This window comes from Theobroma cacao, chromosome 4 (assembly GCF_000208745.1).
Source record: "Theobroma cacao cultivar B97-61/B2 chromosome 4, Criollo_cocoa_genome_V2, whole genome shotgun sequence".
NCBI classification, from domain to species: Eukaryota; Viridiplantae; Streptophyta; class Magnoliopsida; order Malvales; family Malvaceae; genus Theobroma; species Theobroma cacao.
In genome coordinates, this window is record NC_030853.1 from 28,614,446 (window position 1) to 28,753,118 (window position 138,673).

The 138,673-nt window shown below is 34.5% G+C and overlaps 20 protein-coding genes and 1 pseudogene across 34 annotated transcripts in view; 9 read left to right on the forward strand and 12 right to left on the reverse strand.

Moving 5' to 3' along the window:
• Positions 1 to 2,206, forward strand: part of LOC18603121 (magnesium transporter MRS2-2) — a 3,976-nt gene extending 1,770 nt beyond the window's left edge. Inside the window, exons 5-11 of the mRNA XM_007034901.2 lie at positions 115 to 189; positions 768 to 992; positions 1,071 to 1,115; positions 1,354 to 1,398; positions 1,516 to 1,545; positions 1,719 to 1,838; positions 1,910 to 2,206. Coding sequence (XP_007034963.2) covers positions 115 to 189; positions 768 to 992; positions 1,071 to 1,115; positions 1,354 to 1,398; positions 1,516 to 1,545; positions 1,719 to 1,838; positions 1,910 to 1,996 — 627 coding nt within the window. The 3' untranslated portion in view covers positions 1,997 to 2,206. The remainder of the gene's footprint in view (positions 1 to 114; positions 190 to 767; positions 993 to 1,070; positions 1,116 to 1,353; positions 1,399 to 1,515; positions 1,546 to 1,718; positions 1,839 to 1,909) is intronic.
• Positions 3,324 to 8,267, forward strand: LOC18603122 (E3 ubiquitin protein ligase DRIP2). Its single transcript, XM_018119282.1, has 7 exons — positions 3,324 to 3,640; positions 4,711 to 4,810; positions 5,336 to 5,657; positions 5,817 to 6,244; positions 6,322 to 6,372; positions 7,625 to 7,697; positions 7,832 to 8,267. Exons 1-7 carry the CDS (start codon positions 3,514 to 3,516, stop codon positions 8,003 to 8,005), a joined length of 1,275 nt encoding a protein of 424 aa, XP_017974771.1. The 5' UTR covers positions 3,324 to 3,513; the 3' UTR covers positions 8,006 to 8,267.
• On the reverse strand, positions 9,465 to 10,246 carry LOC18603123 (PRA1 family protein D). The gene has a single exon (XM_007034904.2). The coding sequence runs from the start codon at positions 10,140 to 10,142 to the stop codon at positions 9,591 to 9,593; it is 552 nt and encodes a 183-aa protein (XP_007034966.2). The 5' UTR covers positions 10,143 to 10,246; the 3' UTR covers positions 9,465 to 9,590.
• On the forward strand, positions 16,210 to 19,054 carry LOC18603124 (protein ACCELERATED CELL DEATH 6). Its single transcript, XM_018119117.1, has 4 exons — positions 16,210 to 16,945; positions 17,071 to 17,197; positions 17,987 to 18,359; positions 18,521 to 19,054. The coding sequence occupies exons 1-4, from the start codon at positions 16,210 to 16,212 to the stop codon at positions 19,052 to 19,054; spliced, it is 1,770 nt and encodes a 589-aa protein (XP_017974606.1).
• On the forward strand, positions 26,354 to 29,223 carry LOC18603125 (protein ACCELERATED CELL DEATH 6). Its single transcript, XM_018118936.1, has 4 exons — positions 26,354 to 26,613; positions 27,032 to 27,798; positions 27,942 to 28,435; positions 28,612 to 29,223. The coding sequence occupies exons 2-4, from the start codon at positions 27,093 to 27,095 to the stop codon at positions 29,134 to 29,136; spliced, it is 1,725 nt and encodes a 574-aa protein (XP_017974425.1). The 5' UTR covers positions 26,354 to 26,613; positions 27,032 to 27,092; the 3' UTR covers positions 29,137 to 29,223.
• Positions 32,447 to 35,263, reverse strand: LOC18603126 (DNA-directed RNA polymerase V subunit 7). 5 transcript variants are annotated; one of them, XM_018120266.1, is made up of 3 exons: positions 35,036 to 35,243; positions 33,996 to 34,130; positions 32,447 to 33,324 (listed from the first exon to the last, which is right to left on the reverse strand). In XM_018120266.1, exons 2-3 carry the CDS (start codon positions 33,996 to 33,998, stop codon positions 32,755 to 32,757), a joined length of 573 nt encoding a protein of 190 aa, XP_017975755.1. In that variant the 5' UTR covers positions 33,999 to 34,130; positions 35,036 to 35,243; the 3' UTR covers positions 32,447 to 32,754. The 5 variants fall into 5 exon arrangements, with proteins under 5 accessions (XP_017975755.1, XP_007034969.2, XP_007034970.2 ...); XM_007034907.2 differs by having other exon boundaries at positions 33,996 to 34,089; positions 35,021 to 35,243; XM_007034908.2 differs by having other exon boundaries at positions 33,996 to 34,205; positions 35,021 to 35,243.
• LOC18603127 (CRM-domain containing factor CFM3A, chloroplastic/mitochondrial) lies at positions 36,500 to 41,267 on the forward strand. 2 transcript variants are annotated; one of them, XM_007034912.2, is made up of 9 exons: positions 36,501 to 37,564; positions 37,990 to 38,479; positions 38,559 to 38,689; positions 39,414 to 39,764; positions 39,900 to 40,056; positions 40,142 to 40,434; positions 40,568 to 40,627; positions 40,727 to 40,816; positions 40,912 to 41,267. In XM_007034912.2, exons 1-9 carry the CDS (start codon positions 36,662 to 36,664, stop codon positions 41,065 to 41,067), a joined length of 2,631 nt encoding a protein of 876 aa, XP_007034974.2. In that variant the 5' UTR covers positions 36,501 to 36,661; the 3' UTR covers positions 41,068 to 41,267. The 2 variants fall into 2 exon arrangements, with proteins under 2 accessions (XP_007034976.2, XP_007034974.2); XM_007034914.2 differs by lacking the exon at positions 40,568 to 40,627 and having other exon boundaries at positions 36,500 to 37,564; positions 40,912 to 41,174.
• On the forward strand, positions 42,392 to 44,187 carry LOC18603128 (transcription factor bHLH92). Its single transcript, XM_007034916.2, has 3 exons — positions 42,392 to 42,964; positions 43,060 to 43,353; positions 43,619 to 44,187. Exons 1-3 carry the CDS (start codon positions 42,629 to 42,631, stop codon positions 43,703 to 43,705), a joined length of 717 nt encoding a protein of 238 aa, XP_007034978.1. The 5' UTR covers positions 42,392 to 42,628; the 3' UTR covers positions 43,706 to 44,187.
• On the reverse strand, positions 44,838 to 46,730 carry LOC18603129 (40S ribosomal protein S15-4). Its single transcript, XM_007034918.2, has 4 exons — positions 46,617 to 46,730; positions 46,368 to 46,516; positions 46,213 to 46,270; positions 44,838 to 45,320 (listed from the first exon to the last, which is right to left on the reverse strand). Exons 1-4 carry the CDS (start codon positions 46,617 to 46,619, stop codon positions 45,072 to 45,074), a joined length of 459 nt encoding a protein of 152 aa, XP_007034980.2. The 5' UTR covers positions 46,620 to 46,730; the 3' UTR covers positions 44,838 to 45,071.
• On the reverse strand, positions 47,638 to 52,912 carry LOC18603130. Its single transcript, XM_018120117.1, has 9 exons — positions 52,587 to 52,912; positions 52,317 to 52,505; positions 51,955 to 52,178; positions 51,797 to 51,858; positions 49,438 to 49,656; positions 49,120 to 49,249; positions 48,686 to 49,017; positions 48,434 to 48,578; positions 47,638 to 48,085 (listed from the first exon to the last, which is right to left on the reverse strand). Exons 1-9 carry the CDS (start codon positions 52,594 to 52,596, stop codon positions 47,834 to 47,836), a joined length of 1,563 nt encoding a protein of 520 aa, XP_017975606.1. The 5' UTR covers positions 52,597 to 52,912; the 3' UTR covers positions 47,638 to 47,833.
• On the forward strand, positions 56,166 to 60,319 carry LOC18603131 (GPN-loop GTPase 1). The gene is made up of 7 exons (XM_007034920.2): positions 56,166 to 56,234; positions 56,381 to 56,495; positions 56,628 to 56,742; positions 56,882 to 57,108; positions 57,451 to 57,741; positions 59,434 to 59,639; positions 59,756 to 60,319. Exons 2-7 carry the CDS (start codon positions 56,400 to 56,402, stop codon positions 60,039 to 60,041), a joined length of 1,221 nt encoding a protein of 406 aa, XP_007034982.1. The 5' UTR covers positions 56,166 to 56,234; positions 56,381 to 56,399; the 3' UTR covers positions 60,042 to 60,319.
• LOC18603132 lies at positions 60,678 to 68,386 on the reverse strand. Of its 2 annotated transcripts, none has more exons than XM_007034923.2 (7): positions 68,196 to 68,386; positions 65,515 to 66,020; positions 65,257 to 65,427; positions 62,461 to 64,741; positions 61,960 to 62,075; positions 61,684 to 61,796; positions 60,678 to 61,085 (listed from the first exon to the last, which is right to left on the reverse strand). In XM_007034923.2, the coding sequence occupies exons 2-7, from the start codon at positions 65,987 to 65,989 to the stop codon at positions 60,978 to 60,980; spliced, it is 3,264 nt and encodes a 1,087-aa protein (XP_007034985.2). In that variant the 5' UTR covers positions 65,990 to 66,020; positions 68,196 to 68,386; the 3' UTR covers positions 60,678 to 60,977. The 2 variants fall into 2 exon arrangements, with proteins under 2 accessions (XP_007034985.2, XP_007034984.2); XM_007034922.2 differs by having other exon boundaries at positions 68,156 to 68,378.
• LOC18603133 lies at positions 71,486 to 75,975 on the reverse strand. The gene is made up of 6 exons (XM_007034927.2): positions 75,438 to 75,975; positions 73,667 to 73,832; positions 72,951 to 73,127; positions 72,740 to 72,823; positions 72,171 to 72,252; positions 71,486 to 72,076 (listed from the first exon to the last, which is right to left on the reverse strand). Exons 1-6 carry the CDS (start codon positions 75,839 to 75,841, stop codon positions 71,643 to 71,645), a joined length of 1,347 nt encoding a protein of 448 aa, XP_007034989.2. The 5' UTR covers positions 75,842 to 75,975; the 3' UTR covers positions 71,486 to 71,642.
• On the reverse strand, positions 84,253 to 88,891 carry LOC18603134 (protein WVD2-like 3). Of its 8 annotated transcripts, none has more exons than XM_018120045.1 (8): positions 88,798 to 88,891; positions 88,230 to 88,243; positions 86,510 to 87,041; positions 85,943 to 86,028; positions 85,451 to 85,544; positions 85,267 to 85,338; positions 85,001 to 85,111; positions 84,257 to 84,829 (listed from the first exon to the last, which is right to left on the reverse strand). In XM_018120045.1, the coding sequence occupies exons 3-8, from the start codon at positions 87,035 to 87,037 to the stop codon at positions 84,518 to 84,520; spliced, it is 1,203 nt and encodes a 400-aa protein (XP_017975534.1). In that variant the 5' UTR covers positions 87,038 to 87,041; positions 88,230 to 88,243; positions 88,798 to 88,891; the 3' UTR covers positions 84,257 to 84,517. The 8 variants fall into 8 exon arrangements, with proteins under 8 accessions (XP_017975530.1, XP_017975534.1, XP_007034995.2 ...); XM_007034933.2 differs by having other exon boundaries at positions 88,213 to 88,243; XM_018120042.1 differs by having other exon boundaries at positions 88,168 to 88,243.
• Positions 92,827 to 94,697, forward strand: LOC18603135 (uncharacterized protein At2g34160). Its single transcript, XM_018120046.1, has 5 exons — positions 92,827 to 93,158; positions 93,480 to 93,528; positions 93,989 to 94,051; positions 94,141 to 94,208; positions 94,349 to 94,697. The coding sequence occupies exons 1-5, from the start codon at positions 92,877 to 92,879 to the stop codon at positions 94,418 to 94,420; spliced, it is 534 nt and encodes a 177-aa protein (XP_017975535.1). The 5' UTR covers positions 92,827 to 92,876; the 3' UTR covers positions 94,421 to 94,697.
• LOC18603136 (ureidoglycolate hydrolase) lies at positions 95,185 to 99,911 on the reverse strand. Its single transcript, XM_007034939.2, has 12 exons — positions 99,583 to 99,911; positions 99,385 to 99,470; positions 99,057 to 99,131; positions 98,339 to 98,467; positions 98,013 to 98,099; positions 97,627 to 97,829; positions 97,443 to 97,545; positions 97,101 to 97,192; positions 96,899 to 96,961; positions 96,379 to 96,619; positions 95,720 to 95,760; positions 95,185 to 95,420 (listed from the first exon to the last, which is right to left on the reverse strand). Exons 1-12 carry the CDS (start codon positions 99,784 to 99,786, stop codon positions 95,323 to 95,325), a joined length of 1,422 nt encoding a protein of 473 aa, XP_007035001.2. The 5' UTR covers positions 99,787 to 99,911; the 3' UTR covers positions 95,185 to 95,322.
• On the forward strand, positions 100,513 to 102,816 carry LOC18603137 (DNA repair protein XRCC4). Its single transcript, XM_007034942.2, has 5 exons — positions 100,513 to 100,767; positions 100,898 to 101,040; positions 101,199 to 101,327; positions 101,510 to 101,632; positions 102,385 to 102,816. Exons 1-5 carry the CDS (start codon positions 100,620 to 100,622, stop codon positions 102,631 to 102,633), a joined length of 792 nt encoding a protein of 263 aa, XP_007035004.2. The 5' UTR covers positions 100,513 to 100,619; the 3' UTR covers positions 102,634 to 102,816.
• On the reverse strand, positions 102,966 to 105,295 carry LOC18603138 (pentatricopeptide repeat-containing protein At1g12300, mitochondrial). Its single transcript, XM_007034945.2, has 2 exons — positions 104,876 to 105,295; positions 102,966 to 104,770 (listed from the first exon to the last, which is right to left on the reverse strand). The coding sequence occupies exons 1-2, from the start codon at positions 105,115 to 105,117 to the stop codon at positions 103,183 to 103,185; spliced, it is 1,830 nt and encodes a 609-aa protein (XP_007035007.1). The 5' UTR covers positions 105,118 to 105,295; the 3' UTR covers positions 102,966 to 103,182.
• On the reverse strand, positions 105,856 to 108,203 carry LOC18603139 (annotated as a pseudogene).
• LOC18603140 (CWF19-like protein 2) lies at positions 110,620 to 115,862 on the reverse strand. 2 transcript variants are annotated; one of them, XM_007034947.2, is made up of 11 exons: positions 115,602 to 115,862; positions 115,436 to 115,493; positions 114,938 to 115,334; positions 114,704 to 114,849; positions 114,140 to 114,343; positions 113,847 to 114,014; positions 113,329 to 113,715; positions 112,831 to 112,910; positions 112,179 to 112,542; positions 111,588 to 111,800; positions 110,620 to 111,347 (listed from the first exon to the last, which is right to left on the reverse strand). In XM_007034947.2, the coding sequence occupies exons 2-11, from the start codon at positions 115,478 to 115,480 to the stop codon at positions 111,018 to 111,020; spliced, it is 2,334 nt and encodes a 777-aa protein (XP_007035009.2). In that variant the 5' UTR covers positions 115,481 to 115,493; positions 115,602 to 115,862; the 3' UTR covers positions 110,620 to 111,017. The 2 variants fall into 2 exon arrangements, with proteins under 2 accessions (XP_007035009.2, XP_007035011.2); XM_007034949.2 differs by having other exon boundaries at positions 110,917 to 111,347; positions 114,950 to 115,334; positions 115,602 to 115,861.
• LOC18603146 (MATH domain-containing protein At5g43560) overlaps positions 135,892 to 138,673 on the reverse strand; it is an 8,960-nt gene continuing 6,178 nt past the window's right edge. Inside the window, exons 10-13 of the mRNA XM_018119750.1 lie at positions 138,611 to 138,673; positions 137,881 to 138,356; positions 137,594 to 137,798; positions 135,892 to 137,467 (exon numbers count right to left, since the gene is read on the reverse strand). The exon at positions 138,611 to 138,673 is cut by the window's right edge and continues 82 nt beyond it. Of these exons, the coding sequence (XP_017975239.1) occupies positions 136,094 to 137,467; positions 137,594 to 137,798; positions 137,881 to 138,356; positions 138,611 to 138,673 (2,118 nt within the window). The 3' untranslated portion in view covers positions 135,892 to 136,093. The remainder of the gene's footprint in view (positions 137,468 to 137,593; positions 137,799 to 137,880; positions 138,357 to 138,610) is intronic.

Genomic DNA, 138,673 nt, shown 5'->3' on the forward strand with positions numbered 1-138,673 from the left:
GTAATTGATATTTCACATTTACTTTTCTCTTTTGCAAAATTTGAAGAACTTCTCTGCCTATCTGTCCTCCGTGCCTGATACTGTATAACCATTTTTAAATTGTGCTGTATGCAGATTAGTAGTCGTAATTTGGATAGAGTTCGTAAATTGAAGAGTGCAATGACCAGATTGACTGCTCGGGTACAAAAGGTAATTATGTGCACTATATACCTGTTAATATGTGTATGTGAAACTTTTTTGATCATATGGAGTATTATCTTGTGGTATAGTCATTGATGCTTTTTCTTTTTAGCTATTATTTCATTGGAAAGGACAACATTTATAACTATTCATAATCAAAATTTTCACATCTAGAAAGGCTGGTTATTAAATGGACAAAGGAAAATATCTTTCGTAGGGGATTGATGAGTTTAGCTATTATTAACATAGCTAGCTTTTTACTGAAGGGGAAAGCGAGAGAGGTATCTATTGTTTTCCATATGGGTTGGTGAAAATGATTGATTTCTGAGAAAGATTATCAGGGCAAAGAAACTATTATATGTAAAACATGGAGCATTTAGGTAACTATAATTGTCCATTTCAGAGTTCACTATTTTACTGATGACATCTTCCTGAAAGTCTTTAGTTCTGTCATCCCATAATCCATTAAGTTGCATGCACATTTCAGACTTACTTGCCTAAATTGTAATGGAGGCAACACATGTAAAATTTCTTATAACATTTTCATAAAGTAGCAAGAATAATATTGTGATCTTCACCTTTTGTAGGTGAGGGATGAGCTTGAACAACTACTGGATGATGATGACGACATGGCTGACCTTTATTTGTCAAGAAAGTTGGCTGGAGCTTCACCTGTTAGTGGATCAGGTGCTGCCAATTGGTATCCTGCCTCTCCTACTATAGGATCAAAGATTTCCAGAGCAAGTAGAGCAAGTATAGCAACAGTTCGTGGAGATGAGAATGATGTTGAGGACCTTGAAATGTTACTGGAGGTTAAAACAATGATTTACTTCTTACGTTTAATGATTTATCTATCCAAAATGCTAAGTTGGTAGTATTCTGTTTTGCAGGCGTACTTTATGCAAATTGATGGAACATTGAACAAATTAACCACGGTGCTCTTCCCCTTTCCCTTATTTTTAAGTGATCCAAGAGCTGTTCACTACTTACTTTCTTCCTTCTTATAATTTAGATAAACTGTGCTTCTTGTGTCTGCATATCGAATTTTAGTTTTTGACCATGATTAGAAATAAATAGATTAGTTTGGACTTTTTCAGTTTATACAAGAAAGCTGTTATTCATGATCTGAAGTCACATTTCTAATTTATTGCTGCTTAATTTGAAATTCTGCAGCTGCGGGAATATATTGATGATACAGAGGATTACATCAATATTCAGGTAGCCATCATAAGCTTGAAAACTCAAAATTACTATTGAATCTGTTGTGCCATCTACTATGATTTTTTCTTTTTTACTTTTTTTGGCTGAGTGGAGCTTCTGCTTCCTTTTTTGCAGCTTGACAACCACCGTAATCAGCTAATCCAGGTACGCTATGCTTCTTTCTATTACATAATAGATTGATATCAATTGCTCATTTTTCATTCTGAAAAATTGAAGAAAGCTAACCCGTGTGCTGATTTTTTTTGTTTTTTGCTCTTTGACAATGTAACAATTGAAAGTGATCCTAAAATTTGTTTTACCTTTACTCGATTGTGCAGTTAGAGCTCTTTCTAAGCTCAGGAACTGTTTGTTTATCCATCTGTTCTCTGGTGGCTGGAATATTTGGGATGAACATACCGTATACCTGGAATACTGACCATGGATACATGTTTAAATGGGTAAGCAAAGTGTTTCATTTCTATGCCTGGTGAATGGTGATCGAATGTTCATCTGTGTTTTTCCATGACAGGTGCTCATCGTCACTGGGATACTTTGTTCGGTTTTGTTCATACTGATTATGTCCTACGCTCGGTTCAAGGGTCTGGTTGGATCTTGAGGTACACGACATCCCATTCTGTGCATGAAAGAAAGTTAGCTCCCTGGAGATTCTCTTATTGCACAATCAAGATATTGAGCAAATTAACATAAAAAAGCTTGTAATCTTTTTACTTTTATTGAAAAAGAAAACACAGGGAAAACTGTTTAGAAGCAAAGAAACGGTAAACACATAGTTCTATGCCATATTTTTCTCCTTATTTTCTTCTTATTCCATTTATTTCTCTTTTATGTTTATATTTTTACTTTTTAATTTCCAATAATAACAAATTTAAAGATTCAAACAATTATATAAATATATATATATATATATATATGTATATCAAAGCTATGAACTATTCACTTTTTAAGCATCAATCAATCTTCGCTACTGCAGACACAGTTTTTTACCCGAATCATTTCATTGTATGGCAGGCCGTTTGATAACAGTGTACGTCGGTTCTTCTTATTTAATTTATGACCAGTCCATAGCTTCCACGTAACGTGCGTCGGCTGTGCGTTTCATAACAGTGTGCGCCGTAATACCTGCAACGAAAGATGCATGGCTCAACTCAAAACAACACGAGAAACGTACACAAATTTCTCTAGAAAAAGAAGGATTAAACAGTTTGAGCTTTAAGGTGTATATATATATATATAAAATAATAATAATGTTTAAAAGTTAAAAAAATTATAATTATGACATAAAACATTTAATTACATAGTATATATTATTTTAATAGTTATTTTATTTAAAAGAACACGTTTTATATGTCGAGATGTTTTATTCAATTACACAAATTAAATTCTTTTTGAGGTTTAATTTAATTACATCTTTTATAATTGGAATAAAAAACCTTTTTTAAAATTTATGAAGGACTATAACATTAGAAGTTGGACACCTATCGAAATAATAATTTAGATTTAAAAAATAAAAAAAAAATATTTACGATGGAATATAATACAATAGTAGTCTTCAATGACAAACTTTAGCAGTAATCACCCAGTATCTATTTGAGACCTAATATTTATTTTCGTTATATCTCAAATTGCTATATCTTTTTATAGTAAAAGAGAGAGAGAGATAGGGGGGAGCGAATGTTGATCATGGAGTTGATGTTTGGTTTGTAACTATTGAAAGCCTCGAACGGATCATCGATAACAACACAGCACATTGTCCGAATCGAACAAGACCAACGTCGTATACTCCAAAAAATCCCAAACGTTTTCTCTCTTTGTTTTTGCTTTTTTTCTTGCCTACCAAACAAACACACCTCCAGAAGCAGTAGAACCCTATTTTGAATCATCGAAAAGCTTCCCTTCTCGCTACATTCATTGTACTACTTTTGTCGTGGAAAATGAGGGAAAACCTCGTGATTCGTTTTGTTTTCGTGACATGCACAGCATGGAGTAGTTGAATAATGATAAGCTCCGGTATAAAGAGGAAGGCAGGAAGCTAGTTTTGCCTTTTTTTTAATGTTAAGAGCGTTTTCTTTAAGCGTTAGTGTCAGTCGGTGAAGATTGAAGAAGAAAACAAAGATGATGATGGAAAGAGGCGAGGGGGTTTCGAAGGTTGCTAGAGAGAAGCTCGTGGCATGCATGACCTGTCCCCTTTGCAATAAGCTCTTCAAAGATGCCACCTCCATATCTGAATGCCTTCACACTTGTGAGTTTGTCTCTCATTCATCTCCTCCTATGTTATTCAATCATTGTGTTTTGAACATCAATTTTCCTTATCTGTTGTTTGGAGTTGCTTGTCTTGTGGTCCTTGGCATACATTGGTTCTTTTGTGATCTGGGTATCTCTTGATTTCTCATTCACGTTTTTATAATTTAGGTCTCATTCGTTCTGAGTTTTAATATTCAATGTATGGGAGTCTAGATGGTTACAGGGGAAAATATGCAAATTTCATTGATATTAGTATAGAGCTATAAACTTGAACTTGGCATTTGTAGCACGTACACTATGTTAAATGAAGAGCTAACTTTTTTGAATGTTTTGTGGAATAGTCGAGGGAGGACCATTAATTTCTCACCATTATCATGAGAGAGTGTTTTCGATGAGGGATAGGTACAGTAAATTCGTTTTAATGGTTTGTAAGTGCTTAAAGAAGTTTCTCAGAGCAATGCCCTGGCTCAGCCTCTGCCTATGTATTCTAAGTTTGAGAAATTGGAAAAGCTCACTGGCACCGCTGATTGGTTAGATGACTTTAACAGTAAATTCTTGGCTCTCTGGACTCATCTAAGTATAATTATAATATATAGTAATCTGTTCGAGGATTGGGACCTGGGATGTATGTTTCAACTTCATTTGGGACGTCTATTTGGGGGATTACTAGAAGCTTCAGCTGGCTGCTTTGTTTGCATTACCGTGAACTTGTAACTGCTCTGAAGCTAGGCCCAGGACTATCGTCCCATAGAGAGAGTTCAATTTGTCAATTTCGTTGGAACTTTCATGAATATTATGTTAGAATTAAGGTTAAACAATCTGTGTTTTCATGTTGGCACAAGTGCCTTTTACAGTTTCATTCCTTTTATTAAGGTTAATCAATGTGTATTTAAGCTTGTAGTCTTTGGCAATGCCCTGTTTGAATAATATTATGCACATGAGATGAGCTGTAGCCAATGGTGTGTTACATTTAAGTTTCATGAACACTTTGATTGTAGCAAGTTTCTTACTGCAGAGTATTGATTAATGAATGATGTTTGATGCATGTTTCTGAAACTTTAAATACAGTTTGCAGAAAGTGCATATATGAGAAGATTACAGAAGAGGAGCTAGACAGCTGTCCAGTTTGCAACATTGATCTAGGTTGTGCTCCATTAGAGAAACTCAGGTATTTGAGCAACCTATTGTGACATGAATTATGAATGTCATATTCCGCTATTGCATGGTGCATAGAAAAGAGAAATTAAAGAATGAAAAAATTTAAATGAAAACAAGAATTTTAGTCACTTCCTGAATTCATCCAGGCAATTCAGTCTCGATGGATTGCTTTTAGTGATATAGCTACATTTTTAGGCTACTAGACGCTACTAATTTTCTTGTTCTATGCTTTTGTAATGAAACCATAGTAGTCAACTTTGATGAATTTTATATGATTAGTTTCTGGTATTATTGAAATACCGATGACAATGAAGCAGCCTCCCCTGCAGCTTATCAATCCCCTGGCAGGGGAGACTTCTTTCTCCTATCAGAGTTGTGTATGCATACAACATTATTTTCTGAGTTCAATTTTCAATCATACTATTAGCACAATGATAGTCATTCCTCAGAAGTTCATTTTACCAATTTAAAGGCAAATTAAACATGGAAACCAAGTTTGAGAATATGACATTTTTGGTGCTTCACATATCTGCAGGGCAGATAACAATTGGCAAGATATAAGGATCAAAATCTTTCCTCCCAAACGACAGAAATCCAAGGAATCTGAAAATATGGCCCTAGTCCCATTGCCAGCTAGAAGAAAGGAGAGATCTCTGTCTTCGCTGGTGGTCAGCACACCTAGAGTATCAGCAAAGCCTTGTTTGACAGGAAGAAGATCAAAGCTTACTGCAAGAAAGACTATTGCAAGCCGAGAACCTTCTTTGCTCAATGAGGAACATGTTTCAAAGCTGGAAGGTCTCCCTCAAAATCTAAGCTCACCTGAGACCTACAGCAAGATTGCCCAAAATAGTAGGCAGGTAAATAACAGCATGCTTCAGTTGGTTTATGTTTATTGCCTGCTTACATTTTTATTTTTTTCAAATAAATTAATAATATGCCTTTCTTTCTGCATTTTTTTCCTTTGAAAATGGAGCGCTTTCAATTTTAAAATTTAACAGTTAACTACTATCTAGCAGAATTTTACTGTTGGGGAGTCATCCAAGCAACATGCGCCTGATAGAAGCACTGCTGAAGCATTAGAAGAAAAAGCTGATTTGTGGAAACCCTTAAATCACCTAGTGGAAGCAGCGAGTAAAACAAAGCCTAACAAGGTCAACTCACAAGGAAGCATTGCCAAACCAGCACCCCATGCCCCTGACAATGAAGTAAATCTGCTCACTGTCAAGGAATGTGGTACAGGATCGAATATTCCCAGTAAACAAAATGACTCAGCACCAGAACCTTCAACTTCAGCTAGACCAAGAAGGTCTCGAGGCACCCAACAAAAGAGAGAAGCTGTATCTGAGAGGTTGAATATTCCAGCACAAGCTGTGGTTGATTCTAGCAATAAATATGATGGGAGATTCAGTCCAATATGGTTCTCCTTAGTTGCTTCTAAGAGCCAGTAAGATTATAACTTCAAAAAAAATTTTATTCTTCTACTTCAACGTTGAGTTTTCAATTCTTACACTTTGTTTTCAGGGAAGGAGATGCACCTCTGCCTCAGATATCTTCGTGCTACTTAAGGGTTAAGTGAGTTTCTTTAGCTTTACCTACTGCGCGCTTGAGCTCATTTGCATGTCAATATTGTTGCCCTGAAAAAGGAAATCTTATGATTGACTAAGTGTTTTTGCTGCACCACACTCTTCAGTTTGGTAGCATTCCATGCTTGATATATTCCATTTCTAAATAAAGGTGGTTGGTTAAACTTGAATATGGTTGAGATTCTTTGGTTGACATTAAAGATTTCTTACTCAGTTGGTCTATGTGTTACTATATGATTTTCTCGGATAGCCAATGCTTCCTGTTATATGATTCTGTATCTATGTATCCACTGAATATCAGAATGCTATTTCCAGATTGGTAGAGAATTTGTATGTACCAGTGTATGTGTATAGGTTTTGTTTCTTGATATTGTGTACACGTAGGTGCCAAAGGGAGTTCTTCACCTTATAATTTAAGATTTGAGACCAAAATATGCAATCAGGAAATACATAGAGTGGCATTTCAGAGTAGTAAAGGAAACACATGAGTTGAGGATAACTGTTAGTTGAATGAATGTATCTCCTCTACTTTCATGTACGCCAAAACTTCCTTCTGGTTCAATGAGGAAGCCTTGGTTAATATGCAGAAGTTGTCGGCTTTGGTTCTTTTACAATTTTAAACTGAGGGATTGGATAGAACATTAGGAAAGAAACCTTCATTTTCAAAATTCCAGTGCCTGTCATCACGTGTTCACAAGGTGATAGGTTCACCCAGCTAGCATTCAATCAGCAATTAAGTCTCATGAGCACAGAAAGCTTAAAAGAGTTTAATGACTCAATATGGTCACTTTGATTATAGACATAAATAGGCAGAAGTTTCAAATGGGGTCACTAATTCTTTTTTGCCATTTGGTCATTATCAGTTTTAAGTTTCTGATTGTATCTTTGAATCTAAGCTATTAATCAGATATTCTTATGTCCAGTGTCTTTTGCTCTTCAACCATATTTATCGGTTATTACTGGCAATGGCATAACTGGTAAACTTAACACATAAACATAACATGGATTGGCATCATTAAACACTACCTCATCAAGCATGACTGATCTTGCATTTCATCTCATAGGAACTTCTGCTATTCTGTTTCACAAATGTACGATATTATGCATTTTTAAAGCGATTGCCCAGTGGACCTTGTTATCTTGTTTCTTAATCCACTCCCAGTGTGGAAACCTTAACTGACATCATCATCGAGCAATTGTTAGTAGAGATGTTTCATATGGATTCTTCGTAACACTTGTAGGGATGGGAATTTACCCGTTTCATCAATCAAGAAGTATCTCGTAAGAAAACTAGGCCTTTCCAGTGAGACTGAGGTAAATTTAGTAACCCTACCCAGTTTTCACTTTTTTGTTTTAATTTTACCTGTACTTTTCCTTCATATGTGTTAATAACCATGAAGTATGAGAACTTGTAATTTTGATCTTAGTTGCTACCTGGAATTCTTTAGGTGGAGATCTCTTTGCGGGGACGTCCAGTGCTTTCTACACTGCAGCTGCACAACCTAGTAGACTGGTGGGTGCAGACAACTCCAGCATCAGAAAGAATACAAACATTCGTCGGCAGCTCAGCCAAAGATTTTGTGATGGTGCTGTCATACAGTCGAAAAGCTCAGCCCCCTTAAAGCATAATCCAGCGATGCTTTCAATGGCTTCTTAGACCAGGCAGCAGAGCAAAGCAAGACTTGCTCTGGGGAAAAATGAGTTAAATATTTATTTTGTCTCTATCTTTACAGTCATAAAACTACCAGGCATGCCATTCGGCTTAAGTCTTTGGCTCGAGTTCTTGTCCAGCTTAAAATTTTCTTGTTCTTCTCGACTTCCTTGTAATGGAATGAGATTTTAAGCGAAGAAATTCTAGTTTGAACCAAGAAAGACATTTATAAATAAACGAAAAACATTGTACTTTTCAATACCTCTTTGTCTTTTCATTTCTAACTTCTTGTTTAGCTCTTTTCAAACTTGAAAAGAAATTATAGACACAGAATTTCTGTCACATAAAAGCCACAGACGAGAGAGAGGGAGAGTGATTAAGTTAAACTGCCAAAGTCAGTCTACTCCAACTTTGACCTTATCCACCATTGAACTTGCTAAAGGAGAGAAAAGTGAAACGTTTTCCAAGGGAAAATTTTATGGTAGTTGGGACAGTTGGGAGGTATACCTTATATTATAGTATGTAGGCCGGTTACACCTTGCGTATGCATATAAATTATCCAGCAATAATACAGAACCAGTTCCTGCTATTTCCCTCAGCTGATAGGTTTTGTTTTGTCCCATGACTGTTTTATATGAAGGGTCGTCACTTACTGGGGCAGTCCTTAATGGGCAATGCCCTTGAAAGCTTTTGCTACACTAAGCTTCTAATCATCTTTTCTGAGGACAAGCTGAAGCACCTGAAGCTTCAATCCTTGTAACCTCAAGCCCACGATGCAGGGCTCTCACCAAGAGCTGCTGCATGCATGGGGATTCCAGCAAAAGCTTTCCAAGCTAGTCCTGCATTATTTCTGACTAACCCTCAAGACTCTCCTTTAGCAATCCATACTATAATAGAGTAGAGAAACTGCCATAAGGAGCTTTCCATCTACAAATGATCATGTAAAATGTTTACAGCAAACTAGACTATTCCTAGGGGCATCTCCTAAGTTTGCACCAAGCTTCATTTGCACATGTTGAAAGCTTCTAACTATAACAGCCAAAACCAGTAAACTATTCATATCAACAGACACTATCTTCAGAAAGATGCCGCAACAACCAACCTACCTCTTCATTCCAAGTAGTTTAACTCTATGTTTATAAAACATCCACATAAACCAAGCTTGCCAGACTTGAAGAAATCACAATTCGACATGACAAAACAGATGCTTGACAGTTTCATCTTTCACAACTTCACAAATGCTACAATCTCATACTAGTTTAAGCACCTTTACAGAGAAACAAGATGTACTCAGTTTGTAGTAGCTTGTACTCAATTCTCAACTCTTAGCAAGCTTAATAGCACTCTTCCTATTACCCTTACTACCATTAGAACTAATTCTAGAACATAACGGATTAATAATATGAAAAACATGTAAGAATTCGTAGAAGTAAAAGAACACAACAATTTCAACTGAATTTTCATTGCCAACAATTAGACTACATCAAACAATTTTTGCAAATGTACAATGTTCAAATCGGTAAATTCAACTTTAAGAAAAGTGTAAAATCCAAGAATCAAATACCACTGTAATCCCCTCTGGGGCTATCAAGCTCCTCATCCCCACCAGCAAGCACGTGTCCATACGGCGACTCCAAATCATCCATCACCAAGTCGTCCGTACTCCGCAAAGCCGCGTGCAAAATTACCATACTAGCCCCGATAGCAACCGCCCCCAAGACATTTAGCCAAACACCGGTCAAAACCAGTCCCGCCACCGTCAAGCCAAAAAGCGCAGCGATGACGAGACGTTCGTCGATTGTGAAGCCGAAGATCACGACGGGCTCCTCGCGATCACGGGAGAAGTAGAGGAAGAACCAAGCGAGGAGGATGACGAGGAAAGTGAGGAGAGAGAGAGGGTGGTAAATCAGTGATAAGAAGAGGATTAACAGCAGGATTACGGTGTAATTAAGGCGGAAATGGGTCAGGTTTTGGGCGATTCGTGTGGTGACGTCGGAGAAGGAGGATGGGAGGTCAACGGCGGTGATGTCGAGGAATTCTCGCCATGGGCGGCGGATAGCGGTGAGGGATTGGGCGGTTTCTTTTAAGCTAGAGATTAAAGTTGACATTCTTTTGGGTGGAGTAGATTTAAAAAAATAAAAGCACAAAAATCCCTAAAATTTGAAGTCAGAAAGGGGGAAGAGGTTTCTGCATCAACGTTCAAAGGTGTTTCTTTTGTGGAGAAGAAGGTCAAAATCAGCTCGTTACATATCAAAGCCCAACCAACTTTTCTTTGGAATTTCTGGCCCAATAAAATTTGTGAATTGGGCACAGATAGGAGGCCAAAGAGTCCAATAGATTCATTGACCTCTCGTCTTTTAAAAAGCCCGAGCCCAACATGATTCCCAGATTTAAGGTTAGGAAGATGATTAATGGCACGTTTGGTTCGCGAAATAGATAGGAATAGAATAGAATAGTTATTACGTGAGAATAGAATAAGTATTATATAGTTTGGTATGATGAATGGAATAGAGTATGAATAATTATTATGACTTATTACAGTGTTTGGTTGGTAACAATAGCTTTAAAATAGGAAAGGAATAGAAAATAAAAAGACAAAAATACCCTTTATTATATTTAATTATTTTTATTTTATTTTTTAAATATTAATAATTTATAATTAATTAAAATATTAATAATTTAAATATCAATATTTTAATATAATTTAATTACTAATATTTTAATTAATAATATTTTATTTATAATTTAATATTATTGTTATTAAAATATTAATAATTTTAATTTTTATATTCATTAAAAATTTAATATATTAATAATTTAATAAATAAAACATTAATAGTTTAAAATATTAATATTTAATATTTTAATTATATTAATATTAATAATATTTAAATTATATAAAAATATTAATATTTTAAATTTTATAAATAATTTATTCTTTTATTTTATTTTTTCCCTTTTTCTTTTTTTCTTTTTCATGAGCCGATCGCCGGAAAGGCGACCGGTGTAACAAAACGCCGATCTGGCGCACCATGTGGCCAGATCTGGCCACTACGACTCCAGATCGGCTCTTTCCCGCAGCTGGATCTGGCTGTGGAGTGCCAGATCCAACCGTGGGATCTGGTTGGGAAGCGCCAGATCTGGCCGTTGAGTGCCAGATCTGGCCAAATCTCCGGCGTAACCTGGTCCGACCATATTCGGTCATAAAATCGCCGTCACAGCCACTTCCGTCGCAGTCGTCGTCGCTTTCGCTACCGTCGCCGCCGCCACTAACATCATCTCCGGCGTTGATGCCACTTAGAAAGAGAATAAGAGAGGAAAGAATGGGGGAAGAGAGAGAAAGAAAAAGAGAAAATGAGAAAAAAAAAATATATATATATAGGTCTAGGGTTGTAATATTTTTAAATAATAAGGGACATTTTAGTCATATCATAATTCAAAGCTATTTTCATGATCACGGAATAGCAAAAATCATGAGAAACTTCGGGTTTAATTATGTCTGAGTTTTACCCCTTTTAAGAGAATAGCTATTACTAAGTAATAGCTATTTAGTAATAGCTATTCTTTGTGATATTACCATATCAAACGGAAGTAAGCTATTCCCTTGAGAATAGACAGAAAATAGCTTAGCTATTCTCTGTACCAAACGTGCAGTAAGGAGAGGAAAATGGCATAATCAAAGCAGAAGTTGGTTACGTTTTGGCCAATTCGAGTAATGGCATCGGGGAATGAAGGTGGTAGGTCGACGACCGTCACATCGAGGAAGTCTCATCATACCAATTAATGATCGGCAATTTCTTTTCAGCTAGAGGTCTAAGTTGATTTTTTTTTCTTTTGTAAAATAGAAAACCTTCAAAATTTGGGAGTAAAATTAAGGTAGGTTTACATCCAAGCTCACAACATTAGCTCTATTTTGTTTTGGGTTTGAAGCAAGAGACTGTTCCTTTATATCGCCAGAGGGGTGTCTAAAGTTGCAATAGCAAAAGTGTAGTAAGGTTTTTTTTTTTAATTTTTTATTATCCTAACGGCAGCACTTTTTATCATCTAAATCAATAATATTAACTATATATATATATATAGCTTATATATATATATATATTTCGACATGACACAATAATATTAAAAGGACATATTTTAGACGAAAGTTAAGGATGAAAATTTTAAATTGGTTAATCTTCTAATTTTCTGAAAATTTTAACATATCTTATGGTGCAAATATCTTAGTAACTTGAGTTTTTTTTTATTAATTAAGCAGAATGGATTCCATTCAGAGAAAAGAAAGGAATGGATTTTAATTCGTGTTAGCTTGTGGTGATGGTAGTTGGAAGCTTAAGGACAATATCGTAGAGAGAGAGAGGTGGAAGAAAAGAAATAACTGTCAAAAATATAAAAAATAAAGAAAAAACTAGAAAAAGAATAAACTGTACACGTATGTGCCTCATGGCTAACATGTTGATTTGACAAGTTTGTTTTTTGATAAAGTAATGGATAAATGATTTTGACATATTAAATTTTAATTAGTCAATAATTAAAACTTTGAAATTTAATTTTGTTATGAATAAAAACTAAAACTTTGTAAAAAGGACATACCAAGGGTATATATACTTTTCTTAAAGTTCGAAACTTTAATGACTGTGTGAAGGACAGCATAATTCATTAACTAATTTTATCCTGTAGTTAGACATGTATAAGAGTGAAGAATTGCATAGAACAATCAAATTATAAACTAAGTAAAGTATAAATTGAATAAGTTCCCTTTAAGCTTCATTTCTCTTATATATATTTCGTGAAGATGATAACTTTTTACAGGTAAAAACTTGAGTGCATTTTAACATTTTTTTTTAATTTAAAAGAAGGATGATTTCGAATTTAATTGTTTGAGTGAGTGATATACTGTATTTAAATATGGGGTCAAGTGCTCGTGGCTAAAATTATTTGTTTAGTGTCTTCTATTTTGTACTCTTATTAATTTGTTTTTTTATGTCTTGATCATTCTGCAGATAACTCAGTAAAGACGAGCTCCAGAGAGTCAGTGTGCTGATGACCTTGCCCCACATGGATCCCTCGAGCTCCATTTCCTTTGAGTCTGAATTTGCTGTAGACGAACAGGCTGTGCAAGTAGAGATCACCACCCCTTTGAAAAGTGAATTATACAAGACTGCAACGCCGAAGCATTCCATGTTTACCAAGGGCCTCTTCATTCCAGCTAGGAGAGGATGTCATCGCTTGGTGAAAGTGATATTAGGTAAATGTGAATCCGCTAATCATGATGGCTCCTTTGGTACAACAGCTTTGCATGCAGCAGTTATGGCTTCTGATATAAGTAAGTTCATGTATATGTAGCAATTCGTGTTTTCATGTTTTAATTGTGTCAGTGTTTGAAACAAGTATATAAATATATTTAATAATCATAAAACACAATATGACATGAATAACACGTTTATTACATGTATTAAAACGTTTTATATAATACAACACGATTAATAAATACGATTAAACGATTAATACATTTAACACGTTTAACACGATTAACTTAAATATTTATAATTAAATATAATTTTATTATTCAAATTTAAAATCAATAATTATAAAAATAATTATAACAAAATAATAATAACATCAAATATAATAAAATTTGGCATATATATCTAACATACATAAAATTCATTATCATATTAATAAAATCCATCATTAACATGAAACGTATTACTTATATATGTTTAAATAAAATAACACGATTAATTAAAGTTATTTTAAACATGTTAATCATGTTGACACAATTAAAACACGAAACACAATAGGATTAAATTCAAACTTGTTTAATTTCGTGTCTTTTCGTATCATATGCAAAATTATTGGATTTAAGTTTATGAAAATTAATTTGTTTTTTACTTTGAATTCGAAAATCAAACATTCATATAAGTTTATGGAAGTCTCATCATGACCAATGGATTGCAATTAGTGATCGAGCAATTTCTTTTCAGCTAGAGATCAAAGTTGAATTTTATTTTAAAGGTAGGAAACCTCAAAATTTGGAAGTAAAATTATGATAGATGTATGATAGAGATGTTCATGGGTTGGTAGACGTGTCTACGGGTTGGGTTATTCATCCAAGCTCATAAGTCGTAATGTTAATTCAATTTTGATGGGGTTTGGCTATAGATTTTAAGCTTAAGCTTACCTCGATTCAGTCTCTTAAATTATTTTATTAATAAAAAATATATGCTTTATTTAATTTAATTTTAAAATATATTTATAATATTAATATAAAAATATTATTATATTATTTGATAATGAAACCATATGTAAATGGACTTACATGGTTAGGCTCAACTTTGAAAAGGGCGGCTCGGCCTGAACCTAGCTAGAGCTTGGGCTTAACTTTTTAAAAGACGGGTTTGATGAGCTGGACCTGAGCTCAGTCTATAGACAGCACTCTAGTTTTTGACATGAAATTTGATTTGATGAAGAAATAAGAACAGTAACAAATATTACTCATTCAAATGTGATTTTAATTAGTAATACTTCTTTTTGTTAGTTTCAAAGTGTTATAATTTTTTTCTTATTTCCATATCATCTTGATTAATTTTAATTTTAATCAATATTTATTTATTATATTCAAATTTTATTATTTTAGTGATGTCACGTTAAAATTTCATGATAATTTGCACATATTCGAGTGTACAAAATCATTATAATGCATTTAAATTAAACTTTTATATGACAAATTTGATAAACTTTCTTTCGCACACGTCACGTCTCGAAATCAAGACCTAACATATAAATTATTTTAAGATATCTTTGATAAAATAATTAATTATAAGTGCAGTGTTTCAACCGATTTAAATATAAGATCACATAAAGTAGGGGAGATGGAAAGAGAGACAATTATAAGTTAAATTGCACACCTGTTTTTCTTTTGTCCTTATATTACACACATGTTATGTGGTACACGTGACACTAACATGTTTTTCTTTTATTACTATAATTATAAAATTGAAATAAAATAAAAAGTAAAAAACAATTATCCGAATAAAGCGAAAAAGAGGATAGCAAGACATGGACAAAGAATGTGAACAGAAAAAATAAAAAAAACAAAGCTGGAGCAAGAGACCTTTATTTTTTATTGTCAGAGGGGTGTCTAAAGTTGCCATAACAAAAATGTAATAATTTTTTTATTTGTTTTATTATCCTAACGGCAACACTATTTGTCATCTAAATCAATAATATTAAAAAAATATATATTTAGACATGACACAATAATGTTAAAAGGACATCAAATAAGAGACAATATGAGTAAAGGAGATTTATGTACTTTTAGATTTTAACATATTTTAGGAAGAGAGTTAAGGATGAAATTTTAAATTGGGTCAACTTCTATTTTTCTGAAATTTTTAACATATTCTAGGGTGCAATTTTCTGAGTAACTTGAGAATATCATAGAGAGAGAGGTGGTAGAAAGTAAATAAATGTAAAAAAAAATAAAAAAAAAATAAGGAAAGAAAACACTAGAAAAAGAATAACATTAAGTCACACATATGTGCCGCATGGCTAACTTACTAATTTGGCAAATCCGGTAGAGTTTTTTATGATTAATTAATGGATAAATGATTATTACATATTAAATTTTAATTAGTCAATAATTAAAATCTTGATTTTTCTTTAATAAAATAAACCTTGGTAAAAAGGACATACCAGGGGTACTAAACTTTTCCTAAAGTTCGAAGGTTTAATGACTGTGTGAAGGACAGCATAATTCATTAACTAATTTTATCCTGTAGTTAGACATATGTAAGAGTGAAGAATTGCATAGAACAAGCAAAGTATAAACTACACAAAGCATAAAGATAAAGTAAAGTACTACAAATTAATTAAGTACCCTTTAAGCTTTATTTCTCTTATATAAATTTCGTGAAAATGATAAGTTTTAACATGCAGAAAATTGACTGCATTTTAAAATTATTTTTTTAATTTAAAAGAAGGAAGGTTTCGAATTTAATTTTTTGAGTAAGTGATATATTGTATTTAATATGAGTCAAATGCTCGTGACTAAAATCATTTGTTTATTGTTTTTTATTTTGGACTTTCATAAATTTGTCTTTTATGTCTTGATCAGCCCGCAGATAACTCAGCAAAGAGGAGTTCCAGAGAGTCAGTGTGCTGACCTTGCCCCACATGGATCCCTCAAGCTCCATTTCCTCTGAACTTACTATAGACGAACAAGCTGTGCAAGTAGAGATCACCACCCGTTTGAAAAGTGAATTATACAAGGCTGCATTTAATGGCAATTTGGAAGCATTCGATGCTTACCAGGGCTCTCTTCATTGCCTAATGACCCCAAACCAAAACACAGTGCTCCATGTTCATTTGGCATCCCCAGATGACGGGACTGGATTGATCATTCACTTATTTCCATTTCTATGTTGCTATTTTAGATTCCCAGCCAAAAGTTTAAGATCCACCAACTTTGTTGAACAAATTCTTAACAGGAGCCCATCATTACTACTGAAACCCAATGCCAAAGGAGAAATTCCTTTACACATTGCAGCGAGGTTTGGGAAAGTTAACATAGTGGAGCTTCTCATCAAGCACGCAAAAGCTGAACACAGAGGCCTAGAGAATGAGATAGAACCAGCGAAGCAGATGTTGAGAATGACAGATAACGAGAAAAATACAGCTCTGCATAAAGCAGTTCGATATGGCCATGTTGAGGTGGTGCATGCATTGATTCAAGAAGACCCTGATTTCTCATATTCCGTTAATAAAAGCGGAGAGATTCCACTTTACATTGCAGCTAGGAGAGGATATGATCGCTTGGTGAGAATGATATTAGATAGATGCGAATCCTCTAATCATGACGGCCCCTGTGGTAGAACAGCTTTGCATGCAGCAGTTATGTCCTTTGATATAAGTAAGTTTATGGAAAGTAATTTGTTTTTTGCTTTAAAGAAAATCAAACATTAATAATAAGTCAATAAGATATAGGTTTTATGGCAAGTGACTTATTATTATTATTATTTAAAATTTTTCATTTAGAGAGTACAGGAGAGATCTTAAAGAAGAGAAAGAATTTGAGAAAAGCAGCAGATGAAAATGGACAGACTCCGCTTCACTATGCTGCACATTTCGGTTACGACCGAATTGTGAAGCTATTGCTGGAATGTGATGAATCTGCAGCCAGGGGCAGAGCTAGTCAAATTTTATTGAGAGAGTCAAACACAATTAAATAAGAGTTAAAGGTTTTAAAAAACTAATATGTTAAATTTAATTAACAATAAAAATATTGATAATAGAAATATGAAACTAAATATAAAATTATAATTTGTAAAATATAAATAGTTAAAAACGATAATAAGATTAATAATTTTTTTATATAATGGGAATTATTTAAATACTATATATTCAAAAGAATTTCATTTTAACTAAACATAAAATGTAAAGCATATAAAAAATATATATTCAAGTTAATTTCTTCTTACATAATCAGAATTAATAAAAAAAATAATACGTTAATGAAATTTTAAATAACAATGTAATATTACAATTTCTATTTGAGAACTATATAATAATTTATTAATTTTTAAAGATTAAAATCATAAAAAATAAAATTGATATAATATAAAAAAGAAGAACATGGCAAGTAAAAGGTAGATACTACATATTACATAACAAAAAAAAAAAGAAAAAGAATATAGTTAATGGTTTGTGGAAATTTGGAAAAGAATATTTATAGAAACTTATAACATAGGAACAAATAAAATCAAAATGAAAAAAATAAACAAATATAAATAAAAATAATAATATAAATTGAAAGAAATTAAAGTTGGGTGAGATAAGTGAAATCATTTTATTATTTTTATTTATATTAATTATTAAATAAAATATTATTTTGAGAGAGCTAGTAATAGAAATCATTTATATGTTTGGCCCCCACATCGCATAAGGAGGCTCCGCCCCTGTCTGCAGCCTACATAATTGATAAAGAGAAGATGACACCTCTTCTTATGGCAGCTAGGCAAGGCAGTTATCGGACAATGAGAGAGATTATCAACCATTGTCCGGGTTGTTGCGAAATTGTGGACAAAAAAGGCTGGAACTTTTGTCACTTCGCTGCCGTTTCTTTATTTATCATAGATCTATGTAAAATGTTCCTTCCAGCTAACAAATTATACAGTTGTAGAAGATTTCTGGACGAGGAAGATATCCATGGAAACACACCTCTCCAGGTGTTGGCTGCTTCCCGCGATTTAAGTTTTTGGATTGGTCACACGTTTAAAGATGATGTGGTAACGGTTTCAAAGGAGAACCTTGATTCCAAGAAAAAGGTAAATACAAATAACATTTGCCACGTTCAGAGCCATGATATGTTTCTTTCATTTTTTATTTTAAAAAAACCCTTATGTTTCAAATTTCAAGTACAAATAATTTCAACAATGTTTTCAACTCTGTTAATGATTCCTCAAAAGGATAAGGAATGTGGTTGTAGGAACAAATCTCACAATTATTAAATGAAGTCAGTAGAGGAGAAGTGGCTGGTGTAGCAGTTTGTCCCCTACTCCATAATTCGATAGACCTGGAACGCTTTGATAAAGCAAGAGAGGCTCGTTCATTCGTTGCAGGCCTTATCGCCACCGTAACGTTCGCCGCAGCAATTACCTTACCCGGTGGTTACTATAGTGATCAAGGCACAGCAATCCTAAGTCATAACACTGCTTTCAAAGTATTTGTTATAGCAGATGCCATAGCCATGGTTTTCTCTTTGTTAGCTATCAACCTTAACTATCTGTCCGCGCTACCCATTGCAGTTGCAAAAAGAAGACTATCCGGAGCTTTTCCATTTAGCCTCATGTCGTTGTTCAGCATACTTAGTGAAGTAGCGCTCGTGATAGCTTTCGTCGCAAGCTTATATGCAGTGTTAAAATCTTCGTTGACACCTGCTATTAGCGCTTGCACCATTACCCCGGGCTTCTATTACTTTTATTTGTGGTTGAGGTATTGCGTGTTGCTTCTTAGCTATTAGACCAGTTGTTTTATTGGCTTGAATATATTTAAATCAGTAGCCAACCGTTATGTATAACATAACAAAGGTTACATGTCAAGAGGATTTGCGTTCCTTTTTGATATGTACTCCCTCTCAAATTTGGATGTAGCAGCTGTTTAGCTTTACTAATTAAAGAAATTTATTGTTTGAGCAAAAATAGCTTATCTTGAACGTAGCTAGTTTTGTTAAAAACTTACATATTACTGAATACAATAGCTTACTTTGAAGATATTAGAGTAAAATTATGGACCCTGCTTTCTTTTTTTACATTTATGATGTATATTTTTTTTTTATTTCGTGTGCATTATATATGAGAAGATTAAAAGGGAAGACGGGGATTCGAATATTAGATCCTTAACCTCAACTCTCCTAAGGAGGAAGTAGCAATCATTAGGGATTTCATCTTTAATCAAACGAAAAAGAAAATCAAGGCATTTCCATCAAAACAATTATTATTCCTTTATTATAAATGTAGCATCTAAATTCAATAATACTTTAAGAATTAAATGATTATCAATCAATATATTGGAACATTTATTTATAATTAAAATGATCATCAGTCAATTAAATAGATACGTATAAGGTAAGTAATTAATGATCATTATACTGTATAATGTTTAAAGTGCATGAAATTGTCACATTTATGCATAATATTTAAACTTTTTTTTTTCTTTAAACAAGGTAACTTAATATTTTCTTCTTAAACAGAAATATAATAGTTTGTATTTATTTCTTTTGATACGTATAATAGCCGGTATATATGTTAATGTAGAGTTTAATTGGCGGAACCAGATAAATATGTGAAAAATAGAAAACAATTCTTTTGTCACTAATAAAAATCAAATTTTCTAAAATTTCTTTTACTCTCAATCATTAGTTTTATTAATTACATAAAATATTTTATCTTAAATTATCTATTTATAATAAAACAAACAGCAAATTGTATGTAATTCTCTTATTATTTTAAATTAATTGTACACTAACTATATGCAATTTTAATCATTTATATACGTGAGATCTATTTAGATTTCATGCACATTCTATATAGATTTAAACAATTTGTGATTGAAATTAATAATTGTAAAACCATAATAATACAAAATTTTGAACTTGATAAGAATTTCTTTCCCGATTATAAATAACATTATTATGTGTGATTTAAAACATGTATAATATCTAAAAAAGCTTTTAAACTATTTTAAAAATAAAATTTTATTTTTTAATTGTGTTCAATCAAATTTTTATATTTTTTATTTTAAATTAAATAAATTTTTATAATTAATGATTGATCAACTATTATTAATTAAAAGAACACTTATTATTTTTATATCAGATGTCGCTAATGTGACAAGTTGACATCATCCTCCACATGATAATAGATGATGACATGGTATTATGATGTGGTCACGTGATAGCCTCTCCTCCACTCCGATGTCACATAATTCCTAATCAACAACATTTAATGCCATGTTGTTTGGCACGTGATAGTAACAACATCAAAATGACATGTCAACTTACCACGTAGTAGATGATGTGGTATAAAAGTACCAACTATACTGTTGACTAAAATGAGAATAACTTATTTGACTTAAAATAAAATTATAAGAATTTAATTGAACGTAATAAAAAGATAAATGTTTAATTAACTTTTTTAACATAGTTTAGAGATTTATTTAAGTCTTTAGTATTATAAAAATTACCATTATTATTTTAACTAATGATAACTAATTAACAATTAATCATGCATTTTTATTTAATTTAAAATAAAAATATAAAACTTGATTAAAAATAAAAAATAACAATTTATTTAAATTTTTTAATATAATTTAAAAAAATTTTAAACATTATGTCACTTTTCAATGACGATGGTGCAGGCCCCCTTTACATGATTTTGGTTTCCTTTAACATATTTAAGGAAATTACAACATATTTGTTGAATAATCTTGTTCATCTTCACCCACGTCATATAATAATAATATTCAAATGTCACAATTTCTTAAAGTAAGAAGTCCCACAGGCCTTTGGTAGGAATAACCCGCACACGCACTTATCCATGGTAGAAAATTTTTAAAATATTAACTTTTTACATTTGAACCTTTTTATTTTAAATTTATTTTAATTTTATCTATTTTTTTAATTTTAAATTTATTTTAATTTAGTGAGAAAAGGAGAGAGACAGTTAAATAAAGAGAAAGAAATGGTAAAAAATGAATAAATTACATTACATTACAAGAAAGTAGCCATCACCATTGCTGGATTTCTCTCTGAACTAGTGCACCAGTAGGGATGCTTCAATACCTCCACAAAACCAGCCCATTTGTACCCAAGATTCTAGCAAGAACTGGATGATCACTTGATGATTCATTCCACTTTCATAAACATCTTTATCTCTACTTAAAAAAGGTCAAGATAAACAGGACAAACAAAAGGACATCATCATAGACCAATGAGCCTGTTTAACAAATGCATCTTCCAAATGATTGAAAGGAATATCAATCAGCCAAAGCACATGCCACTAAATCAAGTCATTCAAATAAAGGTCTAAACTTTGAATAATTAAGGGATTAAATATTTAGGTAAAAAATAATGCAACCCAAGGCCAACTGAGAGACATCCAGCTATTTGGTAATGACAATGGTGGAAATATGTAGAAAGGGCCAATGTATAAATTCCCTGCATATATAAGATTCCATAGAATTACTCATTTCGAGTTTTCAACTCTTCACAAATGGCTAAAAACAGTTCATCTCAGCAGAATGAATCAGATCTCTGGTTTTCATCTTTTCTCTAGGAAGAGATAAAACCGGTGCAAGTCAGTTCTTAAGACAGCTGATTCTGAAACTTCCAAGAATCAAACTAAATTGTATCAGCATCCCCTAAGCCGTGACGACAACAACCATCTTCACAGGATTTCCAGAAGCAACGACATTACAAGGGAAAGCCTTGTTTAGTAATTAAGGGTCATGGAAACAAACCGTTGCAAATTGGATATCTCCAGGCAAAAACAATCAACACTCAAAACCCACATTATTAATTCAACTCCAATTGCTTTCAAGTGATACTCAAAACCCCCCAAAAATTATGCAATTAAAATTCAACACCAAAATAATTGATAATGCATAATAAAAATACAGTCTTTTCAGAAAAAAGATAAATAGATACCTAAATTTCGGATATTGGGTTTTAAAGAGGAAGTAGCAATGATTAGTTTAAACTTGAATAGTTATAGATATAATATATTAGTTGTGAATAAAACTTCATTATGATTAATGAATGAAAATTAGGCATTTCATCTTTATAAAACGAAAAAGAAAATCAAGACATTTCCATCAAAGCAATTATTATTCCCTTATTATATATGTAGCATCCAAATCCAATAATATACTTTAAGAATTAAATGATCATCAATCAATATATAAATAAGAACATTTATAATTAAAATGATCATCAATCAATTAAATAGATATGTATAAGGCAAGTAATTGAATCATTGTATAATGTGTAAAGTGCATGAAACTGTCAAATTTATGCATAATATCTATTTTTTTTTCTTTAAACAAGGAAACTTAATACCTTCTTCTTAAACAAAAATATAATAGCTTATATATAGTCAGTATATATGTTAATGTAGAGTTTAATGGGCCGAACACGATAAATATGAAAAACAAAAATCGTTCTTTTGTCACTGATAAAAATCAGATTTTCAAAAAAAAAAATTTCACACTCAATCATTATTTTTATTAATTACAAATAATATTATTATCTTAAAATAAGACGCAAATGGGTAAAGTTTTAGGCGATTCGTGTAGTGACATCGGAGAAGGGGGATGGGAGGTCGATGGCGGTGATGTCGAGGAATTCTCGCCGGGGGGGGGCAGATTGCGGTGAGGGATTGGTCGGTTTCTTTTAAGCTATAGATGAAAGTTGACACTTTTTTGGGTGAAGTAGAAAAAAAAAAAGAAAAGTAAAAAACCCCAAAAGTTTGAAGTCAGAAAGTGGGAAGAGGTTTCTGCATTAACATTTAAAGATACATTGAGGTTAAATGGGTTAGATTTTGGACAATTCGAGTAATGGCATCGAATAACGAAGTGGTAGGTCGACGACAGTTACATTGAGGAAGTCTAATCATGAGCAATGGATTGCAGTTAGTGATTGAGCAATTTCCTTTAAGCTAGAGAGCAAAGTTGATGTTTTTTTTTAAAAAAAAAAAGAAGTAGGAAACCCTCAATATTTGGGAGTAAAATTAAGATAGGTTTAGGGGTTGGGTTTTTCATCCAAGCTCACAATTTTAGCTCAATTTTGGTCTGAACTTTGGATATAGTTTTTAAGCTAAAGCCTAACTCGATCCGGTCTCCTTAAATTATTTTATTAATAAATAATGTATGTTTTCTTTCATTTTAATTTTAAAATATTTATTTATAATATTAATTTAAAATATTATTATATTCTGATAATTAAACAATATGTAAATGAGCAATACATGGTTAGGCTCAACTTCGAAAAGGAAGCCTCGGGCTTGGGTTAAACTTAAAAAAAAAAAAGTTTAATGAGCTCCGTCTATGACCAGCACTTTAGATTCTGTCTTTCTTATATATGAAATATTATTTAATTCAAAAATAAGAACAATCAATTAAATATAAAATTTACAAAGATAGGTCATGAATGTATGATTTTAATTAATATTATTTATTTTTGTTAGTTCAAAGGGTAATATATAATTATTTTTTCTTATTTTCATATTATAGTGATTCATTTTAATTTTAATAAATAGTTATTTATTATATTCAAAATTTACGATTATAGTGAGGTGACTTTAAAATTTCAAGATAATTTTCACATACTCGAGTGCACAAAATTAATTATTACTCTATAATTAGCACATAGAACTTAACGACTTTGAATTTAACTCTTTTTATAATAAATTCGTTTGCAACTCCGCTGCCAATTTCTCCCAAAAATCCACGTCTTCCACTCTGGTTGGATAATATCGTCTCAGGTTTCACTACGGCTACCATCCTCCTCCTCCTCCTATCTCACCCCACGCCTTCCTAACGACAAACTCTTCTTCGGTCCTCTTCTCCCTATAACCACAAGCCCAAGGTAACGTCTTTCCAATTTCACTTCTCCGCTTCTTTTTTTTATAAAACTTCAGCGTCGAAGCCGAGAATGAAGCTACTTCGTTATTTTCTTCTCACCTCCTCCTCAAAATTTGACCTCAATTAGTAATTACAAAAAATTGTAATTAAACATTAATTGTGCTTAAAAACCATTTGCCATTTTTTTTTTTTACTTTTGTAATCACTTATGTTCGCCTTTCTGTTTGCATACATAATTGGGACTTAACCAACCCTGGAAACTTGAGATACTGTCAATTAAGTCCAGACTCACAAAACCCAAAAAGACTCCTGCTACGAACCCCACTACATTACTTAAAGAACCTCACAAGTATTTTGATCAAGTAAGCATCACCCTCCGTTCTGGTGATGGCGGCCACGATGCAATCCTTATAGCATGCCTGACCAACAAAAAGCTGCGAAGTCACTCACAAGGAAAACATGAGAATAAAGAGAAGACAAAGAAGAAACCCTCATATAAAAGGGGTTTTGATGGTTCACTTATCTTTCCAATGAGTGGTCATGGTGGAGATGTAGTGATTTATGCCGATGAAAGAAAAGACACATTACTGGAATTTCATGAGAAGAGCCGGTATAATGCAAAACGTGGTGGCAATGTTTATGCCATGGACGTTTTAACTTCTCGATTGCTTGACGGCCTTACTGCCTGTAGGTTTGTGATGCTTCTCTATTAGATACCATCTAAGACACCTGGCTTTTCATTTAGGGAAACTGAGTGTCAATTGTAAAACGTACCTAAGAGTAGGTCAGGGCATACAATGAAGCTGCACCCTTTTTTTTAATAGTACAGTTGATTACTAAGCGATTTGGAATTGGACTTAAATTTAACTATTTGGGTCGTGGAAGATGAAGATAGGGGCAAATCGTGTAATTGGACTAAAAAAAGGGTTTTGCTGCTTAGGATTATAGGTAAATTAGTAAATGTTTAATATCGTTGATCTTTTGAGATGAAATATTTATTTTGAAATTAGATCTAAAGTTGAATTGTATGACAAAAGCTCAATGACTTGGATATATTTTATCCTTATTTAATATATATTATATTTCAAAGGTGATGAGGGCGTGAGGAGATTTACTTGTTGAAATGCATGTATGCTGTTTAATGTGTTGAGAGGAGCCTATGGGCGAGGCGGTCTGAGGAAGAGCCATATAGTTCTGTCATGGTTGGATTAAAGGATTTCATCTTTCCAAAAATACTTGTTCTCTTGAGAGCTTGTAGATGACATTGATCGTAGTTTAGCTTGTGCTTGATTCCTTGATGTGCGCGTATTCCTAATATTGGTTATAGTTCCTTGTTACAAGCACTGTTGCTAATCGTAGTCTACTTTTAACCTGTACATGAATAGTTAAGCTGCAGTTAGGCTATACCGGTTTTAGTCATGTTTGGTTAGTAACAGGTAAATTGATGATTTTAGATTTGTGGATATTTTGTTTATGTATTTATTGGAAACAATGCTAGGATGGTGCTTAAGGGGACAAAAAGAGTTTGATCTCAGCAACATGCCTTTCATCTTTTCTGGAGAGAATGCTTAGAGAAGGTGGGGCACTAGAGAATGCCAGGTTCCCATTACAGACAATTTTCAGCTTTTCTATTCCTTAAGGATCTTCAAACAGCTGCAAATGTTATCCATTTTAGTTTCTTCAATAGTGGCAAGTTTGGTTTGCTATGTGTTTTGTCGACATTGATATGTTTCATTTCATATGGTTCAAAAGCCCTTTGGTGGGCCTATCTCTCACTGATAAATATTCATAAAATCTTGATTGTTGCATGCTCCATGTGCGTACGCGGTCATATTGCACAGATGGCCTTTATGGACAGGAATCTCTTTCTTTTGTTACATTACTTTAAACTTGTTTGCTGTGGTTCACAAACCTGTCTTTTACTCTCTTTAAGTTATTTATAGATTTCTATCCGATCACCTTGAATTTTGCAGTCTGGGTTGCTGCGAATCTTGTCATTTTCTTATACATTCATCGTACTACTCTATTGTGTTACTGTTTGGTGCCAACCAGTGACAGTGGATTCTTGGACTTTCATTTCTTTATTTTAGTTGACTGAGCCCAATAAGTTAGCCAGTCTGTTAAATGTCTTGACTTGCACCATGTGAGTATTTCCACATCTTGTCAGCAGCCACTCCGAGAGCAGAATTTTTTTACCTGCTGTTCAAAATATATAGTCTAACCCTATCTAAGTTTTTTTCAAGCTTCAGCCGCACCTCATTACCTCTTTGGTCTTTCGCCTTAGCCGCTTCTCTGAATCCCCTTGCCGTGCTCGTTCGTTATCGGAGGTGTGAGCCGCGCCTACTTGCTGCTTCTCTCTCTTTGTCGTGCACTGTCGTTCACCTTTTTACCTCTTTGCTGTGCGTCGTCGTTTGCCTGTTTGCCGCGTCTGCTACTGTACCAGTGAGCCCTTTTGCATCTTTGCTTACATTGTTTGATTTGTGTTTTGAATGGTAAATAATGTAAACAATTTGTGTTTTGGGTCAAGTTTTTCTAATAGAATTTAGTGCATATTTTATTGTGGCGAACGGAAAAGTCATTCCCTGCTTAATCTTAATTCTTTTTTAAGAAGATGTTCGTTTTACGAAATGATTATTTTCGAGAGAGAAGTTGAAATAGTCATTATTGACCTCCTTTGATAATGTCTACTCCAAATGTGAAAAAATAGACTAAAAACATTATTAGACAAAAATACTCTTAATCAATTTTAAAAATTATTATCTTATATAAGATATAGATTATTTATTTATCCTCTGATTGCCATTTGTTTAGTGTCTTCTATTTTGGACTCCTATTAACTTGTCTTTTATGTCTTGAGCAGCCTATAGATAACTCAGCAACGAGGAGTTCCAGAGAGTCAGTGTGCTGACCTTGCCCCATATATGGATCCCTCAAATTCCATTTCCTCTGACGAAGAGACTGTGCAAGCAGAGATCTCCACCCGTTTGAAAGGTGAATTATACAAGGCTGCACTTGATGGCAATGTCGAAGCATTCATTGCTTACCAGGGGCCTCTTCATTGCCTGGTGACCCCAAACCAAAACACAGTGCTCCATATTTATTTGGCAATCCCAAATTACAGGATTATAGCCTTTTGGCCTTTTAAATTCAGAATCCCACTCAAAAATTCAAGATCCACCAACTTTGTGGAAGAAATTGTTAACAGGAGCCCATCACTACTACTGAAACCCAATGCCAAAGGTGAAATTCCTTTGCAAATTGCAGCGAGGTTTGGGCATGCTAACATAGTGGAGCTTCTTGTTAAGCGCGCAAAAGCTGAACATAGACACCTAGAGAACGGGATAGAACCAGCAAAGCGGATGCTGAGAATGACGGATAATGAGGAAAATACAGCTTTGCATAAAGCAATTCGATATGGCCATCTTGATGCGGTTCATGCATTGATTCAAGAAGACCCTGGTTTCTCATATTCTGTTAATAAAAGCGGCGAGACTCCACTTTACATTGCAGCTAGGAGAGGATATCATCGCTTGGTGAAAGTGATATTAGATAAATGTGAATCCGCTAAACATGATGGCCCCTGTGGTAGAACAGCTTTGCATGCAGCAGTTATGGCTGCTGATAGAAGTAAGTTTATGGAAAGTAATTTGTTTTTTTCTTTAAAGAAAATCAAACATTGATAATAAGTCATAAAATATAGAATTCTTTGAAAAAAAACATATATGAGGTGACCTTTTATTAATATTATTGTTATTTTAAATTTCATATAGGGAGTACAAGAGAAATCTTACGGAAGAGATCGAATTTGACAAAAGCAACAGATGAAAATGGACGGACTCCGCTTCACTATGCTGCACATATCGGTTACCGGTACCAAATTGTGAAGCTATTGTTGGAATGTGATGAATCTGCAGCCTACATAACTGATAAAGAGAAGATGACACCTCTTCTTATGGCGGCTAGGCAAGGCCATAATCTGACAATGAGAGAGATTATCAATCATTGTCCAGGCTGTTGCGAAATTGTGGACAAAAGGGGCTGGAATTTTTACCACTTTGCTGCCGCTTCTTTACCTATCACAAACTTGCATGAAATATTCTTTGGACCTAATTGTAGAAGACTTGTAGACGAAGAAGATATCCATGGAAACACGCCTTCTCAGGTGTTTGCGGCTTCCCGCTTATCTCCTCCAATTGGTACTCTTGATTTTGTTACAGATGATATGGTAACGATTAGAAAGGACAACCTTGATTCCAAGAAAAAGGTAATTGCAAATAACATTTAGGACACTTTAGAGCCATTATATTTCTTTCATTAAAAAAAAACCTACTATATATGTTTCTAATTTCGAGTATAAAAATTTTAGGGGTTACAAATAACTTCAACAATGTTTTCCAACTCTATTATGATTCCTAAAAAGGATAAGGAATGTGGTTGTAGGAACAAATCTTCCAATTATTAGATGAAGTCGGAAGTGGGGAAGTGGCCGGTGTAGCAGTTACGCCGCTACTCGTGCGTAAGAAGGGAAACCACCAGGGCTTTGATAAGGACAGAGAGGCTCGAGCAGTGGTGGCAGGGCTTATCGTCACCGTAACATTTGCCGCAGCACTTACCTTACCCGGTGGCTACAAGAGTGATCAAGGCACAGCAATGCTAAGTCATAACTATGCTTTCAATGCATTTGTTATAGCAGATGCCATAGCCATGATTTCCTCTGTGTTAGTTATTAACTTTAACTTATGGTCCTCGCGACCCAATGTAACTGGAAGAGAACGTCAATATTCAACACACCTCATGGCGATGTTCGCCGGTATTGCTGAAGTAGCGCTGGTGGTAGCTTTCGTCACAGGCTTATATGCTGTGTTAAAACCTTCCTCGGCACTTGCTATTAGCACTTCCATCATTATCTTGGGCTTCTTTATATGCTATTATCGGTTGAGTCTTAAAATTGTAGATGTTCTTTAGATCAGTTGTTTTAATTGCTTGAGCATATTTAAGTCCGCAGAGATCCACTAGGTATGACATTTTAAACAAAAATTACTTATTATTGAATAAAAGGGTTTACTTTACATGTTATTGAATAAAATAACTTACCTTTAAACGTAATAGAGTAAAAATATTTACTCTGCTCTCTTTTTTTTTACATTTATCATGCACATTTTTTTTTTGTGTGTTTTATATAAGAAGACAAAAAGGGGAGACGGGATTCTAATATGAGATCCTTAACCAACTCTCTTAAGGAGGAAGTAGCAATTAGGTTAAACTTGAATCCTTATAGCTATAATATATATGATTAAGGAATGAAAATTATGGATGTCATAATATCTTTAGAAAAACGAAAAAGAAAATCAAGGCATTTCCATCAAAACAATTATTATTCTTTTATTATATCCTTATTATATATGTAGCATCCAAATCCAATAATATCCTTTAAGAATTAAATGATCATCAATTAATATATAAATAAGAACCTTTATAATTAAAATGATCATCAATCAATTAAATAGAAATATATAAGGTCCGTAATTGATGTCCATTGTATAATGTTTAAGTGCGTGACACTGTCACATTTATGCAAAATATCTAAAATTTTTTTTTTAAACGAAGGTAACTTAATATTTTCTTCTTAAATAGAAATATCAATAATTTGTATTTATTTCTTTTTGTACGTGTAATAGTCAGTATATATGTTAATACAAAGTTTAATTGGCGGAACATGATAAATATGTGAAAAATAAAAAACATTCTTTTGTAACTAATAAAATTAGATTTTCAAAAATTTATTTTACACTCAATCGTTAGTTTTATTAATCACATATAATAGTTTATCTTAAATTATCTATTTATAATAAAACAAATAGCAAATTGTATGTAATTCTCTTATGATTTTAAATTAATTGTATACAACTATATGCAATCTCAATCATTTATATATGCGAGATCTATTTAGATTTCTTGCAAATTTTATATTGATTTTAAACAATTTGTAATTGCAATTAATAATTGTAAAACCATAATAATACAAAAATTTGAACTTGATATGAATTTCTTTCCTGGTTATTAATAACATTATTATGTGTGATTTAAAACATGTATAATATCTAAAAAAGATTTTAAATTATTTTGAAAATTTTAAATAAATTTTTATTTTTTTATTGTGTTCAATCAAATTTTTATATTTTATTTTAAATTAAATATGTCATTATAATTAATGATTTATCAATTATTGTTAATTAAAATGACACTTGTCAATTTTATATGAAATGTCGTTAATCTAACAAGCTGACATCACCCTCCACCTCGATGCCACATAATTCCTTTTTAAAAAAAATGACTTTATTAGCCTTAGCAGTCAAAAAATATCATTATTAGTCTAAGATTGTAATTGTCAACATTTAATGCCACATAATACCTAATCTATAATATTTAATATCACGTCATTTGCTACGTGACAATGATAATATCAAAATAACAAATTAATCTGTCACGTAATAAATGATGTGACATAAAAGTGTCAATTATATCGTTGATTAACAGAATTAATCAACAGTTAATAAGAATAACTTATTTTATCTAAAATAAAAATTTAAGGACTTAATTGAACGTAATAAAAGGTTATAGTTTTAATTAACTTTTTTGACATAGTTTAGGGATTTATTTCAGTATTTAGTCATATAAAAATTACTAGTATCATTTTGATTAATGATAGTTAATCAACAGTTAATTATGTGTTTCTATTTAATCCAAAATAAAAATATAAGACTTAATTAAAGATAAAAAATAATTTATTTAAATTTTTATATAATTTAATTTTAAAAATATATAATGTCACTTATCAATAAGGATGGTGCAGGCCCTTTTTACATGATTTTGGTTTCCTAACATTTTTAAGGAAATTGCAACATATTTGTTGAATAATCCTATTCATCTTCGTCAACGTCATACACAATAAAATCTCAATAAATTAATACTTGATAAATTAATAATTTTGATTAAATAATATTTTTGATCGGTCTCAATTTAGGACTAACATGGTAAATTAATAATTTGTTAAATTTATAAGATAATACATTTAAAAAAACCATTGATCCCACTTAATATATAAATTAATAATCTCTTTATACATTAAAATTAGATATACATGACTCAATTAAAAAGCCTTTGTAAAATATAAATCCAATGTTATTTGCTTCTTCTTGAAATTGATGTCTCATTAGACTTCATCTTTAATTTTTCTTAATACATTAAAAGGTTTTGATGTAGTATTCTCGTATTGCAAGAGAAAATTAAGTAATGTGATCGTTGCTTTGAATGCATCTTGATCATATTTGATATTGTTGCTTGGCTTACTTATAAGTTAAACTTTTCTGACACCCACTATTGCAATTGCTTTTGGGTGCAATTTTGATTTTTTATACTGTACATGTTCACATAATACTTTATATATTTCATTCATTATTATTGATTTCTTTACATATTAAGAAGGTTATTGTGTTTAGTTTTACCGTTTGTGATATTATATGTTCTTTTTATATATGTTTTTATTTGACTTAATATTCATAAAATATATTAATTAAGTATATATAGAATGAAATTTTAATTTCTTGTAAAAATAGATAGATTCATGACTTCTATTTAATAAGATTAATTACATTTATGAACTTGTTTTGATTAAACAAATATATAGAATAATGATAATTAATAATTTGATAGCATTCGTATAATCACAATACGCAATACATATATTAAATTTAATGTTTAAAAAAATAAAAAATACCTTAATAGATTAATTTTTTATTGATTAATATATAAATTAATAAATTATTCATTTATCGATTAAATAATATTTCGTTTAATTAATAACTTTTCATGATCTCAATAGTATTAATTTATAGAAATTTTATTGTAATAATATTCAAATGTTACAATTTCTTGAAGCAAGAAGTCCGACAAGTTTTTGGTAGTAATAACCTGCACACACACTTATCCATGGTAGAAAAAGTTTAAAATATTTATTTTTTATAATTTATAATTAAAATTTAAATATTTTAATTTTAAATTTATTTTAATTTGGTGAGAGAACGAGAGAGGCTGAATGAGGAAACATCATATCCCTCTTAATAATTATTTTTTATTTTTATAATTCAAATAACAATCACAGCAATTATCTGAAAATATATGCTCCGTATAACAGCTGCATCAGGACAACATCATCATGTTGCAGGACATATCACTGAAATTTGGGACTCCGCTCACTCAACATCGAAGCAGGAAGTAATAACAATTCCTTTCAATATCAACGGTGACCAGAAAATTATGCAAATTTCAAGCACAATGAGAAAGGAAACACGCATTCACCTCAATATTGGCTCATTTGTTCAGAGTCAGACTACAGAATTCCTATATTGAGAGGACACATCCATCTACATGACCCCTAATCTTTACAAGAAGGGTGGAAGGTAATTTAACAAATGTACATATATTATATATACTGCTTGCATTACCCAGAAACATTTCTTCATCACTGTGAAACCACGAGAACAAATGTATAAACACAGTAACTTTTGCTATACAACCATTCATTCACAGGTCCACTTCATCAGACCATGGCAATGAAATTGGTCCAAGTGAATCGGCATTTAGGCTGGCTAGCAACTCAAAGTCCCTACTTGCACTTATCCATCTTACTGCAAGCACCAAGAAACAAACCACAACATCCTTCTCTATCTTTGAAAGGTCATCACTTATGAAGACTGGTTTCACACCAGGCACATAGTGGTAATTCGGCATTTTCCAAGCTGACAGATAAGCTATTCTCACAGGTCCACATCTCAAGAACACACCACGATGACATATGTGGTGTACAACTCCTTGCAATACTTCTCCCTTGAAGGGCTTGAAGGTCCGACAAGTAAACACCACAGTGAAGACCATATTCCCTGACTCATCCACAACATCACCTTTACCTATGCTCTTCAAGCTAGTTACAGAAAGGAAGTAACCATGATCCTCACTGGCTCTCTCCTTAAACAGGTCCTCAAGTAGCAATACTAGAATGGACCTCTGTGAAACCAGTCCTCTTTTATCCAAGTTTCCAGCATGCACCTTCACATCCCTTTGCAATTCCACTTCAGAAAACATATCTTGTATCAACTTCAGAAAGACAAAAAAATCAGAATCAATAGAAAGGTCATAACAAATTAAACATCTGCTTCTAGAAAAGAACTTGTAAGACTCAATGATTAAAACAGAAATAAATCAGATGACATACCACGTAAATCAAGTAATTACAATAAGTGTTCAAACTATGAAGAATTAATGGATTAAAGGTTACAGAGAAAAATAAGAAAGAAAACAAAGTTGGACCATGACATAATGATATTCTTAAGAAAGCTGGTCTGAAATTTGAGGAAAGTAAAATAGATTATGCTAGCAGCTCTGTTAACAATTATACCAATGCACCCCTCCACTCCCACCAAGCATCATGCAAGTGGAATGGAAGTTCCACGAAAGTTCACATATGCAACAAGTGTATAATTTTATCAGAAAGCTAGATCTTTCAATAGGAAGCCCTTTCAATATAATGAATGATGGGCTTCTCTCATGCAAAAACACGATATACAAAGGTCATAAGCATGCTCTCAATGTTTTTAAATTTTCTTATAATTTTTTGTTGTTTTGGCAAGAACGACTTCCTGATATACTTCTGCCAGAAGGGTATGAAGAGATGAGAACATAGATGCACACATCTACATCACCCATGACCCATCCTTTGGCTATAAAATTATACACCAAGCTATTTAATACAAGAAAGAAGCCATCACCATTGCTGGATTTCTCTCTGAACTAGTGCACCAGTAGGCATGCTTCAATACCTCCACAAAACCAGCCCATTTGTACCCAAGATTCTAGCAAGAACTGGAAGATCACTTGATGATTCATTCCACTTTCATCTCTACTTAAAAAAGGTCAAGATAAACAGGACAAACAAAAGGACATCATCATAGACCAATGAGCCTGTTCAACAAATGCATCTTCCAAATGATTGAAAGGAATATCAATCAGCCAAAGCACATGCCATTAAATCAAGTCATTCAGATAAAGGTCTAAACTTTGAATAATAAAGGGATTAAATATTTAGGTAAAAAATAATGCAACCAAAGCCAACTGAGAGACATCCAGCTATTTGGTAATGACAATGGTGGAAATATGCAAAAAGGGCCAATGTATAAATTCCCTGCATATATGAGATTCCATAGAATTACTCATTTCAAGTTTTCAACTCTTCACAAATGGCTAAAAACAGTTCATCTCAGCAGAATGAATCAGATCTCTGGTTTTCATCTTTTCCCTAGGAAGAGATAAAACCGGTGCAAGTCAGTTCTTAATGCAGCTGATTCTAACACTTCCAAGAATCAAACTAAATTGTATCAGCATCCCCCTAAGCCATGACGACAACTACCATCTCCACAGCATTTGTAGAAGCAACAACATTACAAGGGAAAGCCTTGTTTAGTAATTAAGGGTCATGGCATCAACCCGTTGCAAATTGGATATTTCCAGACCAATATTTCTGAAAGAAATTATGGGAAAAAGAGATTCTCTTTCCATCTTAGTGCTAAAACAGCAAACTCCAATCCTTTGAACTTGGACCAGATAAGTTTCAAAATTTAATATTTTCTATTGCACCAAAAACAATCAACACTCAAAACCCACATAATTAATTCAACTTCAATTGCATTCAAGTGCTACTCAAAACCCCCAAAGTTATTCAATTAAAATTGAACACCAAAGCAATTGATGATGCATAAACAAAATACTGTCCTTTCAGAAAAAGATAAACAGATACCTAAATTTTGGATATTGGGTTTTGCGGGAAACAACCTGGCTAGCTGCAAACCGCTAAATAGGCTTTCTTATTCTTGCTTCCGCCAAACAACGGTTTCTCCGCCGGGGGAAATCAGAAAACCGGAACGCCGAGCTCAGCGTAGATAGTGCCAGCTATGGTTCGATAAAGTGCGCACGTTTTCTTTTGGGATTTGTTTAGTTTAGTTGGTTTTCCAAAACCATAGGCCAAGCTCTTACCAAAGGCACATTTATATCAATGTCACCGATTTTATATTAATAAATATCTTTTAATTTATAAATGTAGTAAAATTTTTATAAATTAATAATTTGGAGAGTAGGAAAATTTATTAATTAATTAAAATATTATTTAATTAATAAATTAATAATTTATTATTTTATATATTAATTAATAAAAATTAATTTAATAAGATATTTTTTATTTTTTAAAACTTTGAACTTAATACTTAATTATCGAATTACGAATTATCATTATTTTATATATTTATTTCATCAAAACAAGTTCATAATTAAAATTAATCTTATTAAATAGTAATTATAAATTAATTTACTTTTACAATAAATTAAAATTACTTTTGATATATACTTAATTAGTATATTTCATGAATATTAATTTAAACAAAACTTTATATAAACAGAACATATAATATCATAAACGATAAAACTAAACAATATGATTTTTCATCTTAAAAGTGTAAATTAATAATGACAAAGGAAAAGTTAATGAGACATCAATTTAAAAAAAATAAATAAATAATATTGAAATCATATTTTACAAAAACTTTTTAATTAACTCGTGTATATATATAATTTTAATGTATAAAGAAATTATTTTGATGTATGAGGATATTATTAATTTATATATCAAGTGAGATGTATGTGTTTTTTTAAATATATTATCTTATAAATTTAACGAATTATTAATTTATCACGTTAATTTTAAATCAATATTAATTAAAATTATTATTTAATTAAAATTATTAATTTATCGAATATTAATTTATAAATTTTACCAAAAGTGAATTTTTTCACCTACACGTGTAGGATCGAGGTAAAACTAATACAATCAAAACTTAGTTAACTCTTTTGATATATGTTATTTATTTGAATATTGTGTTATTTAATTTATTTTGTTTTTATAATACTTAAAAAAAATCATATTTCATAAAATGTGTAAATATTAATAGTATTAATCAATAGTATTTTTTTTTAAACAAAAGAAAATTTGCACTTCCTCATCAGTAAAATTTTAATTTTTAAAAGTATTGATTATTATTTAAACCTATAGTTTGCATTTTACTTTTTAAAACTAAAAAAAGTAATAAAATAAAGAGACAAATTACTATGGAAAAGGTTTGATACCAGCACTGTTTTTATATTTCTCCAGGATTAAGATTTGAGATTAGTTAACCTGCTATAGGAAAACTCCAAGCTATATTTGGATTAGAATCCTCGTGCAACCAAACAGGCCTCAGATATTTCTTCCCCGCCATGGATAACAATAGTCACCAGACACAAGCCTTTAAACCCTCCCCCCAAAACCTCCAAATCCAAATAGCGTTTGTTAAAATACCAGTCTCTCTTCCCCTCTGATTCTTTTATGCATTTTTTCTTCAACTAATCAATGACTCTATTACCCACTCGCCAATTCCATCCAGCAACAACAACAAAATCAACCTTCTTGGATTCGTTTCAAACCCGTCTCTCCAAGTTCCATGGCCTCCCTCTCCCTTTTTGCAGTTATGATTCATCAAATTTCCCTCTCAAAACCTCAACTTTGTATGCAGCCAACTATACTGTCACTTCAAACTCACTATTTCACCAATACCCGAAAAGCAAAACCAAAGCTTTTCCCACCAAGGATCCTACCTTTAGAAGTAATTGGTTAGATAGTTGGAACAAAACCCACAAAGGATTTGGGCCTAGACCACCCAAAACAGTGTTCAATTATAGAAAAAAGGGGGATGTATGGAGCTTGTCTTATTCTCAGAGTGATAACAATGGGAGGAGTAGTAGTAGTACAATGGAGAAAATAGTGGAGAAATTGAAGAAATTTGGATACATTGGAGAGGAAAATGAGCAGAAAGAAAAGGGTGAGGAAGAGCCAAAGAGAGTGATTGAAAGAGGGTCTATAGAGGATATTTTTTATGTGGAAGAAGGAATGTTACCAAATAATAGAGGTGGATTTTCAAAAGAGTCACCTTTGGGGATGGAAAATGTGTTTGGAAGTGATGGGGAAGTGAGGTTTCCGTGGGAAAAGAGAAAGGAGGACGAGGAGGAAGGGGGGTGGACAGCGAGAAGAGATAGTAAAACTTCGTTGGCAGAATTGACTCTGCCTGAGTCTGAACTTAGGAGGTTAAGGAACTTGACGTTCCGGACGAAGAGTAAGGTGAGAATTAAGGGTGCTGGTGTTACTCAGGAGCTGGTGGATACAATTCATGAGAAGTGGAAGACTGAGGAGATTGTCAGGTTAAAGATTGAGGGGGCACCTGCTCTTAATATGAAAAGAATGCATGAGATATTGGAGGTTTGCTTCTGATGAACTTTAATTGCTTTTGTTTAGTTCTGTTTTTGTAAATTTGTAGAAAGTTTTTAAAATTTTTCCTTGGAATTTAGTCCAAATAAGAGAGGAATAAACCAAATTGATAAATGAAAATGTGAAATTAAGTACATTTTTTGAGTCCTCACCAATAATTGAATCTTGACTTTTGAGAATTTAAATACGTTTTCGAATGCCATGTTTACTCCAAACTTTTGCTGGTTGGGCAGTGATATGATTTCACCTGTTGACTGTTGTACCAAAAAAAAATAAGGAAGTATAAGTAATAGACTAACAGGATAATTTTAGGGGACAATAATATGTAAGAATGTTATAATACTATCTCAATCTCTGAAAAGTTTGTTACTCTGTCTTTCGCTAATTTTGCTTTTTCATCTTTTTGTTTTGTGCAGAGAAAAACTGGAGGATTAGTAATTTGGAGGTCCGGGACATCTGTTTCTTTATATAGAGGCGTGAGTTATGAGGTTCCTTCAGTGCACCTGAGCAAACGAATATATAAGAGAAACGAGACATTTACATATGCCTTACCATCCGTGTCTGATAAAACTAAGGATCTTTCTAGCTTGGGTTCTCATAAAGATGTGGTTTCACCTCAAGCAAACTCTGAAACTGCTGCTGAAGGGAATAAAGATACAGAATCATTGCCAGAAATAAGGTATGAGGATGAAGTAGACAAGCTGTTAGAGGGCCTGGGTCCCAGGTACACAGATTGGCCAGGATGTAATCCATTACCAGTTGATGCAGATTTGCTTCCTGGAATAGTTGCTGGGTATCAGCCTCCATTTAGAGTACTTCCTTATGGAGTAAGATCTTCTCTCGGACTAAAGGAAGCAACATCTTTGAGAAGACTTGCCAGAGTTCTTCCTCCACACTTTGCTATAGGTATGCTACATTTTCTTGGGTCACCGCATATGATCTGAAGGTGGTTCTTTTGAATGTCTAATGAAGTATACATCTCCAGGTAGAAGTAGGCAGCTCCAAGGTCTGGCTGTGGCCATGATTAAATTGTGGGAAAAAAGTTCTATTGCAAAGATCGCACTCAAACGAGGAGTGCAACTGACTACTAGTGAGAGAATGGCTGAAGATATCAAGGTATTTGAACTAAATTGTCTAAATCACTCGGTTTTAATCTCTATGTCAACTAGTATATGATACTTTGGATCCTATTTTTTTGGGTCTGTTTATGTCCCCTGAGCTCCAAAATGTTTTAGGGGAAACAGCTTAGCTTTTTGGATACTTACCGGATAGTGTGCTTATTCATGGCCAAAAGAATGATCTGTGAATGTATTTTATTTTCTTTTCAAGCACATAAGCCAGTGTTAGAGTCTTACTGCCTCTATGTTAGTGGATGTTGTCAACTGTCCCAACTCTCATCTTAATGCCAACTTGCCCTATGTTGTTTGGAATCTAGGTTTCGAAGTCCTTGCCATTGGACCCATGAGGAATAAGTTAAATCAACTTAACTATGGACTAAGCATAACTATTCTTTTTTGTGTGCCATAAGAAGTCCACATTCCTTCAATAATTGGTTAATTCATTCAACTAAATAATGCAGCTTGATCAAACTTCCCATATTCTTCTGTTCTGGCTATCATTATGATTTTAAGAATATATTGGTGATACAGCTGCCTGAATAATTTAATCAGTGTTTCCATTTAATTTTTTTAGAAGAAAACAAACATGATATGTCTTGGTGATGTGGACACTTACTGGTATTGGTATCAGTTACATTTGATAAACTTTTAAGGGCAACTATTTGGATTCTGAAAACACCAGATTGAACAGTTGATAACATACTTCTGTTGATTGGCTGCAGAAATTGACAGGGGGCATGCTTCTCTCTAGAAACAAGGACTTCTTGGTCTTCTACAGGGGAAAGAACTTTTTGTCACCAGATGTTGCTGAAGCATTAGTGGAAAGGGAGAGATTGGCAAAGTCCCTACAAGATGAGGAGGAGCAAGCACGGTTAAGAGCATCAGCTTTTCTTGTCCCAAGCACTGAAGTGGCTGAGCAATCAGGAGCTGCAGGTACCCTTGGAGAAACTTTGGATGCAGATGCTAGATGGGGAAAGAGGTTGGACAATCATCATAAGGAAAAGGTGATGAAGGAAGCAGAAATCTTGAGGCATGCCAACCTAGTCAGGAAACTTGACAAGAACCTAGCTTTTGTGAGTTCCTTGAATTTTGGGTCACTATGTTTCCATGCATTATTTTTTAGTTTTATATGCTGAAATACTGCCATTACCTGCAATTTGTAGATTTATATGCTAAATAGGTTTGAGTGGGTAAATTTTTCCTTTCAGGCTGACCGAAAGCTATTGAAAGCTGAACGAGCCTTAACTAAGGTGGAAGATTATTTAAAACCAGCAGACAGGCAGGCAGATCCAGAAAGCATAACTGATGAGGAAAGGTTTATGTTTCGCAAGCTTGGGTTGAGGATGAAAGCTTTCCTACTTCTTGGTATCTCTCTTTCTACAAGAATTATACAGTCTTCCATTTCAGAGTTTGAGATTTTATAGGAGTTTAATTTAATATCTTGCTTCAGGTAGACGTGGAGTTTTTGATGGTACTATAGAAAACATGCACTTACACTGGAAATACAGGGAGTTGGTTAAGATCATCATGAAGGCTAAAACTTTTGACCAGGTAAAAAAGGTTGCATTAGCACTTGAAGCTGAAAGCGGTGGAGTTTTGGTTTCAGTTGATAGAATCTCCAAAGGATATGCCATAATTGTATACCGAGGAAAGGATTATCAGCGACCTTCTACAATAAGGCCAAAGAATCTTTTGACAAAGAGGAGGGCTTTGGCACGTTCAATTGAGCTTCAAAGACGCGAGGTATCTCTCAGAAACTCTTTCTTTGGAAAACACGGAACTACATAGCATGTTGCTTATGCTTTTGATTAATTTACCTTTTAAAATTGCAGACACCTCTGAAATGACTCATTTTCCTTCATATTCCATTTAACAGGCTCTCGTGAAGCATGTTTCAGCTCTGCAGGCTAAAGTGGATAAAATAAGATCTGAAATAGTATAGTTTTCTTATGTAGTTTATTAGCTTTTGCTGTGCTTTGGTTAGCCAGTTTGGTCATGAATATTAATACAGTAACCTTTCATGCACTTTTGATAGGATCAAATGCACAGCATGGAAGAACAAGGAGACGAGGAGTTTTATGACAGATTAGATTCTTCATATCCTACTGATGATGATGACACAGAGGTCTAAATTATTTTTATCACTCTAGATCTGCTGCTGCTTGATGTAAGATAGCTGATCTAACGTGTTGTTTCATTTATTTTTTCTGCCTTGTACAGGAGGAAGGAGATGAGGCATATCTTGAGACATATGAAAGTGAAAATGATGCTGAAGAAGAAAATGATGAATTGATTCACAATCTCCACTTGGAAACAAAATTTCCTTTCCATGACCAACATCATCAGGAGTCAGGAATAGAATCTGATGTTCCTTAAGCAGTTGCAAACACATTTTTCCTCACATCAAGCTAAGAAACTAAGTAGAGACAACAGATGATTTGTCAAATTAGTGGGGAAGCAATAGAAGATCAATGCTTCTTAGAGCTTTGTCATCATGTACAGATCTTTTGGGGCAGATTATTATGTAGATATAAAAGCTATGCAAGACTTCTATCCTCTCTGGTTATGATTTATAAGCCGTTTTTGGTTATTAAATTGGATAGTTTATGGGAAAATGTTTTCACAGATAAATTTTCTGATTTTCAGCAAATTCACACTAATTAGCTTCTACAATCAACCAATAAGTATTCAACCCCACTAACGGGCGAGGGAGCCAAAGACAGCCCCTTGGAAAGTAAAGACAAACCATGATACAGTCGACACCACTGCTGACTATTTGGCCAAAACAGGGTGGAAAGAATAGAGGATTTTATATGGGTTTCAAATGAGGAGGATGACGTGCAGCAACCTGATTGATGCTGTGGTTGGAGCTCTGCTTGTTGAGCCTATGTTGGAGGAACTTTCTGATGAGGCCATGGTTTTTATGTTGCTGAATGTTTCTGTGTGCAGGGACTTGGGAGGTACATGTGATGTGTGTCACTTGCCTTAAGTTGCTGGTGCTTGAGGGGTAATTCGGGCACTGTGGAGAATCCTGAAAGGATCCTGGACGTGTACGGGGGAGTTTTTTAACTTTTTGATTCTCTCTGGTCTTTGAATTCTTCTGTGAATGATTGTGTTGATTTATAGGGGTTCTTTTTATGTTTTTGTTCCTAGTTCACCTCTGTTTGTGTTTGGCTAAGGTTGTGCTAACCTTATTGCTGGTTGGGGATGTAAATGTGTTGCTTTTGGGGCATCTAGAAGTGTCTTGGATCTGCAGATTGTTTTTTGATGTTCTTTGCAGGTGGTTTTTTGGTGGTCGGAGGTTGACCTTCCCTTGGTTACATTGATATATTTATCATGAATTGAATAAAACCCAGCTTTTCAAAAAAAAAATGTTCAACCCCACTCCCAAAAATGGAAGAATAAAATACAAAAAGTGAAAAAAAGAAAAGAACTATAAATTATAAATAATTGTTCTTTCAAGAAATAGACTAGAATCAAGAGGAAGAGGACCAGAGGTCAAGCGAGGTCATCTTATCTTATTGCGTCCTATTCACCCTCGCAGCAGAAACAGGCAAAACAATTTTCGAAATAAAAGCTCTCGGAAACGTAGCATGTGGGTTGTAACCTGAGGCTTTAATGTTGACCACAGAAGGTTTAGCCGTTTAGGACTTCATCTCGTTTATGTAAAATGACAAAAATTGGGTCCCATACTTCTAGTTTCCATGGCCAATTCTTGTGGGCTAACTAAGCGCGGAAAAGAAAGCCTCACCATTTGACCGAGCACAGTTCGTCCACAAGACCCAAAAAACATATTGAAAATGAACATATTTTGACCACGTTTTCATGATGTCTTAAATTTGTTTCAAGCAATTCAGGACAAAGCAGACCGTTATATATATAAACGTTTCAAATAGAAATTCGAAATTCCCGGTAAGGCAAAAGGAGGAGAGAAGGCATGGATCAGTTGATAAAAGAGCTGCTACAGGGTGAAATCTTCTGGTATGAAGCTACTCCTGCTCCACCTGTTAGGCAAAGTGCTTTCGTGCCTTATCCAAACACACCCAGAATTGGATTGGGGTTGGAGAGAGCTGGTTGTAGTAATGGAGTGAATTCTGGAAACATGAACAAGAGAATGATTGAATTCTTGATGAAGAGTTGGCCTACAACGAGAGAAACCAGAGACACCGAGCAAGATAGGTGTTTCCGTCACATGATGAATGAGAGAATGAGAAGAGAGAAGCAGAAGAGAAGCTACTGCTCCTTGCATTCTATGCTCCCTCCTGGCACCAAGGTTCGTTCAGTTAATCCATTTGACGCGATGGGGTATTTTTGTTTTGATATAATTACGTTGTGTTCATTGCCATTTTGTTTGATCTTTCATTGCAGAATGATAAGAACTCGATAGTTCAAACGGCTGCTAACAGAGTTCGAGAGCTGGAATGGCTAAAGAAGGACTTAGAGAAGAAAAACCACGAGCTGGAGTCAAATTTGGCTGCAATGACTGATGTTAAAATCAATGAAGGAACCCAGATTACAGTAAGGTTAGACAATCCAACATCTGGGATCGATTCCATGTTGGGGGTTTTGAAATGCTTGAAGAAATTGGATTCAAAACCCAGAATGATCCAGTCAGAGTTCACTAATCAAGAATTCGTTGCAGTGATGGATATTGAAACTGAGGTTAGTTGTTTCATCTCTTTTCTTACAGTGGATTCAGCCTCTGCATTTAGAATTATACCATAAATTTGCCCTTTCATATAATTCCTTTGATCATCAGCTATCTCATTCTGCCCTCCAATTCTTTTGAAATTTAATACCAATACTATAAAATAAAACAAAGTTTTGAATAATATATGCTTCAGGAATAAATGAATATTTAAACATTATTTCACATCTCAGGAAGTTTAATGCTTCTATTAATAGTAAGAAGCAACTTTTTTGACAGATAAGAGCTGCCGAAATAGAAAAGGCTGTGAATAGAACATTGCAGGAAGCTGAGAGGAAGCTTCAGCAACGTTGGACCAGATGCTAAAACCAATGGAAAGTTGATCAAATATTTCTAATCTTACACCAAGGGGAAACACTACGCGTGGCACGAAAGAATATAAGATTAGGTCAATTGACCAGACCGAATTTTTTACTTAATAAATTGTAGCACAGTTACAAACGTGGGAAGCATGGGTCAATTCAGTTTCTGATTACTGGCTACAATTTTTCTTGTTTAAAATGTAACTCACCTGCTCAATTTGAATTGGACTTTTTTTTTTATATATGTTGGTTTTAAAATATAAACGTTTAGCTTACACTCCCTAGTCGGATATTTAAGCACGTTGAAGGTGTGCGCAGCTAATTGACTGGATTGCCATACGAGCTGACGTGAGAATGCCTAGCTAGTCAAAACTTAGTACCATGGTTCTTTGATCTTGAAATGTTGCAATTTACCGTCAGTGTTGGATTGGTCGTCGATGAACAGTAAACAGTTGGACTTTCATCCAATTCTATTCATCATTTTTACTTTCTTTTCTTTATTTGTTTATTTTATATTGCAGTAAACACCAATGAATTTGCTAAGCATAGCGTTGATCAAGATTGCCAATCATACAAGTAATAAGCAGTTAGGCCTCAGCAGCTAGGTTTTCTGATGAGGTGCTAGTACAATGATGGACAATTTTTAATGCTACAGACTGAGATGTTTATCATTTCGTTTAGGCTGAGAAACAAGGCCTGAGCAGCAAGAACACTCGAACAATGTTGCCCACATCAAAATTAGAACTGTGTTAAAATCAGATACACTGCAGCAAAACATTTATTGTGCCGCTTACATCAAGACCAATTCGAAAATGCTGCAAACAGAAACTGTTCTTCCTAATCCTTTTGAAAGCCTGCGCGTTAAGTTAATTCCAACAAATATAACCTGAAATACCAATAAATTATTTAAACATGCATGGCCGTGCGTAGCACGAGTCTTCATCAAAGCTCAAAACTTAAGCGAAATACACATGTTGAAAGAGTTGTTGCACTATGAGCAGAGCCTTTCAGATTCAGAATTCAAAGATCCTTTACGCCCCTCCTAATTGTACCAACAATGATTTAAGTATCCACACTCTACAAATAGCGGCAATCAGATGAGGTGAAACTTCAGAAACTATGTATCAAATTTTGAAGACAACGCAGTGGGCAAAATACCAATTCACTGACAAGCTTAACTACCATAAAAATTAAATGTATCATTTAAAACACCTCTTTAAAACATGACTAAGATTCATTATCTGATAGAACAATAGAAAGGGCATAAAATTTCCAGTAAGAAACTAAAAGTGCAACAAACAAAATTTGATTAACATAAATGTTTCTCCATGGTAACACCAGATAAAGTATCCAGGCTGCGAGAAGGGACTTCACTTCAGAGGAATGAACCGAGATGAGTGGGTAGCACCAATACCAGGTCTACCGTGCTTGACTGGCTTGTATGAAATAGAGAACTCAGCAAGGTAATGCCCAATCATTTCAGGCTTGATTTCAACCTGGTTAAATGTCTTGCCATTGTACACACCAATAACGCTTCCAATCATTTCGGGTACGATGATCATATTTCGCAGGTGGGTTCTGACTGGTTCTGGCTTCTCACCAGGTGGGGCCTCCCTTTTCTGATTCAATACATCAGAGCAGAAAATATTATGTGAGTATACCAGTGAACTTAACAGAATGATCAAGCAATAATGATGTCCAATGAAAACAATATTCTCTAAAGCCACAATTACAATGACAATTCAGCAATAAATAAAAGTTTTACTGCAAGAACAGTACATTGAGTTCTAACAAGGATCAAGTAGTCTTTGTAACACTAATAAAATAACTCCTAGGACTTTAATCAGCCTATAATTTGACAAGTAGCACCTTTCCAAAAAAAAAAAATTGACAAGTAGCCTTTAACTATCTGACAATAAATCTGAGAGTGGACAATTAAAATGAAAATGAAAAACAAAATGAAGCCGATAGCTACCTTGAATGCAACGTAGGTTAAGAGTTACTTGCAAGTAGAAAAGAATAGGTACTTCTTCGATCAGAAGTTCAAGATTACATAAAAATTTTGCACATAATTTGAAACATAATCAATCAACTGAATGCAAACTCCCTTGTTAAAATCATTAAAATAACAATTCCATCAAACACTCTTTGCAAAAGAGACTCAATTTCAGCTACTAGAATTTGCTACAAATACATTTCCTATGATCTATAATAAAAAAGCAAAGACATCCAATCAAACACAAGCTAAAACATAATGGGTATTTTCAAGACATAGAATAATAAATTGTAACAAAAGACATCCTCTAATCATATCTTTCTTTTAGCATAAAGACGAGTTTCAAGTGACAAATTGACAGTTATACCTCAGGCAAAGCTCCAAATTTAATAAAAATAAATGAAACACTCCCCAGTAACTCAGCATCAATGATCAACCTTAGATCTAAACATGAATCCAATAGATATAATTGATAAAAATAAATAAATAAAAGAGCAAAGTCAAGATTAAATTACCGCCTTGCGGAGCTTCTTAATCAAAGCCATGGGCTTTCTCTTAAGACCCCTCTGGAACCTATAATCAAATAACAAAATCCATTTCATATTTTATTGGTATAAACAAAGAAAAAAAACTGTTTTGCAAAAATAAATCTCTTTTCTGTTCTTATTACCTTCTGCGAGCACGAGCAGGGAAGAGCTTGACAAGCTCGTCAGTGGACATATCAAGGAGAGCATCCAAATCAACGCCTCTGAAGCTAAACTTCTTGAACGTTCTCTTCTTGGGCACTCCGGCGGCCGCCACCTCTGTCTCCACATTCGCCTGTCAAAATTTCACCCATTCACCCCACAGTAAGAAATAAAGGTAAATGCAAAAAAAAAAAAAACGGAAGAGAAGAGAAGATGAAAGGCATAGACGTTACCATGGTTGAAGGTTTTGGGTTCTGAAGCTGAAGCTGTAGCCGCTAGGGTTTTCTGGAGGAGGTGGAAGAAGTGGGAAGGTTTTTGATAAGTTGCTTATATATATATAACAGCTGAAAACCCTAGAAAAAGATTTAACAAGCGTTTTGCTTTTAAGGGCCTGTGATTTTTGTTATTTGACATTAGGGAAATTGTGGTCTGGGCCTGCGACTTGGTTTGGTTACGTGGTTGGGTTTCAAAGTTGGGCCAATTTTGGTCAGAGTAACTTTCTCTCATATCAGTCTAAGCCCAGCTCAATATGGTCCAATATTAGTGAATGAGTCTTGATTTTATTTCTCATCCTTACACCTAATATTATAGTTCTTTTAATCATGAAATTCTAGCTGAATATCTAAATATTGGTTATTTAATTTTTAAACAAATTCAGATCTGGTTTTGTTCTCTTTCTTTTTTTTTTTTTTAACGAGTGAAAAAATAACAAATTTCTTAAATTTTTATCCTTCTTAATCACTTAATAAAAATTTGATATCAAAAAGTTTCGAACATTATTTAAAATTTAATAATAAAGAAAAAAATAACCTCAATCCATTGTTGATCATTACATAAGCTAGAAGGCATTATTGGCTCTAATATATATTCTTATTTATAATTGTAACCTAATGCGTATACCCTTGATGCAAACTCTTAAGCTAAATGACTTCTCATTTGATAGTCTACCGCTTTAATTGGCCAATATTTGAGAGTTTACTTTCCTTTATTATCTCTTACTCAAAAAATAAATTCACATTTCTTTTTCTTTTAAATAAAAAGAAAAAAAACCCTTTATCCATTCACTGTTATCATTGCTTAAGGCTAGAGGGCATTCAAACTCTGAACCTCTTATTCCAAGGTAAGTAGGGTTACCACAAAGTTATGCCTTAATCCTCTGGGCCAAACTTATTTCCTTCACATGAATTTGCATGTGTTGAATTTCCGGTGCTGCTTCTGTTTTATAGCTTTGAATCCAGTAGGAGCACAAATCCATGGATAATTGTAAGTAGACCTTCAATTGATGGGTAGATGCACACGCATGATAAAATTCCTCTGAAGAACAAAAAAGAAAAAGAAACAACCATTTTATCCCTTAAGAAAATCTTTGGACATGAGCTGAAAGAAAAATCCAAGGCTTTTGTCAATGGTGATATGCATATATAGCCTGCTGGGGTGGATTATGTTCATCTTATTCTTGTGTTTGGATGTTGGATTTTTCGATTCTTTGAATGCAAGTCCTTAGCTCCACTTGAATGTTGGGTCTTGAAGGGGAGAAAACAATGTCTTTCCAAACCGAGCCAGGCTCGTGAACTGGACTTGGCTCTGTGTAAAGCTCGTATACAGATTCTGCTCCTGGGTTCAAGCTGCTGACATTTGACAAGCATTTGATGTCATCTGGATCTATCAGAAGCGGGTTATCTCCATCTTTCCATGCTATCAACTGCATTTGTTTACAAATTACATGCAAGAGAAAACACACAGATTACTCAACGAAGAAGAATTCACTGATGAAAATTCAATCGTTAGCAGAACAGACAATGTCGAGACAAGAAAGAGATAGGAAAAGTGTAAACAGGCCTTGTTCAAGGCGCCCGAGTTTATCAAAAACATTCACAATTCTTAGTTTCATGTAAAGTATTAAAGTCTCACTACATTTTACTTACTTTATCCCTTAGTGGTTGCAGGTATAACCTCGATAATGAGATCCAAAGTGAAAGAAACATCGTAATCATTTCTTTAAACTATGCTAGCAAATGAAGTTTTATCTCATTAATCAGTAAGCTCTTACCTTAGGGGGGCCTCCCACAGCGTTGGTGCAATAGAGCCTGGCATTGTCAACAAGTTGGCAGTATCTTGGAAATACATTTGCAAACATTTTGTGGGATTTTAACTGTGAATTTACTCTCACCGCTCTTTTCACCATTATAGCCCTCCTGTGTAACAATTTTCAAACATATAAGCCAATCAAACCAATCCAAAATTGGAAACAAATTCCTTCTGAATGAGATGATGAGTATTCAAACTGGCAACTGTCATTTACCTTATTCCTCTGACAACAGCCAGATACGCATCACAAACCACCCCAACCAGTTCTATTCTGTATGGTTTCCGGTGTGTCTCACCATTTTCTTGTTGTCGATTTTCCTCCTCTTCTTCGACCTGTTCCCAATAGTTCTCGGTAATGGTGCCATCTTCGGCCACCTTGTAGCCAACCCCCATCCTATAACGGTGTTTGTGAACGTTTCGAGCCATGGCAATTGTCTGCTCGACGAACGGCTCCCATGATAAAGTCCCATCCATGATCACATCACGACCTTCATTCAAAGCTGTTACTAGCAACGACGATGCAGCATCAGTGGAGGATTGGTGAACCTGGTTTACGCATTTCAAACGTAAGTAACTTTGACAATTGATGTTAAAAGTATCAATGGAATGGAAACAGAGAAAATTTGAAGAGTTGGAGAGAATGTTTACCAGTTCAGCTGTTTGAAGCATATCATTGTGGTGACCCCTAGAGCTAAGAGCTCTGTAAATAACATCTGTTTCCTTGAATGCATCCGCCTCCACCACCACCGCATTTGCTGCTGCTCCTGCCCACAGTGGTCTGCCAATGCCCCATGTACAACATCAAATATACTTGGTATAGTATCTCTATTTAATGAAGCTCCATTTTGTTCAATCAAAGTCTTTGGCAAACTTGTTTCATACTATAATATCTCTAGCTAGTTTTTCTTTTACTAGGTCCAAATTACGCCACGCAATCATTTGAATAATGCTGATCATGCTACTCACTCTTTGAGTATATCTTTGAGGACAGTGCTTTTGCCAGCCCCCATACCACCGCCCATGAGCAGCAGGATGGGGCTCCGCTGGCTGTGGGCCACCGGCGCCATTACGTCAGTGTATTTTGATTCGTCATCGGCACGTTCCATAGCTTTCATCTCCTCCACCAGCGTCGAGAACACCCTAGTCACCTTTAAATCCTTGGTCACCCTCTCAAATCTCTTCTGTCTAACCAAAACCAATCAAAATTTTCAATCCAAAAATATTTTCTAAAATAAACAAATTGATCATTAAATTAATTAATCTTCAAAAGCTTATCCTATCTGCCAAACTAGCATTAATTGATAAATTGCAGCAATCTTTCTTAATTTTTGGATTGGGCAGTGAACTGCCCAGGACAAGATAAATATGTCACCTACAAGAGGAGACAAATAAGATAAGTAGGGTCTTAGACAGCAATGGAAACCTGAATTTGCTAGCCGCAAAGTCGTGTTTTAGTTTGACTTGTCATCCATATTTGTCCCATGATCGTTCTCTTCTGACAACACTGCTCAATAAACATTACTTTTCTAAATTTTTTTAATAAAATTTCCCTCAATATGAATTATTTGGAATTGTGTACTGTAATGATTCCAATTTTTCATTGAATTGTACTCATTCTATATCACAGTAGTAGTTAAAATGGCAAAAGTAACTATCAAATGAAGCAAATAATGTGAATAAACATATTTTTAAGGGTTCCTTTTAAAAACATTTTTCATAAATAAGATATTTTTTAAAATAATTCTTTTTATAATTTTAATTATTTTTAGTTAAGAAAAATTAATTTTAAATAAAATTACCTTTAATGAAATCGATCTATATGTTTAAATCTGCGCTTCAAATCGACTCATATCCTTTGAACTTTCCTTACAAGTTCATTCATCTTTAAAGTATTTCTTACTAGAAAGAAAAATTTTTAAGTATTTTGAGCATTTTTGAGTAATTTTTGATACACGAAAAAAAACTTTTGAACATTTTGAGTATTTTAAGTATTTTGAAGTAATTTTTGATATATGAAAAAAAACCTTTGAACATTTTGAACATTCTTCGTTAAGTAGTCATATTCGTTGATTATATTGTTAAATGGAATATAGTGTATTGTTTGAAGTTATTAATTTTGTTAAATGAAATTTAACAGTTTTTGTGGTTTTTAAATATTATGTAATCGGTTTTTGGATATTATGTGACTAGTTTTTAAGTATTACGTAACTGATTTTTAGATATTACGTAACTAGTTGATATGACATTGCATGACTGATTGATGAACATTGCGTGACTAGTTTTTAAACATTGCTTAAAAATCAATCACACAATGCTTACAACTTAGTCACGTAATACTTAAAAATCAATCATGTAATACTTAAAAATAAAAAATACAACGATTAAGTCACACAATATTTAAAAATCAATCTCACAATACCTAAAAATTAGTGACACGATATCTAATAACTAGTAATATTTAAGTTATCAAAATCATACATTGTTCTAATTTACACATATATCTAATCAATTTCAACCCCTACATACCTTGATGTCATCTCTGCTCTTTGGGATAGCAAAAAAAATTTAGATGACAAAATAGACAATATTTGATAAGGGAGAGAAATCAATATTTAATTTTAAAAGTTTTATCTAGATGACGAAATAGAAAAAATCGAAACTATTTTAATTTGTCTGAAATTATTTAAAGCGTATTGTTGTAAATCATGTCAAAAATTGATCAAAAATAGTTAAAATTATAATAAATAATATTTTTAAATTAAACTTATGAAGAAGTTTATGTCTCACAATCTTCTTTATTTTTAACTTAAGATATCTAACCCACAAGAATAATCAGATGTGGTTATGATACCTAACTACATATGGTTAGTTCCTTACTAACCTACTAATTTATCACTAACTTGTTAATTATACTCCATATCCTTATGATTATTAATATCACAATTTGTTGGCCCAAAGATTAAAAAAATAAATTATTGTCATATATATATATATATATATATTGTAGTAATTTAATACCCGGCCCCTTGCGTGGCTAGTGGGTACAGATTTTGACTAGTGAAAAGAAAAACAAATTAGCTGTTCTGTCTCCAATTAATATAATATACTAAAGAATAATATTATATTCTAATAAGATTTGAAGGAGAGGGACAAAAGGATAATGAAGAGGTTGATGGGAATATTTAATTTCAATTTGGTTAGGTGGGTTGCTATGTTAGAGATGATAAAGCAGCCAGTAATAATTATGAGGAATATTATTTAAAGACAATAATATTAATTAAAATATATATTGTGAAGGCTAATGGGAATGAAATTGATAACCAACCTTGTAGCTGCCATTACAAAGTCCTTTAGCTTTGTTTTCTTGTCAGATTCAACGCTTAGAACCTGCAAATCAAATTAATTAAATCGTTAATTAATCAATTGCCAAATGAAGATTAACTCATGGGATTAATTTGTTCCACAAAAAATTTGGGTTCATGCCTGGCTGATCATATGAGAAGCTTGGCTCCAATGGAAGGCAAAATAACTGAGGATGCATCTCTCAAACTCCTCCATCAGCTTGACGTACAAAGTCTCAGCTTCTGGTTCATTAGCAAAATATTCGAAGATGCTAACCTCACAATCTTTGGATTTTTTCAGATAGTTATGAGCCAACCTGCACAGCTGCGGACACTCGTTTGCATCTGCAAATCCCAGTTGCCTAGCTGCAGCCCAAAATCAAAAGATAAATCATTTCTGTAGACCTTGTTATGGAAAAGAAACTAAAAGGGTTAAATCTGTTTTGTATCAGCAAAGCAACCCCCATATAGTTGGGAAACTAAAGCTAAATATATAGTATATACCAACAAAATGGGAGAATCTTTCCAGGTTTCCAACACGGCCTGACTCTGTCCTCTCTAGCAGTGGAATGATATTTTGATCTTTAACAGCTTTACTCTTTCGCCGGTGGTAACTTGCGGCGGCTGCTGCTGCTGCGATGGCTCCGATAACTGCAATGATGCTGGTGACGATGACTTTGCCATGGCCAAGCTCTGCAGAGAATCTAACAGAAAGTTACAAAACCAGGAAACTTCACTATCAGAACGAGAGAATAATTAATTAGCTTAGCTTACCGAGATGCATCTTTGTTCTTGTCGTTGGAAAATACCCAGAGAATGAACACAAGTGGAACCTGGGGAATGGCTAAAATGAAATTTGGGGTTGGCTTTGATTGGTTGAGAGATGGATATGAAGCTTTAAACACTAAAGAGGAAAAGATAAGGCAATAGAAAGAGAAATCTGGAAATGAAATTCCCACTTCCAGCGGCTGAAACATAAATGGAAATAAAAAAAAAGGGACAATTAATATCACGTGGAATCTGCTGCAGAACCAAGAGAGAAACTTTCCTGTTTTGTTTCCGATTTACAGATCGTGATTAAAAAGAAAACCCATCATCATCTTTTTATGCATTAACGTGTAAATCATGTTGTTTGCTAATATTATAATATGGCAACTGCTATACTAAGACTATATAAGACAATAAAATGAAAAATCGATGCATGATTTTACCCAATAATTTTGATAGTCCCATCATTTGGATGTTTGCAATAATTATTTTCATCTCTCAAAATGAAAAGCAAAAAAAAAAAAAACTACTGGTTTTTATACTAAATAGTAATTTATCAATTGTATTTGTTTTTTTGTTCAATTTTGCTACAAATAGAATGAAAACTTTAGTGATAAACACTAAATATAAAGGGATTAAGGCCAGATTTTTATATGAGTTAATGTTAAATTTTGCTACTATATTTAGATTTGATTGAATTTTGTCACTATATTTTTATATTTTTTTATGTTTTTGGATAAAAATAATCGAATTAATGGAAATTTATCACTTATTAACAATATATTAATTTTTTTAATTTCATTACTTTTTATCCAAAAATCAATAAAATTGAAAGGATAGTAACGAAATTTGTCACTTGCGTTAACAAAATATTCCATTACTTTTTATTCAAAATTAACAAAGACTGAAAGTACAGTGATAAAAAATTAATAAAATTATAGTATATTGATAAAATTCAACATTGAATTTTAATATTGTGACAAAATTTAACCCTAAATTCACAAATAAATAATGTTTACAATAGAAATTTTTTTTATTGACCAGTTTGTGTGCATATTATACATATTTTCCACGATTAATTCAGCAAAATTGAAAATAAATGGTACGAACATACTAGACACTGAAAGTAAAAGTATTAATATTTTAATACCAATTTGCAAGTGATGAACTATTATAGTGTCTAATCATATACTACATTATATTATGTTACCGACAAACAAAATTACCCTCAAAAAGTAATGCATAAAAGATGTGGTAGGAATAACTTTGGTCCCCTCAGCCTCTATCTTTATAATATTCAATTAATTCTTGCACGTTTTACATTTAAGTCTTTGTCTAGTCGTCACGTTTTACAAGTCAAAGTTCACATTTGATTGGGGCGAATGGAACGATCATTCTTTTCCTATGCTCATTCTTAAAATGTATTTAATTTAATTAAATATATATTATTTAAAATAATTATTTTAATAAAAGCTTGAATAGTCATTGCTAAAATCACTCTTGATAATAATTATTTTGAATTGTTGAGAATAAGAAAATAAGTTATTAGAGAAAAATACTCTTTTTTAATTTAAAAAATTATCTTATAAAATAATACTAAAAATACATTTTTACAATTTAACTATAATATATATTATAAATAATATTATTTAATATTATTATTTGAATGTAATAAATGTAATAAAAATATTATTTAGTATTATTTAAATTTAATGAAGAATATACTTTGTCTTATAATATTAAATATTATTTAATTATAATAAAAGGTTTAATTATCTTCAAATACAAGATATTATTAAATTATGATAAAAATATATTTGTATTTTGATGAAAATATTATTTAATTATAATAAAAGGTATTTTAATTTTATTACTTATAATATTTTTATCTTTTAACAAAATAAAATTTTTAATATTAATAAAAGATATTTTTATCATTTACCATTTATTTCTTAATTATTTTTAAAATTATTCTTGTTAACTAATTATAATAATAATTTCTACCCTATTCAATTCTTATAAACTAAACTATATAATAAATATTTCTCTTTTATTACATTCTTAAAGAATAACTCTATTTCCTCTCTATTCCTTCTTCGGAACCAAACCTGCCCTAAATTTTTGCCTACTCATCTAGTTTTCAAGGACATGTCAAAGTCCACACTATTGAACGTTATGAAGACAAAATCAAGCAATAATAGCCTAGGAAAAGACAAAATTTTAAGAATATAATTAAGGAATACTTAATTACTGGATTAACATACCTAATTAAGATCCATAATTAAGTTTAATTAAAAAATAATTGGATTAAGATGCATAAGTCTAGTATTTTTCTTTTATCTATTCATATAAGCACGACTTAAACCTTAAGCCCTAAACTCTAAATCCTAAATTATATGTTAAGTAATTATATCTAAATTCTAATATTCTATTTTTTAATTAGATTATAAATTTAATTGCTCCAAATTCATCTTTAAAGCGCAAATAAAGCATTAAAACACATGCACTTAAGGAACAATACCTAAAACATAAGTCTTTTCAAGTTGAATTTAATTACAGTTTATCACGGTGAGGAAATTGTTGCAGAAAATTTGTGTTCTATATACGATGTCATGAACTCATTATCGCATTGTTCAATTAATTAATGGATGTGATTATACGTTTAATTAATCAAATCTAAATTAATTTAATTGTTTGAAACATTAATTTGTGTGTCTTAAATTGTTAATGGATTTTTTGTTCTAATTGTTTAAGGTAAGGATGATAAGAAATGTGAGACTGGTGATCTTTGGTGTTGTTCTATTTTTTTTTTTTAGGTTTTTCTTATTTCTGTTTTATATTTACTTTAAAAGCTCATAGGTTTCATATGAGCTTATGTAACTTAGGCTAGAACTATGATAGGCTTAGATTTGAATTGCAATGTTTTTTTTTTTAAATAAAATACATAAAATTAATTTAACTAGGAATATATTTAGGAAAGGAGTTTTCATATAATTATCAGAATAAATTTATCTTCTTCAAATTCTATGAACCAAGAGTCCATAAGAAAGATGAGACTTATATCATGCACGAGAGAAATGAGAAAATTATTTTTTTCATCAAAATATTAAATTAAATGTTCGAAAAGTTAATCTGAGAAAAAATATAATATCCATATTTATAGATTTTTTAAGATTTTTTTATCTGTCCGATCGTATTATTGACCATTTTACTTACCTCAACTCTAAAATACTTGACATGATTCAGATTTAGATTAGATTAAATCTATTCAAATATTATTTTGTGACAAATTATTATATTTTCTTTACAAAGTTAACTTATTCGGATGCGTGCCTTTTTAAGCTATCCAAAGTACTTGTTGGATGTGATTAGAAAACAGCTTGCTTCTTTCTTTGAAAGGATTGACCATTAATTCTTAGATATGTTGTCTAAATCTGTCCATCAATTCTTATGGGTTGGCCATCCATTCTTTCTGGGCCTTGATCACCAAAATTTCTTTATGGGCCCTCTCCAAAGCCCATGAACATATCCTAGGCCTTGTTTCCAGCCTTTCACCCATTTTCTCTATATAGGGAAAAAAAAAATAAAATGAAGAACTTCCCTCACAGACAGGAAACCCTTGAACTTGAAAGTGTTTGAAGCACCAGCAAAGAGGTTCGTTTTCATAACTTTTATACAATCGCTTTTTTTTTCCTATTTCTTTTCTGGGTTTCAGTTTATCTTCCCATTTCTTTTTCTTTTTTCTTGTTCTGATCGTAATACTCGTAAACTTTTTCTGGGTTTTCGTTTTTTTTTTTTAGAATTAACGTTTCATTGAAGATGGAAATTGGTTCTGAGTTGGAAAAATCAAATGTTAAAGCCCCAGAGGAAGGCACTTCAATGCAAATGGATTCCCAGGAATCCTTGGAAACAAAGGTACCCAAGGAAGTCTTCCTTTTATAACTGATTTCAGTTTAAGCATTTGAAAGGACAAAAGAAGATTTATCATTTTTTTATTGTTGGGTTGTTCCTGTAATTACTATTCGGTTACTGGATTTCAATATGTAGGGAGACACTGATGAAAAAGAGAAGCTTGCTGATTCTATGGACAAATTAAACATTGAGTCATCTTCAAGCGGTTTCAAGAGAAAACCAGTTATTATTATTGTTGTTGGGATGGCAGGTAATCCAGGAAACCCAAATGGGGTGGTTTTAATGTTTTTTTATATGTTGCATATTAGGGCTCTAATTGAAATTCAAGTTATTAGTAAGTTTTTTTTTGGTGAACTTGAATGTTGTTATATGCTGTTTGATTTGATTAGGGAGTGGGAAGACAACATTCCTTCATAGGCTGGTTTGCCACACTCAAGCTTCGAATATTAGGGGTTATGTGATGAACCTTGACCCTGCTGTAATGACCCTTCCATTTGGTGCTAACATTGATATAAGAGACACGGTTAAATACAAAGAAGTGATGAAGCAGTTCAATCTTGGACCTAATGGAGGAATCCTTACATCTCTCAACTTGTTTGCCACCAAGTTTGATGAGGTAAGTCTTCTGAATTTTCTGCATTAGATTTGGAAAAAAATTTGTCATAACAATGCTAAGCTTTTTAGGGCTCTGAAGAGCTATCCCCATCGATTATGTGTCCTAAAGTAACCTCTTTAGATCCAAAATGTTGAAACTGGCAAATGGCTGGCTTTGTCTCATAGTGTATGCTTCTTAAATTTTAATCTATAATGGTGCTTGCATGTGCATACAGAGTTGTAGTTGCTGTTATCTTCTTTATTCTTTCAATTGATGTGCTTGTTATATTCTTACATCTTTTGTGCTCTTGAAAGTTTTCATGTGTAATTTCATGCGAATGACTCTGCAAAAATCCAATCTCAGGTTATTTCAGTGATTGAGAGGCGAGCAGATCAACTTGACTATGTTCTTGTGGATACTCCTGGGCAGATTGAGATTTTTACTTGGTCTGCTTCAGGAGCTATCATTACAGAAGCATTTGCTTCAACTTTTCCTACTGTTGTCACTTATGTAGTGGATACACCTCGTTCAGCAAGTCCAGTTACCTTTATGAGCAACATGCTTTATGCTTGTAGCATCCTTTACAAGTCACGGTTGCCTCTTGTATTAGCATTCAACAAGACTGATGTTGCACAACATCAGTTTGCTTTGGAGGTAAGATTAAGTTCCCTTTTAGATGCAACTATTTTCTTTTGGATTTGGGTAATATATTTTCAATCATTTAGTATGTGGTTTATCCTGAACATAAGGTTATAAATATCTAAAGGATTGAGGAATAACCGAGGTGTTGGAGTTGACGTATGAAAAAGAAAAGGGTAAAATACCCTAACCTCCCTAACTTTTAGCTATAATTCTATGTGGGTCCATTAGTTTTTAAAATAGTCAATCCGTCTCAAAAGAATATCTTCCATTGGACACATAAGTCCAACTGTTAGTCAACTATTAATGTTTCCATTAGTTTGATGACATGGCAATATTGAAAAGACAATTTTACTTTTCATTAATTTTAAAAATGATCACTATATAAATTATAATTTTTCAGTTTTAAAATTTTTCTCTTCTGCCAAAAAAAAAAAAAAACCTTTCAAGCCACCCACGACTGACGGGGCTCCCCAAGGGAGGGGAGCACTGGATCGGTGTTCCCAAGGGTGCTTCCCTCCCCTGAGGAGCCCTAGATTGGTGCTCCCCTCCCTTGGGGAGTGCTTGCCATAGGGTGGTTGGACGGTGAATGGGAGCACCGCTGGCCAGACACATTGTTTGAGAGAAAAAAAAAAAAGAGAAAGAAGAAAGGGTATTTTAGTTTTTTGATATTTTCTGTTAACGGTGTCTGTATTTTTGGATCTCATTGTCCATTTCGAAAATTAATGGACTCGCGTGGAATTTTGGTTAAAACTTAAAGAGGTTTGGGTATTTTACCCAAAAGAAAACATGACTGCTGGTTGCTTTGGGGCTGAGGCCTACTTGGCTTGCACTTGATACCTAAACCCACCACTTTTTTCCCCTCTCTTTTCCTCTCCAAGTTTGTGGCATTCTTCCATTTCGTTCCCTTGCTGCCTTATCATTATTATTATATTTAGTATTCAATGTCATAATGTTCTTCTTATCACTATAAACACATGCTAAGAATCTGAGGCTTGATCTGCTGTAATGAGCCATGGTAGTGTAATTGTCAAGCTTCCAAATGATAGTATCAAGGAGTTACCAAAATTTGTAGGCTCATGTGGTGATAATCTTTCCTTGTTGCTTTAATTTTAGCAAGCTGATCGCATTCGATCTTGAATTTTAAGTTTTATTAGATATTTGTCGTTTTCTTTTTTCTTGTTTGGTTTATATATGACGAAGGAATAGGCTCTTTGATGTGAGTCCTTTTTTCCCACCTTTTTCTTGTTGTTTAAATTGCTTTTCCTATGCTTATATCTCTTTCCTCTGCATGCACATGCGCAATATGTATGTAATATACTATATTCTACGCATTATGAAAGATGCATATGTTACTTATTTTGAAGGACATCTGTGCACGCATGATTGATGTACAACCATCCTATTGGTGATCGAACTTTTGTAGTAGCTAGATTTCACACACCCTCTTGCTCCTATTCCAAAATGACCCACATTTGGGAGAGTTCAAAACTTTTAGCTTTTCAGGATGATCAATGTTAGAGTGATGTTGAGTTACTTATTTTGATATGATTGTTGAATTATGATGTAGTAGTCTTCCCTATTCTTGTTTTTACCCATTTGTTCAGGTTCCAAAGTTTTATTCACTTGTAGCCTTCCTGTTGGGATGCAATATGGCTTTGTTACCATGTTATTGTTTTGAAAAAGGAAACCAAATGATTTGTGCAGTGGATGGAAGATTTTGAGGCATTTCAAGCAGCAATAAGTTCAGATACTTCATACTCGTCAACTCTAACTCAGAGCCTCTCCCTCTCTCTTGATGAATTTTATAAGAATTTACGATCTGTTGGAGTGTCTGCAATTTCCGGTGCTGGAATGGATGAATTCTTTAAAGCTATTGAAGCTAGTGCAGAGGAATATATGGAAAATTATAAGTATTGCCTTACTTGATGCTTCCCTGTCTTTTAATTTTGTCAAAACTGATTGGGGTGTTTTATGGTATAATAATTAACAAAAATTTGTTTTCATCTGCTTACCCTTGTTTCTATAGGGCTGATCTTGACAAGAGACGAGCAGAAAAACAACGTCTAGAGGAAGAACGCAGGAAAGAGAGCATGGATAAGTTGAGGAGGGATATGGAACAATCCAGGGGTGAAACTGTTGTCTTGAGTACCGGTTTGAAGGACAAAGATGGAAGAAGAAGGACGATGATGGATCCAGAAGATGAATTAGAAGAACAAGAAGAGGAAGATGATGACTATGAGAGGTTCACTGAAGAAGAGGAAGATCTTATAGACGAGGATGAAGACGAAGAAATTGCCAGGTTCTCCTTCTAACAAATGTTTAGCACTGGCAGGTTTAGCAGCACAAAAAGGTTTCATGATGGCAGTAAATTCTCTTAAACTAAACTTTGTTCAGTATTGACTGAACTATTGAGCATTTTTGGATGAAAGTTGTAGTTATTGTGTTTAAGTTAGTGTTATCCCCTGTCAAAAGAAGAAGAAATAGTACCATTGCTTGCAAGTGCTTTGTATAGTTTAATTAATCACAAGAACCTTAGCATAAGTGTTAGCTTTATCATCTGATCTAACTTAATAAATAGGGGTTGCAGATCTTTTAGATGCTCATTTAAAGCTTTCTGAAAAGCCATTGACCGGCCTGTGGCATAGTTTTCTCAGCTAAGTATATGGCCCAGCTCGTAAGCAGCCAGGGTAAGATATCTAACCATTTTGACTAGTTTAGGAGGTAAGGATACAATTCATCCTCAGACCTTCTTGACCCTCCGATGGAGGTAACAGTTGCTGATTAGCCATAAAAGCTGGAAGTATGTGTGAAAGGGATAACTTTGGATTTTGGAGAGTTGCTATAATCCTCTCAAGACTTTTTCAAGCACGAATATTTTCACGTGAGATTATACCGTGACAATAGCATTCTATGATTCTTGCCAGTGGATTTTGCTGGTGGACCAAATGTGAAAGAACATCTTCCCCGTTGACTTAAAATTATAAGATCCTCACCAAAGGTGATAAAAAAGAAGGAAAATCTCAAATTCTGATCCTAGCACTCCTATATTCTAGAGCTTGAAGTGGTGAAGTTACGTACAAGTGCAGAAAAATGGTGGTCCAAAGACTCCAAAAAGGAGAGAAAAAACGAAAGTGATTGCAAAAAATAAAAAATTTGTATGAAATAGAAAACATAGCTACCTTGATATGGTGCAGACAAAGGTAACGCATATCAACAGCTGAAACTATTAAAAAGACAAAAAGGGGTGCCTAAAAGCCTAACATTCTTCTCTCTTTAACTTTTGATGTCAATTCTTCTTCGGATGGAATCTTGCCACCACTCCTTGTGGTTGCACTCCACCATGCCATAAGCTCATCCTGTGAAAGGCAATAAGATGGTTAGACTGCTTCCTGGAGCAATATATGCAATGCCAAATGTGAGTTGGAATGGGGTTTTGTCCGATCAGAATCCTTCAACTTACATAATCTCCCTAGGAAGTTGGGGTTTTAATCTGTCATTAGGCTAATAATCTAAAAATTGATTGTCGTCTTAAGAGTAATGCTAATTGAAGCTCTTGACTACTGTTGTTATCAGGAATGGAATTTCAGTGGCTGCTAAGAGCTACTCAAAATGATAACAATATCCAGAAATGCAAATCAGGTGTGAAAGACCTTTCACTCTCCTTTAGAAGAGGCCAATCATAACTCAAATTCACAACAAGCAGGTATGAATGCTTATGACTATAATTTTGAAGATCTGGAATGTCTTGACATGTCTGCATTGTCTGTGAAAGTCTAATCGTAAAAAATTTCTCCGGCAAAAGTGACTAGAACTACATCAAATTGAATGCTAGTGACTCCCTTGTCACTGATGACTAAATCATGGTACAGGAAAAACAAAATCTCATGGCTTATATTGAAAGAAACACAAAATGAGCAGTTGAATAGGAGGTAGAAAATGAGGTAAGCTTTTTACCTCAAGAAAATCGTGGTTGGAGATGTATTGGCTCTCAACCAAGCATTTGATCCCCCCGACACTAACAGAAACAGAACTCTTGGAATTTCGCTGTGTACTCTGTCTGTGTGCCCCTGTGCATTTAGAAGAAGGAAAATGAATACATAAAAGATAAAAGAGAAAATGAGGATACATAACTTAGGCATCAATAAGTGCATCTAAATGAGGCACTAACTTGAAAATGCAACAGATTTGACAACAAGCATTAAAAATCATACTCTACTCATAGTGTCATACCAGTTATGCAGGCAACATAATATCCAGTTCCCCCTAATCCTTCTTCCCACTTTCCAAGCCGCAAACGCAGGAAAAAACCTTCAAGATGTGAGATTGATATTTGCGAATTCGTCCACCTGATGTCCACATAACATTAAATATTCAAATGAAGTAGTTTTAAATTTGAAGTAACATAAAAGACTTTTAGCAACATACAACCCCCCCTCAATGAATCATTTTCGGTTGCACTCTTATGGATGCTTCACACTCAAGCTTTTATGGCTCAAAACATGCATAGGAAAGAACGGAGATGCCTTTAAATTTATGCAATTTAGTGTCCCCATGGTCTTCCTATTTTCCTGATGTCATCAGCCAGAATGAGAAACAAACTGGAGAAGAACTTCTGATTTTACAACCATTTGTCCTTTAGATTGAATCTGTGACCGCTACCTTAAAGCAAGATTCCTTTCATAGCAATAGTTAAGAACATAAATTTACCAATGAAAATGATGGTCTACTTACTTTAGGATATCTGTCCGTGACAAACGAAGCATCCTAACAGCACTGAAGATTGCCTTCGGCATACCTGAAACCTGCTGATTGATGAAATTACCCCAAGGTGTGATCTGGTTTTCTTTCAACTCAATTTCCTTGGAACTGTAAGCTACATATTTCTTATTCACATTGGTGTTTGATCTCACTTTTTCTGCAGTAACCCCGTAATCAGTACCGGGGCCTTTTCCAGTATCAACCCCATCGCAAACTGTAGGTGAAGCAATAGCATCTTCATTGTCATCTAAAAGTCTTTTATGCTCTTCAAATCTTGCATAACAATGCAGTTTACAGAGATTAGCCAAAGAAGCCCTATGCGCTGATTGATGTTGACCTCTTGAGGATGTATTAGGGCATGCAACAGCCCAATGATTAAGTTCAAAGCATCTAATGCACACACAAGGTAATTCTTCCAATCTACTAGATGACTTCATATTCCTTAGAAGATCTTCAATCTCATTATCTGTTATCTCTGGACAATATTGCAAATGATGGCCTTTTCTTCCACAAAAGAAACAGGTAATAGTTGAAGAAGCTGTACTATCTGATACACCAGAAGGCATGATGTGTTTGAGGGCATCTAATCTCCTAGCAAAAAGAGAAGCCATTGCCTCTGAATCTTTTAATCTAGGGGATGGTAAAATGGTGCTCACTTTATATTTGGATTTCTGGTCATTTTGGACTGTAATTTTATTGAAACCAATGGATGCCTCAATTTCAGTAGCACAATTCGGTAATTCTTTACCAGAACTGGTTAGTGGCTTTTCAGCACATTTCTGACTAGCCTCCATAATCTTGAGGTTGCTAGAAGCATTAAAATTGTTCTGGGAGCAAGGGATAAGCTTCATGCAGTCACTCAAGCACTCAGCAGGCCCAGCGGTATCCTGGTTTAACAAGGAGCTAGAAGACTTTGGAGTAAACCGAGTTATCCACAAGCTCCCAAGAAGGTTGCTTTTGTAACCAATGCTATGAACTGTCTTTCTTTCAGATGGTGGGTCAGAATCAATGTTCTCAGGGTTGATTGCCTTACGTTTACCCAAAGAAGAACTGGAGCTTGCTCTATCTTTCTCCATTCCTACTGCCAAGTTGAATGAATTCTTATTCTCTGCAGAATTGCCCTCACTACTTCTCTTAATGGGAGAAAAATTCATGGATGAAATCTTTGGCTGGGTTGATTGACCTGCTCTGCCACCAGAAATTGGTTCTTTGAACCTTTCATTTGATAGCAGAAATACTTTGCGGAAGTTAAAATTTTCTCCGTGACAGGCGATTGGAGTAGCATCAATGTCACAAATCTTGTCAGTCGGCTCAAGTCCTGTTTGATAATTTTCATTTTGTGTTGTTGCTCCTAGGACCTTAGTCTTTGGAGAATATATTGACTGGAAAATAGATTGAAACCCAATATTTCTGCATCCAGGATCTTGGTTCTTATTGTTTGCATCAAGATTCTTATCAGGACCCTCATGCGACTGTTTAGGATTTGCAACAGTAAGCGCCAAAGGTGGTGTCTCATCTTTTGATTTCAAAAATCCTTTCATCATGTTTGATATCCAGTTCATGAAGGAGCTATCTTGTTTTACAAATGATGAGGAGCAAGGACTTTCATCAATTTGCTTTTTCACTATTTTGCTCCCCACAATCAACTCCTGCTCGAAGCCCCATCGTTTTTTGCCTGTAGAGAATAATCCAGTGCTGTTACAACTTTCAACACTCTCATGGCTGTCATCCTCCTCTTTTGACATCATTCCTTTAACATCTCCATCAGATAAAACTTTTTCCTTTCCTTTTCTACTAAATCTATGGATTCTGCTGTTGGTTGGAGAGTGTTTATCAGTAGACATCTTCTTTGGAGGTATCCCCTTATGGTGCTGAAAGTTCTTTTCAACTTCAGAAGCCGATTCTGAACCTGAAATTTTGCTTGTTGCAACACATACATTATCACCTATCAGAGTCGGCAAATCATTTTCAGCAGTTGCCTCAAGTTTTTCCAAAGGCCAAAGACTAGAAGAAATGCCCCCCTTCATCTTTCTTTTTCCTTTTTTTTCCATTAAAGAAGCTGATTTCTCTTGTTTTCTACCAGGGGATGTCAGATGTTCCTCTGGAGGTGCAAGTGCTTCGCATTTTTTATAAGTATGAACTTCAGATGCCAAGACCATCTCCATTCTTGACAACTGAGTCCCACTGCCAACATCTCTGGCTTCAAGATAGTTGAATGAAGATTCAATTTGTGCCACATCAGGTTTTCTTTCATCTGTTCAAGCACGAGGGGGAAACAGTAAAAGATCAATCCTCTTCAACTAAAGAAAGTAAAAAATATATCATTTCTTTAGCAAAGGCAAAAATAAGCAAGAATAGAAAGTTAGAATGCTGTGTATATTTTGTTTAGCAAAAGTACAGAAACTGCTCCAGTGTTTTGCGAAGCACTCGTGGTAACATGTCAAGTGTGATGTGGAAAAAGAATTAAAGAAAATGGATCTTAAACTAAAGAAAGGAACAATAAATCATTGCTTTAGCAAAGACAAAAAGAAGCAAGAACATCGATATAGAGTGCTTTATAGCTGGGGTTTAGCAAATGTATAAGAACCACTCCAGAGTTTTCTAAAGACTCATGGTAAGCATAGGATTTTTATAATCCTGTTCCAGAATATATATCAATTCAACACCCTTTAATAGTATATCATACAAACCATAAGCTGTGAGACTTTCTAGGACATAGTACTTTCTCAAGGTACTAAAAGAAGTGAAAAAGATAGCATCATCAAGCACCTGGTGAACTTGGAAAATTGTTTTCCATTGCCTCAGCTATTTCAGCCACTTGGCTATTGTTTGGACAACAGACATATGCTCCTTTAGAATCTACTAGATCATTCTTTTCCATAAGATTTTGCTGAGGTTCTCCTCCCTTTGTGCTTATCTCCTCCAGAAAGCCAGCAGTTCCTGCACTCCTTTCTTGGCCATGTTAGGGCAAAGGGAAGAGACAGATACGATATAAAAATAAACAAAGTCTGTAAAAACTTAACATGCCTTGCAAAGAATTATCATTGTCTGTCTGCTGCTCATGACACAACCTGATGCCATCATTATCCCTAACAGATTTGTCTGAATTATCTATATGGGCAACTTTAGTATTCATATCATGAGACGAGGATATGGATGTATTGAGATTTTCTTCATCTATAGGCTTGTCATCACTTGACCTTGAAGATGTATTAATTTGTTGTGGTGAAAGAATCACATTGCTTGGTCCTGCACCCCAAACAAGGGATTGTTTCTTATCAGAAAAGCAGCAGTCAGTACATTTGAGACTGGGACCATTGTGTGGAGACCAAACTAATTCTGACAGGGGGTCGGTGGTCACAAATGTCATGTCAATCCTTGAAGCTGCATTTGCACCTGCACCGAGATCATTGCTTAATCTTCTCTGAATGCTGTAACTGGAATACCCCAGCGCAAGTCCTAAATCAGTCACTGGTTCTATGTTCTCATTCTCCATGTTCATTTTTGTTGGATGATCCCTTCAGTTTGCAATCCTGAAATCGCATGGAAGTTAAGTGTCAGGTCTTCTTTATGGTGATAACTTATAGAATGGTTTCCAAAAGAACATAATATTCACCATTCATTCACATGCATTCTCCAAAAAAAAGGTGTGTTAGAATTTGAGAGAGTTATATGAGAAAATTGTTCAATGAAATTTCTAGCAGCATTAATACTACTTGAAACTTGAATTGGATCTCATAGAACCAAAACATGAAATTCTCTTTAATTTGCATTCAGAAACGTCAGGGGCCATATATAATTCAAGAATGAAGAAGAGAAGATATTATATGGAAATTCATTTATCAAAAGGGCATCATCTTACAGAAGATATTATATGGAAATGCGCATGGCTTAAATGTTATTAAAACATGACACTCTTTATCGACATTATGCATCACTAGTCAACAGGAAGGAAGAGTAATGTTATTGTTATCTAGAATCAGAGGCACCAAGCCAAGGCAAGATATTATGCAGAAAAGACTAATTTTTGCTATGTTGGCAATCATCTGATTCTCTATTCTACTCCATATAGGACATTAGTACTGCAAGATAATGTCATAACTTCATGCATTCCTCCACCACCACCACCACCTGAATTTCATTTAAATAAATATATATGCTGCTAAAAGGACAAGCTGCACCAAATTTTCAAATGCATTGATGAAAGCTAATGTTATCAGGAACATAGCAGGTTAATTAGTAGTTTGGTCTAATAAAATAGCAAGTAAGCCACCATGAATATGCAACCTAATTAAGAAAGTTATTGGAGTTATTGCAAAACATCTTGATGCAACGAGGATATGGAGCATCGAGAAGAAAATCTAAATCAAATGCAATTCTATCATGAAAATCCAATTAAAGCATTCTGATTTCATTCTAGTAGCTGAATGCTAGTCAAAAAGCTTGACAATTTGAAGATGAAGTGGAGATAGAAAATTGTAATTTTGCCCAGCAGTTGGAAGCATTCTGCAGGATAATGTTTACAGTTCTCACAGTAACAAAATTCAAGTCCTTTTGCCTATAAATTTGCATTTTAATCAACATATTCCTTTTCTTCTATGCATTCCCTAGCATTTCCACCACTTAATCCATGCATGTATGAGCTCCAAAGCAGTGTGATTCCGGACACACTATTAGCAAAGAACAATAACGAAAATGATAGTGATAATGATATTAAGATGCTGCTAGTGACTAACCTCTTATCCTCACAACCGCATAGAAAAGAATTCTACTGAAATGGTACAAAGAGTTCAACAAATACCCAAAAACAAGATATGGTCCTCTACTCTAAAATATTTTGCTCAAAAATAGATATAAGTTGTGATGTTTGTCTATCATTAAGTTTATATTTAGTTTCTGATAAGGGATCATTCGTTCAAGTAAAGACTGCATGTGGTTGATTGACCAGGCATTTGTTACAACTAAGAAAGCAGGTTCATGGAACTATGAACACTTTTGATGCCGTTTATTTGTTATTTACATTTGTCACAAGATTGGTGGGAGTTAACCTTAGCATTTTTAACATAAAATGGCTTCCCTTGAAACTCAATCCTGTAATAACTTGAACAATTGCAGCCGAAACCAGTCCATTCTGTAAATGTTTCCAAAAGAACACCCTGATATCTACTTCCCCACAAAAATATCAAGTTTGATGACTGAATTACTTGAAACTCTCCATGTATTGAACATAAGAGGAAAAAAAAACTAAGAAACATGAACATATAAGAAAATTACAGAGGCCAACTTCTTATGTTCATGGAAGATATCTTCCTAATATGATTCAAACTTGGCCTGCCTCACAGATGAAAAGATTCAATGCATTGAGATAAGCATGCGAAAGAGAGGGGAAGGGAGATAACAAATTATCTACTTCATATGTACAAGAAAAACAGTTATCCACTACATAAGTTAACTGCACCACAATAAGGCAGTAAAATTTATAAGTAAAAAAATTCAGAAAGAAATCAAGCAAAGTTATGAGTATAACATAGAAAAACCTGAGGAAAATTAGCAAAAGAAGACCATATTATGTTCAGACAAATGCAGATTTAAGAAAGAAGCAAGAGTTGAACTGAAGAAGTTATAACCCAAAAAAAAGAAAGAAAAAACCATGAAAATTGAGAAATACCCGTGTGAGAAAAAAGCCTGATCTATGGAGATCCACATACCTCTTGCACCCTAAATCCATGGAAAATGTAGCTTTTCGTTTTGCAGCTTCTTTTTTGTTAACACCCCTTGAAGAAGAAAAAAGGCATACTAACAAAAGTAGCTACCAAAAGAAGGAAAAAAATGTATATGAATTTTATGTGAGGAAAGTGAGGGGCTTCAGTTAAAGTGAGTGCCTGCCATGCTGCCTGTTGCAACAGTTACATGAAGCTGCTTTGCAAGCTTTTACTAAGATTCTCAAGCATGAGGTTCACAACTGGCCACGTGGAGCCATCGCATGCCAATGGCACTAATCAGGACATTATATTATCTCTTTTATAGCAAAAACAGAGGAAACTACTTTCGTTATTAAAAGAACACTGTTCATATCTACAACATGCCCTTAACTTTACGATTTTCCTTTCTTGGAGAAAAAATTAACTAAGTACATACCATTCTTTAATTTGCCAATGATTACTTTTGCATTATTTTTTTATTAACTCTCAAGCAGAAAGAAAGGGATTATGTCTTTCTTTTGGCTTTTCCAAGGAGATCAAATCAACTGTTGGTATTAGTTATTAATAGATTCTTTAATACCTGGCCTATCAACAGGAAATGTCAAATGGCTCTCCTTTACTTCCCTTCTTTCCTCTCCCCTTCAACTGCCTAACTCAAAAGTCAATGCTACATTCTCTTTGGAACATGGCTTTTCCTTTCTTATTTTTTTGGAGGTAGGCACTACAGATCCAAGGACCATGTTTATTTTTTCCTAATTCTAGTTAACAATCATTATCTGAAAACAGTGTTCATTTTGGTAAGACCATTTATGGTAAAAAAAGGTGCAGTGCTTACATGGTATATATTGGAGTAATATTTGCAATATCTATTGAATCACAAGTTGGATTTCAACGAATAATTTCAACACAGAAATGAGAAATCTATCACACAATTGCTCAGTTTTTCTTTTTCCTTCTTAAGCACTCAATCTCAGTCACAGATTAAACAGTCTTTAGACCGACATAAGAACTGGATTTTTCAGACGATATCTTAAGAAGTAGATGAGCACAACTGCTTTCACCCTTTGATTCTCATTAATTGAGTGTGGGGATGTGCTGACTAGCAAGAGTAGTAAAGAAGATAATTATAGTCTTGAAAAATATTTATGCATGAAAGAGTACAAGCATTCTATTGTCGTTATCAGCATGTAAAACACATGTATATATAATAATGAATTGTCTTTTGGTTTTCTATGATCATTCTTCATAAGACTACATCATGTGTTCGTATGGCTGCATATGCATATATAAAAAGACCATATTTACTTTATTTTTCACATGTTAATCAATATATATAATTTAATTTCATCTTCAAATTTCATACGATATACATATGAAACATAATACGTTATAATAAATTAATAAAATTTTTATATATATATGTATATATATATTCATAGTCATATGTACGTGACCTATTTATATATATACGTGTGTGTGTAAAGTATGTGAGAACAGATAATAAAGTAATTTGATAATACGAATGATGTTGATATTCAGATTGTTCAACCAAGAGGGGAGTCCCAATAAATTTCATTACAAGATAATGGAGTTAAGGGATCTGGAGTTTGCGGTCCTATATCCACCACCAGCCTTAAGAGTCTGGACCATCTCAACACCACTAGCTAGAAGGTAAGAAAGTGGGATGGTCACTGTCCAAGCTTTGTCTATCCACTGAGACATGACATGAGGCATAGGGACCATGCATTTCTGAAGTTGCAGAATGATCCACAACACAGGTTTCTGTCACCATAAAGGTTCTATAAAGATTGGTTGTTTTTGAAGGTTTCCAATGATTGTGACCATCGACCTTGATAGTGCTTAGGTAGTTCCCGCACAGCCTATGAAAAGTAGCAATCATTGTTATTCATGGTTAAAATTAAGATCCCATTTAATTACTTAGTGTAAGATTAGTTGTAACTTGCAGCCAAGCTAATTTAAAACCATAGCCTACTAGTTGAAATGTCAAGTAAACATGCTTCACTTTGGAATTTTCTATTCATTAGAGCACGGATTCAAGTCATCCGAATTTGTTCATGTAAGTGAGTTCTTTGTTTAGTTAAAACAGGCCACCATGAAAATGTTTTCTAAAGAATTAGAGGGAGCTTGAAATTTTGAGATCAACTTGTTAAAAAAACTCTTTTAGCTTCATTTATGGTGGAGGGTATTGGTCAAACCAGCACTTATAACTGATGCTTTCAAGGGAGCAGGAATTAGGAAAAACGCGTAGTGGAGATGACAACCCAAGGTTAAACATGGCTGTCCAATCAAACAGTGTTGGCTGATGGGGTGGTCTCATCTCAACCATCCCATTTAATGTCTCTTTGAATAATACCAAATAGTCAATCATAAAAAAAAGGCAGTAAATCAATGTCTTTGGGTTGATATTAATTGGCCTTTCGAAGTGTCAGAGAGGCAGAGAAACTGAGAAAGATTTGCAAAATCAATGCTGCAAATGAATGTTTATGATAGCATGAATAATTTAACCTTGCTCAATACAAGGCCAGACCCCTCTTAATTAAACAATAAAGATCAAACCTTAATGTTTTCTTTAAAACATGGGTACATTGCCGACGACAGTAGCAACCTAAGACCTCTATCACTCAAAATTTGATGATATCTTTGCTTCAGGAGATGTCTTGTCATTGGGCAAATTGACAGCAAAATGCCGTGTTGAGCTGAGCTTTTTGTGAAGTATCCAAAAATTTGGACTCATACCCTTTTCAAATGGCATGGCCCAGCTCTTGCGTCAAGTAGAACAAAGCCAACTTCGGCAACTTTGGTCCACCATGCTGTAGGTCGGCACGAGGATTCCAAGCATCTAGACCCTACCACAAACGAAGACAACCCCTTTTATCATTCCAATGGGGTTCTTTCTATCTTCTGAGTAAATAGTGCAAGATTAAAAGGTGCAACAATTCAGCAAGTTCATTAATCCGCACATAGAGGCTAGGACGTTGGAACCCTTACTATTGCAGATGACAGTAGCAACCTAGGGCCAGGTGAACACGTCAACCGACATGGAAATAAGAGCACGTCGGAATCTCGCAATCTTTGAATCACAAGCTGCAGCTTGGGAGCTTTAGAGTGATAAGCATGTGAAGTCCTTTGCTGGCCATTTGTTACCCGATCATATTTGGTCGGTTGAGAAGGACTCGGCATTTTTTTGACGTCATCTTCTGATCTGCAACGACTTGAATGGTTTTTACCAAGTGGAATTACAAACATATTCCATTACAAGGAATAACAAGGTTGGCTGGAAAAACAGAAATACATCTACTTTAATGTATGACCACGGTAAATAAAAACAGTACATAAGTTATCTAAATTAATAAGAATTGATGCATTATGTTAATAAATTGTTATGGAATCCTCAAAAACCAGATACGAATACAATGTCCTCACTGGAAACTCTCACCGTCGGGCAATTCTCTGCCCTGCTCCAAGTAACAATGCCTTCCCAATTACACCCGAGTGAAGTCCAAAAACTAGGGCCACAGTTCCACCCACAACGATCCACTTCCAATCTAGCCCATTATCATTCTGCCTCCTAATAACCACAGTTTGATCTTTTTCATCTTCCCCCGAAATGGGACAAAGAGAATCCATGATCTCATCAGAAGATATTTTTGTGGTAATTCTAGCCATCTGTGCGCTTCTAGACAGGGAAGTGTCTGTTTTCCTTGCATTCTGGTATGCCCTCAGGCCAGAGTGCAATTTCTTTAAAGCTCCCCACATTCCATGACGAAGACCTAATCTTGCCACATCTTTTGGGATCCCCATGTCTTCATAATGGACAAGAGTAACCTCACACGCAGAATGCTGTCCATCTCCTTTTCGGGACTCCACTGCATCACAAGTTAGATAACAATGATGTGACTGTCAATTGCAATGTCCCAAATAATGCCGCTAGAATCAAAGGGTTGACTGATTAACACTTACCAGCCCTGATAACCCAACTCGAGAAGTAAAGCTCCACACGCCTTGGCTTGTCGCGCTTCTGCAAACCAGGGTATGGCACCCCCTGGAACATTATAGCTTGAATGTTAATGTTTTTATTACCCTCATGCCAAAAAACACACCGCATTAGATATAATAATTTACTTAATCCAGAATTTAAACCATCAAATACAAACACACATGTGACATTGAACAGGCTCAAGAGACAGGCCATTCGAGCATCTTCAGAAGCATGCTAGAAGAATGCATGAGATTATGCAAAACACAAAGAGATCCAGAAAGAATACTACATAAAAATTAGTCTAGGTAGGTTTACTTATTGTCATAACAAATTGTTAGTCATGCTTTCTACCACTATGGAAATTCCAATCATCTTAAACTTTACAGCAATCGAACCTACCACTCCTAGTCTCCACCCCCCACACCCTGCCTGCTCCAACCCCACTTTATGTAGTAATACCACGAGGTCCCCTCACAGCAACTCCATAAGGAGTATAGATTTACTGAAAGTTAACAGATCAAACTAAAAACCATAACATCATAACCTGTACCTTTGTCACACAATAGTAAGTCTTTCCAGCGTCCCATATTCTTCGACCAATTATGTATTCTCGGTCACTGCAGAAAAAGGGGAACTGCCAAAAGATAGAAATAAGTCAAGTTATGCAAGACCATGTATAGTCTGGAAAAAGATATGTGCTTAAAACTTATGGCACCGAAACATCATTAAACAAATTTATATAAACCATTCATTCCATCCACCTTTTTTATCCAGTGAACAACCATTGTCCCTGTACGAGGGCACTCCTTCAAAATTTTGACATATGCAAGCATAGGATCCCACTTCGGTCGAAACTCATCATCCCAGAAGAAATCCCTAACCACCTCTGGAGTTGCATCCTCAAAGACAGTTCTACTACGTAAGACTGCAGGGCCACTCTGGTAAACAAAACCACCATCAGGTAGCAATAAATGCTGTGGTCTATGCAACCATCAGGTTTCATATAATGTATGATAATACATGGAACTCCATCTAACACAAACAAAAAACAGAAATGGTAAAGTAACATGTAAGCCATCTGGCATTTTGTATCCTTGGAACTAATAACCTGAAAATTTTTTGATAAATAACAATAGCTTAAGTTCAGCCAATAGTCAAATGCTAAGTGACTAACGGAATATGATGCCCATAAGATCCCAGGAAATGCAGTACATAATACCACAAAGAAGAAACTTCCAGAAGAAAGTTGGAAAGCATTCAATATCATAGGAAAGCAAACTGCAGTGGATCTCCCAAATTCCACCCAACCTTCTTTCTCTCTTAGAGAGATAATAAAAAAAAAAAAATCAGCAAATTTCTTTATAAAACTATAATGTTGTATGCGGCAATTTTGACTTAACAGAGTAAGATAGATCCTACAAGTTTTCATGGGCACATTTCATTATAGTGGAAGAACATAAATAAATCAGAAACCTACCTCAGGCTCAAGCCGCCATGCTTGGTAAGACAAATTTGGGGTAGTCCTTTCCATCATACTTTGCCATTCCATCTCCCTATCCTTCCCTTCAAATAAATGTAAGAGGTGCGCTAAGTCATTCTCTGTGACAATATCCTGCTCTCCTTCTTCATCTTGACTGCTGAGGCTGTAAAGGAATAAGTATAAATCATAAATACACTCATGCATGAAACAGCATTAACCTTGCCAGTAGTAACATAACAAGGTTACAAGTACTGCAACAATGAATATGAGTTAAATTTAAAAAGATAAAAACAAATTCTGGAACATACAAAAATAACCAGAGAATTACAACCAAAATTTAAAAGCATCCATGAAATTCACCTTACCTTGACTCAGCAGATAAGGAAAAGGAAGATGCAGAGATAGAGAGTTTGAATGGAAATTCCATTTGATAATAGTCAAATACGCAAGCACTAGCAAAATAACAGGCAAGGGGGAAAAACTCTTAAGTATGTAGTCAAAACTGGTTAGTAACTTATATCAAATCACTCACTGCTTGTAGCTATAACCATTTAGGATATTTTCTTTTCACCAAACAAGCTCTACAAATGAAATGTGACAACAGCTTTTTTGGATATTAAAAGCTTATCAAGAAAGAACTACAGAGAAATATGGTAGGCATCATCTGTCAATACAGATTTACTGAATGCGAGCCCAGTCCTAAGTTCTAAAACACTGGCAAGATAGATTCTCAATGGACCCATAAATGTACCTAAGATTTCTACGTTAAATCCTGCTGTAGCAAAGTAATGAAACATGTTTTCTACAATAATTCAATTCTTTTGACCTTAACCATGAGTATCTAGCAAATTTGTTCAAATAATTCTCTGGGCTTCCATACCAATTCCATCAAATAACTTCTTGTGGTATATTTCAAATCATATATACGCTTTTTTTTTTCAAACTATTTCCTCAAAAGTCTTAGTTGCTCTCTTCCCTATATCTTAAGGATGATGCTAAAATATTTAACATAAGACTTGAGCACTTCTATCACCATTTTTGAACTCTGTCCTGAATATTGATGAATTTCATGCAAACACCTTTGAGGCATGCTAAATATTAAACTGCGTACTAAATATTGACACATATTAGATAGGAATTCTCATAAAACTCACTTATAGAGCCCCAAACTTGGAAGGGCTAATCCATACTTAACTATCGACTAGCTAAGTGTCAAGAACAATTTTGCATTTGTAACTTGAACCATAAATTACCTGCATTAGAGTAAGTTTTAAGGGAAAAACAGTTCCTTTAACAACTAAAGAAAAGGTTTAAGAAAAGTATCTCCTGACGTACAGCAAGTCAATATCTTCTGCAAAATGTATAAAAAAAAAAAACCTATCCTGATTCCTAACCATATCAAATATACATATTCTTCACTTATATAACTCACAATCATGGTAATTACAAAGGCCCCCCATATTAATGACCATAATGCTTTGAAGTTAATAACCTTAAACCTCGCTTCCAGTTCAATGTATCAAAAATTTTCTCATAGCCCCATTTTCATAATTAGGTCAAATTTAAGCTTAATTAGAAAGCATAATTCATATTTACCTTAAAGCAAATCATATGAAATTAAAGAAACGGACGATCCACCAAATATGCAGAGATTCATCCAAAATTCTTCAACGATAATAAAAAAAATTGGAACAAAATATAGAATATTTATAATTACATAAATTACATAAATACAAAAAAAAAACTAAATAAGTGTACTAATACTAACCTTACAGCATCAGCAGCTCCTTCCTGCGAAATCCTCGCCACAGGCGACGATGGCCGTGGCAGCGGAACGGCAGAATTAGAAGCCGAAGCAGTTGATTTCTTGGATCTCCCTTTAATAAAGTTCGAGAAAATCGTGCGGCAAACAGGCAAAGCGGAAAGGGCGGTGAAGGCGAGCCAGAGTCGGCGAGCTCCGAACCCGGGAGGGGCGGTCCAGATGAACCGGAACTTAGACCGGAGACCAAGAAAAACCAAGCTGGTCCACCTAGGACGCCAAGCCCAGCCGATCACGAGCCCGATCATCACAGCTAGCCATATCGGCACTGCGCATAGCAAAATGTCGACGAATGTTTCGGTAATCGTAGGTTTCTTCAAGAACTCCATTAGATCGAAGAACGTCTCGTCCATTTTATCGCGAGAAAATAAAACAATTTTAGGGGGTGTTTTTCTTTATCGGCGAGATAACGGACATGGATCTACCTCAACGGGAGATCCAGGGGAGAGCATTGCTTCGGGGAAGAGGAGAAAATTAGGAACGTGTTTTGTCTATTTTATTTTGATTTATTTTGAGCGGGGGTTGGCGGTTGATTGGAACAGCGTAGATATGACGTGGCGGTGTGAAGGCCGTTGATAGGTATGGTAACGTGAGTTGAGGCGCGTTACGGAAAGTGCAGAGGGGTTTTGTTGGGGGTGGCGTGTACGGGAGGGTGTGAGAGTGGGATTGGGACGATGCGGTTGAGGTGGATTTCGGTTTGGGATAAGATTTTTTTAAGGAGTAGTTTTGGTTTCTGCTGGAGGCTGGAGAGATTCTTCTGTTCTGCTCCAGTGTCATTTTTAAATCAGATTGATGGTTCGGCTGGCCGAGGTCTAGGGTGCCAGCGCCGATCACAATTCTCCACGTGCTAAGGTTGATAAATTACCGAAAAAATATTTTTACTTTCTTTTTTGCAAGGAAAAAAAAGGATTTATTTTATCATTTATTTTTTTCCTTTATGGTGTTTTGTCGGAGCTAAATATTTGACAAGTTATCATCAGATTTACATTTAAAATCCTCAATTGTGTACTTGACCTTAGCCAAAAGGCCAATTAACTTTTAGTAACATTATTATAAATTATGTGGTTTGAGGGACTTTTCAATCATTTTTTATAAATCATAATTATTTTTACCTAAAAAACAAGAAAGTCCACCTCTTGAGTTTACGTACATATCTTGAGTTTACCATTTCAACCACAATACATTTTTAATTTCTTTATGCTTAACAATAACACCTAAACTCACGCCATCATTCTTTGAAGAATGACTATTTTTTTTTATTTGAGTAAAAATATTTATTCTAAAAAAAAAAGAAAAAGAGACCATAAATTTACCTCTTTAGCTAAGCTATGATTGTTTCTTTCCTTGTTTTTTTCCTTTTGTTTGTTCCTGTGCCGCTGCGTGTTACTCGGACTTTCCTTGAATTGGGCCTAAAAATCGTTCCACCGTGGTTGGCCCAATGGAGTTATATATATTTCCATTTATACAGGATTGATAATCTTAGAGATTATTATCCAAAAAAATAATCTTAGAGATTAATATATGGCTAAAATTTGTACCTAATATTTACTTGTTTAGGGATTAGACCTGCATGTAAATTGCCAGTTCTCATTTCATTTTGTAAAGTAAATATGTGACACTTTAATTAAAAATTAGGAACAAAGCATATGCCTGAAGAAAACTTCAAGTAAATATCTAATCACATCATACACCTAGTTATAAGAAATCCCAAACGTGTGTGTTCATTTTATTTATTAAAATCATCTTACAATTTATAGTATTATTGATATTAAATACTATTATCCTGAATCAGTTCTTATGAATCTCATATTTTGAGTTTGAAGATGTTAAATTGACGATTCTTTCATATAAATTAAAATGATTAATATGAATATGAAAAAAACTAGTGAATGATATAACGTGATATTAGAAGAGAATTACTTCAACGACTTGATAAAATTAAAACCTCAAACCAATCATAATTATGTGGTTTGGCAGCTAGCTTGTTGCATTTCTCTATCTGTATTCGGCATTGAAAATGGCCTGTAAACTGCTGGTTGGCTTTTAAAGTTTTGAACACCATTGCAAGTAAAAGCCAAAGAGGAAGAAAACAAAACTAAAAGAAAACGTAATGTAAATAAGACTAACCTCACAGCAACAAGAGCTTCTTCTTTAACGTTACACCAAATCATGCATGCGGACAACATCAAAACCAACGTCTCTTTAAAGTAATAACGAAATACCAAATCATGCGGCAGAGAAAGAAAGCGGAGATGACAGTGAAAGCGACCGCGATGCTGCAACATAGGGACCCGGTCGACGGTGCGTTCCAGATCAACCAGAAACAGGACAGTAGGTAAAGGAAGATATTGGTCCAACAAAATCGTCGTTGATGAGGGAAGCCGGTCGCGAGCCCGAGCAACGCGGGCAGCGACATCCACCTCTAGCAGAGCACAGTTTTGAGAAATTGTTCAACTTGTTCGGTGAGGTTAGGATTCATCTGGAACGCCATCAAATTATGTACATCCCAACCAAAAAGGTTGCATACTGAACAAGAAGGCGCCACTCACCAACCACAGTGAGTTTGATATATTTAAGAACCAGCCTCGTTGTAAATAGAGTTGACTGGACTTTTCACAAGCATTTTCTTTTTCCTCGCTTACAGCCATGTCCGTTCCTACAGCTTAAGCCAAGGAATCAAAGGTTTTGGTGTTTATTTGTTATAATTGGGATGCCAGTGTTCAACCAAAAAACACTCGTGTAACCCAATATCAGGCCCAAAAGAAGAGGAATTTTGGAACCATCGGAGTCCAAGTCCACAGTTCTCCATCTCCTTTTATGCGCAGCAAAGTGACAATTATTTAGTCTGACCAAAAACACAAAGGGTCTGAATTAAAAGTCCATCCAAGTATATTGGACTCTGTTCATTATCTCGTGCTCCGAAATGGTGAATACATAACATATTGTTAGTTTGTTTTCCATGTTTTGGTTTTCACCCAATATAGTTAATTATGACTCACATTTATAGGACATAATCTTCAAAAAAAACATATGATTAAGATTTTCACTCGATGGTTAATTTATTTTTTCGATATAATCACTTAATGATGAATGATTAAAAATATGTACAAATTATTCATTACAGCCATTTTATTTTATTTGACAATATATGTATGAGAACGGAAAATGCAAAAACTCGAGTAATTAACATCAAAGCACATTGCACACACCCTTCCCGAAGAAAGAAAACAGAAAAGGAAGAAACAAAAGGCATAGCAATTCCAATTAGGTGAATTGGAACTAATGACTTCCAATTACAACATTGTCTTCTTTACTAGTTTTATGGGAAAAGGTGGGGATTTTTGAGATATAACAACTTTATGTTTCCAAAAAAACATAGTGATTGTTATGCCCAACAAAATCTCTCTTTCTCTCTTTCTTTCTTTCTTTTTTTTTTTTTCCAAGTATTTTGAATGCTTTTTAACAAAATTTCAAATGGGTCAAGTCACCCGAAAGTGCTCTTTGGGAATCCTCCTCATCTTCTATTTTGTTTTTTGTTTTTATAAAAAAAAGGAAGAAAAGAAGAAAAAATCACTATGTGACTTTATCGAGCATAGGAATCACTTTTCCTATCATACATACTCAAGATGTCTCTCTTATCTTTTGACTACTGTTCCATGGATTATTACAAATTTACAAGTACATTGTTTACATATGTTTGCTAATCGTATCATTGCATAACCATACCATAGTCATTTCTTACATGATTGTACGGGAAAAAATAATTTGACGTGTGTGTGTTTTTTATGGCAAAATCTATGGAAAGGCTAAAGTTAGATTTGTCTGGTTTACAATTTGATATCCGTTTGCTTTTCTTCTTCCTTCATTAACACTAAAATGAAAATTCCAATTTTGTGTGCCAAGCAATTTCACAAGAGACAATTTGTAACTATGTTTCTTTTAGTCAAGATTATGCACATTTTTGAAATCTTACGTTTGACAAAGATAATCGAGTCAAAGTTATCCGAAAATGATAGGATAGAATTTATGAAATGATATTAAAAAAGAATCGAATTCTGATTGTTTTAAAATTAAAATTTAAATTCAATCATGATTATTTAGACGACGTGATGCTTTTCGAATTGATTAATCGTATGTAATGGTATGCTGAAAGAAACAAAATCAAAATTTGGCAGCTTATTAATGTGATCAACCTTTTTTTGCATGATTTTTTATCAGTAATTTAATTTTTTTTCCAGTCAAGGAGAGATAATGATGGTATGACTTTATAGATAAAAACACCACCACCAGTAAAACCCAGAGGAAGAAAACATAATATTATATATATAGAAGTAATTGCTAGCTGTCTGTTTGACCCCATTTTGGGTTTTTCACACAGTGGACTTCCAATTTGCAAAGATCCATCCAAAATGAAGGGATGATTTTTCAAGTTAATCCTTCATTATTGGAAAGGAGTTAGTCAATACATTTCATTAATTAGTACCAAAAAGAATTCTCCATTTCAATTCAGATGAACAAAAAGAACATAATTTAATTCTTATATCTGCAAATTCGGCGCATACCATCTTTTATTTTTGTCTGGATAAACCATAGCATAGCATTTCCCCATCTACTCATTAATGCCAAAACCAAACATAGAAGCTTTTGTATTTATTGCTGAACCCCAACTTGCTTTATCAGGTTAAATACTGGTTTGTTTTTACATTTTTTTCCCAATTAAATTCATTCTCATAGGACAATTTTCTAATGAAAATTTGGTCCTTCCATGGTCCCCTAATTGAATAAGGCAAAGGAGTATTTGATTTTCAGTCTAGTAAAGGCCCTCAAATGATCTTTGAGGGACAGAGTCTGGGAGAGAGAGCAGTAAATGGTGTAGCATGGGGCTGGTATGGTGAGGGAGCAGAGGGTTTTTTCCATGCACAAAATCTGACCCACATTGGGCTAGGATACTGACCCAAGGCATTAAAAGGTGAGGGGTCGACAATGACTAAGGAGCTGGTTATGATGGCAGTCTTAAGGTGAAAAAAAGGAGTAAATTCAAAGCTTAACTTTGATGGGGTACCCCTCCTGGAGAGAATATCTCCCTCTCATGCAACTAATAAAGTAAAAGTTCCCCTGCTCGAAGCTTATATTCTTTGCAACTCTCCACAAGCAAAGCTAATTTGGAACAAAAAATTTTCAACTGCAAAAAGATGGAACACAACTTTTGTTTCTTGTGCTGTTGTTTTTCTCTTTTCAGTCTTGTTTTCACACAATCACACTAGCCCCATACAAAACTGCTGTTTTTTCAACGAATTTGGTAAGAAACAGAGAAAGGTCGGCAGACTTGGGGTGCATTTTTGAACTAAACTACGAAAGAGACAATGCGCCATTTTTCCAAAGACTACACCTAGTGAAATGAAGTTAGTAAAGGGCATTCCTGTTTTGACATGGTCCTAATTTTCTTATCAAAGCAAGTGGGCTGCACATTCCTTTGTTAGAATTATATCACACTATTTTCATGGCAACTTGCTTGCATTGACAAATTCTTCTCAATGATCAACTTGAATTTGACAATGTAACAAAAATGCATATTACTTGGAAATCCAAATCTCTTTAGGAATTCAGAAGAATGTTTACCTCCTCTTTGAGCCTTGGGTTTTCCTGTATACCATCCAATAGTTATAAGCATTCTTGATAAGAAAATCATACCACAGTTAGATTTGAGGCATAATTCAAGAGCGGAAAACCCTTTAAGATTTGCTTCAACCCAAATAACAGCATTATGAATACCTGCTTAGATTCATGAATTCTGCCGGATTCTATCCTCTCTATAACCTAGAGTCTTCCAAGGCTACAACAGAAAAGAAGAAAAAGGATATATAGAGTAATGTGAGGAAACAAAAATGAATTTCAATGCTTACACCTTGAAACCATCAAGGAAATGCGACGGCTTCTTGAGATTTTGTTAACTGATCAATAATTCATGAACGTAACATATAGCAACCAGGGTGAATTGTATATATTCCATAAGTTGGGGGGAATGAAGCCTGGTCCGAGATCATTCTGATGAAGTCTAGAGCTTCAAATGAACGGTCTCGAACCAGACAGCATTCCCCTCAACTGTTCAAGACTTCAAAGAGAGAGAAGAAGAAAGAGAGAAAGGAGAAGAGAGAGAGAGAGAGAGAGAGAGAGAGAGAGAGTGTGTGTGTGAGAGAGAGAGAGAGAGAGAGAGAGGACTGTTTGATATTGATTTGGCCATGCAATGCTTTTCCCATGGGCCCTTATATACGTGAGGATGAGTATCTCCTTATGTGGGTCAGATGACATTAGAATCCCCGCTTTCTACAGCTTCCCCCTATCATGCTTTACACACAGATTTCAAGTTTTGCAACTTTGATGTTTAAACTTCTTTCTAGGCTGCGTTTGGTTTTGAAAGTCGAAAACCCTCTTACCATATAACTCTGAAGAAACAAATGGAAAGGTCATTGGTTTATACAGAAAGTTGAAAATACATTGTTGGAGATTAAAATCTTCAACATGGTATGACAGTTTTTTTTGACTCAATGATCTACAGTTCTTGAAAGTCTTTATTTTGTTAGATTTTAGTGCAAAGAACAGGAGGGATTTGGCTTTTTATAATCCAACTTTTGTACTATATATATTAGTTTGATTAATCATCTATAGTGAGATGAAATGGATATGGACATGTTGATGGGGAACGCTGCCAAACACACCGCTGTAAATAGAAAAATGAGATGTCAAAAGAACTGAAAATGATGCTATAAAGTTTGGTGGATGAAATTAAAGCCATTGTTACAGATTATAAATGGGGGTTGGAATTTAAAAAAATGAAAAGATTGGGTGAAATATTGGGGTCAAAGCAATAGCTTCTTTTAGCATCTGATACAAAAGACTTAGCAAAAGCTCTCTTCTACCTGTCAATCCTCCTCCTCCTCCCCTCCCAAACTTACCTGTCTGAATTATAAAATTCATAAAAAAAAAGGGTACACGTGTCGTAACGAATGCCGGTTGATGGAACAAGGTAAGCCAAGAATTATCAAATGAGTGAATGATCATTGCTTGGAGAAATTGGTGTTATGATTATAGGATTACCTTTTAACAGTGAGCTGAAAACTAAAGAAATATGGGGGCAGCGGTAACTTGCATCATCATCTTGACAAAGGGTGTTTAAAGGATGTCTCTTTTGCTTCCCACTTGAGGAAAAAGGGGAAGATTGAGGTGGGAGAAGCTTCATCAATGAGGGCAATATGCCACAAATAGTGTGATTCCAAGCTTAAATGGAAAGAAATACAGGTTGGCCTGTTAAAAGCTTTAGCAGAGCCAAAGGAGGGCATTAGGAGGAAAAACAAAGCTGAAAGAAAAATAAAAAGAAAGGAAAATCTTCATGCAGTGATGTTACTGTGTTTTTTAAATATTTAAATGTAACTTATTATATGACTAAGTCATTTCCTAATTTCACCAAAAGTCATCCACTTTGAATTATTAATATGACAACTAAATTTGTTTGAGATAATGGCAGACATCTGTCTATCACATTTTACATGTGTTTAGGATCAAGAACCAGTGTGCACCAGGGAAAAAAAAACTATGACAAGAGTTCTATATCTCTGCAAATGGCGATAAGCTCACTTCAGGCACCTAAATTGATTAGCTACTATATATTAGGTGCTTGAGCATACCCATATAAATGAATCAGTCAAATTACTGTGGTACATTAAGAGACAGAAAGGGCAGATGTGTTAGAGGAAAAAGAAGAAAAATCTAGCTAGAAAAGAGAGGTAGGAATTGCATTTAACCCAGCTTCAGAAAGTATTTTGTTGGGTAACCCACATTCATTGCTCTTAATTAACATAACATTGTAATGCCATTACTGCTTGTTAAATCTTTTTCCTTTATAATGGAAGGTAAAAAGCATTATCTTTGACATTTATGTTTAAATTAAAAGCATCCCTAAGTTCCATGTATATGATTCATGACTGAATAAATATGCTGCTCGTCATTAAGCTCATGAAACATTCTCAAATTTGGTGTTCGAAACTTGCAAAACCCAGTAACTCAGATAGTATTTAAGCATGAAATAATCAAGGACTCAAAGTTAAGCTAAAATTTAAAGCCAGGATCCTTTTTGACTAGCAAAATTTGTTACCACAAATGAGGCGCATGTTCATCTCAAAAAGTCGTCTTTTTCTGTTAAATCACTGAAAAAAAAAATAAAAAAGAATACCCACAACACTATGTGCTTTACGCTCCATAAGCATCTTTTCCTCTTTTTCTTTAAGACCTTTTCATGATGAGGCTTGCTGTAACTATTCAACACAAGGATTTCCATTCCATAAAAAGCACAACTTCCACCCTAACAAAGCGGCCCTTAACGGCCCCTCTACCTCAACTTTACATTCATTCTTCATCTCTTAATGGAGGCAACAAGCATAACTCCTCACACATTACCAAAAAAACACTTACAAACCGAGTACACAATCTTCAGTGAGTTCAAAACTTTTTATTAAGATTACAACTTACAACCTCTGCTTTCTACAATTCTGCACCACATAGAAACAATGAGTCCATCTGGGTTATGTGGCAGCAAGTGCAAGTCATGTCCGACGGCTGTTTTAGCTGACATACACTTTGAAAATATGCACCAGCACTGTCACTGTGAGTAAGAGACAGCAGCAAAACAAAAAGATCACAAGAATGGAAAATTATACAGGAAGTAAGTAGTCAGTGCCTCCTCTCCTCATGAGCTCATAACAAAGAGTTGGAAATCTAAAATGTTCAAATTTATTGAATTGTTCAAAGAAGCAAAGTGAAGTCTCTTGACTTTGTCAAATATTACAACAAATCAGGGACTTTTTATATATACGAAAATGTTATAACTTACAGAAATTTACACTTAATAACAATACCGAAAAAGCAACAAGTCTTTGCAACTTAAAGGTAACGAAATACACATTCTGTAGAGCGGTCCCAAGAAAACATGAGAATAAACCCTTTCCTTCTTTTAAATTAGAAAACTCACCAGAAACTCAAGACAGGAAATTAATGTCTGAGTCAGTAATGCCATTAACCTTGGGTGAAACTGACTCACTCATCTCTTGCACTTTCATGGATTCATCTTTGAATTTCAAAGGAGCATGGCCATACTGGAAATTGTTTGGATTCTTTTTGTTTGCTGAACCAAACATGGTGGCAATGGTGTCTTCTCTTTGACTAGCCAAACTGTGCCGATTTCTGTGATGGGAATCACCTTTCACCTTCTCTCCTTGACTTGAACTGACTGCATCACCACTGCTCTTCCTTCGACCTAGCTTTGGAGACTTTGCACGAGTTGGTGGCATCTGGCATTCATTCAAAACAGCATATCAAACTTTAACCAAACATGCCAAGAAGTTGCTGTAACTTATCAACAATAAATCAGAAAATTAATATTTATGATATCTGTTTAATAGTGAATTAGTTGTTTGACCAGGCCAAATGACGTTAAAGATTAATAAAAATCTACACTATACCTTTTTCAGCTCAACTTTTGGTGGAGGTCCCTCATGGTAGAAGCTTGGCATTGGGTTTGCCTTGAATGTTAAACTCTTTCTGAATTGCCTGATGGCTGCCTCCCTCTCTTCCTAGAAGATTTTCAAAGTTTTATCAGAAAAGAAGCAAAAAGGAAAAATAGAAATACCCGTATTTTGAATTATAATTATCTGCCTCAAACAGTAAACTTGAACTGGTAGACATGAGAGCGAGTGAGAGATGTAGGTAGCATGGTGAGTTGCCATACCTTAGTCCTTGCTTCACTTTGGGTTTTCTCAGCCTCTAGCGCTTGGTGTTTCTCTTCTAGTTTTGAATAAAACTACAAGAAAACAACAAAGTCAGACAAGGATTTGCCTTTCAGATTTTGCAGATGCAGGTAGCATGCTAAAGTCAAGGCAAACACATGCAGCATATTGAAGTCAAGGCAATACCTCCTTCCTCTTCTCTGCACGTTCTGAACATCTAAATACAGGAGCTGATGCAACAGTTGCCTTGGGCTTAGCAGTCTGTGAAGACACAACAGTGCTTTGTACAGTCGAGGGGTAACATCAGTGATTTGTGGACAGGGAGATGATTTCATGCTTTGCCATGGGCATGCAGTGTCCCTGTCCCTTAATACAGGAATAGGGCATGCAATCTAAATGATTTTTTAGAACTTTATAACCATAAAGATTTGCATTTAACTAAGGTTTAGTGCTCAAATTTGACAGGTTTTTTTGTTAATTGAGCAACTTCTTTTCACAATTACAAGCGCAACACACGTGGACATAAATTAGAAGATCATATGAAGCATTCAAGATACTAGCTTTTTAAACAGAATAGAACCCTATAAATCAGGAGGCATATCAATTCAAACAGAAAGGAGCATTTCAAAAATGTAGAAACGGAATGATTGAACTTAATTCCAGGTAGAAAGAGGATACGTAGAAGTAACAGAACAAGTTTCATCATCATCAGGATGTTTCTTGTTATTAGGTTGCAGTGGCTTCCTCAAGACCAATTGCGGCTGCTGACAAACATATAGAGACTTCATGAGCAACTATAAGGGGGAGAAACAAAGAAAAAGAAATTTCTAAGCCTGTATTTGATCAATTCTATCATACCCTGTTAAGTATTTATTAAGTTATATATTCGCTATTGGAATCAACGTTTCCATTTCTGAATTTCTCATTCAAAAAAGAAAAAAAAAACCTACAAGCTATTAGTTGTGGCACCATGTGATTCCTTCAGGTTTTCATGATATCCAAATACATCAAGATTCAAGAGGAAGAAAAATTTGTTGATATTATCAGTCACTATATTGTTATCAATTTATGCAACTTCTAACAAATATAAAACTTGATGAAAGGCCTGTGCCTCGTACAACAGCATTTGCTTAAGTAAAATTTATTACTATGCAGTTGCAACGAGCATGAAGTTTAAAGCAAGAGAACAGATGGCCAATAGTGAATTAAAACAACCCATAGAGAAATCTCAATAAGGAAGGTTACCTGATTCTGTTTTGTTGTATTTGGATGATGTGCACCATTCGTGTTGGAGGTTTTGTTCACACCAGATCCAGCATCAGGTTCAGCCACAGCAGGACGAGTTCCACATGAAGCACGCTTTTCAGTTGCAAGGGCAAATGGCTGTGGAACAGTGTGCTTCATTCGAACATTTACTGCAGCAAGTTTTGGTACATGCTTGGATACTCTTGACTTATTATTCTTTGTTTTGGCTGCTTCTTGTTTGACCTTCTCCTCAGGCAAGCCTGCCTCAAGATTGGAGCTTAGCACTCTCTGCTCTTCCTCACTGTTCTCAACTGAGTTTTCAGTAGTGCATTCCTTCACCTCGTATTCTTTTGCTTCAGTGCCTTCTTCTGTGTCTTGAAGCTCAGGATCCCCATTCACATATGACTCCAAGGCATCATGATGACTGGGAAATGTTATGTTATTTGGATCTTGTGAAATACCATTTGAATAAACTATTACACAATCTGGTTCCTTGTCCATGCAAATGTCTGTAACTTCTACTCCCATTGAACTGCACAAATCAATTAAACATCCATATTGCCATCAGTAACTTCATTTTGATTTTGATTTACGTATAACAATCAACAAGTTCAATCACATTAGATTGATAGAAATCATGCTATCTTAAAACAATCTGTCAATCATTTTAGATGCAGCTGGTACATAAATTTGCTTCTAGAAAGATTTATCTCATCCTTGAGATCCTGCCAAAAAAATACAGATCAGAAGGAATAGTATAGATTCCAGAGAATCTACAAAAGCTATAACATAATTTCTATAAATGTGATTCAAAAGCCACACAAAGAGAACATCAGATATGATATCGGGGGAAAGCAATTAGAGAAAGAATTCATGACAGTATCACTCTTCCTTAGTGCTCAATTAAGTCCTGCACTCTGACAGGACAGTTTCAACTATACTTACTCATCAACTCCCAAACATGCTACATACGCCCAATGGTTTCTCCTCTTCAACAAACTAAGCTCAATTATGACAGTAGTAAAACTAGCCACCAAAATGGAATTGAAGAACTTTTTTGGTGGAAGATGAATGGATGATGGAGTACTTGCAATTACCAAAGATATTCCTATTAAGCAAAAGAAAGCATGACAAATAGAAAATACCTAATTAAAAAAAAAACAAACATAATGGCCTGCCAGCATGGAAAGATTTCTTTAAGAAAAAGAAGCAACAAACAGAATCATTTGCATCTTAAAACCTGGAGTTGTCAAAGGACATAAAAGGAAGTATAATTGAGAATAAGAGAGGGATATTACTCAGAGGAGTGGCGTGCTAAGCACATAATTATGATAAGAGTCCAATTAACCAACTCAATCATACACCTAAAAAGCAATAATCATAGCTCAAAAGTCAAAAGAAAAAAAAAACAGAGAAAAAGAATACAGAACTTGGTTTTGGTAGAGCAAAATAATATTCCTATCATTTAAATTTAGAGACAAGGAAAGTTCAAAAATTCCAGAATTAATTCTAGAATCAACACGTCTCACCTCTAGACTGTAACATCTAATTATAAATCTTACTAATGAAAACTAATACACATAAAAGCAGAGATAAAATTTGTGTTTGGATTCATGTAGTATCTATTTGAAACACAGATATGCACTTCAAGGCCTCACAATCTGCTTTAACACTCCAGAGAACCACAAAAAAGATAATAATACCAGCAATGGTCACTGACCCTCCATTTGATTCCTGAAAAAGCAAGAGAAAAAGAGAATCTAAAATGTTATGCATAAAAAAAATCTTGCTTTCGAAGAAAAATCCAAAATTGAACCAAACTAAACTTACATTAAAATTCAATTTGTTTTTTCACATCACAGATATTAAATTTCAAATCTAACACTAACCCAACATTTCTTAGCCATCAAACGCTACCAGAACAGGAAAAAAGATTCAAAGACTTTGGATTCTACAAATGCTGGTTTTACTTCTTTTTCTCTGCCAAGCACAAAACCAAAAACGCCCCTACAAACTCTAACACCCCAAAGAAAAGAAAGACACCCACTTTCAAGAACCAAGAAGAGAAGTGAAATCTAAGTTCGGATCAAACAAAGAAACCAAAGAGAAAAAAAAAAAGACATCTTCTATTTCGAAGAGTGACATTCAAAGGCAAAGATTTGAACTTTAAAACTCACATTTTGCACGTGCATGCGATGCAAGAAGGAGGATAAGAAGACGAAGAAGAAGAAGAAGAAGAAGCGAAGATCACAAGTTTTGAAGAGTGGTAACTGTGGTAAATTACTTACAGTTTTTATCTGATCTAATCAACAAACGAAGGCTCTCTGTTTTGCCTTATCGAGCTGTGTCTTCTGTCTTTCTGCGTCCTTTTGCATCTGTTTGAGAATGTTTCTGTTACTTTCTTTATATATATAATAATATATATGTAAGCTGGCTCGTCGGTGTTAACGGTGTTACTTAACGGCGTTTATCTCATTTATCTTTTTCTTTTTTTGGGTAATAAATCTTTTATTTAAAGACAAAAAAAAGAAAAAAAATATAAAAAAGGTGGGTTTGATATTGGGAATAATGGAATCTTTTCCAAAAGATATTTCCCCAAATTTTGGCTTTTGTCATTTTGGCTTTCTTCTTTCTTTTCACTTAATTTACCATTAATAACAATTTACTCCCTGTAGAGTAGTAGTTCTTAAGTATTCTTTTCTTTATTTTTGGTACATTCTTTAAAGTATTATTTTTGTCACAATTGAGGAACAATGGACAAATGCAACTTAGGGAAATTTAATATTCAGACAATGACACATCCATTTAAATTCAATTACTTATATATTACTCTGACTGCATGATCAATTAACACAAGTTTAGTAACTCAAAGCCTACCTAAATAAGAGGAGATTGCTATTCAATTGCAACTAAAGAGTAAAAGCCTTTCACAATGTTGTTGGAAAAATTATAAAACTTTGAAAAGATTGGATTATAAGTCAATTTCATTTTAATCGGTTGGATTATGAGATTCAAGTAAAGTTTTTTTTTTAATTGTATAAATTTTATTTTATTTTTCTTAAACTTTAGAGACCTAACATAAATTGATAGAGAAAGACATAGATGAATTTAAAGTTATTAGAATCTAATTTTGGCCAAGTGTGGCTTTGGAGCAATTAATTGGAAGGATCAATTCTAATTAAATAGGAATGAGGTATGCAAACAATTGATTAGAATAACAACTTTAAGAATTACTCCATTAAAACTACATATAAGTGTCTTGCCATCAAATTTTGCATATATATATATATATATATTGATATGGAAAAACCCAAAAATATGGTGAGGAATAAATATATATATATATTTAAAATTTTTCCCAAAACAAATAGTAGGAAATGTAGTCAGCAAGACTATAATATAGGTGCTAAGCTAAAATATTACAAAAGGGCTAACTCTGTGGGAGCCTTTAACTTCTTCTGCAAGTCCTCAGGCTTTCAAAAGTGAGATAACAATTGTTTAACTGAGAATCTTATCCAGTTATCCCTATTACAAAGCACTGCAACTTATCATTTCAATGTCTACTTGCCTTGGCAACACATGGAATCTATATACAATTTAAATCAAATTATCAACACCCAAATTTGGGTTAGCTTAATTTGCCAAATTTTATACTCTCTGAATAATAATTTTTTCAGTTTTAATGTCCAACATAACCAAAATTTTCCTAATAATTAGACTTGTAATTTTAGTATTAAGGTCTGGGATTTTTTTTTACTTATTCAAACTTTGTAATCATGTTATGTTTGAATTTGCTGCCATACTCTACAATCACACTATGATTATTATAATTTAACCATGCCCACAAAAGGGAAATCATAAACTATTGGTGGGGTATTAAGCTCCTGTTTTACTTGCAAGTCATGACTAACATTGTCAATAAAAGTACTTATATTATCTTAAACAATTTATAAGATTCATAGTTTAAACATAATTTTAGCAAATTAGTTGGGAAGTTTAATTGCTATAAACACATGGAGTTGTCAAATATGTCGAGAGATGTCCATAGCTTACCCAAAAAGTTTTGAAAGAGAAGATGTGTTTCTATCCAAATAATTATTGAGGTCCCATCTTTGATTATTCCTGCTTAACCCTTTTGATAAAGGCCTAACACCCTCTAAATTAATTTGATACCCACTCCTTTTAGCTTACAATTCCCATCTTACCCATACCCTACAAGTTTGGTGAATAAGGGGGCTCTTGGTTTGGGTTAGGCACCAAAAATTTGTCCCATTTTCTCTACTAGTTTCAATCCCAATGTGTCTGATATATATCTTTCCCCTTGCATGAAAATTTCCTCATTCTTATCCTTGTTTGGCTTGCCTTGTTAAAGAGGTTAGTCAGTTTTCATAGTCACAAGCCAGTTGTTCAATCACATACAATATGCATTTTTATGATAAAGTGTTAAAGAGTAATTCTTTTTCAAAGTAAAACAAGTACAAGTTCCCCCTGCCACTTACTTGGATATGGCTTATAGTAATGAATGGTTTTGTGGGCAAACTTTGGCTGTGGAGGGTATGCTTTCAACAGCTTGTGGGCTAAGAGAGCTCTTTGTTAGTTGCATGCACATATTTGATATCTCTAGGTATGTTGGTTAAAGACTTTGGGAGGCTTCTTGCAATTTCCTTGTATGATTATGTCTCCCCAGAATCCCAGGTGGGATCATTTATTTGCGGCTGCTGATCATCTTTTCCTTGATGCTTACATATGAACAGCAATTAATTGCCATACAGCAACTTCTCCTTTTTTTTTTTTTATATATTTAAAAGCTTTGAAAATTTCTTTCTATTTGATTAAGTCATTGATCTTGTAACAACGATAATCAACATTTTTTATTAATTTAGAAAAAATTTATGGATTTCAGAATATAAATATACACATTGTTTTTTTTTAAATGATGTTGAATTTAAATTATGAATTTCGGAATATAAGTATATACATTGCTTCTTTAAGATGATATTGAATTAAATGATTGTTTTTATTAGTTGAAATAACAAGTCTTTGGAGAAATAATTAGTCATTGAAAAAGATTTTGTGGGTTAAAAGGGTACATCAAAGTATATTATATGCATGAGATGACCAAGTTAAGGTTGATAGTAAGAGGGGAATTAGGGGCAATTATAGATAAGTAAGATTATGGAAGACAGGGTGAGCCCAAGGGGGGAGCATGGATGAGCTGTGAAACTATGACTTTAGGTGGTAGAGGGTGGAGGAAGAGAAGGGAAGTGAGTGGAGTAAAAGGAAGGGTGCCATTTACAAAGCATAAACATAGAGGGAGAACAATGATAAGTGGGAGCCAGATATCCCTGGATCACGCCTTTTAATCTTCAATTTCAAGTCAATGATTGATCATCTTCAAAGGGTCCCCCACCCCACATCCTAGATTGTACATGCCAACGGCCATGATTGATGACCATCACCTCCTCCATCATCATCCACTCCTCTCCCTCACTTCAACTAAAGACTCACCATTGAATCATTATGCGTGTCAAATGTTATGTGTATCAAATGTGAGTACATATTGCCTTCATTTTTATTAATTTATTCAAATTTCTGTTCTAATAAGAACTATGCAATAAATGGTGAATTCTGAAGCATTTTCACAAGACATTTACTTATAAGAGCTTTGTAAATAAAATAAAAATAACCCTTTTTACAAGCAAACTAGAGGAAGTTAATCTTGCCCAATTGATAAGCAAAGCTGTATCCCTTTCAACTTAGAAGATATTTCTAAATTGTGACCTTAAAGGCGAAAAGTTGGACTAACCTTTTGTAAATGTTTCAAGATAATATAGCTCAAAATTTGAAGGGACAAACTTCTTAAAGTAATAACCTAAAGTGGTACTGATGCATTGAAGTGGGTAAAAACAAGGTTGCCACCACCTTAACTCAAATGTGAAAGTGACATTGGACCACTGTGAAGTATGATGGTAAAATACATAGCCTTTTTAAGTCAAGCTCGCTCAAACTAAGTGAAAATTGGCTCATGGGCTAATTGAGCTCAAGTTATGACTGTTATTATTAAGCTTTGCTATTTGATTCATGGTCTTTTCTGCCTTAACGAGCCCAGCTAAAGCTCAGTTAACTGCCAAAGCCCAATTAACAGAGGTCCATACCCTGAGACATGGTCTGCTCCTTGAGCCCAAAGATCTGCACGGCAATTAAACACGCGTCAGTTGTTCATTGGAGGTTGCCATAGCAATTTCCCTATAAGATCTCGTCCCAGTCGCAATTCACATTTTCACAAAGCAAGTCTCCTTTAACTGAATAACAAACTTTCCCGCCATTTTCACCAAAAGAGAGAGAGAGAGAGAAGCGAGCTGAATCAATGGAGTCGATTACAGCAGTTGTTTCAGAGAGCCCTAAGGCCAAAGAAGAAGCCAATAACGTCGGAAGCGGCGGCAACATCAAGATCAGTGAGAAGCCATATATTGTTGCTTTAACTCTAGTTCCTACTGCTGCTGCTCATCATCATGACAAGGTTCCCTCTATCACTTCTCCTGCAGAAACTGAGTCCCCCCAAGAGAAGAAGATGAAGAAGAAGCAGAAGAACAAGATTCAAGTCTCCAATACCAAGAAACCCTTCATCTTCTATCTCAATCTTTCCAAGGTAAAAGAACTTATACTTTCTGGGTTTTCTTGGGGTAGAAAGGTTGAGATTTCTTTGTTTTTATTGGTTTTCTATGCTTTCTTGTATTTGTTCTGATATGGGTTTGATATATTTCCAACTAAGGTTTCTATCTCTGTTACTTTGCAATGTAGAGTTAGGTTTCTTGGTGCTTATACTTTCATTTCCCCTGAATATGTCACGGGATCTTTAATAATTAAAAACTTGGTTGTGATAGATTTTGTTGTGTTCATTTGATCTATCCTCCTCTTTAGGACTTTACGGAGTTTTGTCTAATCTAATCTAATCTTTGCTTTGTTGCAGAGGTACATAAATGAGCACAATGAGGTTGAGCTCTGCGCCTTGGGAATGGGTACAAAGTCTTCAACCCTTTTTCTTTTCTGTTTTGATTTTGTACGTTGCTCTTCTTCTCTTTCTAAGGCAAAATGAATCTGAATCCTTTACTTGAATCTTCTTGTAATCAAACTGGATCATCAATCTTGTTTATATCACACTGAACGCATTCGTCTTAGGATAACTGACAGCAATCTTGTTCAAGTTTTGCTTTGAGAATTAATTAGATTGTCTTATATATGTATCATTCTTTTGGAAAGATTATGACATGCTTGTAGTTGATGACTATGAAATTGCCTGGCATTTTAAATTCACTAGTAGATTTCCTGTTAAGCTTGCCAATGGCTTAATATGTAAGGTAGAAGAAGCATGGTCTTGGTCTATATTCATGCATCAATGGTTTATACCTTGGACTATATGGCAATTGAAATTCTGTTTCATCGGAATATTTGCTGATATTTGTTGTTATTTTCTCCCAGCTATTCCTACTGTTGTCACAATTGCTGAGATTCTGAAGCGAAAAGGATTGGCAATCGAGAAAAGTAAGACGCATTCAATATCTTATGTTATAGTAGGTGGTATATGTACTTCGTATGTTGTCACTGATTCTTATCGTTTGGAAATGCAACAGGAATAACGACATCTACTGTACTCAGCCCGGAGGAGGATCTCAAAGGTCGTCGGATTGAGAAAGCTAAGGTTAGTGCCCTTGCTTCTATTACTGGGGTTTGTGCAAATTTTAATACTCATATTTCTCATCCACCACTAACCCCTAACAAGTTTTTGTTGGCCATGATACCTGTCTAATTCTGTGTGTGTGTGTATCTCCCTCTCCATAGATTGAGATTGTGCTGGAAAAAGCTGAGAAACTTGACAAGACCAATGCGCCTGAAACCCCAAAGAAGGCATAAGCGAAGCAATAGCACTGAATTTCACTTCTAAAGCATGATCTTCCCCTGTTTTCCCCCACCTTTTACAGTTTCATGTAGAGATAGGTACCAGTTCTAATTTGATCTGTTGCTAAAATAAGCAAGGGTCAGTTTAGTAGGAGCTAGTCCAGTTGGACCTTTCTGAGTGTTTTTTTCTTCGTTGTCTTCGATCACATAAGTGTTTACCCAATAATGTAGTCTCCATTTACTGTACAGTGTAAACAGCACGTGTAAAAAAAATGTACTTTCACAGTGTGAATTTCATTTTGAGCTACGACACTATCGGGTTAGTTAACAGAAGCACTGTTATTCTATTAGCATGAGCAGCAAAGAGAAAGGGTTATGGCAGATGATAAATTCAAACAAGCAGATTTCTGAGGAAGTTCTAAAAAAAGGGATGATTTGTTTCTCTAAGTATCAAAAACCAAAAAATCTCTGCATTTTTGGACAAGTGTGTGACAAAGTCAGAGCTTGAAAAACCATTAGTCATAAGTATCGAAACCCCCAAATGTTTGCCGTAAGTATCAAAGCATTGTATGTTTACCTGAGACGATCAGTCAATGGTGGAGGCTTGGAGCTGCTATACCACTTACGTGGAGCTGGATTCCGTTTCTGTATAGTTTGTAGGATATGAAGCCAACATTTTATTCTAAGCATACAACCCTTTTAAGACTTGGGAGTTCCATTATCTTTGAGATTGGATCCTCAAACATGATGGAAAGTTGCATAGTTTTGAGATGAAATGCTACGATGCAATTATTCATGACAAAGTTCTTTATTGAAATTACCGACACAAAGTTCTACATGGCACAGTGGGTAGAGAATACAGCATTGACCTCTATGAAGGCCTAAGCAGGTAGTTTACAAAATCTATAAACAGCACATCATCGCAGGGACAACTTGGCGAGGGTTAGTGCTAACACCTTGACGCCATTTGCTATATCCTGAGTGGAGGCATATTCTTCAGGCTTATGGCTGTAACCTGCAAAAGCAAATAGATTAAAAATATTTTAGCTTGTTTTGATGATCATATGCAGAAAAGCTGCTACTGTGTCTAGCTACAGTTTCTCATATTCTTTTGGAATACAGAGCCACATTAGATGTCTGGTTTAAACCAGCATGCTTGCTTAGGCACCTATTTTAAAGCAACAGTGACATAGAACTTGTGAATTAAATGACATTTTGCAATACTGTAATTACAGTAATCAATTGGTTTAGAAGGATTAATTGAAAAAGCAAAATTGAATATTTGATGTATAGCAACAGGAAAACAAATCATACCTTTGTAACATGGAATGAATATCATGCCCATAGGAGATATCCTGGAAGAATTGAAATGTGAAATCAGCAGCTACTTATAGCATACAATCATGATAACAATGATGATAAGAGTGATTTATGAATCTTTGACATGTCAATTGTGTATTCATCGCAAATTGTCGCTCTTCTAACTAACCCCTCAACCAGGCCTTTCCCTTAAAGTGAAAGTTTACTCTCAGGAACAGGATCCAAAGTCAGGATCTTTTCTTCCAGCATGGGAGGAAGGAGAGGATGAAAAGTTTAGATGCCAGTTTTAGATCATGAGAATTCCAGTGCCTTTTCCAGGATGAAACACATCCCCCAAAGCCATCCGAAGATAGTATCATCTAACAGAATTCAGAAGCCTGATATTCTCTATGATTCAATATCTTGGAATGCTAAGGTCAAGCATTTACCCTTCTTTTATTCTCATAAAGTTTGCACTCTATAAGACATAGCAACTGCAGAGTTCTATTTACTAGGACAATTCTTTTCCTCATACCCGCTTTTCTTTTTAATTTCATAAGTTACAAATCTGATGGGTCCAGGGACCTGATCTTCAGCCCTGTACAACATTGTGTGGTGCTTGCAAAAGAATTAGTTGCTAAATATCTTTCTTTAAACATCTCTCGCTCCCTTACCTGGCCATAAACAATGAATCATGGTAAGCTCTGCTAATCATAAACTTTTGCGTCAAGTTCAGCTCTTTTGATGCAGCTTCCATTGCTTCAATTATTGATTTTTCAGAAAGGGCTGGTGGGTCCTGATTTATGATCCTGAATTCCGATAGGTTGACCTTACGCTTTGTTGCAATTGCAATTGCAGATTGATGGATTTTCTCAATAATGACATTTCTTCTCTTTTCATCAATATCTCGTGTGTCTGCCAAAAAGACAACACAAGTAATAACAAAAGAAAACATATCACATCATCACATAGTAGTCCAGACATAGCCCAGATTATCCAAGGGCAAGGTCAACCTCATATATGTGAAGTGATAAATAAAAATTTTAAAAAATAATGGTTCTAGCTTTTTGGGAATAGGTTTTCTTGATATAGATAAGGGACAGATAGTGTATTGCACAAATAACCTGTGAGACTAAACATTCTCAGAGTAAACTTATGTTCTCCTGGAAGAATATTCATTAACATGATACATACCAATTTCGAGGTGTGATTTACTAGGGATGCTGTTGATTGCTCCAGGATGCAGCTCTAGAATCCCTGGGAAAACAGAAATTCTAAATTTATAGAAGGTCCACAAAAGATTATTTATCTGAAATAGAGGAAGCTTTATTCAGTACAAACAAGAACTTTGCATAAGATAAAATGAGGAAAAGAAAAATATTTGCTCTGGACTTACCTACTGTACCAACAGTATCAATTGATCCAGATTCCAGTACATGTTTCTCAACAGATAGCGCTAACTCAGCAGCTGCCAGTCCTGCATCATTTCTGCACTTTATAATAAATTTACAGGTTATGGTTCTTTTTGACTTAATCACATTCTAGCAAAAGTATAACAAGGATGATCTCATGCACAATAAAAAATCTAAGTCGACCAAATTACTCTAACACAAGCATATATTATATAGACAAAATATGCACAGCATCAATGAAACATGAAAGCTGCACAAGGTGGCACTAGTGTTATTACACTCTGAAGCATGCAGGAAAGAAGAATTTCAATATTGATAATATTCACCTGCTTGGCATCAAGACTGCACCTGCATGCCCACCATTGCCTTCAAAATCAACTTTTATACTTGCAGGGGCTGCAATGGCAGTTACTATACCAATAGATACACCTGAATTGAGGAATAAGGCAGATTAGGGGAGCCTCAGATATTGAAAGAAAGAGACAGCAGTGACAGTCAAAAGTGAGCAACCTTCCTCCTCCAGAATGGGCCCTTGCTCTATATGCAGCTCAACAAAAGCAGAGTAACTGCCTTTCTTCAGAAACACACTGGATAAGTCATCTTGATCTTTTGCATATCCAGCAGATCTTGCGGCATCTAAGAAGGATATGTTTTGACTATCAACTGTTGTCTTCAAAGCTTTAGCAAGTGCCTCACCACCTGCAAATAAGCGACTGCACATCAAAGAAACATATCAGAGACCTCAAACTAGAGTCCATGAATGAGTCCCAGCTGTGAGACATAATATTTTGAAGACAAATATTCAGGACTTAAATCTGCAAAGATATGGTGCCAGGAGATTCAAACAGAAAATAAACCAAAAAAACTGTGCATGCATACTATTTGTTCATACTAACCTTCCCAAACAGCCGATCCCAAAGCGTGTTGGCTCTTCGGAAGTGAACAAAATTATCTCCAATGACCTTCTAGGTTTGAACCCAGACCTATGGAGATCCCATTATCGTGGGACAAAAATTTTAGCCACAATGTAGTAAACTGGAAAAACAAAGATCTTAACATAAAGCTTATACATTTATCATAATGACGATAATTTTTTAGGTAAAAACGTATAATATATTTTAAAAAGTGACTATTTTATTGTATTATATTCATAACCATTTGCATTAGGGTGGAAGGATTTTAAAGGTTCACATTTACATTGGTGAAATAAAAAATCACAAACCTCTTTAGTGCATTAATGGCTTCTATTGCACCTAAAACACCAACAACACCATCATACTTCCCAGAGTATGGAATAGCATCAATATGAGAACCTGTTGCCACCGCAGCAAGCTCTGGTTCATAGCCATCCCTGCATGGTAAAAAGCATCTACAGAATCAGAATGAAAGGAACAAAACATGTGGTCAAAGACAATGAAGGTATAGATATTAGTGTGAGTTTGAAGAACAAATGCAAATTAGAAATCAAGTGAAAGGGAGAGAAAGAACAGATATTAGATCAGTGGAACGGGTGACAGAGCAAGGGAACAAAAAGGACAACTAAATCAATCATGGAGCTCTTTGTAAAATGGAAAAACAGCCACCTATTCTTAAAACTTTGTTATTATCGACGTGAAGATTGACGCATTTCATTATCAATGAGTTAGCAACAGTGGGTAGTATAAAATAATCAACATTAGTGTAACTGGCCTAACCAAGATAAAGCCCCATTTGACATTCAAGCCATAATAGTAAAGTAGGAAGAGAGAATCAATTAAACAAATGAATAGAGAACTAAGCAGAAAAATAATGAATTAAAATATTACATAAAAAAAGATATCTAGTGGTAAATAATCAGCATCACTTATTTGAAATGGCATTGAATCCCCAGCAATAATAATGACAAGACAAATCTTAATTAGATGGGAAAAATGGATTATCAAAATGGAGCAAAAACCTACCACCGACCAAATATGTTACCAACAGCATCCTCTCTGACAGACAGTCCAGCTAGTCCCATCAAATATTTTATGAACCTGTAGTTAAAATGTTGCAAACAATTTACATGAAGATACAGGTAAGGGTGAAAAATGGATAAAATTGAAAGCATATACACATGAAAAAACACTGTGCCAAGTCCTATGCTCCTTCATCGCAAAAGAATATGCCTATTCATTTCCTGCTATTTAAAATTATTCCTAAAATTACTCAGCACCAGCAGCAACCACATAAAAAGATTCAGTCTTTTGATGAAAGCAAAACCAAGAAATGAAAATTTCGTTACATTACCTGCGAGCCAATATATCTTTCTCAGTGTAGAGGATCCTAGTAACCGATGGGGCAGGTGTATCCGAGAAAGTTGATAGCTCATCAATCTAAACCATCCCATTTCACAACATTAAACCCCATAAAACAAAAAACCCATATTTAAAACCACTCCCTAGAGGCCTATAAAAGGAAAAGGAAAAGATTAGTTTTTACAAGTACCTGTTTCTGTAGAGTTTGAGCATCAACTGAAAGTGAGTTTGATACAAAAGGGTGAGGTGGTTCAACAACTGGGTACCCAGAGAAATCTTGCATGGTTTTGATTGTTGGGTCTTCATTTTGTTGAGTTAAGATTGAAGGAATGGAACCAAGGAAGAAGAGAAAGAGAAGAGGTAGGGAGTGTGAGTAAGAGAATCTCAAACACATCTCTTTTTCCTTTTCTTTTTACTGGTTTTTGGAGTTTTTTGGATGGTTACTAATGTATTAGCGTATTATAATTTGGGAGTTCGATTGAAGACAGAGCTGCTCTCTGGGGCAAGTGCAAACCCGACGTCGCTTCTCTTTGTTGTCTTGTGTAAAGAAACTCAATTATGGGTATTTAGCAAATTCTAAAATCAGTTTTAGACTGCTATATTATTTTAGAATTTCAAGCAAACTTTTATACGTGAAAATCTTTTTAATTTTCAAGCAATTTTGTCATGTAATAGCAGTTGCCGATGCCTAATTATCTTTTTATAGCTTTTCACTTTTTTATTTTACTTATTACTGAATAAATTTTGTATTTTTCCATCGAAATTGAATAAATTTTATACATTAAATAAGATTTATATATAAAAATAAGCAAAAAGATATTTTTGACCTGTCACTATTTGAATAGAAGAGGAAGATATTAGAATATTTTATCTATATTATTTAATATGATTAATTAAAATTAATGTATTTTATAATCGAATTTATTATGAGTATGTTAAAATTTGAGTTGTGATTTTAAAATATATATTATTCGAATGCGATAATATATAATAATTTTTAATATAAAATTTGTTAATTTAATTTATTAATTATTTAATTATAGAATAAAATTTCTATTTATTCTATTATTTACATAATAAACAAAAGATTACATGATAAGCTTTCTTCTTTTTTTTAAAAAAAAAGGAAAATATTTACAAATAGTAGCATAAGAAGAAGGGGAGAGAAGGCGGGAAGACTCCACAAACTCTTTGCGAAGAAGCAAAAGAGAAAAAAAGAACAGAAAAATGGAAACTAGTTCAAGTTCAACGACGAGACACACTTGCCTGAAGCTAGAGATCCCGAGCACTGAACCAATCTTCGTCAAAGGCACGTGGTTCGACGCTCACTTCGACATCTCCATCACCGACGGCCTCCACGCTTGGGTCTGCAACGGTAGCCACTAACTAATTGCTCTTATTTTTGATGAAAGAATGAAATGTTTCTTTTTTTATTATTATTTTAATGATTTTAGCTTTTGATACTATTTTTTTCTTTTGAAAAATTTGAAATTGTCGTGTGGCAGCAACGGAGGAGGAGGTTAAGGAAAGAGCGGCTCAGTGGGATCAGCCGGTCACTGAGTACATTGAATTAGCCGAACGTTATTTAGGGTTCCAACAGCCCGGTTCGGTCTACCGATTCGCTGATGCTGGCGACGACCACAAAAGAGTTAGCTTTTCCTCCTCTTCAAATTTGCTTGATTGAGAAGTTGAACTTTGTTTTTCCGCTAGAAAATTTGAATATTGAGGGTTTCGACGAGAATAAAATTCAATTATTGATTAATTTCAAACTTGAAGTTTGTGGTGATTCCATTTTCTTTTTGGTAGCTTTCATGGGCGTTCGAAAAGGAAGGGACTAAGCTGGAATGGAGGTGGAAATTCCGGCCGTCGCCTGATAGCCAGAAGATTACAGGAGGAATTTTGGACTTTCTTATGGACGCAAACATTAGGCTAAGTGTAGGATTAATTTGCCATTGTCTTGTTATCTTGAACAATCTATTGTCCGTGTTTCTTATTGCTCCCATTGGAAGTTAATTACTATGTTTCTTTGATATGTTTAATCTTTTGTCAGAATGATACTAATAGGAAACAATTAATGTTTGAGAAACATGTGTGTGTGTGTGTGTGTGTGTTTGCAGGAAGAAGTTTTTAGAAAAACTCAATCCTTTGAGAAGCTGAAAGTGGAAGCTGAGAAATGTTTAGAACAAAGTGAGAGATCTACCAATGAGAAGATGGAGTTTGAATCAGAAATTTATGCAAAGGTGTGTGTTACTTAAAAATATTTGACATGTTCATCCTTCTTGTTATATTATTTTTGGCATAAATTTCGAATTATTGTCCCATACTTATATTTGAGTTCAACATCAACTCTACTCCAACAGTTCAGGGAGACAGCCACATTTGCCAGCCATATCTGATAAATATGTTCTACAAGTCTCCCTTGGGCTGCCTGTTTCCCTCCCAATGTTGTCATGTTGTCAATTTCTATTAGGTTCGGAACATATATGAGTACTGTTTGCTGATTTGCCTGGCCATTTTATGCTTGATATCTTCTTGGTAGGCAGACCTTTTACCTGAGAAAAGGTTTAGCAACAAAGGCTTCTCTTTTGTTGCAATAAGAGGATCGAGGAAGATACCTCTGTCCAGCCAGGTTGTGAGAAAGAAACTGCTGAGTTCTGTGTCTCTACATTTTTATGTTCATTTTGTGCCTAGACAGAGTAAGCAGGGGTGAATCCAGGAATTCATTCTTGGTGGAGTGGGGATAAAAGAAAGATGAAATGATGAACTTCTTCAATGAAAAAAATTATTAACAAGATTACTGAGCTTCAATAAAATAATAGTGTAATTATATAAAAAGTATAAATTTCATTTCACAAATATTACAAAAATTTATGTATATGTAAAGGATGGATATGATAAAGCTCTATTTGAATATAGACTACACTATTATCAGTTTTTCATTTTTCTTTCCTTCAAATAATAATGACTGAGTTCGTTTTACTCCTGTCTCTAGTTCCTTGGCGTCTTGAATTCAAAGAAGGCAAAACTCAGGGAGCTTCGAGATCAGCTTTCAAAACAGGAAACTACAGGAAAAGCTCTGATGGAAGAGGAAGATTCCACTGACAAAACTGAGAGTTACCATACTGGAAGTGATGCTGAGGGAGGTGAAGAAGAACCTGAAAAGAATCTTACAAGCACTTGCAAGGATGTTCCAGCAGCAGCAGGCAGGGGTCGTGGTCGTAAGAGAGCTACTCGCAAGTAGCATGTAGTTGAATGTAGAATCTGGCACGCAATGCTATGCCAGCCCTGCTTCTCCTTTTGTCTTTTTATTTATCCTTTCGTTGGAATATCTGTAAATTCTTTTAACAACTGTACCAAGATTCTAAGGAGCAATAGAGATACCCATCATTCTGAGCAGAAGCTTGTAGGGTTTCTTGAGTTAGAGCAAATCCTGTAAGTACTTTAAAGAGCATGGTATTTATTGCTGAATAACAAGGACAACTGCTTAAGAAAACAAATAGAACCCCCCAAAGAAAAAGAAACAAGAAGATGAAAGTGAAGCATCATGCAAAATTTATAATTAGCACTTCACACTTCATGAACTAAAATCATTTGATTTGTATTTACTAGAAAAATGAAAAAGTGGTTAATATACAGTAAAAGAATTGAAGTTGCTAAAAATAAGTTCAAACAAAAAATGAGTGCTGAAAGAAAAATCCCCTAATAATGTACAGAGAGCATAAACTCAATGAACTTGGAAGAATCTCTTTTGCTTCACAGGGTATTAGTGTTACATGCAACACCACCTTTTTCAGATAACATCTGGAACTGGAAGTGACTGAAGGGCTGCATGACATTTTGTATCCTTCATGGCAAGGCGTAGCAGCTTTGAAGTGACTGCTTCATCTGGTGAGAAATTCCTTCTACGCATTTCTTCTAAACGATTCATTGCTCTTTGGACCTCCTTGTCCCGTAGAAGTCCATGAATAATGATATTAAATGAGATGGAGTCTGGCAAACAACCTTTTTCTTCCATCTCCGTTAGCAATTTATCAGCCTCCAATGACATTCCTTTCCTGCAGAGGCCGCTGAACATTATGTTATATGTCACAACATCAGGAACCAAACCTTTCTCAGAGATTTCAATGAACATTTTCCTAGCTTCTTCCAATCTTCCAGCTTTACACATTCCATCAATAAGTATGCTGAAAAACTCAACACCAGGTTTGTACTCAGTACTTTCAAGGGAATGAAACAGATCCATTGCCTCCTCAATATGGCCATTTTTGCATAGCCCATCCAACATGACAGTATATGTAGATAATATTGGAAATTGACCATAAACATGCATCTCGTTGAACATCTTTTGTGCAGTGCTAACTCGCCTTGCCTGGCAAAGTGCTCCTATAAGCGTGTTGTAAGTCACTGTAGTGGGCTTAATTCCCTTGTCATGCATTTTTTGAAACAGTTGAAAAGCTTCATCAATCTTCCAACTCTTGCAATAGCCATTAATCATTATATTGTAGCTAAAAGCATCGAGGTCAAGACCTTGATCAGCTATCAACCCAAAAAGTTTTGTTGCCTCATCTAACTGACCTGTTGAACAGAATCCACTTATTAGTGAATTATAAGTTCGTATGTCTGGCTCTTTCCCCTGTTGAATCATCAGATCAAGTATCCCCTGAGCTTCTCCCATCTTCCCTTCTTTGCATAAACAATCTATCAAAATTGTGAAGGTTACTACATCTGGAGAAATCCCCTTTCGAACCATCAAGTTGAAAATTTTTGTAGCTTCTTCCAACATTCCGGCTTGGCAAAAACCATGAATCAAAGAGTTATACATGACCAAATCTGCAGTAAGTCCTCCACTAACCATTTCATCAAAAAAATTAACAGCTTCTTTCAACCTGCCTAAACGACACAACCCATCGATCAAAGAACCATAAACAACAACATCAGGAGTAATTCCTTTCGAAACCATTTCCAAAAACAAACCCACTGCCTCATCAACCATCCCATCTTTACAAAAAGCATCAATAATCATACTATATGTAACCAAAGTCCCCTCATAGTTGCTCTCTTCCATCTTCCTATGCAATTCAAGACCCAAAGCTGGCTCCCGAATCTTACAAAGGCCATTAATAAGAATCCCAAACGTAACACCATCCCCTTGGAATCCACTTTCACGCATTTTATCAAAAACTTGAACTGCATCTAAACCCTTACCATTCGCACACAGACCCTTCAACAAAATACTAACAGTAACTAAATCCGGCTCGAATCCCCTCTTTATAATCTCACCAAAAACACAAAACCCACAATTTATTTGCCTTAATTGACAACATCTCATCAAAATGCTTAAAGTATACAAATTTGGCTTAATTCCTTCATAAGTCAACCTGCTATACATTGAAAACACATCTGAATTGCATTTAAGCTTTAAAACTGAACCCAATACAAAATTAAACGTTTCAATCAACGGTAAAGGTTGAGTTTTTATTAACCTGTCAAAGTAGGTGACTGCATCATTGAGGTTGATTTTACCTGATTTACACTGATGCCTGACGAAATACTCGAACTCTTTGGGACTCGAAAGGTGGCCTTTTTCTGGGTTTTGAAATCTGGGTTTGGGTTTTTGTGAAGAATTTTGACGAGGGTCTTTGGTGAATAGAGAGGAGAGAGAGCTAAGGGGTTTAGTGGTTCCTTGAACAGCATGGTTCGTATAAGCTTTACTCTTGAGCAACATTAAGGGAAGGCGTCTTGATAACGAGTTTAGTTGAAAATTGAAAGAACAGAACTTCCTTCAAGTATGTTTCTTTGACGAGCTTTCTTCAAAGGGTGAAAAAATACGGGGTGTCTGAGGCTCGGAGCCTAGGGCAGGGCGGCAAACGAATTTATATATGTGGTACAATTATTATTTGTTGTTGGATTATTCTCTTCTCATACGAGGGTAGCAATTTTATTACGTGGAACTAACAGTCAATCGTCATCTCGTGGCAATACAAACATTGTTGAAAGCCTTAAACAAGCTTAAAATTAATTACCTTTACAGCTATTTGCATCCATTCTTTATGCTTTAGAGGGGAGGGATAATGAAGAAGATTATGAAATTACAATGACTGAATGGAGTCTTTATAGGGATACAGATTAAGCTGATTCTATATCCACGTACATGGAAGGCTGGAGTTTCTACAATGGCAACTCGAAGTAAGCAAAAGGTTCGAATTCACCCAAAAAATGCATTTGACGGAGGAAGCTATGAAGCTGAAACTGAAGGGTCGGGAGTTTTCTATGAGGGGAAAGGAAATGATAGCATTCGGAAAAAACTAAAGCATTAAACTTGGCATTAGCATTACCTCCATGGGAACTGCTTAAGAAAGTCACAAAGTGTTAACCTCAAAGAAATAAGCAAGAGAAAGTACAACGTCCGGTAAAATACTTGAAACTTCCGTTGGATGAAACTGTAAAATTGGTTTAAGATAGATATCGTTCAACATTAGCATAAGTTATTTATCAAAAAAGAAAAAGAGACTAGTGTGCATCATCTGTACAAAAATATAAAGCTAATACATGGTCTTTAAATTGTTAAAAACCAAGAAAAAGAAATCTCTACATCAAATGGCCACCGCCGGAAGAATTGAATTGTAGTTGTACTACACATGTTATAGGGGCATCTAAGTTATAACCTTTGAGGATCTTTCGCTTCACATTATGCAGATTTTACTTGGAAAAAACATCCTTTTGGAGAGCATCTGGAAGTGACTCAAGGGCTGCAAGACACTGGGAATCCTCTACAGCAAGGTGTAGTAACATTGAAGTGACTGCTTCATTTGGTGCAAAATTCCTCCTACGCATTTCTCCTAGAAGATTCATAGCTTTGTGGATGTTATTTTCTTGAAGACAACCTTGAATGATGATGTTAAAGGAAATGGAGTTTGGTAAGCAACCCTTTTCTTCCATGTCAATGAGCAGCTTATCAGCCTCAAGTAACATCCCCTTCTTGCAAAGACCATTGATCATTATGTTATATGTTACAACATCAGGAACCAAGCCTTTCTTTGGGATTTCATTAAACATATTCATTGCTTCTTCCAATCTTCCTGTTCTGCACATTCCATCTATAAGTATACTGCAAAGCTCAATACTAGATTTGTACTTGGTACTTCCAAGGGAATGGAAAAGAGCTATTGCCTCATCAATATGACCATTTTTGCATAGTCCATCCAGCATTACAACATATGTAGAAAATATTGGAGATTGACCACAAGCATGCATCTCATGGTACATCTTTTCTGCTGTTCTCAATCTCCCTGCCTGGCAAAGTGCTCCTATAAGTGTGTTAAAGGTTACTGCATTAGGCTTACAACCCTGAAAGTGCATTTCCTGAAAAAGCTGGAAAGCTTCATCAATCTTCCGACTCTTGCAATAGCCATTAATCATTATATTGTAGCTAAAAGCATTGGGCTCAACACCTTGATCTGCAAGCATCCCAAAAAGCTTGGCTGCCTCATCTAACTGACCTACCATACATAATCCACTCATGAGTGAATTATAAGTAAATAAGTTTGGCTCCTTCCCCTGTTGCCTCATCAAGACAAATATTTTATGAGCTTCTCCCACTTTCCCTTCTTTGCACAGACAATCTATCAAAGTCGTGAAGGTTACTACATCTGGAAAAATTCCTTCTTCAACCATTCGATTGAAAATTCTCATGGCTTCTTTCCACATTCCCACTTGACAATAACCATGAATTAAAGAGTTGTACATGACCAAATCAGCAGCAATCCCTCGACCAACCATTTCATCAAAAAATTTTACAGCTTCCTTCAACCTACCTAAACTACACAATCCACTAATCAAAGAACTATAAACAACAACATCAGGATTAATCCCTTTGGAAACCATTTCAAAGAACATATTCACTCCCTCATCAACCAACCTATCTTTGCAAAGAGAATCAATAATCATACTATATATAACCAAAGTCCCCCCACAATTCCTCTCTGCCATCTTCCTATACAATTTAAGAGCAAAATTCGTCTCATGAATCTTACAGAGGCCAGTAATAAGAATTCCATATGTAAAAACATCACCTTGAAACCCTCTTTCATTTATTTTATCAAAAACTTGAACAGCTTCCAAAGCCTTCCCTTCCATACATAAACCCTTCAACAATCTATCAACAGTAACTAAATCAGGTTCAAAGCCCCTCCTTATTATATCACCCAAAACACAAAACCCAAAATTTATTTGCCTCAAATGACAACAAGAAGTCAACAAAATGTTCAAAGTACATAGATTTGGCTTAATTCCCCTATAATTCAACTCCCTATACATTGAAATCACATCCGAGTTACATCTAAGCTTTAAAACGGAACTCAATACATGATTAAAAGTATCAACAAATGGAAAAGGTTTAACCTTTATTAACTTTTCAAAGTAACTTAAAGCATCATACAGGTTGATTTTACCTGATTTACATTGATGCCTGATATAATACTCGAATTTGTTTGGACCCAAAACAGTGGTCTTTTCCTCATTCGATGAAGATATTTGAGGTGGGTTTTCAGAGAAAAGAGAGGAGAGAGAGAGTTGTGTTTTGGTAGTCGTTTTTTGAGCTGCATTGTTTGAAGAAGTTGCTCTCTTTAGCAACATGAAAGAAGAGATATTCGTTGAAAAGGTAATGATTTCATGTAAGTTTGTCTAATGATGAAGGAGGGAGGGATGCAATAAGTTGTTGAACTAATAAGTCGAACTGCACAGTTGGATTTTATAAGAGGAAGGCGCCCTGTTCGAAGAGATTGACATTTGATGTTATAACTACGCTGGCGGCGGGTTCCAACAGTAAAATCCTTGGAGGGTAAAGGCCACAAACAGGTGGATTGCGATCGTTCAAGTTGGAGCATCTTCAGTTTTTTTGTTGGATTAAAATAAAACTGATAATTAAATTTTGAATTTTGTGAAATTTTTTAATTATAAATTTTATCATTTTAATTTTTAATGTTAAATGTAAAGATGTTAATGAATACTTTATAATTGGGTATTTTCTTTTACTCTTCTTGATTAATTAAGATTAGAAATCTAAATCTTCTACCTCATTCTTTGCTCCAATTCTCCTAAGTTGTCATATGTCTGGTATTTATTATTGGTTAATACATGTTTAGTTATTAAACATGTATTAATAATTAGTAATAAAAAAAACAGACGCATGGTAATTTATGAAGGTTGGGGAAAGGAATGTGGATAAAGGATTTGGATTCAAATTATGCTTATAATCAGATTTGGCTAGATTTTGAGTAGTAAAATCTACTACTCATCACGAGTTTTGGTAAGACCAGGTGATAGTCTTAAAGTACTTAATTGCTACCTAAACTTGATTATAGATAATAATTTTTAATAAAAAATTTAATTTTAAATATATATTATTTTTTATAATACAAAAATTTAAAATAGAATAAAATTAAAATTTAAGGTGAGAGAAGAAGCTTAAAATTAATATACAAATTAAAATGCTAATCAAATACGTTTTTGAAATGCGAGTTTGGTTCAAGTTACACAAATTATAATTTTAATCAAATAAGATTTTGTATTCTAATCAACACAAAACTCAATGTATCTCTAGTTAAGTGTAAATTATTACAAAATTGGTTCGAGTTGTTCAGAATATTTTGAATTTAATTTTCTTTAGTTATTTTTTGTCAACTCAAATATAATCAGATTTAGATTTGAATTTTTTCGAGGAATTCTGGATAACCAAATAGATCAGATGGAGATTAATGTTGACAGCCTTAACAAATGGCTCTACAAAGATTAAGTGCCATTGACTTTGCATATTGCACTTGCTAAATTATTCAATATTTCATAAAAACCTAGGGTATGTCTTGATAACATATAAGTATGTCTATTTGGACACATTTCAAGCTCTAAATGTTGAACTGGTTTAATATTTTCTTACTTGATACCGGTTTATATATCAAACCAGTCTTCTGGTTTATGTTGAACTGAACCGGGCTTTACCATTTGTAGCCTGTTATCGCAAGAGAAGAAGCCCAACCAGAATCTTTACAGTTCGTTCAGTTTGAATTATACCAAGACATAATCATGCACATTTTTGAAAATTTTGAGACTTTTTTGGTGTGATTCTTGCGGTTTTCTCTGTTTTACAGAATGCATGATTTCATTTTTTGACTAAACCCAACTCGCCAATGTTGTCCTAAGAACCTTATCCCTTGTCAGTTGTACAACAGCCAACAAGATTTCATGGCTACCGATCCCCGATTTCTTCTATCCTTCAATTCCCGTGGTTGTGTTCTTAATCTTTACACGATACTGACTACTTTGCAGAAGAAATCCAACTACTACTTTTTTGTTTCTGTTAGCGAATAAAACCAGACGCTAAAAACAGATAGAAAGAAATGAAGTACAACGAATATCGAAAAAGGCGTAACTCGAAGCTGGAAAGCAATGAGCACACGTACGACGAACGTGACAGACCGAAGCCAACGCGTTCACCACTCTTGCAAGAATCAAGATCTAGAAACATCAAAGGAACAGAAAATCAAAGGTTGAGAAAGAAATTGATGAACCAGTACATCTGTTTGGACAGAGTAACACGGTGGATTAAACAAAATCTGTTAATAATCCAAATCCAAACAGAACAGAGGAAAAGCTAATCGACCGTGATTACTCTGTCCAAACAAAAGAACTGGATCCGAACAGAAACCCTTGATAGCCCCCGCAGTCAGCGAACAAAAAAACTGGCACTTGACGGGATTTTAGGGTTTTAGGGACGAAGGGTTGGTGGGATCTAGGGTTTACGAGGGGGCGTTGGGGAAGGTTTTGTATTTATAGAGGTATGATGAGTTGGCGAATCGGTGTTACCGTTAGACCGGAAACAAAAAGAGGAAATTGTTTATAATGGACAGCAATGTTTTGCCCTTTTAAAGGCAAGGGTGACCGTTGGATTAACATCAAAATTCTTACCAAACATCGTGAAACGTGACGTGTTTGACTGAGATCCATCAACTCCACAGTTTTCACTGGAGAATAAAATAAAGCTGTTTCCTGGTCTGTCGGCGGAGAGACCGAAGTATTCAACTCGCACGAGATTCGTCAGTTTCTTGTCCTAAAGTAACTAATTACCCAAAAAAATGAACTATGTTCATGTTGCGACTAAGTTCTAATCCCCCGAACTAAATTTCCTAAAAGAATTATAACATAATTTCAAAATAATTTAATCACAATAAAATGAACAGAACTGGCCTTCTCACTTTTATTTTTTTATTTTATAGAACCTTCTTTTTAAAATAACTAGACTATAGTCAGTGCGCAACGGACGGACCTCTTTGTAGCTCTCTTTCTCTTTAATACATTTTCTCTTTTTTTCTACAGCCTCCGCGTGGTCAAGTAGGAAAGCCCTTTTGGGGCTTCTTTTACATATATATGAAGAAACTTACATTTACAAAGCATATTCTGGCTTCGAGTACCCATTTGCGGGCACACCCTTGGATTTTTAACCGCGTCAAATGCCAATCATATTCATGACCGCCATGAAACAATTGTAGGTAAGGATGCCAATGCCAAATATCCCATTGAGCTTTCGATTGCTACCTGGATGCAACTTCGCTGGATTGCTGCAATTCCTACTTAGTCAAGTTGTTTTGTCCAGTCGAAAGGTTCCCAGTCGCGCGCAAAACTTGCCACAGCCTGCTTTTGATCCTCCACAGATTGATACCTCCTGCGACGGTACATGTCCTCCTCTGGCAGTTGTAGCATGCCTCTAATAACATTGAGACCAAGGCTGCTCTTGAATTGGCTTTCATCATCAATTACGTGAACAAATCCCCTGTTTAGACCAAATTCGACATGGAAGTATGGGAAGGTTTTGGGAATCGAACCACGCAATCCCTTCTCACTTGTGTCGATGAGCTTCTTTGCATTGTGCTGGCTCCACTCATCTTCAGCTTCATCAATAGCCTGAGACAAATTTCTTTTAGAATCATTCACAGATGACAAAGGCACTGTATAATCTATTGCATAATCCAGTGCTACTCAGCTGAGTAGATGTTAACGAGCCACTTCTGAGAAAAATCAAGTTCCCATGTCAAGAACAAACAGAAGCTGCTGCTGCCTTTATCTCCACCACCATTGTTATCAATTGTAGTGAAATACATTGACACAGATGACAATAGATAAAATGAATAGAAGAAACCTAACCTTTTTAAAATACACAGGAGCCTGTTTTGCAATTTCCCGTGGTATAGGAATGCATTCAATCAAACAATGGCGACGTTGTTGCGCCAAGCCCATCACCGTTTCCAAGAACACCAACTCCTTATCTTGCTTGGCAAACATCATAATTAAGCATTTCTTGAAGTTACGAATTTCATCCCACACATTATTGTCAATTGTTCTTGTGGCTGACTCATGCTGTGAAGGCAAAAGGATTGCATTTCAAATTAGGACACATCCTGAGGAAAGCTCAAGAAACAATGTAAGCGTCATTTCATTTCTGCATTCCATATAAATGAAATCATGAAATCACTGTATCATGCTTTACAACACATCCCAAATGAGTTCATTTTGCTCCTAGTTTCTTAAGGTATCTGAGCAACTCTGCTTCATATTTCAATGTTACAGATAAGTAATTTATGTGCCATGAAATGCAAATGGAAAGACTATTGATAATATATAAATCCTTCAAAGCCATGACTTATACTTAAAAGACCACTCAACATGTTACTAGTCTAGTGTAGTTAGCATTAAAGCACAAAAGCCAGAGATGAGGATACCATGGATAGAGACTACCTGCATTGGCAAGATGCAGCAGTGACCTGGCACAACAGGCTGACATTGTGGCAACATCAAGTAAGTAAAATTGGCTATAGCAACAACAAGATGTTTTGGTCTGTTTGGGTTCTCAAAGCAGAAAAGGCAGCGCTCTTGCTGAGTCAATATACGCCTTGACAAAATATTATTTCCAGAGACCTTCTGATCATTTCCCCCACCCTTCTTTCGAGACTTTCTGCTTGGACCATCTTCATAATCATATTCATCATCTGCCTGACCAGATACATTATATTGTTTGTTGTGCATTATTCTTCGAGCTAGATGCTTATCAGTATCATCATCATCCTTCCTTTTTCTCATTGAGACATCATGAACAACATATCTAGATAAAATAGAAAAATTGTTTATCATAAAAGCAAAATTTTTTGTAAGATCAAAAAAAATGTTAAGAGATACCGAAATGCAAGGCACAAAATATTACAATATCAAAGGCAACTCAATTTTTTATTTTCTAAAAGGGAAATGAAAAGAGAACCTATACACTTTGCGATTTGCTCAAATTTGCTATCCCAACCGATTATATAATAGCAAGCTATGAACTTACTGCTTTAAGCTCCTTTGAAACAGCATTTCTGGAGAAGGAAAACCAAACATAGAAATGAAAAATTACCTGCTTCCACTGTCGACATTCTGCTGCTTATTTGTATGATCTCCAGCGCTCTGCTTTGCTTTCATGCTCTCAACTTCCAGCTGATAGAAATGACACAAAATTGAAACAAATGAAATTAACTATAGATACAAAAGCTGAAGCCCATAGTTAATATATAAGCAAGAAATGAGATTCCCTTTGGAACATCAATTTATTTCATGTATATGGCATCTCTGCATAAAACTTAAATTTATAACCTTTTAGTCCTGCACTGGAAAATGAGATTCCAGTACCTAGACAATTGATCATAATGTACAACTACTTGTTACCCTCAAGGACAGGAGAAACTTCAGTGCAAAAAAATAACCAAAGTTTGATAGTGAAGTAAATGACTCTTATAACCTTGAATTTAAAGATTTGGTTCAGTGTTCATCTTTCTATACCAAATTTTAGGCAAGTGTTTGAGAAAGCCCTCAGTAAATCAAATTTTCATAGCGTCAAAGCAGAAAGTTTTCTTACCAGAAGTTTCTCAGCTTCTTCATGCTTTCCCTTCATTCGAAGCTGCAAAGCCTTAGCTGCCAATTGGTTTGTGCTCAAAGTCTCCTTAAGCAGTGTAGCAGCTTCAATTGTTTTATTTGTCTCTGCAGCTACAACTTCTGAGTTCACATTTCCATCATGATTTGTACATGAACCAGATGTACCAGTATCAGTGCCCTGCTTACAAAGAAATTCTTGCATAAAGTTTCCATCATTGGCAAACTTATTTGCAGAAGATATAATGCCAGCATCTTTAGCAGGAGTATTTTGGCTTTTTCGTTTTCCCCAGGATAATGAATCACGGACTTTTGGGGCCCTCATGTCAGAATGTCGAAGAGATACATCCCGCAAATAATCTCGAGCAGTGTTCTGACAACCAAAACCGTAGGGAAGCTTAGCATATCTACCATTGCTTAACTGGAAGAATGAACTCACTCTGTACAATTTTACATTTTAATACTACCAGACTATGGAAACCAACTAGGTGTCATTGCAAGTACCTTTTTAGAATCTCTTCCGCTTTCATTGCCTGCAACTTTTTCTTTCTCCTCATCTTGCCCTTGCTTTCTATTTCTTATGGCATGTAGGTGAGCACGAGGTGCAGCAGCTCTACAAGATGCTCCATATTCAGCCAGTATATCAAGAGAACCCCAGCGTTCTTGCACAACCTGTATAATTTCGACAAGTGAAGTATAATGAAGTAATGCTTATATGGTATGAAATGAAGGTAGCACCGTTCCAGTACTCCAATTTTTCCTTAAATCATACACATTATAACATTGTAGAAACTTACCTCCTCAAGCCTTTGTCCTTCTCGAGCAGCTTGCTCTTCTGCACGCTTCAAAGCTTTAAGTCTCCAACTAGCACCTCCATCCCCGACAAGTGAAGAAGATAAAAGTCGGTCTGCACCAGAACTTTTTTCATCTGCTTCCTCTGGATAACCAGTTCCATTATCTTTTAGATATGGATTCAATTCTCTGGGATTCACCTTCTTTATCTGGTAGACAGTGCATGTCCTACTGTCAGCTATTTATCATGCACTACTAACAAACAAAGACAGGCAGCAACTAAAGCATGTGTTCCACTCAACCATGAATCAGATATACATGCAAACTCACTCCTAACACTCCTAAGTGAACACAAATTAAGCAACTCAGAAATAAGAAAGAGAAGGAAGTTTATCAAGTCAATTAATAGAAGAGTTGAATTTGTGTCTAAACACAAAGAGCTTTGGAAATCTGACAAGATATTTTCTCCTTTAAAGTAAAAATTAAAATTTCCATCATTACAGATCTATTTTGCATTAAACCAGAATCAAAGAAAAATTAAAGTTATAACAACAGCTCAAGTGCTATACCTCTTCAGCAGGAGGCTCCTCAGGTTGCTCAACAGGTACTGAAGGTTTCTTATCAGGCTTAAATGCAGGCCTAAGCATCCACTCCAATCCCATTTCTTTCCTCTCAATCTCCTTGTCCTTCAAAGAGGGAGATCCTCCACCATCATCTGCAAACCAAAAGCAACAAAAAAAAAACATTTAATTAATCAGTATCCAAATAAAAAAATTCATCAATCACTCATAAAAAAGACTTACCGATTCCCTTACCCTTTTTCCTTCTATCCCTTGCATTTCCTCTTTGATCCTCCTCTTCAGATGAAGAATATGATGATGAATATCGTTTCTTTCTCCTCGACCCTTTCTTTGACCTATCATTGAATTCATCCCCTGAACTATCGTTTTTACCTCTCTTATCCTTTCTTGTATTCCTACTCCTCTTTTCATCCCTATCAGAACTCCTTTCGCTTCCACTATCGCTCGAATACTCCTCAGACGAATACCATTTATTATTTCTCCCAGACCCTTTCTTTATTCTCTCAAGATCATCATCCGAAGAACTACCACCGTATCTAGAACTCTTCTCTTTTCTCCTACGCTTTTCCTTTTTACTACTAGATTTCTTCTTCTTCACATCTGAGTGCTCATTTTGTTCCTAGTACCAAACAAAAAAATTACAAAAAAATCAAACTTTATCCTAACCTAGTAACTTCACTAATAATGAATTAAAGCACAGTGAATATTAATGAATTTTACCTTATCAATCTGATCACGAGGTATAAACTTGACCCCCGAAAGCATTTTCTACAGTGTCCTGCAAAATTAAAATTAACGTAAAAACGAATGAATTTTCATAACATGAATAATATAGAAAAAATATAGCAGCCTAATTGTCAAAATAGAAAAAAAAAAAAAAACGCACCGTTTCACAGAGGAGTTCGATTTTTGGATCTAGTTTTTGAGAAGTTTGAAAGTTTTGAATCGGTGAAGCGGAACAAGTATTGAAAAAGAAAGCTAGTAAGGAAATCCACGGGCCATACGAGGCGGAACCCACGGCCAAGAGACGGTGCTTTGCTTTAAGACTCTGTAGAGCCAACAGACGGTGCGTTCCTATAAAGAGCCAAGAGAGGGGAGAGAAGAAAACACCAGCGGCGCACGAGAGAGAGAAGGGGAGGAGAGAAAGTGAGCTAGGCTTTCTAAGGGACCTTTATCCGTTGCAAAAACGGCGCCGTACAAGGGAAAGGAATACTGAAAATCATAAAAGTAAAACGACATAATTTGGCGATTGGCAAAACGACATCGTATTTATATTGGAGGGTGGTTTGCTGCGGGCCAGCCTTGACCAGGCCCATTTGTTTGTTTTAGGAATGCACTCACTTAACAGGTATGGGTTTGATGTTTTTGTTATTTTTCCTCTTGTTTTTTATTTTGTTTTTGGTATTAAAAATACAGAAAAATATAATAAATAAAATAAAAATTTTAGGTTATAGTTATTTTAGGCTGAAATTTATAAAGTTATGATTTTATAAAATATAAAAAAATAAAAATAAATGAAAAAGAAAAAATTAGATTGAAACATATTAATAATAAATTTATATTCTCATAAATTATTTTCACAAAAATATGTGTTTACAAAAATTAGTCAAAGATACAAAATAATAAATGATAATCATTTTCAAAATAGCATAAATTAAGTTTTAATAGCTTGATTTTTTTAATTTAAAAATTATTATGAAGCTTTTATAAAAAACAATACTTTGTAAAATTAAGTTAAATTTTGTTGATAAATTTAATTTTATAATTTTTTTACTGATAAGCTGTTTAACAAAAAAATTTATATAAGCTCTAACTTTATTTAAAATTGCCATAAAGAGTAATGTTGAGGTTATATTTAATAGATGAAGACATTTATGAAACAAAAAGTAAAATTCTTATGAAAAGCTAATGTTTTTAGAAAAAGAAAAGAGAAAACTTTGTTTAGAGATTTTTTCTGAAGTGTTTTTTTTTTCAATTTTATCTTTTAAAAAAATGTTATTTTTAAAAAAAATTTCTAAAAATCTTATTTAACCTGATATCTACTTTTAAGAGATAATAAGCTGAAAAAAAAAGACTTGACCAATTAGGCATTTAGTAAATTTTGTAATTATTAAATGGAATTTTTAAGGAAAGTTACATGTGGTAATTTTTATTAAATTTTTTAGAGTAAAAATAATTATGGGACCTTATTATAAAGGTTGGGAGGTATTCCTATTAATTATTTTATGACAAAAAGTATATTTGTAAATAATTATTACAAATAAAAATATAATCAAATAAAGAAGTAAAATTTTGTAAATATAATGTTATAATAAATGGAAGTTTTCTAATGTTGAAATTTCAAGAACATTATAAGAATTTTTTCTTTTTGAAAATTTCTAAGTGAGAAATATTTCTAAATATTACCAAGGGTTGGAAATTTTAAGAGAAATTTCAATATCATAGTATTTTTATTTATTTAAAAAATTTAGAAAATATTAAAATAAATATATAAATGAGTAAATAAAAATTCTCTATTGATAAAATTTCAATAACCTTATAAAGGATACTTTTTTTGAAAATTTTTAATTGAGAACATTTTTCTAAATTTTATCAAAAGTTTTGGGGAATTTAGGAAAACTTTCAATATCATGGGATTTTTTATTTATTTAAAAAAGAAATAAAAATAAAATTGAAATAAACAATAAAATAAGCTTAACATAAACAAATAAATAAGATAAATAAATGAGCAAATAAAAATTCTACAATAACGGAATTTTAAGACTGTTATAAAAGATAATTTTGCTGAAAATTTTTAAGTGAGGAAAATTTGCTGACTTTTATCAAAAGTGTTGAGGAAGTAAAGAGAAATTTCAATAACAATTTTTTTAAAATAATAATAAAATGAATGAATAATTAAGGGAAATAAACTTGAATATTGAAATAAAATTCATTTATCAAGATTGAAAATATAACACATAATTAATTAAGTATCTTTTTAAAGTAATGATAAAATAAAAGAATAGTTACAAGAAATAAACGTAACTGTTCTTTCAATCCTAATTTATTTAATAAATGTGAACTTATTTTTTTATTAAACCTAAATTTATATTGTAGTCAATTACACTAAACAAATATATTATTATAGCGATCTTAAAGACAGTATTCGTTAGGGTTTGCACACAGCGATTGAGGCAGTTGATATAACCTTTTTGGTATGTTTCATTAAAGGAGAGTTATTCAGCGAATTTTGGATTTGGAGCATTTTAACAACGTGCTTATTTAGTTGCAGAGGTGGCTGATCTTGCTGGTTATGACGGCGGAGATTGTTGGCTGTCTTTCTTCTCGTAGTGGCTTGCCGGCGCTGAAATGGCTTTTCGTCACTTCAAATTTTTTTTTTTTTGGTTCTTAATAATTAAAATTCATTTTCTTCATTTGGAAATTGGGCTGGATGCTTATGTTAGAGGAAGACCAGGGACCAACGGATTCAGAGCTACGCGAATATTTATTCCTTTGAAGCCCAACAAAAAGAAGGCCCAATTAAACATGGACTCGTGATATCTCTTGTTCTCCAATTAGAGATACTTAAATTAAATGGTCAAAAATTTGTGACCAACAGATATAATGAAAGGTTAATATTATTTTGAGATTTATATTTGGTATATTAGAGTATGACCCGTGCATTGTATATGGGTCAAATATAAGATACTTGTGCATGCGGCCCACGCAAAATTTATACCTCTATAATCAATGTAAACATTTCAGATCTTTTTTGAAAATGTTATTCTACTTTTTTAAACACTTTCTGAAATCGAATCCTTTTGAGACTTTATGTTATAAATTATAAATATAAATATTTTATTCATTATTATTGAATTAAATATTATCAACTCGTTCAACTTATAATTATAAAAATATTTATTTTTGAAAAAATTTTGAACTTTTATATTTACACATTTTTAAAACTGACATTCTATTGTATGAAATTTTAGAGTCATAACATTACTTATTTGCACACGGCTCTTCGAAGAATACACATTAAAACGATTTGGGAAGATACCATTTTGCTAAGCCCAAGGCTGCAAACACTGATAATTAACTTACCAACTGAATATGTCTCCTCGAAAAGCGTGAAAAAGATAGAAAAAACTTGTGGAGCTTTAGGGATCAAAATCGTGCGAAAGTTGTAGCAGTGTTACATTGGACTGTCGAGAGCACTAAATCAGGCACCGCCCAGGATAAGAAACCTAGAAAAGGTTTTAACAGATAGTACCTTTAAATGGGGTGGGATGGGATTCAATTCAAAGCTTTCGCCCTCTAAATCTGAAAAGCATATATTCTTTCCTTGGATAACGATCGATCTCAATCTAATAAAGTAATGTCTGTTTCACACTGCACTAGAGTTCATGCAGGTATTTGAGTCCCCGATGTCCCCTGTATTTGGCATTATTGGTAAGACGACCTTTCCAGGGAAAGGCGCAACTTGTCGGCGTGGTGCTTTGTATATTAATCCATTCTTCCTGAGAACAATATATGCTGCGTTACTCAACTCAAGTGCAAGGATAGGCTATATCACTTCAATGAAACACTTCTCTCTCCCAGCATTTAAACCACTTTCGACAGTACTAGTGTTGTCAAGTACTTTTAACTTAAGGTCTCAACATATTCTTTCTTGATGCTCTAATAACTAGCATTGCGATAAATTATCAAACGTACCAATTCTGATTTCGCCCATTGTCTCCATTTTGCATTCACAATCTTGTCTACAAACACCACACAAATTTTGATTATTTGGAGTACGAAAAAGTGGGCATCAGAAAGCATGTGGCTACCATAATTGTAACTGATGGCAACCAAAGAATCTTATTGATACCTTTAAATGTGCCTTACTTATCGTTAAAGCATGTGGATTCTCTTGTTCGATACAGATAGCTTAAGTTTTCGTTAAAAATATGACCTACTCATGCATGTTTGATGATCAAATCTTTTTTTTTTTTTTTTTGAAAGGTGGTTTGATTAGCACTAAGCCATCATCGGCACCACAAAACAAAAAAAATAAAAAAACAAAGAAAATAATAGCAGCCCTAAACACAAAATAAAAAACAAAAAATGGCAGCCCTTTCCCAGAAGGGAACCACAAAACAAAACCAAGAAAAAAACCAAAAAAAAAAAACCTCAACCAGATCAAATAAGCGAGATCCGCAGAAAAACAAGACCTGGAAGTTACAAGTCTGCTGTTCCTGCCACTACAAAAACCTTATCGAAATCCTGAACCAGCCAGAACAAACTTTCAATCCTTTCCAAATAGTCAGCAAGTGATATCGTCAAATCTTAAGTCCAGGTAATTACGTTATAGTGCATGGCATATTGGCATAGTAGTGATAATACATAAACAAACATTAAACTCCTAGCTATACCTAGTCTCTATTCTCTCATTAGCCTCATACCTTGCCTTAGAGATATATATAATATATATGAAAGTTGCCTTCAACATCAAGCAATAATATGGAGATGACAATAACCCTAGTTTGAACAACCACGATGGTGTCTCACTTTCCAATTGAAACATCAATCATTATCGCCAGCTCTGCCTGTAGAAAAAACTAAAATGCTGCCAGAATTAATAAAGCTTTTGGATTAATGTATTGGATCTATATACAGTAAAAGACAATCTGTCACGTTAGAAAGATCTTTCTTGGCCAACCTAGCTACCTATATATATTGCAACCTTGGCTTTAGCAAGGCATGCTTCAATTTTGTTTACCCTTCATCCCATGTAATTCAGTTTGCTCTCTTTCTCAAAATGGGCGAAAGAAAATTTGTAAAGATTGCTCAAGTTATGATGATGCTCGTACTGATCATATTGAGTGCAATTCTGGCTCCGACCACAGCAAGACCTCTGAATATTGGACAGGCAGTGGTAGGTGGTGTGGCGCTTCACCAGGCTCCCGTCCCGCCAATTGGGCCTTCTGGCTGCACCCATCTTCCAATTAGCAAAGGCATATGTCCTCCCCTTACTCCAGTTCATGGGTAAGCGCTATATATATAATACTGGCAATTATTGGAGGTGTAACATTCCAGTAAATTTTCGACTAAGATACAATAACATGGTAGTAATAATTTTATTTTTTAAAAGTGAATTTTTATTAACCTCTTCACTAGTATGCCATTTCGAGTCTGAGGCTCTGATGCCTTAGACCCTTGTGGCATAGCGAAAGTGAGGGTGAAACTGCCTGTACAATTGCCAAAAGATCTCTGCTACGCTTAAAGAAATGGTAGCAACTGAAGATGGAAACCACAAGGACCCAACCTAGAACAAAGGGTCTCCGTAGAAAAAATCCTAGACTTTACCAAAGGGAGCAAAAGATCCAAGAATCGCAAAGATTCAGTCCAAATCGCAGAAACAAACCATCTCCTTTAACTAGGAGAGAATCCAATCCAAGCACCAACCAAAAACTGGAGGAATCGCCCCCAGAACCAATCATCCTCAACAACACCAAAAAAACCTCCAAGAAAGATCACGTTCTGTGCATCTCCTCCAAATGCCTTCCACCTCGAAACTCCCCTCAACCTCCCATCAAAAAACCAGTCTTGAAGAAGCTTCCTCCCCTGGGGAATTAACTAACTTGATACACTTGAAAAGCAATTGATAAATTAAGTTGTACTATATCAAGCATTCGCATTTTCCATATATTTTGGCTTTGAAACTCTTTATTTGCATAATAATTTTCTTCATCCTCCATGGGGGATTAAGATACTGGATTAAGCACCCACTTAACGACATTAGTAGAATCACTCTTGGAGGTGAGATCATGAGAGTTAACTCAAGTAGACGTTGCAAAATGTAAACGTATATACGAAGATCGATAATAATGTAAGAGGATGGCCTTTGAAAATTGTACTGATTTTTATTTTTCTTTTTGAGGGATGCAGGTAGCATGGCAGATTGGTGCAGATAAAAAGAGAAAGGATCGCTGTTTATGTTCTATTATTATATTTATTATTATGCTTAAGTTTTTGTTTCTTTTGTATGGAAAGGGTGGGTTAGAGTAATAGGGGCTTTATTATTTAGTTATGAAGTGATTTCTGCTTTTTCTACTTTTGTATGTGATCTTTATCTTTTATAATAAAAGACCAAAACCAATATTATCTATAATATATCTTCATCTATTTTTTTTTTTCTCAGCGTATATCTTTTATAATAAACGTATACAAACGGGAAAGCGAGCTTGCTCACTCTTTGAAGGTCCCAAATTAGCTTGTGCGAATCATGATGGTTGGTGATTAGACGTAGGATTAAGACTTAGGAGATAAAGAGAGACACATATCTATTTTACGGAACAATATAACACATTCAACAAGCCAAGAGAGATGACTAATAAGAAGGAAAGTTCCAAGAAATATATGGAGAGATATATTGTTTTTGCGAGCTCTAGTCACATAGAGATGAATACGACTTTGATACCCAGCGTGTTTGAACATCTAAATTGATCATCAAAGTCTGCTATCCATATTCCACCACACGATGCCACATGCACCGTCCCCCCAAGCTGACAGGGTTTACAGTCTTTTGCAGTGATCCCATATCTCTGATCAAATGTGTACATGGCTACTGCTTTCAAGCAGCACAAGTTTTCTATGTGTTAGTTTTCTTTTTTATTGCATTTTTTAATATGACTCTTAATTTAAGAAAGAAAACACACATACAAAGTCTAAGGGTCAAGTTTTCTAAGTATTTGATTTCAGATTTTAGACTTTGAAACTGTTTAGAACATGCGGCCAGAGTCAAAAATAAGACTCCATTGTAACAAGTCATGTCCAAGTCAAGTAATTAACCAAATTCCCATTAAAATAATGGTAAACGAATTCCATTTCCCTTCACAGCTAGTCTGCTACACACAAATCTATATATACACATCCCCCAAGCTGGATAACTCATTCAGATCATCAATTGCATTAGTTTCTTCCTCACAAACAAGCAGCTAACCCCGTATAGTTTTCTTCAAAGTAAGAAATATGGAGTTCCCCAAGGCTACAACTCTTTCCAAAATTTCATTGGTATTTGTCATCGTGTTCATTTCATGCACAGCACAATTTGGTGCTGCCATTAGGCCTTTCCACGAAGAGCAAGTATTGTTAAAAAAAATTATTCCTAATTTGGAGTCACTTCAAATGGGGCCAGTGCCACCATCTGATCATTCTCATTGTTCAAACATCCCTGGCACCGGTCAATGCGTGTTAAATGAAATGAACATTGCTGGCCGTCACATTCCTTCACCGCCACCCTTCCCAGGCAATGGCATGGATGTTAAAAGGTTTGCTGCTGCTGCTGCTGCTACTTCCATGGAGAACAAGAGTAACAACTAACAAGCAAGAATTCCCCAAGTTCTCTACGTTTTATTGATCGGGATGCAATAAAGTTCCACGTTTTTTTCCTTATTTTCTTTATAATCATAATTCACAAGTGTTTTTTTTTATGTTGTTGTTTTTAATTAAGGGCTTCTAACCCTTGCCTTAAGACTTTATATCTAAAATTGTAATACCAGCTATTGGCCTTTAAGAAACTTTTATCAATATTTAAATTTGTTGGTTTAATAATAAACATGATGAAATATGATCTATATGCGATTTTGAGTCTATATTTCACCATTGAAATAGAAAGGTTTAAAATCTCTCTGTTTTATAGGGAGAACTCTCCTTTTGACAATGAAATTTTAATTAAAAAAAAATGATCCATATGTGAAGATTATATAGGATTTAGCAGCATAAAATTATGAGAATTAGACAATTTTCATATATTTATCAATTTCCTTCTTGAAATATACTTATTACTTCTATCTTTCAAGAAACAAGAAAAAAGCTTTTGTTAATAAAATAAATATTTATGAAGAATGTTTTAAGGACATCCACATTACTAAACCTATTCGTGAGACATTTACAAATTAATTAGCTGTTGAAACTATACTATATGAGCCCAAAGTAGTCAAAGTTATAATTGAACAAAAAAATCTCCTTCAGATTGAGACAATCAATGAAGTTAAACAATTTCAATAAATTAATTAAGGTACTGCTCAAATAACTTAATTAAGGTAGCTACTAGCTACTCGAGCATTGCCATGTACTATATATATGTACCAGTTGCTTGTGCACGATTCCTTGGTAAAAGGGTATCACCATGAACATAAATTAAAACTATTGTACTCATCAATTTAAGTCTGTCAAAAGCTATTTTGTATTCGTTCCGTTCATCCCACGGCATGATTATCTCAAGGTGCAAATGTTTCAACTTAACAAGCACTAGCAATTTGGTCTGAATATTCTGATTCTCCTCGAATCTGCTGCATTTGTCTGTGCATAATAAAGCAACAAATGCCCATAGACGTCTAACACTTCTTCGGCGGCACGAAATCAACCTTGACCTCTGGTTGCTAGGGAAGAGGGGACGAAAGTCGCAATCATCAGCCATCAACAACACAACTTTCGATTCTTTCGAGGCTGAAAAAGTGGGTAGAAAAAGGCATGTTGATAACGTAATCATCATCAATGGCAACCATCGATTCTTATTGATACCATAGTTGTTTGATAGTGTACGTTTTTGTTAAAAGTTTTGTTCATGAAATCTTCGAAGTTAAGGAAATTTTGTTAAAAATATGACCTATAAATGCATGTTTGATGATCAAATCTTATGTCCAAGCAATTACATTATAATGCACAGCAATATTAGTAGTGATAATATAACATACATTAAACTCTAAATATATAGTCTTTATTCTCTCCTCGGCTTCATTATCAAACAATAATATGGAGATGACAATAAACCTACTTTGACCAACGAAGATGGTGTCTCACTTTTTAATTGAAACTAACCATTACTACAGTACTATCATAGCAAAAAAAGTGCTGCTAGAATTGATAAAGCTTTTGGATTTTGTCATAGATGAGTAGCTAGTATGATCTGAGAACCAAAATTAATATTATACTATCAGACAATTTGTCCAGGTAGAAAGATTGACCTAATATATTACTTTTATTTATGGCAAAGCTATGCATGTGTGGATTTCTTTTTATTTCAATAAATACTATAAGACAAAACAATCTGTCACATTAGAAAGATTCTTCTTGGCCAGCCAGCTTTTTTTTTTTTGTTTTTTGTAAAACCATATCTTCATCAAATTAAAAGGACCCTCCATTCTTGGCCACCCACCTCTATGGAGATATCTTCAATCACCTATAAATACAACCTTTTATGGCTTAGCTAGGCATGGTCAATTTTGTTTACCCTCCATCCAATATAGTTTAATTTACCCTCTCTCTGTTTCTCAAAATGGGTGATAGAAAATTTGTAAAGATTGCTCAAGTTATGATGATGCTCCTACTGATCATTTGGAGTGCAATTTTGGCTTCGACGACCACATCAGCAAGACCTCTGAATAATGTAGAGGCAGTGGTGGGTGGTGTGGCCCTTAACCACGATCCCATTCCGCCAATCGGGAGTTCTGGCTGCACCTATGTTCCAATTAGTAAAGGCAAATGTCCTCCCTCTACTTCAATTCATGGGTAAGCTAGCTATATCTATATATATTAATACTATCACAAGTAGCAAAATACTTTGATTTTTTTTTTTATAATTGATAAAGGGGGATTTGAACCTTACTCTTTAAGTAGGAAGAACATACACCAATCAATAAGTTAAATATTTGGATGTTATTTTAAAATTTTGGTTGAGGTATTTTTTTTTATTACTAACAAGTATTGGAGGATTAACATTCTGGTAAATTTTTAAATAAGATACCATGGTAGTAATAACTTAACACTCTTAAAAACAATTTACAAATTAAGTTGTCCTTTATCAACTACTTGCATTGTCCTTATATTTCCGTATATTAATTAATATTTTTACAAACCAAAACAACACTGAGGTAAATGAAAAAGATAATAATGTAAGAGGAGTGCCTTTAAAAATTGTACTGATATTTTTTTCTTCTTCGGGATGTAGGTAGCATGGCAGAGGGGACCAGCCAGATCCTGAAGGGATAAAGGGGAACAATGTTTTTTTTTCTTTTTTATGTTGATGTTTTTTATGGGACGGGGACTGGAGTTATGATATTGTTTCTGCATTCTACTTTTGTCTGATCTTTTATCTGTTTATAATAAAAAAACAAAAACCAAATGTTATGTAGGGCAATATCTTTTTGCACAGAGTATTATTTTAACACGCCACCCTGGGTTAACACCTAGTAGGAAGGGCTTGGGGTTACTCTTCGAAGGCCCAAATTAGCCTGTGCAAATCATTCATGGTTTGTGATTGACTGTAGAATTAAGACTTGGGAGACAAAAAGAAACAACAAATCTATTTTACGGAACAAGATTCAACATTATTCAACAAGCGAAGAGAGATGACTTGTAAGAAAGGAAACTCCCAAGAAATATATGGAGAGATATATTGTTTTTGCGAGCTTGCCAAAGGGTAGCTAGTCACACACGGAGATGAATATGACTTTTGATAACTCAGCGTGTTTGAACATTTAAATTGATTATCAAAGTCTGCTATCCATATTCCGCACGATGCCACATGCACCGTCCCCAAGCTGACTGTCTTTGTAGTGACCCTGTTTCTCTGATCAAATGTGTACATTGTTGCATGCTTTCAGGCAGCGCAATCAGCAGTCATGCCTAAGCACATGCACCCTAAAATCCCAAGGTTAGCCAAGGAAAAGGCAGATACCCTGGCCAAGGGTGGTGTTCAGAGAGAACAAGGACTATTCTGGGTGCATCAAGGTCGGTCGCTGTTTTTGCGGGTCTACTGCTGAGGATTATGTGAGCAGTAGTAGGCTGTTTAGTGTACAGTTTTTTTTGCCAAGCCGGTACTCATTCCAATGGGAGTCTCTGGCAATTTTGGCTTGAGACTTATAATGGCATAGCGATTGAATGACCAATAAAATTCACCTTCCAAAAAAAAAAAATACCGCTGCTGGGGATTTAGGTCCTGTTCTGATTTCCTGCTCTGGCTAATGCTTGGAAATGGTCTTGTCGGTTTTTTTTTTTTTAATTTGAAAGTTATGATTTCAATGTTCAAGTTGGCTCCAGTTATGGTGATGTTGATGCTGATGATGGTGGAAGCACTTTTTCGGAGTCGTGTTCTTGCGTTTTACCTGCTGATTGCGTTAGATTTGATTTTTTTTGTTTGTTTGTGTCCTTTCCATCATTCGTTTGAGGTTATCTTAACCTTGGATCATTGATTTTGAAAGGTGTGTGTAAAGGGCTGTGAGTTTTTGTACAGGGGAATGATTGGCAGAGCAGTAAGTTTTGACTGTGAAATGAGTCTGCATTGTTTCTTGGTGGGGGTAAGAATTTTTTGTGTTTCTTCCCTCCCGCATACAATCTTTTGAAAATCTTTGCATAGCAATACGAATCCAGCTTTTCAACTAAAAACGTCAAGCAATTATCCAAATGCCTATTGAAATAGTATTAAACTAATTCCATGTGTTCAGACCGTTATTCTGCTACACGCAAGGCTATATATATATATATATATATGATTAATATTTGATACATTAACAGTGCATAATTTCTATACATTGTTAAGTTATCAAATTTTGACATCTTATTAATGAGATTAAAAAAATACTTCAAAGGGCTTAACAATAAATATTAAAAAGATTTTATTAATTAATTAAAAATAAAATATTTTGATTTTTTCTCAAATCAGAGTCACGCTCTTTTCTTCTTCTTCACCAGGCCATTTAAAATATTTTCTTTTTCTTCTTCTCCAAAATGATAAAAATTAAGTTTGACAAAATTATGCAACTTTAAGAGTAATACTATGATCAAATATTTCAAGATAATTTTTACTTGTTGATTTTAATTATATATTTTTCAAGTGAACTTTATATTTAATTTAGGGCTATATAGATTTTTTTTATTATTTGTTAGTTGGGTGTTATTTGATTGTTGACAAATATGCATCATTATGGAGTTGGAATGCTGATGGATTTTGTCTCATTGCATGTTGTTTCATTATTTATGAAATTGCGATCAGTCATGATAAAATAATAATGCCTAGTTCTTAGTTATACATCATAGATCCCATATTTTTATGATCCTTGCTTAAAACCACTTACAGTCCTCTGTCTAGTTTTGAGTTTTAGTTATAAAGTAAGGTTTTAATTCATTTTATAATTTTATATTTATTTTTATCTGAGACATAATTTCAAACTATTTAGTTGTTTTTTTTTTCTTTTAATAACCCAGACTAATTAGATCTTAATTGCTATTTTCTGGGAGCTTTGCATGCATATATCAGCAGTCAATAACTCAATTCACATTATCAAATTGCATTGATTCTGCTTCTTGGTCACAAACAAGCAGCTAAACCCTTAAAGTTTTCTTCAAATTAACAAAGGCTATATCTCTTTCCAAACTTTCATTCATATTTGCCATCGTGTTCATTCCGTTTACAGCCCAACTTGTTGCTGCCATTAGGCCTTTGCACGGAGAGCAAGTACTGTTGAAAAAATTTATTCCTAATTTGGAGTCATTTCAAAGGGGACCAGTGCCACCATCTGGTCATTCTCATTTTTCATGCATCCCTCGCAGCTCCGGTAGATGCGTGCTAGATGCAATGAACGTTGCTGGCCCTCTCAGTCGTTCACCACCACCCTTCCCTGCCATGAGTTTTAAAAGGTCTGCTGCTGCTGCTACTTCCATGGAGAACAAGAGTAACAACTAACAAGCAAGATAACCCCCAAGCTCTTGATGTTTTGTAATAGACTTCCATGCGTTTTAAATATATGTTTTTTTTTTCCTTATTTTTTTTCTTTTCTTCAACAATTACTTTAATGCTAAATAAGATTTAGGATAATAAAATTACAAGAATTACATAATTTTCAGAAATTTATCAAATTTTTTTCTTGAAATATATTTACTACTTCTATCTTTCAAGAAACACGACAAAATTTATGTACTTATTTTTAAGATAAATCAATTTTATTATAGACCCCAAAACTAGTATGCCAAATCAAATCTTTAACTTTGGTGAAAAAGACTTCTCTTGGCATAAAAATCCTAGTTCGTGGTATGAAAGTTGGTGCTGCTAAAAGGCAATTGACACCATATAAACTACTTTCTAAACCCTTTACATGTGTCAACAACGTTACCCCCATCCCAATTATAAGATCAAACTATGCCAAACAATAAGAGCTGCTCAAAAACTTACCCAAAAGCAAAGACTACAAGCTATTCATGAGAACCTAAAAAGGTTGTCTCTCAGTGTATCCAAAACCCAAAAATGAACAAACGATGCAGCATGTGAACCGACAAATGAACACTCCACAAACAGCAAAAAGACCCCCTAAGCGTGGGCTCCTTGTCACGACAAAAGCTTATGTTAATACAAAACTTAATTTATGAACAATTCCTTTTAGGATATATCCAAATTACCTAAATTAACCTATTCATGATACATGTTACAAATCAATTAGCTCTCGAAACAGTACTATTTGAGCCCAAAGTAGTCAAGTAACGAAACAATCTCCTTTCAAAGTGAGACACAGTAAATGAAGTTAAACTAGTGAATCATCCTCAGAGCATTAATTGTTAACGAGAAATGGCATTAATTCCTACTTGTTTTTGAAGAATTTTCAATAGCAATGCTACATATGCATAGACAAGTAACTGTCAAAATGTGAAATATCTATGTCTGCTGACTCTCTCTTTCGCTATCTCCTTAACTAGTTGTTCCCTCCTTTCACTGTTTCCCTTTCCTCGAGAAATTTAAGTTTGGGCGTGATAAGCATTTAAAACACCCATGTTCGCTTTAATTGTTCTAATTCAAATATCGCTTATGAACTGCTCAGCGTTGATATAGAAGAATTCATGGCAGCTGAGTAATCTTACAATACTTTCCACACACCAAAGAGAAGAAGAGGGAGTAGCCGAAATTAGTCCAATCAGACACAATGACACGAAATGTGATAAAACTTAACTTCAAGGACTCAAACTAAGTCAGATTTCTTTTTTCCATAAGCAACGCCAATCACACACCAATGAATCTCCTTTCATAAAATGAGTTGGGCGAACTCAAAATTTCTTGCATATTACAATGAGAATACAACCCCCACAAATATCCATGTTCCCAAAACAAAAGCATATGTTTCTTGCCTATGTTGTTGTCTCCTTGAGCATGAATCAAGAAGGCATAGAACATGACAAGTGAGTCACGAGAAAATACATATTGCGGCTATAACCCTGTAATAGCAATACTGGAGATATTGTCAATACGACTTTGTGCGTGTTTGACCATTTCGCCTGATATAATCAAATCAAAGTCTATTCACCCGTTCCACACGCCCCCGCTTTAACCTCTTTACCAACCATTCAGTCTCTCCCATTGCAGAGACCGCTAACACTCTTTTTTTCCTTTGCCTTTTCCTTGCGGTGGAATCCATCACTTTTAACGTGACTCAAGCAGCGCCCAATCAGCTGCTTCTCGTCAGCAAATGCCCAACAATGTTCCAAGGTTGAAAATTAAAAATCATTTTGTTGGTGAAAATTGAAGAAAAAAACAATTTGAATAAGTGATATGTGTGCACCCAAAACCATTTTCTTTTTCAACTTTCAACAAGTTCATAATGAATTTATTTTATCTTTTGTATCTAAGCAACGTGGATAAAAACTTCATTAAAAAACGCATAAAATATCACTTTATATCCAACATAATTTTATTAATAAAGACATCTAAAAACATAGATTGGTGTGTCATATATTTTGTTAATGTCATTGTTTCCGTTAAGATCTATTACACAACTTGTTTACGTGTCTTGTTAAGATTAATTAGAAACTCATTAAAATTTTATTTTCATATTACAATTTTCTTTTGCATCTAATTAAAGAAAGAGAATGAATCCAGTTATACTCGAATTTTTATAATTTTTTATATGGTTAATATTTTAACAAATCGATCATTAAATTGAATGATCTATTCGTATGCATCATACACGTTTAGAGTTAACTCAATATCTTTGTCATGATTTGGCAATCTAAATTTTATTAGATCAAATAAATAGTTAATAAGTTTTAATTAATTTGACATTGGACATATATAATCTAAATGAAATCGATTGGGATGATTAGAGCAGAAAACCCTGCTTGGGGCTCCGTGTGTTTTTACTTTGATCCACAATATTATGGACTTTGAAAATTCATACCATGGCCAGGTCAAGACAAGACTCCGTTAAAAGTTAACTCAAGCCAAACGCCGCCTAAAGTCAAACAGCGAACTGTCCCTGCAATTACTCCATGCTTCTGCAACTGTATATATATCTGCATCCCGATCTTCACCAAGCACACATATCCAAGCCAATTGTTTTAATTTCCTGCTCATAAACGAACAACTAGCAGCTAGCAAAGTTCTTCAAAAACAAATGGCCGGGTTCCTCAAAGCAAGAACTGTCTTCAGGATTTCATTCCTCTTCACCATCTTGTTCATTTCATTTACTGCACAGTTTGGTGCCGCCGTAAGGCCTTGGAAAGGTGAGCAACTATTCAGGAAAATTGTTCCTAATTTCGAGTCTCTACAGCAGGGGCCAGTGCCACCATCTGCTGGTTCCCCTTGCACCCAAATCCCTGGTGGGAAGGGCCACTGCGTGGTCAATGAAATAAACGCTGCTGGCCATCTCCTTCGTTCGCCTCCCCCCTTTCCTGGCATTAACGTTATAAAGTTTGCCGCTGCTAAACTAAGAGAAGAATAAAGGCCACAACTAACAAGCAAGATTCATCAACTTCTTCACAGTTACTCTGTAAAGCATGCAGCAGGCCTTCATATACTATATGCTGGAAACTGTAACTACAACCTTACCTTAAAGTCCTGATTCTTTTCTTCTTTTTTTTTTTTTTTCTCTCTTTTATTTTACAACTGTTCTGTAATGCATCCAGCATCCTATTAATTTTACTCCCAAGTTGTTTCATTTCTACGTAGGTGACTTTCGCCACCTTTCTTTTTGCCCTTAACCTTTGGGCTTTGCTTAATAAATTCTATTTCCACAGTCAAATTTTTCCTTTGCTACCATAGGCTGAAATTAATTATACATTTGCTCTTGGATTTCCCTTGTAAACAGTTCAAAAATATGATTGGTCTAGTTTCCTTTTCCTGGAGGAAAATGCATGAATTGTAAAACCCTTTTGATAGAAGAAGCTAATAATAAACTATATGAAAATTGACATATGAGCAGATGCCAGCACCCATTATCTTTGACTGTTGAAATATTTTTGTAAACTAAAATATAAGCCAAGAAATTTTTTTAACGTGTTAAAAACTGCGATGCTGTTTTAAACAAGCACTTTTCTATTTTTAGAACTTTTCCACGGCTTCTTTTTGTAACTCAAAAAGGTCGTGGGAATACAGGCCACGAGGGAGAGTTTGATTTTTCTTTTTCTTTAATTTTTTTAATTTATACTATATTAAAATTATCCTACTTAGATAATTTCTAGTCATTTTAATTTTTCTCAATTAATATTTTATAATTTTTTTCTTAATTAGCATCATGTGAATTTTTTTTTTCTCAATTAATATCTGACCGAAAACTTATATTCTCACAGAAGTTAGACAATTAGGTTTTGCTCAATAAAATTACTATAATACCTTCAATTCAAATTAAAGTTAAAGCTATTTATTCACAGTTAAATGTATTTTTATCAATTTAACTCTTTGAAGGAATAAATAAACAAATTTTATGAGGTGTGTTAATTGAGAATAAAAACCAAGACGTGTCATGTTAAAGAAATTGAAACTAAAAAGGATATAGGTGGAGTTTTAACTTTTAAAAAAATTACTAAGTGCTATTATTTTAATGAATTACCCACACTTATATTTTAAGATGATCTTAATATAGTATGATCTCTTTTTTAATGATTTTTGGTTGGGATTAGGGGGACAGAAAAAACAAGAATAAATTAATTGAAAGCTTTAGTTAACTGCATAAACCAAGATGGTTCCTATGTTTACCATGTCAAAAGCGTAATTGATGCTGGTCAAGAACTAGCTTACAAAACTTGAAACCTAGTACATTATTTCTATTTTGCAAGTTCACCGTCGGTTTTGTTTCCCCTAAGACTAGTCAAATTTTGTTCCAATTCAAAGTTCGACATTATTTTTCTGGTAAAAGAAATGTGATTCATATGAGAAATTGCCCTATCAAACAACATGAAACAAAGCTTTTGACTAAAAAAGGACAAACAAAAACAATTTTGTTCATTGTTTTTTAAATTTCAAAGACTAACCAAAACATGAGATTTTAGCAGTCGAAAGATGTTCAATGCAACTTAATTACTATATATATCTTAAAAGTTTTTTTACATTTTTGATTGTTTTTTCCATAAGTTTTTCGTCGAAAATCTGTCCATTATATACTAATTTTTTTATTAAGTTTATTTGAATTAAAAGTTACAATTTCTAAAGAAGAAAAAAAATCAGATAATGAAATTTGACTTGATGCCCATACCCTAAACATGACTTGAAAATCGAATGGCATATGATAATGATAATGATGACGAGCTAGCTGGATGTTGATCGAAGGTCAACCTAAAATAATATTAGACCATCTGTTTTTCTATTGGCTTTACCAAACCAAGGAAGACTGAGGACTCATGTACATGCACATGCACATGAAGCTTCTTTGGTAATATATTTTATTGGTATTATGTTCTTAATTAATAGTGATAAATCAAGAATGTTTCATTATGACATATTGCATTACACGGCAACAGAGGAAACCCATGTTAAGGATTCAATCATACCAAGTATCCCAATACTTTTTATTTTAAGAAGAAGATCAGCAAGAAAGGTAATGATAGATCAAGTTTAGGCTATGAAAGCAGAAAACGTCAATCTTAGTATTTTTTTTTTAATTGAAAGAAAGAAGATTTGAATTTTATTCTTTAGATAAAGAATTATATAGTAATAAATAAATAAAAAATTAACATGTATGTCAATTTTAGTACGTAATATATTTGTATTTACAATCTTTAGATAAGGTGTACATTTATTCAACAAAACAACATTATCGATAATTTTCTATATATTTGTTCTTAGTTTAATCCGTCATTTTCTTCATGAAACAAGGAATGAACCATTGGTGGAGAGAAATTAAAAGCACAATCTGCGGTTTTTCCCCTTTAATATCTTCTTCCTTAGCGTATACTCAATGTGTTAACTTAGTCACTTTCCACAAACTCTCATTTTTCTATGTAAGAGTATGATTAAATTTGTTTATAAAATACCTAAGGATATTAACGGCTAAGATGTTTGTTATTATTGAGATACTCTGATTTGAATCTTATTAATGCTATTATAAAACCTGCAATTATGTTTCGTTTTGACTAGCTATAGTCAAAAGGAAGCTGCTTGCCCACCAAATCTGGCAAGACTGGCATCCCATTTCAGTCCAAACTCTGACATTCTCTGATTCTTCAATTCCACCACGCAATTTTAATCTTAATCTAAAAGATTAGCCATCTCTTAGTCAGATTCCACCCATAATGATTCCAGTTGAGGATCTTAGAAGGAAGCATGAGAATGAGACATATAGCAGGCAGTAGTTTAAGCCATTAATAAATAAAATTATATGTTGTTTGTCCGTTTTGTTCCACTTTCCTGGCAAACAAACAGATTTGGTCGTTGACCAAGAACAGGAGAGCAATATTTGTTCAGAGAAACCCTTGTTTTCTTTTAACAAGGAAAGGAAATTTTATTGCTTCATTAAGTCTTTGAAGATGTACAAAAGATTTTACTTTACAAGGAAGAAGGAAAGAACAAATTAAATTCTCTGCATTCTAAGGAGAATACATTAGAATACAATTTAAATCCAATTACAATTGAAAGAAAGAATAGAAAAGCCTATAACAGGAAGGTATAACTTTGTCAGGACCTGTAATTTTGGTCCAAAACCATCATTCTCCATAATTCAATTGGCAAACGAACCCTGATCAGCTTCAAGTTCAGATTCCAAAAAAGATGATGAATCTTTAATTCAGCTTTCCGAGCTTCATTTCTGATCGGTGGCAACAGCGAATTGAACCATTAGACGTGGATAAGCGGTGGCACGAGGTAGGGCACCGCCGGCATAGTGCTTTTCCTTCAATGGACAGTCTACTTCACCAGTTCCGGCGGGAATGTTGGTGCAAGAGGATCCCTGTGATGGAGGGACGGGACCCTTTTGAAGAGACTGCAAGCCTAGTCCTTTACTCCCCAGTTTGGTTTCTTGATGCAAGAGCCTACTAGCACTCGATGCATGGACTTGCAAAAGGAGGAGAAGAACAAGAGCTACCAAAGCAATGTTGAGAAGCCTCATGATTTTTTTTTTTCTTGGTATCACAAAAGCCAAACTATGAAGGAATTCATGCAGGAGTAGGGGTACTTATACTAGTTATAGCTATGAGGTAAAAGAAATTGTTTTCAAATTTATTTGCTGAAAGGTTTTGACTGTTGACTATTTGGTTTATTTTCTTATCAAAATTGTTCAAAAAAAAAAAACAAAGAGGGATTGAATGGGGGATTGGAGAGGAGGCTGCTTGGACTTGAATCCCAAGGTTTTTGTTTTTCTACATCCATATCTGATTACTTATGGGATTGATAGGCGTCTCGATCGGCCATTTTCTTTCGGTCCACGGTTTTTATTGTTCTTGGGATAGGAAGTTTCATGGTACTGCAGATGCTTGGAAGTTCAACCTTGAACGTTTGCAGTTGAAACTAGAAAATGACTGGGTCTGAATCTTCCCACGAGCAGTGGAATGTGGTTTTCTTCAACATTAAGATTAAATATTTTATTTCTCTTTCAATTGGCAAATTATGACAGGTGAGCTGAGATCACTTGTTCGTGCACTTGTAGATTTAATCTTTCAATATTTTGTATAAACAAAATACAAGATTAAATATTTTGTATTTTATTTCTCTTTCAACATTAGGATTTATTGTAATAAACAAACATATCACTGAAAGATTCCAAAGAAAATGATTCAACTATTCCAAATCCCAATTCTGTTCCTTAATTTAATCTTATCTAGGGATACTTTGATTATTATCGCCTTCGGGTGACTCCGACACAGCCATTTTCTGGGCAGATAGTACACCTGACAATACTTTGTCAAATAATTTAACATGATGCTAGGCAGCAACGTGAAGCAGTAACAAGAAAACATGAAAGGAGATAAACCAAAGCCTCATTTCTAATAAAACTAAAAATGCTGAATGCAAAGAAGGCAATATCACTCTTTACAAAATGTTTTCCTTATGAAACGATTACAAACTCACTCCAAATCTAAGACCCAACAGATTTCCCCAGATACATTATTACGGATAAGCAACCATCTAATTTGTGGGCAAAATTCAGTCATCGGTTACCTTTTTCAGTGTCCATTGGAAGGCCGGAATACCGTATAGCCATTGACGCCACATGCTAGATTGGAATAGTCTGGGCTGTAATATGGGTAACTGTCTCCCTCTGCATTCCTCATGCCAAGTAAAGACAGATCGGAAGAAGCCATTGGCCACTGGGTTGGGACCAATCCATCAATTTGTCCATTGGCATACGTTAGGGGGCTAGCTTGCGGAATAAATTCCCTCAGTGTATCAAAATGGTTGCCTGAGGAGCTACTGTAACCCCGTTGGAATCCATCATCTTGGTAACTCCGTGCTCGCTCAAACCTGCAAGAGCCACTCGATGATCCCATCTCACCCGACATGCCAAAATTGGATGGAAAAGAAAAATGCCGGTTTAATAAATGTGACCCATTGCCAAGAGACTGGAAGCCTGTTCCTGCCCTCCCAACATTGTGTTCCTCATCAAGCAAGTCATTGATGATATCAAGGTGTGGAAACTCATCTGCCAAGACACCTTGTGTCTGAAGTCCAGATGTACAGGCTGGAAACTCAGTCGAGAAGTGTTCCCGATATCCATTATGCACTGGCTTGTACAAGTCAAGATTTTGGATGTCGCTAAGCAATGAAGAAGGATCAGAGTGCATATTTCTGCTGCCATCCCTTTGAGAACTCTCCATCCACTGAGGTGCATTTGGCAAGGTATCTCTAGCTACCATGCCATATGGAAAGCCTGATTGGACAGAATTTGGCTCTATCCTCTCAGAGCTCTGGGGCATATACACTGGAGCAGATACCAAGGCAGGTGGTTGTGAGTATGCTGGTGATGGGTTGACACCTGAGTTAGGGGAGTTAGGATGAGTAAAACCAGCTGAACTAGACGCAACATGGTTACCCATTATAGCATTTCTGTAAGATTGAGGAACATAGCTAGTAGCTGGTGATGGGTCAGGACCTAGACGACCAGCTGCACTAACTGAACGAGCAAGAAAAGGAGTTGTTTGAACCATAGAAACAACAGGAGCAGTTGGCCTAGGACCAGGAATTAGAGGAGCACTGGAGGGCCTTGACATCACAGGCAATTGTGGGGTCATAGGTTTTTCCATTGGTTTTGGAGTTGCAGCCTTCTGACTCTCAGATTTAGATATACCGGTCATTTGGAATGAAGTACTTGAAGATGCAGGTTGTTCGCTCTGTTGCAGGCTGTTTGAAGATGCCTTCCTACCTGGCATAGAATCTACACTGCCAGCACTCCTGTACTCTGACCTAAACTGGGCAGTAGGTGGCAGATTTTTGGGAGGGCTTCTTGGAGAGCATGGTATAGCAGCCGTCTTCTCTTTAGGTCTTTCTAAATCAACTGCATCTTGAGTGCTCGGTTTCTTTTGCAGCAAAACAACTTCTTCCTATTACATTGAAAAGATAAATGTCAATTATATAGTCCATCAAGCTGGGAAAGGCAGTACAATTGTAAAGTCAGAAAAAACTTTAAGAGCTTAATGAGATGGAAGAGAAATAAATAAATACGCCACCTTCTTAACAGCATCCGGCTCAACCCACTTTGTCTGATCTGGTAAGGAGGAAACGGCAGCCTCAGACTCAGATTCACCAGCCTTGCTACTTTCAGAAACATCATTATGGTCCCCTGCATCTATTGCAGGAAAAGAAGGCCGATTATCAATCTCGGTGGTCCAACTACTGCCATCACTTGATGTTTTACTTCGCTGGTTCTTTCCTCTACAAGTTTGAAGAGCCAAAGGAGATAAATACCTTGTCTTATCATCTAAAAGCATGAAAAGAAGCCTAAGCAATACTTTACCTGCTAGGTGATTTTTGATTTTGGTTGTTTGAAAATGAGTTCCCTTTATAGGGCCCATTCATTACCACTGACGGTACTGAATCCGTCGAACATGTTGATGAACTATCATCCATTATAGATAGGCTCCTTTTATCAGCTATTCCATTTTGTACACATGATAGTCCACTTATTCCACTGCTACTAGCTTCTGCGGGAGGATGAATTTCAGATGTATCTGTATCCCAATTAACAGGACTAGCATCTCTGTCTTCTGAGTCAGGCTGAAGAACTTCAGTGGCACCATCAACTGAGTCAGAAACATCGGAAACATCACCCAGAACATCAGACTTTTCAGGCACTGGTTGCACCTCGACCATCATAGACACTTCCTTTTCATCACCAGGGTGGTCTTCTTGGTGCTTATCCTGTGCTGCCACACTCGCCTTCTCCTCCCTCCCTTTATCTTTGCTTTTCCTATTATTCCGTTTTTGCTTAGCCTGCAGTATGTGAGCAGGGGAAGATAAAACTTTACAAACTCAATCTCCACACTCTTAATTAATTCAAAATGGAAGTAAAACAAATATACTTCAAATTGCCTCCAAAAGTAAATTGAATAATCACCAGAAAGATAGATTTGAGAAACTGTAAAACCTTATTTTATCTCATTGTGTTGTGCTCAGGTGGTCCAAGAAGAGTGTTCATTCTGATATCTGCTAATATTCTACCATGCTAATAAAAAAAAGGACTATACCTGTTTTTTCTTTGATTTTTTCTCCTTTACAGATGCTCCTCGTTTAGCCTTCTCGCTTTCAGC

Excerpts from the sequence above, each read along its gene's own strand:
- LOC18603124 (XM_018119117.1), top strand. The coding sequence starts at position 16,210 with ATGGATCCCTCAAGCTCCATTTCCTCTGAACTTACTATAGACGAACAA. Across the intron at positions 16,946-17,070 it reads AGTTATGTCCTTTGATATAA|AGAGTACAGGAGAGATCTTA; the intron begins GTAAGTTTATGG and ends TTTTTCATTTAG. Across the intron at positions 17,198-17,986 it reads GTGAAGCTATTGCTGGAATG|GCCCCTGTCTGCAGCCTACA; the intron begins TGATGAATCTGC and ends TAAGGAGGCTCC.
- LOC18603131 (XM_007034920.2), top strand. The coding sequence starts at position 56,400 with ATGGAAATTGGTTCTGAGTTGGAAAAATCAAATGTTAAAGCCCCAGAG. Across the intron at positions 57,109-57,450 it reads TTGCCACCAAGTTTGATGAG|GTTATTTCAGTGATTGAGAG; the intron begins GTAAGTCTTCTG and ends ATCCAATCTCAG. Across the intron at positions 59,640-59,755 it reads GAATATATGGAAAATTATAA|GGCTGATCTTGACAAGAGAC; the intron begins GTATTGCCTTAC and ends TTGTTTCTATAG.
- LOC18603134 (XM_007034936.2), bottom strand. The coding sequence starts at position 87,037 with ATGGGAGTAGAAGTTACAGACATTTGCATGGACAAGGAACCAGATTGT. Across the intron at positions 86,029-86,509 it reads ATACAACAAAACAGAATCAG|CAGCCGCAATTGGTCTTGAG; the intron begins GTAACCTTCCTT and ends TATGTTTGTCAG. Across the intron at positions 84,830-85,000 it reads CAAAAGTTGAGCTGAAAAAG|ATGCCACCAACTCGTGCAAA; the intron begins GTATAGTGTAGA and ends AATGAATGCCAG.
- LOC18603138 (XM_007034945.2), bottom strand. The coding sequence starts at position 105,117 with ATGTTGCTCAAGAGTAAAGCTTATACGAACCATGCTGTTCAAGGAACC. Across the intron at positions 104,771-104,875 it reads GCAGTCACCTACTTTGACAG|GTTGACTTATGAAGGAATTA; the intron begins GTTAATAAAAAC and ends AATGTATAGCAG.
- LOC18603137 (XM_007034942.2), top strand. The coding sequence starts at position 100,620 with ATGGAAACTAGTTCAAGTTCAACGACGAGACACACTTGCCTGAAGCTA. Across the intron at positions 101,041-101,198 it reads CTGGCGACGACCACAAAAGA|CTTTCATGGGCGTTCGAAAA; the intron begins GTTAGCTTTTCC and ends TCTTTTTGGTAG. Across the intron at positions 101,633-102,384 it reads AATCAGAAATTTATGCAAAG|TTCCTTGGCGTCTTGAATTC; the intron begins GTGTGTGTTACT and ends TCCTGTCTCTAG.
- LOC18603133 (XM_007034927.2), bottom strand. The coding sequence starts at position 75,841 with ATGGACGAGACGTTCTTCGATCTAATGGAGTTCTTGAAGAAACCTACG. Across the intron at positions 73,833-75,437 it reads GGAGCTGCTGATGCTGTAAG|CCTCAGCAGTCAAGATGAAG; the intron begins GTTAGTATTAGT and ends ATTCCTTTACAG. Across the intron at positions 73,128-73,666 it reads CATGGCGGCTTGAGCCTGAG|AGTGGCCCTGCAGTCTTACG; the intron begins GTAGGTTTCTGA and ends TTTGTTTACCAG.
- LOC18603129 (XM_007034918.2), bottom strand. Across the intron at positions 46,271-46,367 it reads CCTGCTCGTGCTCGCAGAAG|GTTCCAGAGGGGTCTTAAGA; the intron begins GTAATAAGAACA and ends ATTTGATTATAG. Across the intron at positions 45,321-46,212 it reads TTAAGAAGCTCCGCAAGGCG|AAAAGGGAGGCCCCACCTGG; the intron begins GTAATTTAATCT and ends GTATTGAATCAG.
- LOC18603125 (XM_018118936.1), top strand. The coding sequence starts at position 27,093 with ATGGATCCCTCAAATTCCATTTCCTCTGACGAAGAGACTGTGCAAGCA. Across the intron at positions 27,799-27,941 it reads AGTTATGGCTGCTGATAGAA|GGAGTACAAGAGAAATCTTA; the intron begins GTAAGTTTATGG and ends AATTTCATATAG. Across the intron at positions 28,436-28,611 it reads ACCTTGATTCCAAGAAAAAG|GAACAAATCTTCCAATTATT; the intron begins GTAATTGCAAAT and ends ATGTGGTTGTAG.
- LOC18603130 (XM_018120117.1), bottom strand. Across the intron at positions 49,018-49,119 it reads TGCTTCAAACAGCTGAACTG|GTTCACCAATCCTCCACTGA; the intron begins GTAAACATTCTC and ends TGCGTAAACCAG. Across the intron at positions 48,579-48,685 it reads GCTGTTGTCAGAGGAATAAG|GAGGGCTATAATGGTGAAAA; the intron begins GTAAATGACAGT and ends ATTGTTACACAG.
- LOC18603122 (XM_018119282.1), top strand. The coding sequence starts at position 3,514 with ATGATGATGGAAAGAGGCGAGGGGGTTTCGAAGGTTGCTAGAGAGAAG. Across the intron at positions 6,373-7,624 it reads TCGTGCTACTTAAGGGTTAA|GGATGGGAATTTACCCGTTT; the intron begins GTGAGTTTCTTT and ends TAACACTTGTAG. Across the intron at positions 7,698-7,831 it reads GCCTTTCCAGTGAGACTGAG|GTGGAGATCTCTTTGCGGGG; the intron begins GTAAATTTAGTA and ends GGAATTCTTTAG.
- LOC18603128 (XM_007034916.2), top strand. The coding sequence starts at position 42,629 with ATGGATCAGTTGATAAAAGAGCTGCTACAGGGTGAAATCTTCTGGTAT. Across the intron at positions 42,965-43,059 it reads TGCTCCCTCCTGGCACCAAG|AATGATAAGAACTCGATAGT; the intron begins GTTCGTTCAGTT and ends CTTTCATTGCAG. Across the intron at positions 43,354-43,618 it reads TGATGGATATTGAAACTGAG|ATAAGAGCTGCCGAAATAGA; the intron begins GTTAGTTGTTTC and ends CTTTTTTGACAG.
- LOC18603132 (XM_007034923.2), bottom strand. The coding sequence starts at position 65,989 with ATGAACATGGAGAATGAGAACATAGAACCAGTGACTGATTTAGGACTT. Across the intron at positions 64,742-65,256 it reads CAATTTTCCAAGTTCACCAG|ATGAAAGAAAACCTGATGTG; the intron begins GTGCTTGATGAT and ends GTGCTTGAACAG. Across the intron at positions 61,797-61,959 it reads TTATGTTGCCTGCATAACTG|GGGCACACAGACAGAGTACA; the intron begins GTATGACACTAT and ends CTAAATGCACAG.
- LOC18603136 (XM_007034939.2), bottom strand. The coding sequence starts at position 99,786 with ATGTGTTTGAGATTCTCTTACTCACACTCCCTACCTCTTCTCTTTCTC. Across the intron at positions 97,830-98,012 it reads GGGATCGGCTGTTTGGGAAG|TCGCTTATTTGCAGGTGGTG; the intron begins GTTAGTATGAAC and ends TTTGATGTGCAG. Across the intron at positions 96,620-96,898 it reads TAAATCACACCTCGAAATTG|ACACACGAGATATTGATGAA; the intron begins GTATGTATCATG and ends TCTTTTTGGCAG.
- LOC18603123 (XM_007034904.2), bottom strand. The coding sequence starts at position 10,142 with ATGTCAACTTTAATCTCTAGCTTAAAAGAAACCGCCCAATCCCTCACC.
- LOC18603140 (XM_007034947.2), bottom strand. The coding sequence starts at position 115,480 with ATGCTTTCGGGGGTCAAGTTTATACCTCGTGATCAGATTGATAAG. Across the intron at positions 114,015-114,139 it reads AAGGACAAAGGCTTGAGGAG|GTTGTGCAAGAACGCTGGGG; the intron begins GTAAGTTTCTAC and ends GAAATTATACAG. Across the intron at positions 111,348-111,587 it reads CTCCTGTGTATTTTAAAAAG|GCTATTGATGAAGCTGAAGA; the intron begins GTTAGGTTTCTT and ends AATTTGTCTCAG.
- LOC18603135 (XM_018120046.1), top strand. The coding sequence starts at position 92,877 with ATGGAGTCGATTACAGCAGTTGTTTCAGAGAGCCCTAAGGCCAAAGAA. Across the intron at positions 93,529-93,988 it reads GCTCTGCGCCTTGGGAATGG|CTATTCCTACTGTTGTCACA; the intron begins GTACAAAGTCTT and ends ATTTTCTCCCAG. Across the intron at positions 94,209-94,348 it reads GTCGGATTGAGAAAGCTAAG|ATTGAGATTGTGCTGGAAAA; the intron begins GTTAGTGCCCTT and ends CCCTCTCCATAG.
- LOC18603127 (XM_007034912.2), top strand. The coding sequence starts at position 36,662 with ATGACTCTATTACCCACTCGCCAATTCCATCCAGCAACAACAACAAAA. Across the intron at positions 38,690-39,413 it reads GAATGGCTGAAGATATCAAG|AAATTGACAGGGGGCATGCT; the intron begins GTATTTGAACTA and ends GATTGGCTGCAG. Across the intron at positions 40,628-40,726 it reads ATAAAATAAGATCTGAAATA|GATCAAATGCACAGCATGGA; the intron begins GTATAGTTTTCT and ends CACTTTTGATAG.